The sequence below is a fragment of the Bos indicus genome, chromosome 4 (genome assembly GCF_029378745.1).
Source record: "Bos indicus isolate NIAB-ARS_2022 breed Sahiwal x Tharparkar chromosome 4, NIAB-ARS_B.indTharparkar_mat_pri_1.0, whole genome shotgun sequence".
NCBI classification, from domain to species: domain Eukaryota; kingdom Metazoa; phylum Chordata; class Mammalia; order Artiodactyla; family Bovidae; genus Bos; species Bos indicus.
The window spans coordinates 18,892,070-19,036,248 of NC_091763.1; positions in this window are offsets into that span (position 1 = coordinate 18,892,070).

A 144,179-nucleotide genomic window follows, 5' to 3' on the forward strand; every position below is an offset into this window, starting at 1 on the left:
CCCTCTTTCAATCAGCTATAGAGTTGCAGCATTCTTTTCACCTACTTCAGGATTTACAGTAGTTTAAGGAGAGACATTGGTAGTACAATTCTCTTAAATAGTAGCAGTGTAGAGAGGTATCTCTTAGGGTTTTATGAGCTCTTCTTTCAGCCTCCTGAATATACTCAGAAACAAGAAAATATGATTCAATAAAATGCACTGTACTGACCTCTGAAAAAGAAAGAAATCTCTGTTTCAGAATTAAGGAAAGAGGTCCTCAATATGATTTTCTACTAAATCTTCTGTTCTTTTGTGGCAAATTCAGGTAAAGCATGTATCTTTTTAGTACAATAGAAGAGAAAAAATCACATGTAACATGTATATAATGTTCTGATAAAAACAAAAATTAGACTTTCAAATTTTTTGCTTTTAATAGATTTAGAGAATTAACTTAGAAAATAAATACAACAAATACTGAGTTGCTAGCTTCCATATAAAGGACTTAGTTCAGAGTTTCAGAAAATTTACTGGTAAAATTAATGAGTAATATAAATGAACTGAAAATTCTATTAAAGATCATAAAAATAAAACATTATATATGTGCAGTTTGTCAACTTGAATGGAGTCAGAAATTGGAGTCCAAAAAGAATGTCAATTTGAAGTAGCCTTACTTCAAAGACAAAATAGAAGGTCATAATTTTAGCTGAATTTATGTATACGATACTGAATTTTTATGTGTTTTAAAACTAATGAATCATAAATACATAAGTAAAACAAATGCAATTTGGAAAAGAGTTAGCTGACATATGTTTTATCTTTGATAATTTCCAGGAATCTTTACAGCAAAATAACACAAAAAGTAGTAAATAAAGAGTAGCCAAATCTTTACAATCAGCACTAGAAAGTAAAAGATCTCTATTGCTTGTTTGATATTATCCTTAAATATTCTATCTGCTTTCAAATGTTTATTCTCATTCCTGAGAATAGCTGATACTTCAAGATATCTGTATCTATTAATATAAGCTTTTGAGAGCCATTTATAGTCATTGGTCAATGCACATTCTGCCAATTTTGGCATTTTAACACCACAGTAAAAAAATCATTAACTTTTCTATACTTGCTAATCTGGCTGAATTGATTTGGTAATAATTGGGTCTAACCATTCAGTTCAGTCAAATTAAGTGATAAAACATCCCTGAAATGTGAGCATTACATGAGGCCCCATCCTTGACCACCTTTATTTTTTCACTTTAATTATTTTCTCTTGTGCAACCCATGACCACTTTCACCATCTATATGCTGATGACTTGATCAGGAACTTGAGTTTGGACATTTGTCCTCTCTTGGGTTTCGTATTAAACAACATCATGTGGATATCTGACTTTAAACATTAAACTCAGCTTGTCCAAAATGAGATCATTCCTTAGGATTAGGCCAACTTTACTGAAGTATAATGTATACACAATGAAATATATTAAATTTTGTTGTGGTTATTCAGTTGCTAAGTTGTGTCCAGCTCTTTGTGACCCCATGGGCGGCAGCATCTCAGGCTTCGCTGTCCTTCACTATCTCCCAGAGTTTGCTCAAACTCATGTCCATTGAGTCAATGATGCTATCTAACCATCTTATTCTCTATCACCCACTTCTCCTCTTTCCCTCAATTTTTCCCACTATCAGAGTTTTTTCCCAATGAGTCAGCTCTTTGCATCAGGTGGCCAAAGTATCAGAGCTTCTGCTTTAACATCAGTCCTTCCAATGAATATTCAGGGTTGATTTCCCTTAGGATTGACTGGTTTGATCTCCTTGCTGGCCAAGGGATGCTCAAGAGTCTTCTCTAGCACCACAGTTCAAAAGCCTCAATTCTTTGAGGCTCAGCCTTCAGTCCAATAGGTGTGAAATTTAACGAGCTTTGAAAAATGAGGATACAGAACATCCTACCATATCAAAAATTCTCCCCCTACCCTTTGGAATTAATAGCATCTTTCCATTCTCTACCCTTTAGCAACTATGAATCTGTTCACTAAAGTTTTGCCTTTCCAGAATTTTGTGTGTATGGAATAGTACAGTGCATAGTCTTTTTTATACGGCTTCTTACTAATACAATTTGTAAAGTTTAAAAATAAAATAAAATTTAAAAAAAAAAATAATACAATGCTTTTAAGATTCAGAGCTGCATGTATCAAAGCAGGATTCCACTGCATGCATGTACCACGATTTATCTATTCATCAACTGATAGATATTTGGCTTTTTCCAAATTCTGATTATTATGGATATAGTTGCTAGGAACATTTACATACAAATCTTCATTTATTTTGAGTAAATATCCAGTAGTGGAATTGCTGGCTTGTATGGTAAGTATATGTACAGCTTCATAAGAAACTGTCCATCTGTTTCCAAAATGGCTGCAGCATTTTTGCTCTCAACAGCAATTCATGAGAGTTCCAGTTGCTGTACATCCTTGTTATCACTATTTCAGGTCATATGGTCCTCATTATAGCAAATTTGGAAAACTCAGCAGTGGCCACAGGACTGGAAAAGGTCCTTTTTCATTCCAATCCCAAAGAAAGGCAACAACAAAGAATGCTCAAACTACTGAACAATTGCACTCATCTCACACACAAGTAAAGTAATGCTCAAATTTCTCCAAGCCAGGCTTCAGCAATACATGAACCATGAACTTCCAGATGTTCAAGCTGGTTTTAGAAAAGGCAGAGGAACCAGAGATCAAATTGCCAACATCCGCTGGATCATGGGAAAAGGAAGAGAGTTCCAGAAAAAACATCTATTTCTGCTTTATTGACTATGACAAAGCCTTTGACTGTGTGGATCACAATAAACTGTGGAAAATTCTGAAAGAGATGGGAATACCAGACCACCTGACCTGCCTCTTGAGAAACCTATATGCAAGTCAGGAAGCAACAGTTAAAACTGGCCATGGAACAACAGACTGATTCCAAATAGGAAAAGGAGTACGTCAAGCCTGTATGTTGTCACCCTGTTTATTTAACTTATATGCAGAGTACATCATGAGAAATGCTGGGCTGGAAGAAGCACAAGCTGGAATCAAGAATGCTGGGACAAATATCAATAACCTCAGATATGCAGATGACACCACCCTTATGGAAGAAAGTGAAGAGGAGCTAAAGAGCCTCTTGATGAAATTGAAAGAGGAGAATGAAAAAGTTGAATTAAAGCTCAACATTCAGAAAATGAAGATCATGGCGTCTGGTCCCATCACTTCATGGGAAATAGATGGGGAAACAGTGGAAACAGTGTCAGACTTTATTTTTGGGGGCTCCAAAATCACTGCAGATGGTGATTGCAGCCATGAAATTAAAAGACCCTTACTCCTTGGAAGGAAAGTTATGACCAACCTAGATAGCATATTCAAAAGCAGAGACATTACTTTGCCAACAAAGGTCCATCTAGTCAAGGCTATGGTTTTTCCAGTGGTCATGTATGGATATGAGAGTTGGACTGTGAAGAAAGCTGAGCGCCAAAGAATTGATGCTTTTGAACTTTGGTGTTGGAGAAGACTCTTGAGAGTCCCTTAGACTGCAAGGAGATCCAACCAGTCCATTCTGAAGGAGATAAGTCCTGGGTGTTCTTTGGATGGGATGATGCTAAAGCTGAAACTCCAGTACTTTGGCCACCTCATGCAAAGAGTTGACTCATTGGAAAAGACCCTGATGCTGGGAGGGATTGGGGGCAGGAGGAGAAGGGGACAACAGAGGATGAGATGGCTGGATGGCATCACCGACTCAATGGATGTGAGTTTGGGTAAACTCTGGGAGTTGGTGATGGACAAGGAGGCCTGGTGTGCTGCGATTCATCAGGTCGCAAAGAGTCGGACACGACTGAGCGACTGAACTGAACTGAACTGAACTGTAGCCATTCCAGTAGTGTTTTTTGCTATCTCACTGTGGGTTTCATATGCATTTCCCTAATGGCAAACATGTTTATTTGCCAGTAGTAGATAACTCAGTGAAAGCGTCTGTTCAAATATTTAGCCCAATTTTGCTGTTTATTATTAAATTGTAACTATCTTTTGTATAGTCTGGATATAAGATTGCAAAATCTTTTCGTTCATTCTATGGCTTGGCATTTCATTTTCTTAACTGTCTTTTGAAAAAGAAGAGATTTTAATATTGAAGAACTTCAATTTATTATTTTTATATAGTCTTTTTATGTGAGTGTTCTGATAAAGAAATTTTTGCCTAAATCAAGGACAAAGCGATTTTTCTCTTATATTTGCTTCTAGAAGGTTTTCAGGTTTTTCTCATATTTTAATGATTCAAGTTAATTTTTGCACATAGCTGAAGCCTTAACTGTTTAATGTTGGGGTTTGTCTGTGTGAATGAATGGATAATAATTGCTACTGCACCACTGGTTGAACAGATTATCTATGCCCTTAGAATTTTTATAAAAATCAATTGGCCAACAATTTTTTTGAATGTTATATTTCATTGCCTGTATATTATCTTTCAACCAAAAGCACAGTGCCTTGATTACTGTAGTCTTAAAAGTCTTGAAGTCAGATAGAATAATTCCTCCAATCTTATTCCTTTCTTTAAAATGGTGTTGCCTGTTTCAAATATTTTACATTTCCATTAAATTTTCAAAGCAGCCTGTCAGATTCTATTAAAAACAAATAGATTTCTGGAATTGGATGGGATTATTTTGAATCCACAGATAAATTTAAAGAAAATTTACATCTTAATCATATTAAGTCCTCTGATTCATGATTCATGAACATTTGATATTTCTCAGTTTATTAAAAGTTTCCTCAATGTTGACTGAAATGCTTTTGGTTTTCAATATAAAGAATTCTTGGTAAATTCTTCTCCAAATATCTCATTCTTTTGCTGTAGAAATGGTATTTTTATAATTTCAATTTGCAATAGTTCATTTCTAGTATTTAAGAACAATAGATTATTGTATATTATTCTTGTATTCTACAAACTTACAAAATTTTCTTACTAGCTCTGGGAGCATTTTCTGCAGATTTATTAGGATTTTCTACTAGACAGTTATGACATCTGTAAATAAAGATAGTTTAATTCTTCTTACTAATCTGTAGCCACCAAGCTCCTCCATCCATGGAATTCTCCAGGCAAGAGTACTGGAGTGGGTTGCCATTTCCTTCTCCAGGGGATCTTCCGGACCCAGGGGTCAAACCCGGGTCTCCTGCATTCCAGGCAGATTCTTTACCATCTGAGCTACTAGGGAAGCCCCCTTACTAATCTAGATGTCATTTTTTTTTCTTGCCTTACTGCATATGATAGGAAATCCAGTATAATATTTAACAGAAGTGATAAGAGAGAATATCTTTGCCTTGTTCCAGATACTAAAGAGAAAGCATTTGGACTTTCATTAAATATAAGTGATGTAGGCTACATAAGTTTTTCATAGCCATATATTAGATTGAATAAGTTTCTTTCTGTTCCTTGGTTGCCAAAAGATTTTGTCATAAACAGGTAGAGAATTTGGACAAATGAAAACATAGACAATGCTGAGGTTTAATTTTCCCTATCCTGTCTATATAGGAGGCATTTCAGAAACAGGGTACAGAGGGAAAAGCCAAGAATAGATATAACAAAAAAGGTATTTTTCACGAGATATCTTAATCCTAAAAGACATATTCAAGGGACAGTTTTCAGAGAGAAAGTTTTCATGTAAAGGGGTTTTCAGGTACCCAAAAAAATGAATGACAGAAAACCCGTACATAGACATTCCTCCAAAAGCAAGCAAACAAACACACTGGGAACAACCAAAAAATAATATCTCAAAAATTCCAAGGTTCAGAAACCAGTTACCCAAAGAGTAGTATTAATCTGACTGACATCAGACTGACTTACGAGCTACACAGAATTAGAGGACAAATGGAGCACTATCTTCAAAGCTGCGAGGTAAAGTGATTTTGAAAACATATTTTGACAGCAAACTATGAATAAATAGAAAATAAGGTTAGTGCCAGGAAACAAGGAGACTCAATGAAGTTTATTTCCCTCATACTTGTATTTGGAAAAACAAACTTAAAGACCTATCTAGCCCATAAAAATTAAAAAAAAAAAAAAAAGGAGCAACAAAAGAATAAAATTTTACTGAAAATGGTGATATTGAACCAGATTTCAAGAAAAATAGGTTCCCCAAAAACAATCAAATAAGAGTCTACAAAGTAGTTGATCTCAATGATTAATAGCAATCAGCAGAACATTTTAGTCCTTAGGAATAAAACGGATTCCAATGCAAAAGGAGAAGTGAGGATGAAGTAGGGATGATCTCCTCATATATATATATTTAAAAGGAAGTTAGAAACTCTAGGAACAATAAAAATGCATGGAAGCAAACTATAGCCCACATATCTAACCTCCTAAAATGAAGCTTCACTTCCAGCCATTGATAGGATGAAAAATTGAGAATATATTTGACTGTACAGATTGAAACAGTATTTGTGGAATGGTAGAGGTTGCCTGAAGTAGAATTGATTACATTTCTTCCTGTAAAGGTTCAGTTACACCATTGGTTTTGTAGTGAATAATATGTCCATACATTTAACACTGTTTGGTTTTTTTTTTTCCCCTAATCTTCAGAATAAACCTATAAGCAATGAATAAAAGAACTATAATTACAAAAAAAGAATACAGATGTTATCAGTTCTGACACTGTAAAAGCAACAAGATAGCTGCCATATGTATAACTGGGTCTTGCAGTAGGCGAGAAAAGTGTTGGGGAGTTGGCTCACACAGATGGTTATTAAGAGATACCTGGCATTGTTGGAAAGAACTGCAGTGAATGGTTTAAAGCTGTAATGGTAGCAAATAAAAGAACAAAGGCTAATGTGCATTATACATTCTTTTAATGAGATGAAGGTAAATGGAAGTGGTATCAGTAATTAACTTCCTCTTTAACAATCAGGACTCAATATTATCTAAATTTGATAAATTTAAAAATGGAGCATAGGCTATTAATTAAAGTGGTGGTAGCCAATCAGGTAGACTAAAACCTGAAATGATTTGTTAACTTTTCAAGTACCTTCTTCAAAGTCGCTGAACTTGAACTCTCTGAGGAGGTCGGCCAGTACATGTAGACTAAAGAAGCTGCCAGTAAAGGGAATCCATTGCAAAGGGACTGTGGCTTCTATTTAACTCCAAATCTTTGTTGCCAACCAGGAAGCAGGCCAGGAGTTGCCAAAATTTCTAACTGTGTAAAAGATTTCTCTGTGACCTTCGGATTTTGTGTATCGGAAACTAATTTAAGAAGTGACTCAAGAGTCAGCATTGTATAGACCAAAGGAAATGTGATTCTAGGTCACAGGTTGCCTATGGACCACGAGTTTTCCATTCAGGTAACAAATGGTCTCGTTTTATAACCAAGTCTTGACAGCATGAATGCATCTTGTGGTTCTCCATTTATTCAGAATTTGGAACATGTTACAGCTACAAATGTGGTCATTTAAAATAACTAGACTGGAAAGGATATTTAGTCAGTCAGTCAGTTAAGTCGCTCAGTCATGTCTGACTCTGTGACCCCATGAATCGCAGCACGCCAGGCCTCGCTGTCCATCACCAACTCCTGGAGTTCACCCAAACTCACATCCATCGAGTCGGTGATGCCATACAGCCATCTCATCCTCTGTCGTCCCCTTCTGCTCCTGCCCCCAATCCCTCCCAGCATCAGGGTATTTTCCAATGAGTCAACACTTCACATGAGGAGGCCAAAGTATTGGAGTTTCAGCTTTAGCATCAGTCTTTCTAATGAACACCCAGGACTGATCTTTAGAATGGCCTGGTTGGATCTCCTTGCAGTCTAAGGGACTCTCAAGAGTCTTCTCCAACACCACAGTTCAAAAGCATCAATTCTTCGGGGCTCAGCTAACTGAGTGACTGAATTGAACTGAACTGAACAGCTTTCTTCACAGTCCAACTCTCACATCCATACATGACCATTGGAAAAACCATAGCCTTGACTAGATGGACCTTTGATGGCAAAGTAATGTCTCTGCTTTTGAATATGCTGTCTAAATTGGTCATAACTTTCCTTCCAAGGAGTAAGAATCTTTTAATTTCATGGCTGCAATCACCATCTGCAGTGATTTTGGAGCCCCAAAAAATAAAGTCTGACACTGTTTCCACTGCTTCCCCATCTATTTGCCATGAAGTGATGGGACTAGATGCCATGATCTTCATTTTCTGAATGTTGAGCTTTAAGCCAACTTTTTCACTCTCCTCTTTCACCTTCATCAAGAGGCTTCTTAGTTTCTCTTCACTTGCTCCCATAAGGGTGGTGTCATCTGCATATCTGAGGTTATTGATATTTCTCCTGTCAGTCTTGATTCCAGCTTGTGCTTCTTCCAGCCCAGCATTTTTCATGATGTACTCTGCATAGAAGTTAAATAAGCAGGGTGACAATACACAGCCTTGATGTACTCCTTTTCCTATTTGGAACTAGTCTGTTATTCCATGGCTAGTTTTGACTGTTGCTTCCTGACCTGCATATAGGTTTCTCAAGAGGCAAGTAAGGTGGTCTGGTATTCCCATCTCTTTCAGAATTTTCCAGTTTATTGTGATCCACAGAGTCAAAGGCTTTAGCCTAGTCAATAAAGCAGAAATAGATGTTTTTCGGGAACTCTCTTGTTTTTCCCATGATCCACGATGTTGGCAATTTGATCTCTGGTTCCTCTGCCTTTTCTAAATCCAGCTTGAACATCTGGAAGTTCACAGTTCATGTATTGCTGAAGCCTGGCTTGGAGAATTTGAGCATTACTTTACTAGTGTGTGAGATGGGTGCAATTGTGTGGTAGTTTGAACATTCTTTGGCATTGCCTTTCTTTGAGATTGGAATGAAAACTGACCTTTTCCAGTCCTGGGTCACTGCTGAGTTTTCCAAATTTGCTGGCATATTGAGTGCAACACCTTCTCAACATCACCTTTCAGGGTTTGAAATAGCTCAACTGGAATTCCATCACATCCACTAGCTTTGTTCGTAGTGATGCTTCCTAAGGCCCACTTGACTTCACATTCCAGGATGTCTGGCTCTACGTGAGTGACCACACCATCGTGATTATCTGGGTCATGAAAATCTTTTTTGTACAGTTCTTCTGTGTATTCTTGCCACCTCGTCTTAGTATCTTCTGCTTATGTTAGGTCCATACAATTTCTGTCCTTTATCGAGCCCATCTTTGCATGAAATGTTCCCTTGGTATCTTGAAGAGATCTCTAGTCTTTCCCATTCTGTTGTTTTCCTCTATTTCTTTGCACTGATTGCTGAGGAAGGCTTTCTTATCTCTTCTTGCTATTCTTTGGAACTCTGCATTCAGGTGTTTATATCTTTCCTTTTCTCCTTTGCTTTCACTTCTCTTCTTTTCACAGCTATTTATAAGGCCTCCTCAGACAGCCATTTTACTTTTTTGCATTTCTTTTCCATGGGGATGGTCTTGATCCCTGTCTCCTGTACAATGTCACGAACCTCTGTCCATAGTTCATCAGGCCCTCTATCAGATCTAGTCCCTTAAATCTATTTCTTATTTCCACTGTATAATCATAAGGGATTTGATTTAGGTCATACCTGCATGGTCTAATGGTTTTCCCTACTTTCTTCAATCTAAGCCTGAATTTGGCAATAAGGAGTTCATGATCTGAGCCACAGTCAGCTCCCAGTCTTGTTTTTGCTGACTGTATAGAGCTTCTTCCTCTTTGGCTGCAAAGAATATAATCAATCTGATTTCAGTGTTGACCATCTGGTGATGTCCATGTGTAGAGTCTTCTCTTGTGTTGTTGGAAGAGGGTGTTTGCTATGACCAGTGCGTTCTCTTGGCAAAATTCTATTAGCCTTTGCCCTGCTTCATTCCATACTCCAAAGCCAAATTTGCCTGTTATTCCAGGTTACCTGGAGTAACAGGAAAGGATATTTACCATATGCTAATTAGGAAAGTAGTAACTTTTCCAGTATCTATCTATAACTCAATTTTTTTTATGGTGAACAATAACAGCTGATTCAGTTATCTTTAGGAATTTTGGTAAAGCCTAAGTAAAAGAATGCCTATACAAATTTATTTTGAATAATCAAGAGCTATACAAATATAAGGCTGCATTATTAATGTAACTCCATCCTCACTCCATTCCACCTCCAAAAGAAATATGCATTCCTAGGATGATTTGATGGTTAATTTTATGTGTTGATTTCACCAGGCTAAGGGATGCCCAGATACCTGGTAAAACATTATTTCTGGAAGTGTCTGAAGCTTGTTCGCAGAAGAGATTAGCAATGTGGGTGGGCACTATCCAATCTACTGAGGAGAGAGGAGAGATACAATTAAGTAGTCAATGATGGGGTGACTTTGTTCTCCTTCTTGATCTGTGGCATCAATCTCCTCCTACCCTTGGGCCAGACCTCCTGCATCTTAGCCCTTTGGGCACACACTTGTACTTACACCATAGGCTCCATTGGCTCCCAGACCTTTAAGTTGGGACTAGATCTACATCGTCAGTTTCTCTGGCCTCCCCCTTGCAAATGGCAGATTGTAGAACTTCTCACCCTGAATCATTGCATGAGCCATTTCCTCAGAATAAATCAATCTATCAATTGATTGACAGTCAATCAGTAGATCAATATATCCTCTTGGTTCTGTTTCTCTGGAGAACACTGATTAACCCAGAGGTAGAGAACTTTTCTTATGTTTTGGCTACAAAATGGAATCAAATGCCTTGAAATAATAATTAATAAACAAAACAGTGATTTGTTGCTTTCACTATGAAAAAACTGTTATTGCACTCTATACTTTTAAAAAATGGATCACACTGCTTAGCTGATTTCTATCTTATGATTGTAGTTTCTTATACTAAAAACAAAACCATTGTATCAATTATAGCATACTAGGGGAAATGCAATGAATGACTAGTGGTTGGTATTCCTTAGATGTAGCATATAGTTAAGACAGTAGTGAAAATATATTTTGTCCTTGGGAAGAATATACCTAAAAAGGAATGCACTATCTGTGATTTCTGAAAAGCAAAGATGTGCAATGATAAGAGCCCTCAACAGAGACTCAGAAAAACATTCTTACTGTGCCAAACCTATCACCTACAAGCTGTGTGACCTTGGTCAGGTCACTATCCACTCTGAGCTTGACTTCCTTATCTCTAAGGTCACACTTGATTCGGTTCAAAAGTTCTATTGTTGCTGTTGTTGTTTAGTCACTAAGTTGTGCCTGACTCCTTTGCAACCCCATGGACCATAGCTCACAAAGCTCCTTGGTCTATAGGATTTCCCAAGCAAGAATACAGGAGTGGGTTGCTATTTCCTTCTCCAGAAGATCTTCTCAACAAAGGGATCAAACCTGTGTCTCTTGCATTGGCAAGCTGATGCTTTACCACTAAGTCACAACTGACTATTAAATGTAACTATACTGAAATGAACAAAGCTGAACAGAAAGAGAGAAGCATAATTTAAAAAAAGAAAAGGCAAAAATAACTTTCGCTGTGTTTCCTAATGAATAAGATCTGAGTCATGTGTATAAGTAAAAAAAAAATTGAAATGAATTATGTTTCTGTTCATATTTGTAGATTCAAAGACAACCTAGAAGCTCCAATACACAGGTACAAGATAAAAATATAGCTTTTTATCTAGATATGTTTACAATGGAAAACAGCATTGTATTTGTCAAAGGAAATGGATATCAAAGATTTCTTCCACTGCCCTTCTAAAACTATGTGCCAAAGTTAAAGTTTCAAAGGGAACAAAGGAAGGTAACATGGTGGAATGGTAACAGAAACTAACAAGGTTTAGTGGAGAGTAGTCTTCTTTGGAGAAGGCAGTGGCACCCCACTCCAGTACTCTTGCCTGGAAAATCCCATGGATGGAGGAGCCTGGTGGGCTGCAGTCCATGGGGTCGCTAGGAGTCAGACACGACTGAGTGACTTTACTTTCACTTTTCACTTTCATGCATTGGAGAAGGAAATGGCAACCTACTCCAGTGTTCTTGCCTGGAGAATCCCAGGGACAGGGGAGCCTGGTGGGCTGCCGTCTACAGGGTCGCACAGAGTCGGACACGACTGAAGCGAGTTAGCAGCAGCAGCAGCAGCAGCAGCAATCTTCTTTAGGTAACATGATATCCCTTTCTTCCTCAGGTACCTCATCTTACCATAGAGCCTAAGTATTTAAAAAATGTGAGACTTTTCCAAGTATTTTCCAAGTTTCACAATCCTACCATCACTATCAAATGTATCTACATGCAAAGAAACTCTGTTTTTCTGTTAACCATTTACAGCATCATATTTCATTAACCAAAAAATAAAGGTATGTTTTAAATTCTTAGACTCAATCTTAATTTCAAGAAGCAAGATGAAAAAAAAAGTGCATTTAAAGTGGAATTTCCAGTAAAAGAGTGTTCAAAACACAACCCCATGCCTCTCAAAATTGGCACTGGGGAAAAAAGGGACTTTTATTTGAGAATAGAGCCAACTTGAAAAAGAGTGAAAAAGTTGGCTTAAAACTCAATATTCAGAAAACTAAGATTATGGCATCCGGTCCCATCACTTCATGGCAAATAGATGTGGAAATGGAGAAACAATGAAAACAGTGACAGACTTTATTTTTGGGGACTCCAAAATCCCTGCTGATGGTGACTGCAGCCATTAAATTAAAACACATTTGCTCCTTGGAAGAAACATTATGACCAACCTAGAGAGCATATTAAAAAGCAGAGACATTACTTTGCCAGCAAAGGTCCATCTAGTCAAAGCTTTGGTTTTTCCAGTAGTCATGTATGGATGTGAGAGTTGGATTATAAAGAAAGCTTAGCAGGGAAGAATTGATGCTTTTGAACTGTGGTGTTGGAGAAGACTCTTGATAGTCCCTTGGACTGCAAGGAGATCCAACCAGTACACCCTAAAGAAGATCAGTCCTGGGTGTTCATTGGGAGGACTGATGCTAAAGCTGAAACTCCAATACTTTGGCTACCTGATGCAAAGAACTGACATTTGAAAAGACCCTGGTGCCAGGAATGATTGAAGGTGGGAGAAGAAGGAGACGAGAGAGGATGAGATGGTTGGATGGTATCACGGACTCAGTGGACACGAGTTTGAGTAAGCTCCGGGAGTTGGTGATGGACAGAGGCCTGGCATGCTACAGTCCACAGGGTCACAGAGTCGGACACAACCAAGTGACTGAACTGAACTGAGAGCCATATTGCATGAAGCAGCCCATATTTTCAGATAACATATGGATATTAAAAAGCAGAGACATTACTTTGTCAACAAAGGTCCATCTAGTCAAGGCTATGGTTTTTCCAGTAGTCAGGTATGGATGTGAGAGTTGGCCTATAAAAAAAGCTGAGCAACTAAACTGAACTGAACTGATGGATAGAATACATGACTCAAAATCTCTCATCTCTCCCAAGGAAGAATTAAAGGAAATAAACTGTTGTAATAGTCATGTGAGATTATAAAACCTGTAGAAACTGGGAGAACCAGGAGAGAAGGAAAATCTAAGGAAGAGATGGAGTAGATGTCAAGGGCTGCCCTACAGAACCATCTTTAAGAAAGAATTAAATTCTCAGATCACCTTTCCTTAATTTGTTGCAAATTCCTTCACCCTTCAGTCTACACTGGAATTGATCACTTGCTTAGCAATTTGTGGAGTGAGGTTATGTTGGTCTTAAACAGCTCCAAAGGTCTATAAGAGGAAAAAAAAAATATTAGCTGTAACTTTCTTGTTAAGCTGCCAAGTACACACAGGGCTTCTAAAAATGTCATTGCCCAGCTCTCTATCTACCCTCTGAGATCCTTTAGTGAAGGAAGGATGGAAACGTTGTATCACATTCATCAAACCTGATTCTACTCAATGGTACTGAGATCGAAAACACCTGAGAATAATTGGTGGGTCCCAGCTGAACACCATAGCAACGTAAGCAACATGGAGAAGGCAAGGAAACATACAGAAAGTTGAAAAGCAAACTCACTTTTGTGCTTCTGGTGAATCTAATGAACTTCAACAGTTTTGATAAATAGTAGCTTTAAAATTTTAATCTGGATAGCATTTGCATGTGGACTTGGCATTATATAAAATAAAATATAATTCAAACATTTTTATTAGGCATGATTCTATATGTTTTAATGAAACAAAATTAAATCATTGTTGCTACATGCCCACGTATCTCTGGGTACATGTGATAGCAAGAGTTGGGATAAAAGGTATTAGTTACAGGAACACTGAAAGAATTAATTTATTAACAGAAAGAAAAGTGATATATGAATGTGTCACACTACAAATAGAAGAGTAAATAAATATTTTACTATACACTGAGCGCATCAGACCTATTATTAAGTTGTATTTAACCACATCCTCTTATGTTGTTATTTTTAAAGCACAGCAATTCTTTGGAAGCCTATTTGATGTGCTGGCCTATAACATTTGACCACACTTACAGCGCAAGTGTAAAATCAATTTTCTGTTCTCCCATTTATCTCTGTACTGATGTTAGTTGGCTCTCTAATGGAATGACTCTTCTGGAGAGGTAATTTTACTTCAGAGTGGCATTTCAGAAGACTTAAATGGTCTGAAGAGATGGCATGTGACCTTTAAGAATATTTTAATTCTACATTTCTTTGAAAAAAGAACTGTTTAACCCCTCTATGTTATTACATCTCTGATGCCTGTTTTGTTCCTCTTTGTATTTACTATATCATAAGTAAGTTTGGTGTTTATGTCAGAATAATACTGGGAATTTCAGTACCTGCCAAATTTGATACTTGTGTTTTTTGCTGAAAAGGATAATCTCACAATTAATGTGTATCGTGATCCAATTTTCTGATTATAGTTTCTTTAAGATCAATATCATGCTCTTAATCTTGCTTATGATAAACTGATATAAGTAAATTTTAAACTGAAATGCACAAATACTGAATAATCTACATAAAAAATAAAATTTAAATGTTATTGCATATAATCTACTTTTTTGAAGACATGTTCACTAATGTTACTTTGAAAAACAGGGTTTTAATTTTCATGAGATTTTTAATGTATTTTATCTATTACATCCTTTATATTTTCTCTAAGTAAACAGCTATGTAATTTTATTTCCAATTGAATATTATTTATAAAAACTGAGGGTACAGTACATTGCTATATAATTTATTTAACTAATTTTAGAAATCTTGAGATATTAAATACTAATTTTAGCAGTTTTTCAGTTGCTCGCCTCCCATAGTTATACTTTATCTCTTTTGGGAAAAAAAAAAAATCACTGTATAAATTAAAAAAATTTTTTTCTAGCATATGTAATCTCTGAAATTCTTCTTCAATATAGGTAAATACACCCCCTAAATCCTAATGCATTATCCCAAGAAGTGACTTTGAAATAAACAAACCCCTTCACACAGGGGTAGAGAGTATTAGTGTTACCTTTCAGAATTTAGACAGTATATATCTTAGTGTGTTCATTATAAATCACAATTATTTATTATAAATCCCCATCTTCTTCAAAATGTAATTCATAATGACAAAGGGCATAAGAAAGGTATTACTGACAAGAAGAAAACAGATACATTTGTTAAATCTTTTTTGTGCTCAAGAGTTTATATGTATCAATACTTCCATTATAAGGTCACATAAAACTACCACCATGGTATCTACTAAACACATCTAGTACACTGAATACCCTTCTGTATATTATATAAATATCTATTAACCACAGGCCTACTTTCCTAGTCAAAAGGAAGGGGTAAATCCTGTCCCTGAAGTTAATGCTTGAACAGCACAGGCTTGATAAGTTTGGGTCCACTCATAGGCAATTTCTTTTGTTTTGTTTTCCCACTAAATACATGCTACAGTACCACATGATCTATGGTTGGTTGAATATGCAGGTGTGTGTGTGTGTGTGTGTGTTCAGTCACTTCAGTTATGCCTAACTCTTTGTGACCCCATAGACTGTAGCCCACCTGGCTCCTCTGTCCATGGGACTCTCCAAGCAAGAATACTAGGGTTGCCATTTCCTTCTCCAGGGGACCTTCCCAATCCAGGGATGGAACCCATGTCTCCTGCACATCTCCTGCATTGGCAGGTGGATTCTTACTTCTGAGCCACCAGGGAAGTCAGAATATGCAGGTGTGGAAGCTCAAATACAGAACTGTAAAACTATGGATGGATTTCCACTATGCAGGAAGTAAACGGCCCTAACCCTTGTGTCGTTCAAGGGTCAACCACACATCAAGATTTGGACCATCTTCCCCTACAACTAATTCATCTCCCAGTCGTCACATTTGATACAGGTAAAAACTGATCCAAAATTTCCAGTGGAAAATAAATGACTTGAGCAGGGAAACCTACTCTAGATGATGAAAGGGATAGAGATAGTTCACATGGCAACAGGAAGGTCCCCTGCAGAACTGTCTTCTGAACCTCTCCTCTCCCCTTGGCTACTTATGACAAGACTTAACCCTCTCTCTTAAAACTGAGAAATCTTTTCTTTCTTTTTAATAGGGAAGGCAGCCAAGTCCTTACAAATAATGACCAGGATCCACCCACTAGGCCCAGCCATTAGTGGGAGATAATCTTCTGCTTCTGGGAGACAGAAGCAGAAGATATTAAGAAGAGGTGGCAAGAATGCACAGAAGAACTGTATAAAAAAGATCTTCACGACCCAGATAATCACAATGGTGTGATCACTGACCTAGAGCCAGACATCCTGGAATGTGAAGTCAAGTGGGCCTTAGGAAGCATCACTACGAACAAAGCTAGTGGAGGTGATGGAATTCCAGTTGAGCTATTTCAAATCCTGAAAGATGATGCTGTGAAAGTGCTGCACTCAATATGCCAGCAAATATGGAAAACTCAGCAGTGGCCACAGGACTGGAAAAGGTCAGTTTTCATTCCAATCTCAAAGAAAGGCAATGCCAAAGAATGCTCATACTACCGCACAATTGCACTCACCTCACACATTAGTAAAGTAATGCTCAAATTCTCCAAGCCAGGATTCAGCAATACATGAACCATGAACTTCCAGATGTTCAAGCTGGATTTAGAAAAGGAAAAGGAACCAGAGATCAAATTGCCAACATCCGCTGGATCATCAAAAAAGCAAGAGAGTTCCAGAAAAACATCTATTTCTGCTTTATTGACTATGCCAAAGCTTTTGACTGTGTGGATCACAATAAACTGTGGAAAATTCTGAAAGAGATGGGAAGAGCAGACCACCTGACCTGTCTCTTGAGAAACCTATATGCAGGTCAGGAAGCAACAGTTAGAACTGGATGTGGAACAACAGACTGGTTCCAAATAGGAAAAGGAGTACGTCAAGGCTGTATATTGTCTCCCTGCTTATTTAACTTATATGCAGAGTACATTATGAGAAATGCTGGGCTGTAAGAAGCACAAGCTGGAATGAAGATTGCCGGGAGAAATATCAATAACCTCAGATATGCAGATGGCACCACCCTCCTGGCAGCAAGTGAAGAGGAAAACAAAAGCCTCTTGATGAAAGTGAAAGAGGAGAGTGAAAAAGTTGGCTTAAAGCTCAACATTCAGAAAACGAAGATCATGGCATCTGGTCCCATCACTTCATGGGAAATAGATGGGGAAACAGTGGAAACAGTGTCAGACTTTTTGGGGCTCCAAAATCACTGCAGATGGTGACTGCAGCCAAGAAATTAAAAGACACTTACTCCTTGGAAGGAAGTTATGACCAATCTAGATAGCATATTCAAAACCAGAGACATTACTTTGCCAAGAAAGGTCCATCTAGTCAAGGCTATGGTTTCTCTAGTGGTCATGTATGGATGTGAGAGTTGGACTGTGAAGAAGGCTGAGAACTGAAGAATTGATGCTTTTGAACTGTGGTGTTGGAGAAGACTCTTGAGAGTCCCTTGGACTGCAAGGAGACCCAACAAGTCCATTCTAAAGGAGATCTGTCCTAGGTGTTCTTTGGAAGGACTGATGCTAAAGCTGAAACTCCAATACTTTGGCCACCTCATGCAAAGAGTTGACTCATTGGAAAAGACTCTGATGCTGGGAGGGATTGGGGGCAGGAGGAGAAGGGGACGACAGAGGATGAGATGTCTGGATAGCATCACAGACTCTATGGACATGAGTTTGGGTGAACTCCGGGAGTTGATGATGGACAGGGAGGCCTGGCGTGCTGCAGTTCATGGGGTCGCAAAGAGTTCGACACGACTGAGTGACTGAACTCAACTGAATCCCAGTACAGTCATATTCTACAATAGATCTTCCAGGGTGATCCTCCCAGGAAATCAGAATTGGTTTAATTTTAACAAATGCAGTGATATATTTTACTGTGGCAACAATAAGCATTAAGTGTATATGTGAGAAAAAGAGGAGACATGCTTTACTAAGACAACCTATTCATGGCTTGTTTTTGTATTTTTTTTTTTTCACACATTGTGAGTTTTAGTTTTTCCAACAGATGGCAACTACACTTTTCTTCTTTCCCCACCTTGTCACTGGTTTCTAAGACACAGGCTTCCATCTTCCAAATGGGTGATCTAGAGTGATCTTTCACATTGCATTTAAACAAGAGATTACTATCTACTACAGCTTTTAATTATACTAAGAAAGTGGGTTGAAAAAGAACCCCATTATAGATACCTTGAATTCTTTCCTTCCTCCAAGCTGGATCATGTCCAACTTATTTGAATTTATACTAAATTTGGAAATGGATAGTTGCTTAATGCTCTGAATGATAAAACATGGAACTCACCTCAAGAATCTAAGCTTTCATTTGTCTGAGATTATTTGCAAATCAATGTTACACAAAATGCATTGGAAAACACGTGAAAAGTCTCATTTATAAAATAGTATTTTGAGTGATCCAGGATTCTCTTTGTACTTGGAAATTCTGAATGTCATAGTTTTATAGTATTTCTAAATGTTTATGCCTGGTAACCATGTATAACAATTCTTACTAGTGTGTATTTACACATATATATATGAATATATATAGAGAGAGAGGGGAAGGAGGGAGAAAGAGAGAAAGAAGAAAAGAGATATACTTTGAGAACCATAATAATAATTATGGTGACTTTACTAAAAGCCATCAGTATATTCAATCATGAGGAGAATATACTAATGTTAAAATAGGAACATTAATGTACTGTTACTGCTATATTTAGAGTATCAGGATTTAAAATAGATTCTTAAAGTATATTTTACTTTAATATTTCTAATTAGCACAAGTATTTATTCAAGTTTTCCATCATTGTAACTAGACTTCATATTACTGAAAAGAGAAGAGCACATGATGGTTTCCAGTATTCTGATGGTTTCATTAGAAATTAGGGCAGGGACAATGACCATTGCAGTCAGTGCTTCATTCCAAGCTCCCAGAGACTGCCTCACATAAAGCAAATGCTCAATAAACAATCATTAAATAAATGAACATGCAATCTGACATGACCAAAAAAAGCTACACAACCTTATTTGCAATAATGGCAAAATTATTAGACAAATTAGATTTGATTCACCCTGAAAGGACAATCATGACCTTCTGTAAATATTCTATATATTTTATTTATGCAAGCTTCATTATAAAGACTTGAAACAGAATAAAGAACTGTCTTTAATTGTTAAAAAGCTCATGTGGAGAACAAATAAACTCCATGAGGACAAATATCTTCTTAGGATCATTTTATACACTATTCTACCCAAAGCATTCCTCAAAAACATGCAAATTTATGTCACATGCCAGCTTTTTTGTTGCAATGCATTTAAATATAAAAGCATCATAGATATTGCCTGACTTTTCTTTCATTTTTACATTATCCTAAAATATGTGAAAATGTCATTTGGCCAAAGTTGTACTTCTAATCTCATTTTTGTTCTTTATATAACATAGCCCTCATGAAGCAAATAAGCCCTGTACAGAAAATTGAAAAATGCTTATCAGTTTAACCAAAGCACAAACTTTGATCTACAAAGTCAGAGACACATTTCTTTTCATTATAAAACAGGGGAAGTCAAGCCTTTACAACATGGAGAAGTTGAGTTCCTGCCTATGTAGTTGCTAGAAATCTAAGGAGCCCGATTACAGAGCAATTCTCTCAGACATGCTGAGCTTTGGATCATTGCACTGAACTTAATGTATCAGTATAATCATCCCACTTCTTTGCTATTTTTTCTTTTCCTTTTACAAAGAGCAAATGAATCAGAAATGTACTTACTGCTGGTCACATTTGACCATTTTAGACATCAAAGCAACTGTTCAAAATTCAAATATTTATATCTTGATACAATTACATGAAATTTCATGAGAAGTCAGATTTTTAAGGCCCTAATATAGCACATATTTATAAGAAGAACAGTACTCCGGGTGCCTAACAGATATTCTTAAAAATGTATTGTGATATTTTCTATTTATTGGACCTAAAGAACTTTCTTGTATTAGACATAGATAATATTCTAAATATTCTAAATGTCTATGTAGTCACAAAATATCTTTTACTAGAGCTTTCTAGAACATGGGAAGATTCCAGTACTTGGAATGTCTCCGTATTAGCACACACAGGCATATAGTGCTCAATCACCCGCACATTATTGAGAGCAAATCAGACTGAAAGAGAAAAGCTACCATGAAATTTTGTTACACCCCTCAATCCCCAAGATGGAAAAGCAAAAAGTAAGTTTAGGGGTGCAAGATAGATAGGGAAAGTGTGGCCACTCTTCATCTATCCTTTGGAATATAAATTTAAGAATTCAAAAGCAACGACACATAAAATATTTCAACAGTATATTCGGCACTCAATTTGTTCAGCAAATATAGGTTTGATATACTGAGTGTTTAAATTTTGCTGGGTGGCTAATGAGGCTTTCTGAAGAATTTCTTGTGCAAGGTTAGAAACAAACTTTCCCCTTGGGTTTCCTGTACTAGAACACTTTATAGTCATGATTTGCTGGAAAGAGCTTTTTTCACTATGATCTTTTTTAATTTTATTAAAATATAATTGATTGACAGTGTTCTGTCAGTTTCAGGTATACAGCAAAGTGATTCAGTTATATATATATATATATATATATATATATATATAAAGTTTTTAGAATATTTTTATTACAGGTTGTTAAAACATATTGAGTAGTTCCCTGTGCTATATGGTAGGTCCTTGTTAGTATACACTATGATCTTTTGATTCATCAACAGATGGATAGATTTTATTTTCTTAGAAAATCTGGTGTTATCATAGTTTTAACCATTTAGTTTATGCACCTGAATTCTAATTTGTTTGCCATTCTGTGCCTGTATTCATACAAGGTAGAGACAAGTGATTTTTCTAGCTGACTAGTAAAGAACAGGGTTTTTCCACTTTGGCACTCTTGACGTTTGGTATGCATCATCCTTTTTGTGGAGGACTGTCCTGTGAGTAGACACCATTAAGCAGCATACCTACCAGCAGCAGTGCTCCCTCCAATTGTGACAACCAAAAATGTCTCTTAGTTCAGTTCAGTTCAGTCACTCAGTCGTGTCCGACTCTTTGCGACTCCATGAATTGCAGCAAGCCAGGCCTCCCTGTCCATCACCAACTCCCAGAGTTCACTCAAACTCACATCCATCGAGTCGGTGATGCCATCCAGCCATCTCATCCTCTGTCGTCCCCTTTCCCTCCTGCCCCCAATCCCTCCCAGCATCAGAGTCTTTTCCAATGAGTCAACTCTTCGCATGAGGTGGCCAAAGTACTGGAGTTTCAGCTTTAGCTCTCTAGACACCACCAAAACTGTCTACTGAATCATGAACTGAAGCATGCCCTGGAAGATTGTCCTTTACACTGACTGGTGGTATAACATGCGATGGAGTTGGAGGTATGACACTGTTAGAAAAGTGCTTCAATATATCTGCAGAAAACCCTGACTTGGTTTATAACTTCTCCCTTATAATGATTTGTTTCAGTTGTGCCAATGTATCCTTGTTATGAAAGATAAGTTCCAACCAAGTCAACAAATTAGTTAATATACGGTCACACTCCAGTTATAAGATAAATAAGGAGTAGGGATATAATATACAACATGAGTGTCATTGTTCAGACACTGAGTCATGTCTGACTCTTTGAGAAACCATGGACTGCAGCACACCAGGCATCCCTGTCCTTCACTATCTCTGGGATTTGGCTCAAACTCAAGTCCATTGAATTGGTGATGCAATCCAACCATCTCATCCTTTACTGCCCCCTTCTCCTCCTGCCCTCAATCTTTCCCAGCATGAGGGTCTTTCCCAATGAAAAACAAGAACCTTTGGGCTCTTTGCATCATGTGGCCACTGTACTGGAGCTTTGGGATCAGTCCTTCCAATGAATATTCAGGGTTGATTTCCTTTAAGATTGACTGGCTTGATCTCCTTGCTGTCCCAGAGACTCTCAAGAGTGTTCTCCAGCACCACAGTTCGAAAGAATCAATTCTTCAGGGATTCCCTCTTGGCTCAGATGGTCAAGCATTCACCTACAATGTAGGAGACCTGGGTTTGATCCCTGAGTTGGGAAGATGCCCTGGAGGAGTGCATGGCAACCCAGTCCATTATTCTTGCCTGGAGAATTCCCATGGGCAGAGGAATCTGGCCAACTACAGTCCATGGGGTCTCAAAGAATCAGACACAACTGAGTGACTAAGCACACAGCCTTCTTTATGGTCCAGCTCTCACATCAAAACCATCGCTTTAACTCTACAGACCTTTGTCAGCAAAGTGATGTGTATGCTTTCTAATACATTGTCAAGGTTTGTCATACCTCTCCTTCCAAGGAGCAAGCATCTTTTAACTTTGTGGCTATAGTCATTCTCCACCTTGATTTTAGAGCCCACGAAAAGCCTGTTACTGTTTACAGTTTCCCCATCTATTTGCCGTGAAGCAATGGGACTAAATGCCATGATGTTCCTTTTTTTCAATGTTGAGTTTTAAGCCAGCTTTTTTTACTCTCCTCTTTCACCTTCATCAAGAGACTCTAGTTACTTTTCTCTTTCTGCCATTAGGGTGGTGTCATCTGCATATGTGAGGTTGTGGATATTTCTCCTGGAAATTTTGATTCCAGCTTGAGATTCATCCAGCCAAGCCTTTTGCATGGTGTACTCTGGATATAAGTTAAATAAGCAAGATGACAATGGACAGCCTTGAAGTACTACTTTTCCAATTTTGAGCCAATCCATTGTTCCATGTCCAGTTCTAACTGTTGCTTCTTGATATACAGATTTCTCAGGAGGCAGATAAGGTGGTCTGGTATTTCCATCCCTTTAAGAATTTTCCACAGTTCGTTGTGATCCACGCAGTCAAAGGCTTTAGTGTAGTGAATGAAGCAGAAGTAGATATTTTTATGGAATTCCCTTGCTCTTTTCTTTGATCCAGTGGATGCTAGCAATTTAATCTCTGGATCGCTGCCTTTTCTAAATCCAGCTTTACAACTGAAAGTTCTCATTTCACATACTGTTGAAACCTAGCTTAAAGGATTTTGAGCATTACCTTGCTAGCGTGTGAGATGAGTGCAATTGTTTGGTACTTTGAGCTTTATTTGGCATTGCCCTTCTTTGGGATTGAAATGAAAACTGACCTTTTCCATTCCTATGGCCACTGCTGAGTTTTCCAAATTTGCTGGCATATTGAGTGCAGCACTTTCACAGCATCATCTTTCAGGATTTGAAATAGCTCACCTGGAATTCCATCACCTCCACTAGCTTTGTTTGTAGTAATACTTCCTAAGGCCCACCAGACTTCACACTCTAAGATGTCTGGCTCTCGGTTAGTGACCACACCATCGTAGTTTTCTGGGTCACAACATGATAAATATAATTAAAAGTGCTGTGTGTTACATATAAAAGTTGTAAAATTCTAAGTTCCCATCACACACACACACATTTTTCTTCCTTTTCTTTAATTTTGTATCTATAGGAGATGATAGATGTTCACTAAACTTATTGTGGTCATCATTTCATGATATATAAAGCCCAAATCATTATACTATATACCTTAAACTTATATTGTGCCATATGTCAGCTATATTCCAGTAAAACTGGAGGAGACAAGAAAGAGTCCATGTTTAACATAAATATGGTCATACTTTTTCAAGGATACAACAAAGTACACAAAAAGGCACTTTATTAAAGGTGAGTACACTACAGCTATCAAACACGGTATTGTCAGTACATCTTATTCTGAATTTTACAAACTCCTACAGTGGTGGCATGCCTTATATCCAAATAACTAAAATCTAGTCCTGTGTTACAGTCAAATGAACGTATGTAAGAAATCAGTAGAGTCATTTCTTTAAAATATCCCCAGGGATTAAAAATTAGAAGAGTGAATGTCTTCAATGCATACCTACTTCCTAACCTCTTTCAACAAAGGAAAGCAGTTACTGGTTCACTGTGCATATTTCAACACAGTATAATAAATAAATGCACATTATACATGTAATTCTAAACATAATTGAATAAAGTAATTTTGTTTCTAAAGTGGCAAACGGAGGCCTCTATCATTCAGTTTAAATACATTGATTTTTATACAACCCTAGTGAAGGATAAAGCATGTGAGTTATAACTGTTGTATGATTCTGCATTCTCTCCAGTGAGAACATTTTAGGAACTGCTGCCACCTGTTGGTCACAGGTTATAATACATAAGATCGAAACCAGCTGCTAGAGATTTTGTATGTATGTTATGAGTTTTACTGTGGCTATTTGCATTTATCAATATTTATGAATATAACTTTTATCACTTTCCATTTAATCATATGTAATTAACTTATGGTGTATATTTTTGCACAGTTGTCATATGATTTAACATCCAAGAAGTTTGCTCCAAAAATGATTTGGATTTTGAAACAGAGTCAAACCTTGCTTGAGATTAGCTAGTTTCACAAAGAAGTGATATAGTGCATTAAAGAATAATTCTATAACAGGCCTTTAATATTCAGTAATGGTTTCTACATTACTGACTTCATTTAATAATGATGTCAACTCGCACAAGATGATAATATTGTTTCAATGTAGGAAATTGTTGTTAAACTAGCTTAGCTATGGAAAGAGATATAAGTATGCAGAAAAATTAAAAAACTCCAAATACAACTTATCATTAAACTAGAGCATAGACCTATATTATTGTAGAAAAAAATACTCTTCATATACAAATACTAGAATAAACTTATTAGTGGTTTACTTCAAAACTAAGAAGTCAGACTAGAAGCCCTTATAAGAATATGATGACCCTATATGCAAAACAGCAAGAAAGACACAGATATAAAGAACAGACTTTTGGACTCTGTGGGAGAAGGCGAGGGTGGGATGATTTGAGAGAATAGCATTGAAACATGTATATTACCATATGTGAAATAGATCTCCAGTCCAAGTTGGATGCATGAAACAGGGCAGTCAAAGCCAGTGCACTGGGAAAATCCTGAGGGATGGGGTGGGGAGGGAGGTGGGAGGAGGTTCAGGATGGGGGACACATGTACACCTGTGGCTGATTCATGTCAATGTATGACAAAGCCACTATAATATAAAATAGTTAGCCTCCAATTAAAATAAATTAATTTATTTTCCAAAGAGAATATAAAGAAAAATGCTAAATGTCAAACATTTCTTTGGATATATTTCTACTTCTGAACTAAATCAAAGAAATTTGCTGAAGTTTAACCAGCTAAACTGTGAGATTTTATCAATCATTATAACAATACCACTCTTAAGGGTATACAATTATATATACAATAACTATTTTTAATCAAATACTCCATTGCTAGGTTAGGTAAAAGATTCTTAAGGCATAAAATATGAAAAGGGGTGCTTCTCTTGTTGAAAAATATACTTATCTACATGCTACTCCATTTTAATAACTGGAGGTTTTGATAAAATCACTTTGGCTTTTTCCATAAACTAAGCAGCAACTGAAAGAACTGTGAAAACGCTGGCTCTGCCTTGCTATAGTCGAAGACTCCAAAAAGGAATGGAAGAGATTCAAAGATTAACGTTAAAACAATGAAACAGAGAGACAGAATAGTAAAGAAAGCGAAAGACACTCGGTGGTGTCCAGCTCTTTGTGACACCATGGACTGGAGCCTGCCAGGCTCCTCTGTCCATGGAATTCTCCAGGCAAGAACACTGGAGCGGGCTGCCATTTTCCCCTCCAGGTTGTCTTTCCGACCCAGGGATGCAACCCAGGTCTCCTGCATTGCAAGCAGATTCTTTACTGTCTGAGCCACCAGGGAAGCCTAGTTTTTTATTTTTTGTTGTTTTCACTATCCTAGTAAAAAGTGTGAAAAAATCATGATAGACCTGGCTCTTAGCAATGACTTAACCACTTATAAACTGAGTAATCTTTTCAAATCTATTAGCTTTTTAAGGGAGAAGGAAATGGCAACCCACACCAGTATTCTTGCCTAGAGAATCCTGTGGACAGAGGAGCCTGGTGGGCTGCTCTCCATAGGGTCGCATAGAGTCGGACACGACTGAAGCGGCTTAGCATGCATGCATGCATGCATGCATTGGAGAAGGAAATAGCAACCCACTCCAGTATCCTTGCCTGGAGAAAAACAGGGATGGCGGAGCCTGGTGGGCTGCCGTCTATGGGGCACCACAGAGTTGGACGCGACTGAAGCGACTTAGCAGCAGCAGCAGCAACAACAGCTTTTTGAGGACTCTCTTCCCTTCATTCAATATCAAGAGCATTACAGGAAGAAAGATTAGACTCAATGATATATAAGTTCCTTTTCAGCCATAATACTCCACTACTTGGAACAAGTCTCAGTAATATCTTTATATTTTAAAATTATCATGATCATTAATCTTGTCACAGTCTCAATAAATCTCCCTTAAACTTAGCCATTTTTAGGAGGTAGTCTATGTAGGGCTACTGATTCATTAGATTTGCTGTGGCTTTGTCATTTTGGAAGGCATTAGCTTTAAGACATTTACACTGATGTAATTTTTTTCCCTCCAACTAATATTCTCTAATACTTACAATCATATACTGGGGAAAGAAAAATGAACAAGAGATGGTTCTCACCTTAACGTAAGTAACAACATAGTATAAAAGTCAAACAGAAACAGATAATACTGGGCAATGATAGGAGAATTCACAAGAAATAAACATAAAAACCACCTAACCTAGTCTTATGGTAAGTGAGGAAGGGGTCAGAAAAAAGCTTGCTAAAGGAAGAAAACACTCAATGTAAATTTTGAATGTCTTAAAAGATGACAAAGAGTATGCACAGAAATAAATAATGCAGATAGATCTATCACATTATTAGAAGCAACAAAAAGAATAAACAGAAATGAAAACACAGTTGAGGACAGATAAGAGAAGTTTTAAAAAAAATCATGCAAAACAAAATATATGGTAATAATGTACTTTGGAATGAAGCAAACATGACTGGAAAGAAGATGATAGATATTAAAGATATCAATTTTATCATTAGCATTTCTTTAATTAGATACCAGATTAAGTAAAAGAGAAACAAATAAATATTCAAATGTAGAACAAAAGTGTATGTTCCTGAAAAAAGTTTTAAATATTCATATTAAAACCAGCCAGGAAAAAATTGATACACAACGGATAACATCAAGAAATATAGTATTAAAATTAGTAAATTTCAAAAACATTCACTGAGGGCTTCCCCAGTGGCTCAGTAATGGAGAATCCATCTGCCAGTGTGGGGGACACAGATTCGATCCCTGGTTCTGGAAGATCTCATATGCCACAGAGCAACGAAGCCCATGGGCCACAACTACTGAGCCTGTGCTCTAGAGCCTGGGAGCCACAACTGCTGAAACCTGCCTGCCCTAGAGCTGATGCTCCCAACAAGAGAAGCTGCTTGCAATGAGAAGCCCACGACCACAGCTACAGAGTAAGCCCCACTCCCCGCCATTAGAGAAAAGCCCACACAGAAACAAAGACCCAAAATAAATTAAATAATTTAAAAATATTCATTGCAAAAGGAGTGACTGCAGGATGCTAAATCTTGCATCCCCTCACCTTTTTTTCCTTAACAAGCATTATGTTTGGTGCATATACTACATCCGGGCCTCCTATTCCGACACAAAGGTCTTCAGTGGATCCTAGAGAAAGAAACACCTTTTCAGCTGATCCATGGATAGGACATGTAACTCTCACAACTCGCAGATCCAGTGGTCATCTGAGGGTCAGTAGCAGATCAGGGTGCTTTATGTTGCCCCTGGCAAGTCCTAACCCAGGAATCACAATGGAGTTCCTGGGTCCCTTGAATACACTCAGGGTGAACATAAAGCAATTTCAAGTGAGTCAACAAACAGTCCCACATGATATACATGCAGTAACTTAAAGCTGAACTACTGGGGCTAACACAGACTCAGACGTGGCACTCAATGAACAAGGCAATCTTCCTAGAGAGCAGGACATCAAGCAGTATGTCATTTTGCTTTTAAGAAGATATAACCACAAGTAAGGGATTTACATAGATGTCAGAGGCTAATTGCCCAACCAGCTAGTCAAGGACATGAAAAGAACAATATTGGAGCACTGCTGATGAAGAAGTTGAGGAAAGGAAACATGGACAACGTCTTAGTTTGGTCTCATAACAAAATGGCACAAGCAGAGCGGTTTAAGCGTCATGTATTTCTGACAGTTATGGACACTGAAATTCCAAGATCAAGGTGCCAATAGATTCAGTTCTTGGTGATGGCCTACTTCCTTTGCTTGCAGACAACCACCATCTCATTATGTGGTTACACAACCTCTTCTTTGTGTGCATATGGAAAGACAGACATCTCTGCATCTTCTTCCTCTTATAAGGGCATGAATCCCATCATGAGGATCCTATCCCTCCTGTCATAATCTAAACTGAATGCTTCCCAAAGTTTCCATCTCCAAATACCATCACACTAGGGGTGAGTAGCATAATGCATTTGTGGTGGGGGAACACAAACTTTCAGCTTATAATGGATAAGCTTCTCATACTCACTACTGCCTCTTACCAAGTGCAAAAGAAATAATGCGGTAGACTGAAGCCTAAGGGATTACTGGTCTTACCATGTAGTCCATCACCCAGAAGTGACAGCTTTATAAATGGTGAAAGAGTCTATGGGGGAGCTGGCTATAATATGAGTTAAAAGATCTTTTACATACAGAGCTCTATCCTGCAGAATGGAATATATGTACAAACAACCTAAATATGGTGATATTTCCCATAAGTTGCCCTCGTGCATCCAGAAGCAAACGGGAAACAAGAACAGGTCACATAAACTTCACACACCTCATAGCCCTCTCTAAACAACTGTTACTCTTTATTTGGCATAATTTTTTCGAGTACAAGGATGAATAATCTCTCCCCTCCCCATTATTCTCAAACAGCCTGCCTTTTATTGCACACCTGCACCCTCTTTCAAAAGCCTGGGCACCACTGCTTGTAGACATACATAGTTATTTCCCTCGGTAATGCCTATGCCACCTGGGGAGTTAGTCTGAAGGGTTTCCATCACCAGGTAAACACTATGTCCCAAACTGCCCATTATCGGAAACTTGGAAAAACACTGCTCTTCTCTGTATGATCAGTTCTCTTCCCCCTAATCAGAGCTATGATGGGCTCCAGGAGATTTGGGGACTTCACTTCAGCTACCAGCTACAGAGTAGAGATAGAGAGACTAACAGAACTCCTAGAATGGAGTCCAGCGACTAATGGTTCAGCTATTGGATCACCAGGGAAATTTAGGAGTCTGAGTCTTTAAACAATCATGTGTTTTTACATTGATGACTAAAAACAACATATAAAAGACTGACTTTAGGACATAAATTTCAAGAGGTCAATGTCTCAAATGTAGATTCTCTTCACCAAGGAGATTCTCTAGGCACATTTTTAAGCACTGGAACTATAGAAGGAAAAAAAAAATCAAGGATGTGTGTATATGTATGGTAAGTTGCTTCAGTCGTGTCCACCTCTTTGTGACCTCATGGACTGTGGCCCACCAAGTTCCTCTAACAATGGGATTCTCCAAGCAACAATACTGAAGTGGGTTGCCACGCCCTTCTCCAGGGGATCTTCCGGACCCAAGGATTGAACCCACGTCTCTTATATGTCTCCTGCATTGGCAGGCAGGTTCTTTACCTTTAGTACCACCTGGGAAGCCCTAAGGATGTCCAAGTCACTCATAAGCTTACATTCTAACCAACTCTAGCCAAGTAAGGAAACAAACAGTAAATTTATTACTTAACTGCTGATAGTAGGAAATTTCATGAAGAAAATAGGGTAATCTGATTGGAGTGAAATGGATGCAAGGTTAACTTAGCTAGGGTAATTAGAAATGGAAATGTTGAGACAATGACAGTTAGGAAAACATATGTTGAGGGCCTGGCTTTGGAAAAAGCAAGGAAGGAAGGAGCCTCCCAAGCAGAGAAAATACCAAATGCAAAGACTCTTCAACAGGAGGAGGCTTAGGATATATTCACTGTGACTGTGGCATAGTGGAGAAGCAGTAGCATCCGGGAGACAAGATCACAGAGAGGGGGGCCATATGCTGCAGTCACGGAGAAAGGGTGGAGACAAGTGAGACAGCGTGAATTGTATTCTAATTGTAATGAAGCCACTGGAGCATCTGGACCAGGGAATCAATATGACCTGATTTATGACCTGTTGTTGTGATGGGGAAAATGGGGGAAAGAGGGTGATCAAGGAGACCAGGTAGAGAATGGAACTAATGGTGCCCAGGAATAAAGTTGTTGAGTTGAAGATGGTGAAAAGTAATCAGATATAAAATATTGGAGATAGAGCCAATATATGCATCCTGATGAAGTACTGTGGTGTTGGAGAAGACTCTTGAGAGTCCCTTGGACTGCAAGGAGATCCAACCACTCCATTCTGAAGGAGATCAGCCCTGGGATTTCTTTGGAAGGACTGATGCTAAAGCTGAAACTCCAGTACTTTGGCCACCTCATGCGAAGAGTTGACTCACTGGAAAAGACTCTGATGCTGGGAGGGATTGGGGGCAGGAGGAGAAGGGGACAACAGAGGATGAGATGGCTGGATGGCATCACTGACTCGATGGACGTGAGTCTGGGTGAACTCCGGGAGTTGGTGATGGACAGGGAGGCCTGGTGTGCTGCGATTCATGGGGTCGCAAAGAGTCGGACATGACTGAGCGACTGAACTGAACTGAACTGAAGTACATGTGGAATGGTTTGAAAAATGAATGATACTTGCCTGGAGTACTGACACAAAAAATAGTTCTAATACTTAGTTTACCATGATTGACACTACACCTATGTTAAACTAGTATCATATATTTGGAGAAATTTCTAATCACAATGATCTTTAAAATACAATCAACATGAGGGCTTCAGAATGCTATTCTAACCATTGAACATGACTGGCATGAGTTCCAGTAGAATTCTTTTCCTTGCCCTTTAAAATATGCAATATTTTCACTTATAAGCTATATAATGCAATTTAATACAATACATGATGCTAAAAAGCTATGTATTTCTACAAAGATGTTCATAAAATTATACAGCAAAAAAATACAATCACCCTTTGATGATAATAGTTATAAATGTTTCTTCTCTCTTATGGTTATATTTTTATTTTTGTTTTATTTATTTATTTAGTCATTCACTCATTAAACAAATATTTACTGAGCACCTTCAATGTGGCAGAGAAGATACTATTATCTAAGGACAAAAATAAAGTGAGCACACAGGGATAAAAGACATTCTCCCTACATCAAAAAGCTTATGATTTAGTGGAGGAAAGGGACACACATCCACACTCAGGCATGCACACAAGTACACACATAAATAATAATTATGAAGCCCTAAGAACTGTTAATTTTTCCAATAACTTGCAAAAGATGCATATCAAAAAGTTTCTAGTACTAGTAGAAACTATATAAAACTATATATAGAAATTACATAAAAAGTGGAAAAATATAAATTTGTAGGTTTTTAAATATTTAATGTTTAGAAACCCACATTAAACTGCTATTATGTATCACAGATAGATCACTTTAAAATACATAAGTGTATCCTATTAGTGGTTTTAAAGCAAATTGTTTAACTAAACCATACTAGAAACACTTCTGGTGATTACCTTGTAGGGTCAAAATTATTCTTTGCATGCTAAGTCACTTAAGAGGGAGAAAATGTTCATGACTAAAAAAATCTAAAATGCTTCGAGGTGAAAAATATATTCATTGAGCATTTGAACAAATACAAATGTCAAAGCTGATTAGATTTATTTTATTAACTATCAAAAATAAGCTCCTTTAATTCGAATGCAAAGAATTTGACAGAAAACCAGATGTAAATGTTAACTGCTAAAAGCAAAAACATCTCTCTGTTTGGTTGATGTTCATTTTTGCATAGTACCTGCCATAGTGCACAGTTCCTCAAACACAAAAGTCCGTCAGAGAAAAAGGAGGCATCGAAGTTCCTAACTTAAAATTTAAAAAAACAAAAAATACAGAAAAAAGAAATGGAAATCAAAGCTATTTTATGCCCTCATGGTGAATAAATGGAAGTAATAGGGGAAACAGCTTTACAAATGCCTCCACTATTTGGATGCATAGTGGACTCATCCACTTTCTCCTAGTATCTCAACATGTAAATTTTGAGTTTAAAGTAAGCTAGGAGATCAAAGTTTTTATGAGAGAAACGCTTCACCCATGGGGTAATTTAGACAGAGTACATGTTCACACTTACAGTCCCAATCACTCCAAAAAAAAAAAAAAGCATCATTTCCTAATACCGCAGACACTAGTACATGTCAAAGTACATTTGGGAAGGAATTTCTCCCAGGACCCTGATAACACAAGCGTAGACAAAATAAATCTGTCAGTGTGAACAAATTGCCCACAAAGCCTGTTCTCAGGAGCAGCCTTTGTACTCTCACTCAGCCTTTTGACACTGAGGGATCTCTTCACCACTGACGGTGAGAAGATGCAGGTCTTGGCAGAACAGTGCAGGTACCGGCTGAGCACACACCCTCACACAGGTATCTTCTCTCCTGCACCTTTCACCTGGGTCTGCTGCCCAGGTCTCTTGTCCTCACTGTCCCTGACAGGCTGCTCCTCAGATGCCCCCTGAGGGCACTATTTGTTATAAAGTCCTGACAGGCGCCTGTCTGAAATACCATAAAGCCGTTGAAGGCTCAATTAAGTTCACTTAAAATAGAAACAATACCTGGATTTCACTCAAATCCACTTGGAGGTGTGTGTCGGCGTGGAAGCTATCAAAAAGCTTGTGGGACTCTCAGTAGCATTTCACTAGATCTTACTCATGTCAGAAGCTCAACTTAAAAGTTGCCACTTGAATGTTGACAAATGTCCTCCATTCTTAAATTATTCCTAAGCTTTAATAATACATTTCCCCCTGATCTTCTCAATCTTTTTTTTAGTTTCTTAAAGTCTCTTCAAATATCCTAATAATGTCAACATATATTACATAGCACATTTGTTTTTTCTTAAAGGTTCTCCAAAGTCCTGATATTGTCGCATATATCACACAGCACAAAGCTTTGGAGTTTCCTTCTTTGCAGTCCTTATTAGGAAGATTCAAGGGGATACACACAGACAGATCTGTCATTTCAGCAGTAGTGGATTCCCATGGTCTCTGATATTACCTCACTCTTTCAGTAAGTTTACTTTTCCTGTAGACAAAAGATGGATTAAAGCAGCTATAACTCAAATGCTATCTATCTACTGGGTGAAGAGGTCCAGCGTTTCTCAGAGAGAGTTTATGGAAGTGAAGAAGAAAGTTTTTCACTTCCCTTTAACCTCTATTGCCATCGTTTTATTCTTTCCACCCCTCCCTCTCTAAAGATCTGCAATATGGTCTCTGAACCACAGGATATGAAGAAAAGTGCATAGAACATTTTTGATGAGACCAGATCATTTTGCTAGACACTACTGAGAAAGGAACAGAAAAGGCACAATTAATAAAACCACTTGTACATGAAAGAATTATGATGCATCATGCAGGTCATTAAACAGAGAAAATTCCCCTTGCTATGTCTTCAGGTTGGTTCAGACAAACTCCTTCATCACCACAGAGGACTGAGCCACAAGATCTCTATAAGCTTGTCCCAATTCATGATTTTCTTGCTGAGGGAGAGAAAAATGCAAACACACAGAGACAGTACTATATACTTGGAGTGAATAAAATTGCCTAAATTTTCTAAGATGTATCCAATACAGTATATTTTTGAATTAAAGTTTTGGAAAATGTTGTACAGAAATAATTTTGCTCGTTATATGTTGACCCCAAATTATCATGCTTAATGCATTCAAAATAGTAGAATGCTCATTTTAATCTCCAACACAAGTTTGTGCGTTTAGCAATTCATTATTTTTTTCACATACTGTGGAATAAACAGCCAGATTCTGCCCAAATCCAAACTAACTCTCTGGTTGTAAAGTGTAAATTCAAGTGGCCCATGAATCATTCTGAGCATTAGAATAACATTTCACAAAAGTTGAAGAGTGAATTCAAATGAAGAGAACAAGATATATGCCTTATAATGTACTTTAGAATCTTAACCTTATTTTTATTAAAAGAATCATTCGTTTGGTGTGTACTCTAGGAAAGACAATGTGCTAAGCAGTAATGACATAAAATAAAGAAACAGGTAACGAGAAAATGAACTACAAAGGTACTTAACACATACAGAGCATCTTTGAGTGGCAGGCACTTTATGTATATCATCTTATTTAATAAATACAGCGATCCTATAAGCTGGTTTTATAGGACACAGAGCAAAGAATGCATGTGCAAAATCTCTGTCTCATAAGAATCCGGGCATCCAATAGGTAGCAAAGTTGATATTTGATTCTGGATCTGTATGAACCAAAGTTATTAAAAACTCTATTATATAATTCAGTTAAATGGTTTGCAATGATGATTTAATGGCTAGACATTATCAGAGGATTCCTTGATTGTTTGTTTATTACCACATTTAGGTTCACAGTAATGAGTATAGCCAAGTATACTTAGAATCATGGAATTAGGAAGGAATTTCATATATTGAGGAGGGAAGATTAAGTTCAGCTGAAACAGGAGAAAATTTCCTAATTATAGTAGAGACTTATTTCTCTCAAGTAAAGAAAATCTTCAAAAAGACAGTCTAACATTAGTGTAGACGCTGCATGAAGTTTTCAAAGACATGGACTCCTTCCATACTACTAATTTGCCATCCTTAGACATAGCCTTCTTTGAGATTCAATAATGCTGCTAGAGTTCCAGCTATCCCATCTATATTCCAGGAAACAGTATGAAAGGAGAAAGGAAAAAAAGAATGTTTCAGCTTCTCCATTTAAGGCCTCCTTGAATTTGCTGCTAAAACTACTGCTTGCTGGCCAAAATCAAATCCCATGTCTACACTCTGCTACAAATATTCAGGAAGAGAATAAGAATAGATATGAAGAGGGAATAAAAAGGGCTACACTTGAGAAATAAATCAAGAAACAAGTCTTCTTTCTCCTCCCAAGTTTGGATAAAAACTAATCATCTCATCAGACCTAAAGATTTAGCTCTACAAGCTTTTAAGTGCTGAATTTCATCTGGGGAAGGGAAGCAGCAAAATTACTATGTCTTTCACCTCCTCTCTCCCTGGTGTCCTCAGACAGGCTTCCCTGTGAGGATGTGGGGAATGCACTGACATTCAGACTCTATACAGATTCCAGGCCAGGAATCCCTCAAGGCTATGTACACTTAGAAGGGTGCCTTTTTAAAACTCTCATCAGTTTTAATGATGAGAATGAGCCAGCTGCAGTCCCAGGCCTTAGAAGCTGTTTGTCATCATCAAGGTAGCACTGGCCTTTCTGCTCCTATGTCAGATCTGGTTTAACAAATTTAGAGGAGCCCCTGAATTATTTCCAAGCAGTACCCTTATCAAAAAAATCATAAATAAAAATTTGTCAGCACTCTAGATATATATACAGTGGCTTTTTATAAGTTGTATTCCTGTCCTAATGAACTAATCTATTATGTATAGTGTAAAACACAAGAATATAATACCAAAAGAGTAATATAATAGCAAAGGGAACAACTTACAAATAATTAATTTCCAAAATATATAAGCAGCTCATACAACTCAATACAAAAAAACACAAACAAACAAACAACCCAATCAAACAGTAGGAAAAAGACCTTAACAGATATTTCTCCAAAGAAGACATACAGATGGCTAACAAACACCTGAAAAGATGCTCAACATTGCTCATTATTAGAGAAATGCAAATCAAAACTACAATGAGATACCATCTCATACCAGTCAGAATGGCCATCATCAAAAAGTCTACAAACAATAATTGCTGGAGAGGATGTGGAGAAAAGACAACCCTCTTGCACTTATTAATTGCTGATGAGAATGTAAATTGATACAGCCACTGTGGAAGACGGTATGGAGATTCCTTAAAAAACTAAGAATAAAACCACCATATGACCCAGCAATCCCTCTCCTAGGCATATACACTGAGGAAACCAAAATTGAAGAAGACACATGTATCCCCAATTGCAGCACTATTTACAATAACTAGAACATGGAAGCAACCTAGATGTCCATCGACAGATGAATGGATAAAGAAGCTGTGGTACATATATACAATGGAATATTACTCAGCCATAAAAAGGAACACATTTGAGTCAGTTCTAAGGAGGTGAACAAACCTAGAGCCTATTATACAGAGCAAAGTAAGTCAGAAAAAGAAATATAAATATCATATTCTGATGCATATATATGGAGTATAGAAAGATGGTACTGATGAATTTATTTGCAGGGCAGCAATGGAGAAACAGACATAGAGAACAGACTTATAGACCTGGGGGAGGGGTGGAGGGAGAAGGTGAGACATAGAGAGTAACATGGAAATTTACAATGCCATATGTAAAATAGATAGCCAAAGGGAATTTGCTGTATGACTCAAGGAACTCAAACAGGGCCTCTGTGACAACTAGAGGGGTGAGATGGGGCAGGAGATAGGAGGGAAGGGACATGGGTGTACCTATGGCTGATTCTTGAAAACAACAAAATTCTGTGAAGGAATTATCCTTCCATTAAAAAATAAAGTGGCAAATAAAAGAAAATATATAGTAATTGAAACACAAATTACGAAACAAACACTAAGTAGTAGTTCTAATCTCTTCTTCCTGAATACCCATTGAAACTCCTGTCCAATCCTTGGGAAAGGCAGCCCATTTCAGAGACTATTGTTCTAGAATATAAACCTTGGTTCTACAACTTTCTCCTTTGCCATATACCCAGCCTTCTCTGGACTCTTCTTCCCCTTCTAATGGCCTTCCTCCCAGCTGCATCATCTCCATTGAATGCACCCAAACAGCTGCAACTCTCCACAGAAGCTCTCTAGCAGAATTTCAAAAGGACGGGCTGTTTCTTAACACATTACAATGTATTTTAAACATACAAAAAGAATTTTTAAATGCACACTGATTTCTCACACTGACCTAAATCCCTCCCAGTGCAGCTGGCTTCTGAATCCTGATCTGTCAGTAGTGGGAGTGGAAAACATCTGCCATCGTTCTATGTCTGTGATTTCTTCAAATGACATGAATGTCACTATTATCTGAAATGGCCACTAGTCGAATCTTAAGGCACTTATTAATTTGCTTTTGGTGTCCTAGTGCATTTTTCTTATCAAAATGATAGTTATGAAAATTCAAATACTGAGGATATATAACCATATAAGGAAAGGAATGTTCTTTGACTGTTTTCACAATTCAAGATGAAGCCTGAGATTTCAGCCCAAGCACCCAGAAGATGTTGTAAAGCTGCCACTGAGTCAGGCACATTGGTTTATTCAGTCCCACTTCAATCAGAAAGACACAGGCACGTTAGAGATTCCAGGGAACTAGAGAAGATTCAACAGTGTGAGCTGTTTGACTAGTCCAACATCATTTAGATCATCCTCATAGTTCAAGGGAGCCTGCACTCTCCAGAAGTCTTTGGGCAGTGGAAACAAAACAACCCCCGGCAGGATTAGTGGGCTCAGTCCTTCTTGTCTTTGAGATGGATCCAAAGCAAGACTGCTAACTTTTCATAGCTCAGTTGTGTTTGAGGGTGCTCTCAGTGGGACCAGTAAAGCTCTCTGTCACTAGGTTTGACACATATAGGAGCACAAAGTATGTTAAAATTGCTTAGACAAATCTCCCTGGAATAGGCAAAATTCAGAAAGATTAAACTCCTGAAAAGTACAATTCACCATACTTTTCTTTAAGGACTAGACCAGACATCTTGCCAAATAAATTATGCATTGTTTGTTCTCCATGTTGTTAAAAAAAACAAAACCCTGAACTTGACTGATGTCACCATTCCATAGCCTCAAAAATAAAAGTCCAGTTGGATATCTATTTTTAGAGATTTACTGAACTGGAGTGGAGGGGTTGGGGAGCAGGTTGAGGTGAAAGCAAAAGGCCCAGAGAAAAGCATTATTCTTCAGGAGTGAGGAGAAATATTTTGATGGGTCATTTCGATGGCAGAAAGCACTGTCTTGTTCCTTTGACATGTCTCTGGCAATCTGTAAGATGCAAAGAAGAAAATCATGCATGTTAAACCTAGGAAGCCAGACACCAGGTCCTCAGCTGCCAGCCTGGACCAAGACCTTCATGCCCTTACTTGGTTTGGAAGCAGGAAAGCCAGACAATTGGGCTTGGACAATGAGCACCTAGAAGTAATTAATGTGGGAGGAAAACAGGGGGTCCATCTCAAGTGTTCAGAAATGACCCTTGCAAGAATAGTTGTTAAAAATAAGACAGAAATTGAATTTCTTTCCAACCTACTGAGTGGGTCTTGGGCAGATGTCATTTGATTTCTTAAAAAATTCAAATATAGCAATTCATATACCCACAAGGTAGGGTAAAAACTGTACTCTACCAATAATAAAATACCTCATATTCATTTGAATTTATTTATTTACAGTCTGTGTCATCTGAAGTTCAGTAGAAAGTAAATGATTGCTACTTAAGTAAGGATTGTCTCTTTTTTCAACCCACAAGTTATAGTCAGAAGTATTTCTGAATTCATTCATGGCAATTATTATGAATTTTGTTAATCATAGCTAAGACGGCCATCTCATGTATGGCCTGTTAGTTTTCCATAAACTAAAATTATACATATATGTATATATATGATCTATGATAGACAGTATTGACCACAAGCAATAATTTAAATAATTAGGCATATGCTTTTTAAATTACAGAATATTTTAGTCATATTAAAAGAGATAGAGAACAGATAAGAAATATTCATATACTCATTGCAGACTTGAAATCCTGTAATTCCCACACTCTATTAGATGCCATGAAAATTATAATTTTAGCATTTAGATTTCTCTTAATGTTTTTGATAGCTGTGCTTTACACAATTATGTACCAAAAACAGTAGAATTATTTTGTTTTTAAAATTTACATAAAAGATATTGTAATACATACATAAACACCTTCTGAAACTTGCTTTTGTTTTATTAAACTATACATTTTTGCGAGTTAGACATGCTAATATAAATAGCTCTAGTCTATTCACCTGCTATATATTATTTCATCAATTAAATTCACATTATTTATCCATTATCTGATTGATGGAAATATACACTGATTGTAAATTTTCATTGGATACTGAAAATAAGACAAATTCTCTTAAGGCAGCAATTTTCTTAAACAATTCTTTTTTTTTTTTTTGTATTTTTTTGTCCATATGTGTCACAATTTCTCTTAACTAGACCTAGAAATAAAATTGCTGATCCTAAGAGTGTAAATATATTAGACATTGTAAAATTGCTCTGCTCAAAAGATAATACTAATTTATCACCTATCACCAGCATTGTATGACACCTCCCATTTTCCACATTCATAGCATATGATATTGTCAGAGTTTCAAATGTTTGTCATCTTGGTGGAATGCAGTGCATTTCACCAGCACTTTTATTCATTTTCTATTACTGCTATAACACATTACCATAAATGTAATGACTTAATAATAACATAAGTTTATTATCTTCCAGTCCAGGAGGTGAAATGTCCAAACTGGGTCTCAAATCAAGAGATCAGCAGGGCTGTTTTCCTTCAAGGGGTTCCACAGGAGAATCTGTTCCTTTGCTTTATCTAGCTTCTATGGGCTGCTTCATTCCTTGGCTTGTGGTTCCTTCCTCCCCCTTCAGATTTCTCTCTGATTCTCCTGCCATCATCTTCCACCTATAAGGATCCTTGTGATTACCTAGGACCCATCCCAATAATCCAGGATAATCTCCCCATCCCAAAATCAGTTGATTAGCAAACTTAATGCCTTCTGCAACTTTAACTCCTCTTCGTATTGTAAACTAACATATTCATTTTCCAGGGACATCTTCAGGGGTCATTATTTTGCTTAACACAGGGTTTAATTTTGTAGTCTCTTGACTACCATTGACATTGTCTATTTTTACATGTTTATTGACTACTTGGGTTTCATCTCTGTGAATTTCCAATTTTTTTCCATTGAGTTCTTTTTCATAAAAATTGCCAAACCTCTTTGTATTTTGAGGTTTCTAATAATTTGTAAAGTACATATATTTCAAATAACATCTCCAAACCTCTGACTTATCTTTTGCCTTTTGCTTGGTATCTATAATTCAGAAGTGCTGCTCCCAAAGTTGTTGTTGCACTGCTGCTGCTGCTGAGTCACTTCAGTTGTGTCCGATTCTGTGCAACCCCATAGATGGCAGCCCACCAGGCTCTGCCATCCCTGGGATTCTCCAGGCAAGAGTACTGGAGTGGGTTGCCATTTCCTTCACCTTCTGGTTTATAGTTTTGGTGACTCAAGAAATTTTTCTGTATATTATTTCCCAATTGTTTAAAGCTATTATGTAGGATGCAAAAACTTCTATATAGTAATTTGATTTACAGGAATCTGTTGCTCTCTCTTACTAGTTCTAATAGTTTATATGCAAATTCTTTTGAATTTTCAAGGTAGGGGATTTTGTTATCATCAAATAGAATTTTTGTTTCTTCCTTTCCAATTCTTGCACATTTTATTTCTTTTATTGCTCTTACTGTGCTAACTGGAACTTTAAATTAATATTGAATAAAAAATAATAGCAGATATTCAAAATCGCTTCTTAACTCTGAAAAATTGTTCCTAAAGTTTTATCATTAAATTATTAAGTATAATTCTTCTGGAAGTTCATGGTAGATAATCTTTTACAAGTAATTTTTTTCAACTCTATTTTGACAAGAGTTTTATCACAAATAGTGATTTAATTTTATTAATTAATTTTTCTATCTATTAATTGACTAGTTTCCAATGTAAAACAAATTTAAAGATAAATGTAGGTTAGTTTTTCAACATATCAGTATATTATAATTTAGCTGATATTGATTAAACTTTGAAGCCCCAAAAAGTAAAAATATATATAAAAATATAATTATTAAATACAATCTAAAACAAATTCAATACTTCTATCTTCTAAAATAATATGTGTTAAAAATTATGATAGTGTCTCTTAATCATCCAGGATAATCAAACAATATTTAATAAGCTATGCTAGACAGTGCCAATATTTTTAAAATTATCTTTCTTCTTCTTTCCCCAAGTTTGAATCTCATGTCTTTAATTTGCAATCCTAATTACCTACTGAAGTCATCTAGCAACTCCCTGTGGTTGGAAAACTCAGCAGTGGCCACAGGACTGGAAAAGGTCAGTTTTCATTCCAATTCCAAAGAAGAGCAATGCCAAAGAATGTTAAAACAATTGTACAATTTTGCTCATTTCACATACTAGTAAGGTTATACTCAAAATCCTTCAAACTATGCTTCAGCAGTACATGAACTAAGAACTTCCAGATGTACAAGCAGGATTTAGAAAAGGCAGAGGAACCAGAAATCAAATTGTAAACATCCATTGGATCATGGAGGAAACAAGGGAAGTCCAGAAAAACATCTACTTCTGCTAACTACACTAAAGCCTTTGACTCTGTGGATCACAACAAACTGTGGAAAATTCTTAAAGAGATCATAATACCAGACCAACAACCTTACCTGTCTTCAGAAAAACCTGTATACAGGTCAAGAAGCAATAGTTAGAATCGGACATGGAGCAACAAACGAGTTCAAAATTGGGAAAGGAATACATCAAAGCTGTATATTGTCATCCTGCTTATTCAACATATATGCAAGAGTACATCATCCAGAATGCCAGGCTGGATGATTCACAAGCTGAAATCAAGATTACTGGGAGAAATATCAACAACCTCAGATATGCAGATGATACCATTCTAATGGCAGAAAGTAAAGAGGATCTAAAGAGCTTCTTGATGAGAGTGAAAGAGAGTAGAAAAAGTTGGCTTAAAACTCAACATTAAAAAAACTAAGATCATGGCAGCTAGTCCAATCACTTCCCAGCAAATAGAAGGGGAAAAAGTGAAAGTAATGACAGATTTTCTTTTCTTGGGATCCAAAATCACTGAGGATGGTGATTGCAGCCATGAAGTTAAAAGACACTTGCTCCTTAAAAAGAAAGCTATGACAAACCTAGACAGCATATTAAAAAGCAGAGACATCACTTTGTCGACAAAGGTCCATATAGTCAAAGCTATGGTTTTTCCAGTAGTCATTTACGGATGTGGAGTTAGACCATAAAGGAGGCTGAGCACGGAAGAATTGATGCCTTCAAACTGTGGTGCTGGAGAAGACTCTTGAGACGCCCTTGGACTGCAAGGAGATCAAACCATTCAACCCTGAATATTCATTGGAAGGACTGATGCTGAAACTGAAGCTCCAATACTTTGGCCGCCTGATGTAAAGATCCAGCTCATTGGAAAAGTCCCTGATGCTTGATAAGATTGAGGGCAGTAAGAAAAGGGGGTAACAGAAGGTGAGACAGTTGGATATCATCACAGACTCAATGGACACAAGTTTGAGCAAACTCTGGGAAATAGGGAAAGACAAGTAAGCTTGGCATGCTGCAATCCATGGGGCTGCAAAGAGTTGGACATGACTTAGTGACTAAACAACAGCAACCAATGCCCCCATCTCAGTCCATCTTATTCCTTGAAGAGTTTAGTACTCAGCTTACTGTCAATTCTTTTCACTATAACTGCTATTATTATTCCTGGAAATATTTGTAATTGCATACTCAATGCTTTTCACACCCAGCACTCTTAGTCCTTGAGCTCCTTTATACATAAGAAAAACCTCCTCACTCTTTTTTAGCAAAGCCCTTGATTATGTCATTACCAAATGCTAGAGCCTCATTCCACTCAGTTCTAGGCACTCCACTCCCTTAAGTAATCTCCTATTATTCCAACTCTCTTCTTCTTGTCCTGCATGCAGCTCCTAAAATCTTTTGACCACAGACTAATATACAACTGATCCTTTAACCTTTTCATTGTTCTTTTCATGTCTTCCTTATACACCTTGAAATGGATCATAGTGTTAAATTCTTGCAAAAAGACATATGCAGTCACTAAGTTAATTGCTGGAAAACTGTACAGTAATTAAGACATAAGACCCTGAATTAATTTATGTTTATTTTCAACTAGAAGCTTTTTTTCTCTCTGATTTTGGTTTCTTGACTTTTCACCGTGTGCTTGATTTTATAAGATAAGAGCACTTGGAGTAAGTGAAATATAACAATAATTAGTACTAATAATTTTTCAAAATTAATATATAAGGCCCTTGAGTGTTGTTTTTTCCAAATTGGATATTAATGTGATTGACAGAAAGATGCCAGGAGGTACAATGTTTTGATATACAGTTTCATTAATGTCAAGGAACAGAGGCAATTTACTGATAAGCTAATGAAGCTTAAACTTCAAGACCCCAAACTTGCACAGGTCCCTTCTAAGGCCCTGGAAGGTGCAAGCAATGCATTCACATGGTCATGTTTTTGTATAAAATGCAAAAATAAGCAGTTTTAATCACAAGTTGTTCAAACTACTGTTACTTTTCTCTCAAATAAGACTAACTTGTAAAATCGGTGTGGCCTGGGCAAGAATACAAACGGAGGCCCCATCCTGCAGCCCAACCACAGTTCTGCTCCAGACTTTATCCAACAAGGCAAGGGTCCTCAGCTTACATGTCACCCCAACCCACACAGCAGTGCTCCACCTACACTCTCCTTACCTCCATTCCTAAAATATCACCTCCCCAACCAAGATCAAACCAGTCAATTTTAAAGGAAATCAACCCTGAATATTCATTGGAAGGACTGATGCTGAAGCTGAAACTCCAGTATTTTGGTCATCTGATAAGAACAGCCAAATCATTGGAAAATTTTCTGATGCTGGGAAAGATTGAGGGCAGAAGGAGAAGAGGGCACCAAAGAATGAGACAGCTGGATGGCATAAGTGATGCAATGGACATGAACTTGGGCAAACTTTGGGAGATGGTGAGGGACAGGACAGCCTGCTGTGCTTCAGTCCACGGGGTCGCAAAGAGTCAGGCACGACTGGGCAACTGAACAACAGCAAAAACCAAGACCTCAGGACTTATGTAACTGGAGTGCTGAAAAAGAAGATGCCCCTGAGGGAAATCCATGCCCTGGAAGTAGGCTTGAGGTTCCAGGGCTCCAGGAATCTAGGTCATGATTATAGGGAATAAAGGGGATATGATTGGAGTTCACCCCAGGTTTGGGGAGGATACATATTTTCATGGTCCATCAGACTGCTTGTCCCAGATCGAAGGGCGATTCTGAGGCCTTAAACTCTGATCTCCTGCTTATCACAGTTCCCCTCAAATAATATGACACTGGAATGGACATAAGAGTCTAAGAGATGGTTGACTTGGGGATAGAATTTGTTTCACTTAGTGGAATATGTCTATATGGATTGCCATCACCTCCAGGTATAGTTTATTGGTACTGGCAATTCTGATATAGAAATTGTGTTTAGAAGCTCTTGCTATACTGACTCACTTATTGAGGTGACCCAAAGAACAGGGCCAAGGGATCACATCACAAAATGATGCTCTTGTACCTGGAGCTGGAATATATGGGAAGTAGGGAGAAACAAGATTTGAAGAATACAGATAGAAACTAGTAGAAAAGAAACAAAGTTGAAATGACATAGCCAGAACAATATATTTGCAGAAAAGTCTTCTAAATTTATAAATATATGCTATATATGTGAAAGAATCTTAATCAAGGTTTTCCCAAATTTGACCTCAAAAAGACCCTTAAGAAGTGCATATATCTTCATCAATAATGAGTTATAAAGCCAAAATAATTTTTTATATTATCAATAATTAAATCAATCAACCGTTCTCTATACAAACTGCTCGAAAATCATTGCCACACAAGGAGGTGATCAGAGAGCATGCAGCCAAAGACATAGGGGAAAAAGCATGGTAAAGATGTTATTTCTCTGAGATTTATGATGCTTATAGTATTTATCTGCTCTTAAGATGTATTTCGGAGAAGGCAATGGCACCCCACTCCAGTACTTTTGCCTGGAAGGTCCCGTGGATGGAGGAGCCTGGCAGGCTGCAGTCCATGGGGTCGCTAGAGTTAGACACGACTGAGCGACTTCACTTTCACTTTTCACTTTCATGCATTGGAGAAAGAAATGGCAACCCACTCCAGTGTCCTTGCCTGGAGAATCCCAGGGATGGGGGAGCCTGGTGGGCTGCCTTCTATGGGGTCGCACAGAGTTGGACACGACTGAAGCCACTTAGCAGCAGCAAAGATGTATTTGGGCTTGTCTTTTGGCTCAGATGATAAAGAATCTGCCTGCAATGCAGGAGACGAGGGTTCGATCCCAGGGTCAGGAAGATCCCCAGAGAAGAAAATGGCAACCCATTCCAGTATTCTTGCCTGGAGAATCCCCATGGACAAAGAGGCCTGGCGAGCTACACAGTCCATGAGGTCACAAAGAGTCAGACAGGACCGAGCAACTAAGCACAAGCACAAGATGTACTTACCAAATTTACATATCAATTAGATATTTTTGTATCTAAGTTTACATTATGTTTCATAAAAAGGGCTTCCAATATTATATAAATTTCAGGCCCCACAAAACTTGGGTCAATCCTGGCAAAGAATAAGGAATTATATCAGTCTGAAGGTGAATATTCAAGCAGAAGACATACTCTCAGACGAGTAAGACCCTTCTCAAGATTCCAAACTCCTCTGGAAGAAATGCCACTGTTCTAGACGCCACCTTCAGAAGGGATCCCACCAGGCATGAGAAGCTCATCTTGACCATTTTCATGGGTAGAAGGCTTCACATCCTGTTCCTTGCACACTCTTCACCAATTATTTTGAAAACTCTGGCTGCAGGCCTTTCTACTCACCAGATTCTGCTGCTGCTAAGTCGCTTCAGTCGCGTCTGACTCTGTGCAACCCCATGGACTGCAGCCTACCAGGCTTCTCCGTCCATGGGATTCTCTAGGCAAGAACACTGGAGTGGGTTGCCATTTCCTTCTCCAAGATTTTCCTTCACCAGATTCTAATAACTTGCAAATCAACACTCACACAGCCCAAATCCAAACATAAATTGCTCAATTTTTATTTCAAAACTTGATGAATCTGAGCTGTGTTTTTGGAAGTAACTATCAGTAGGTTCAGACTTCAGGTCAGTCTGAGGACCACACGTGTATTCTCCTTCCAAAGAATTCTATTTAAATGATGAAAAGGATACTGTTTCCAGAATGAGACTTTTAAAAATATTATGTATTTTTGAGATGTTTTCTACATCCTAGTTTTGACCCCACCTTCAACACAGAAATATAATGAACAAGAAAGAAATTTGACGTGGGTCTAGATATTAGCTTAAAACAGAAAGCAGATACTTTCAAAGTCAGTTGCTGCCTGCAAACTATCAGGTAGATTACAGGACTGTGGCAATCCTCATCTTTATTGCATGTTAATGTGGCAAGATTTCTAGAACCAGCATCTAACAAATGCTGGTGGACTTCGCCTATTTCATAGGTAAATGGGTAAGTTCCCCTGTCACATATGTGAACCACCAGAAGTAAATCCAGAGAGGTAAGGAGAGTAGAAATTTTTTTCTTTACAGACTCACAGTACTTTAAAGGATAAACGAAACAGATCTGAAACCACTACCACTCCCTCAAGCTTTTTTTTATACCAAATCAGACAAGACGTGTAGCCATTATTAAATACGTGTGGAGCTGCTGGTTAGAAGCCAGAGCAGTGTATATTCTGCCCTACTTTTCTCAGAGTCTGCTATTGGAGCTATCTCCATAACTGACAAGAGCCCTGTACTCTCTTGCCAGGAGGCAAAACCAGTCTAGGGAGCAGCACTCAGTGACTGCACATTCCTCCCTTGGAGCTATGACAAGAGCTGATCTGTGCTGCCAAGTCCAGTTATACAGATCGTCACGGCCCCCTTGTTTCTCATAGATTGCAAGAAGCCCTGACTTCTTAAGAGAGTGCCAAAATAAATCTGCTGTGTTAAAGAAGGATGAGCATAGGTTTATACATTTCATTCTAAAAGCCTAGTCAAGTCATATCTTAGAGTGTGTCTAGTAAATAATTATTTATAGAGTGAATAAACTCTTCCCCTGGAAAAAATACACGCCAATGCTGCCAAGCTAATCAACTTAAAACAATTATGTAAATTAAATAACTGTGACTTTTTCGTCTAGCCTCTCAAGTCAGACTATATACCCTTGAAGCTAAATTAGCATTTTTTTTTAGCTGATTCATCTAAGACTATCAAAATATTCAACAGAGGAAAACTGGCTTGCACAAAACCTTGTGCATTTGAGGGTTGCCTTACCTTTAATGCTAAAATGTCACCTGCTAATAATGGCAGAGACAAGAGGCACAGAATAAGGTATTCACTATTTTGTCAGTTTCTTACCTAACAAGACAGGAGTACTTTATAAACTTTGGTGCTTAGGAGTCTATTTTAATGCATTCCATTATAAACCAATAAACTAGAAATTCGAGACAAACTATCAGAGATCTCTTTCATGTTACAGATTTTTTGATTCTTTGCAAATACTATTATATTGAAAATGTCATTATTCTTTGATATTAAGGTAAAAACCGCTTCATCCAACATCTGTTTTCACATAAAGATTCACTTTCCAGTCATCAAATGATTCTTTTGCACATATACAAAGAAGTCTAGTATTCTAATCTGTTTGGCCCAGTGTAACAAGGCATAAGTTACAGTATCATAAATCTGTATAATTTTGAAATTTAATGTATTCTTAGATGCACTCCCTTTTTTCAGACAAGGAAATTAGGCTGAAAGAAGTGCCATGATTTACCCAAGGTCAAAGAGTTCTTTAACCACAGGCCAGTGCAAGAATGAAGTTTCTCCAACACTCGGTCCCATGTTCTCCTTACATTACAGCTCAACTTGCACAGCAAAACCTGATCAGCTGCCTTAAGAAAGAAACATTGATTTCCAAATATATAAAAGTCTAGATGTGAAAAATTATTAAAGACGTGCTTTTTACCTGTTACCGTTAGATTAAAAGGTGAGAAAAGTAATAAAACAAAATTGTATTAGTAATTACTTTTACTTTTTAGTGAATGGTGTTTAAGTTTGAAAAGACTTAAGAGAGATACATGTCATGCCAGAAAAATAAATAAAATAAAATAACTACTGTTAAATTATTGTTTTTAAAAATATAGAGAAAACAAAATTATTACATGTGATTTTATGAAAAACTAAATATGCCATGTTTAACTCATCACCAATTAAAATGATTAGTATCTCAAGTCTTGATATTTTAGTATTGATTTTTTCTCCATATTGGAGTTAAGTGTGATAAACATGGTGTGAGCAGAGAACTCTGCTCAATATTCTATAATAACCTAAATAGGAAAAGAATTTGAAAAAGAAGAAAAAATTATAGTGTAAACTGCAAAAAATTAGAAGTTAAAATACTCTGTACATGAGAGTAATACTGATTTCTTAATTTGTTTATATGAAATTTAGCTCGAGGTTAATCCAAGAAATTCAACCACTCAATAAAGTTTGCTTCCTTATTTGAATAATTCATCTTTGCATCTACTTGTATTATCTGTCAGCTTTTCACTCTCCTGTACCCATGTTAATCATTATGCAAAGCTATTTGTCTTAAACAATTTTTCATTTCATTAGGCTACCTAAAAAAGTCCACATTTTCAAAGGAAAGTTTTCCTAGTAGCATAGAGATGGTGCTTTTTTTAAAAGCAGAATTTTCAATATAAGACAACTTATCATTACTCAAAAGTCATACAAGTCGATATAAATGTTAAAACCTTACCACATATATTAAGTAATCCTAAAAATTATTTTATTCAATAAACAATCACTCTGTTATGTCAATTTTTTTTTAAAAGTTCAACTTCATACTGCAATGAAGATTCCAATTTGAAAAATACCGGTTCAAAACTGAATCCCTACTTTCCTGTCCTATTTTTAAATCTACCTTTTCTCCAATATCCCCCAATTCCCTAGAGGCAACTACAAAATAGGGCAATCAGAGCTTGGAATCACCTGAATTCCCTCCACTTTCCCACTGTCCACTGGCAAATGGTTATCCAAAATAGGCTCCCCAAACCCTAAACTATGCCCCCAATATGCTAAAAAATAGCTTCATAACATCCTTCTGGCTTTTGTTGTTGATTCTCTTGCAGTCTGCTTTCCACATAGCTGCAGGAGTGATTCTTTGCATTGTTTACTGAATCCTGCATGCATCTGACCAGAAACCTCAGTTTATTTTATTTTTTTTTTTCATTTGACAGTCTTATTGACCTCTTCTTTACTCCCATTAAGCATGTTTCCTCTTATGTTCCAAACATGTCTCCCTTCCTGACATTTGCAAGTGTGTTTTCCTCTGCCTGGAATGCCCTTCCCTCTTTTCTCTGCATGTTGTGTTCGGTTCATTGGTCATAATTCAGCTAAACTTCTCAGAAAGCTTCTTCCTTTCATCTCACTCTAAAATGGGTTCTCTGAATCCAACCCACCCTACTCCCATATGTTAGGCTTCCAGATTCAGTTGTTTAAGTCATCAACCTGTCACTGTTTATATGTCTTTGATTTAATTGTTTAATGCTGATGGCTTAGCCTTTCTCCCCACCCTAACTCTAACCTCCTGAAGTGAAGAAATCTTATCTCTATTAGTGCACCAAAATGCCTCCAATACTTAGCAAATTTACCAATTGGTAAAGTTGTGGGTAAAATGTGAAAATTCTCATAGTTTTTTTATAACTTTCATGATGCTAATGATAAAGAAGCCACATACAAGTGCAGGAGACATAAGAAATGTGGGTTCCATCCCTAGGTTAGGAGAATACCCTGGAGTAGGGCATGGCAGCCCATTCCAGTATCCTTGCCTGGAAAACCCCATGGAGAGAGGGGCCTGGCAGGCTACAGTCCATGGGGTCGCAAAGAGTTGGACACAACTGAAGAAACTTAGTACATGCTCATAAAAGTAAAAACAAAGAGCTCTCAAGCATTTTCACATTAAATAAAGATAGCAATCACATGGGTAAAGAATCCTAAGACCAAGGAGAGCACATGTAAGTATGTGCTTTGATGACTACATATACCCTGATGACTATTGAAGATATTTTTACTGGGATCATCCTGAGGCATTGCTTCCCTGGTGGCTTAGCAGTAAAGAATCTGCCTGCAATGTAGGAAGGAGAAGGCAATGGCACCCCACTCCAGTACTCGTGCCTGGAAAATCTCATGGATGGAGGAGCATGGTAGGCTGCAGTCCATGGGGTCTCTAAGAGTCAGACACGACTGAGCGACTTCACTTTCACTCTTCACTTTCATGCATTGGAGAAGGAAATGGCAACCCACTCCAGTGTTCTTGCCTAGAGAATCCCAGGGATGGGGGAGCCTGGTGGGCTGCCGTCTATGGGGTTGCACAGAGTCGGACACGACTGAAGCAACTTAGTAGCAGCAGCAGCAATGTAGGAAATGCATGCAGGAGATGCGAGTTTGATCCCTAGGTCTGGACAATCCCTTGAAGAGCTAAATGGCAACCCACTCCAGTATTCTTGTCTGGGAAATCCCATGGACAGGGGAGCCTGCCAGGGGGTCACAAGAGTTGGCCACAACTTGGCAACTAAACAATCCCAAGGCACTGGAAGTTAACAGATAGTTCAAGTGAAGCTTTTTTAATTTGTTTGAGGTACTACATACCTTTGTCTACTTAACTACAGAAAAAATTCTTCATGGACCTATGTTCTGGAGAACAGCAATTTCAAGATCAAATAATATATATAATTGGTAGGTTATCCATAAATTGTGATGGATTTTTGCTGATAATGATAAGCTCTTTCACCCCTTGTAACTTGCATGCATTGGTGGTACAGCTGGAGAGAGTCAGAGAACAATCTTGGGCTCTGAAGCGGAGGTTTACCTCAGTGTGAAGCTAATTAAGCTGCACAGGGTCTCTAACCCCCGAATTTGCCCTCATTAGCATCATACTGTAAACAATGAAGCCACCTAACCAGACAGACTGAAGGCCGAAATACTCCTACTGACATCCCACCTCTCATTTTCAGAGAGAGAATATGATAATTTCAAGAGAGGAATCAGCTTTTGATATTTACCAGAAAGCCTGGTGATAAATTCCACAACTTTATTTAACAGATATTGTTAATGTAATGAGATGGCAAATCCCATACTTCAAATGGGATGGCAAAGTAACAGTTCAAACACTTTTAGATATTGTTGGTAAGGTCTATTTCATTATTCTCTAAATTGTACCATTTTCCCAAATAATCTATGCTTCAAAGGTGGAAAACTCATGAGGATGGCATAGAGGGCTGCACTTAGCATATGAAATATTTTCCTAAAAAGTGAATAATCACACACTGTGTGTATATACATATGTATATATGTTATATGTATGTATGTATACATATAAAACAGTATATGTATACATACACTGTTCACATATAGTTTCCCCAAATTCTGAACCCCATTTTATGCTCCAAGGAAACAAGTGAAAGAGTATCATATTGATTTCTTACAGTAAATGTGCATTCTACCTTGAGTTTCGAGTGTTCTGAAACACATTTTGTTCACTGCTCTTGTTCTTTCTGTTGTTTTGCTTTCAGATGAAAAATTTTGTCTTTGATGACTGGCAAAATGAATATGTGATAGTACTGAATATTGCAAAGAAAACACAATGGGAGAATACATCAGGCTGATGTTAAGTTTTGCAGTAGATCAGGAACAAGAAATAAAAGATAAATCATCAATATAGAGAACAAACTAGTGGTTACCATTGGGAGGGGGGCGGGCAAAATAGAGGTAGAGGATCAGGAACTACACAACGTTAGATATAGAATAAGCTACAGAGGTGGTCCTAAGATGGTAGAGGAATAGGACGGGGAGACCACTTTCTCCCCCACAAATTCACCAAAAGAACATTTGAACGCTGAGTAAATTCCACAAAACAACTTCTGAATGCCGGCAAAGGACATCAGGCACCCAGAAAAGCAGCCCATTGTCTTCAAAAGGAGGTAGGAAAAAATATAAAAGACAAAAAGAGAGACAAAAGAGGTAGGGACGGAGCTCCATCCCGAAAAGGGAGTCTTAAAAAAGAAGTTTCCAAACACCAGGAAAGACTCTCACTGCCAAGTCTGTGGCAAGCCTTGAAACACAGAGGACAACATAACTGGGAGGAAAAATAAATAATTAAAACCCACAGATTACGTGCCCAATGGTAACTCCCCCAGTGGAGAAGCAGCGCAGACACCTGCACCCGCCACTAACAAGCGGGGGCTGGGCAGGGTGGCGCGGGCTCCATTGCTTAGAGTAAGGACCGGGCCTGAATGTCCCGAGGGCAATCTGAGGGAACTAACTTGGGCTAGCAAACCAGACTGTGGGCTAGCTACCACACGAAGAGCCCTAAACTAAGATACCGTCAGACCCACTCACAGAACAAAGGACTGAACAGAGCTAGCCAGCTGCAGACCATCCCCCTCTGGTGACAGGCAGCCAGAGATGGAAGGGGGCAATCGCAGCCCCAGAGAGGCATTATCTACCAAACTTCAAGCAGGCTTCTTTGCTAACTAAGACTTCTTGGGGTTCTGGACAGTCAACATCCACCTGAGAAGGTGCGCTGGTTGTACACCCAGAAAACCGAGTGGCAGGGATGGAGGAAGCAATAAGTCGCAGCAACCACGCTCGCCAAACACCTCATCACCTGAGCTGCTCGGACCTGGGGAGGGCACAAAACGCAGGCCCTATCGAGTCTGCGCCTCTGAGGACTACCTGAGTGCCTGAACCTGAGCGGCTTAGACCTGGGAGGTGCATGCAGCCCAGGGCCCGCCTCAGACAGTTCCCAGCAGAGCAACCTAGAGCCTGAGCTGTGTGGGCAGAAAGGGTACACACACCATGAGCGGGGGCAGGCCCAGTGTGGCTGAGACACTGCGAGCACACGCCAGTGTTATTTGTTTGCAATGTCCCTCCCTCCCCACAGCCCGACTGAACAGTGAGCCTAAAAAAGTGTCCACCACCGCCTCCTTGTGTCAGGGCGGAAATCAGACACTGAAGAGACCAACAAACAGAAGCTAAAACAGAGGAAACTGCCTTGGAAGTGACAGATGCAATAGATTAAAACCCTGTAGTTAGTACCGACTACATAGGAAGGGGTCTATAGATCTTGAAAAATATAAGCCAGACCAAGGAACTATCTGAAAATGAACTGACCCCTCACTGTCCACAACACCACCAGAAAAAGTCCTAGATATATTTTTACTATTTTTACTATCATTCTTTTTTTAATTATTTTAAAGTCCTCTATTACTCCTTTAATTTTCATTTTTATAACCTACTATTATTTTGCAAAAAATAAAAGAGAGACCTTATTTTTTAAGGCAAACTTCATAATATATATTTTTTTATAATTTTTGTAACTTTTTTTTCTTTAATATTGTATTTTTGAAAATACAACCTCTACTCTAGATTTTTAGTCTTTGCTTTTTGGTATTTGTTATCAATTTAGTACCTTTGAAAACCCAGTCTTCAATACCCATTTTTACTTGGGAGTGAGATTACTGGCTTGACTGCTCTCTTCCACTTTGGACTCTGTTTTTTCTCCACTAGGTCACCTCTATCTCCTCCCTCCCTCTTCTCTTCTCTACCCAACTCTGTGAATCTCTTTGTGTGTTCCAGACAGTTGAGAACACTTAGGGAACTGATTACTGGCTGGATCTATCTCGCTCCTTTTGATTCCCCCCTTTATCCTCCTGGCCACCTCTGTCTCTTTCCTCCCTCTTCTCTTCTCTGTATAACTCCGTGAACATCTCTGAGTGGTTCCAGACTGTGGAGTACACATAAGGAAGTGATTACTGGCTAGCTTGCTCTGTCCTCTTTTGATTCCACCTCATCTCATTCGGGTCACCTCTAACTCCTGCCTCCCTCTTCTCTTCTCCATGTAACTCTGTGAACCTCTCTAGGTGTCCCTCACTGTGGAGAAACTTTTAATCTTTAACCTAGATGTTTTATCAATGGAGCTGTATAGATGGAGAAATCTTGAGGCTACTGTAAAAATAAGACTGAAAACCAGAAGCAGGAGGCTTAATTCCAAATCCTGAGAACACCAGAAACTCCTGACACCAGGGAACATTAATCAACAGGAGCTCATCAAACGCCTCCATACCTACACTGAAACCAAGCACCACCCAAGGGCCAACAAGTTCCAGAGCAAGACATACCACACAAATTCTCCAGCAACACAGGAACACAGCCCTGAGCTTCAATATACAGGCTGCCCAAAGTCACTCCAAACCCACTTACGTCTCATAACTCATTACTGGACACTTTACTGCACTCCAGAGAGAAGAAATCCAGCTCCACCCACCAGAACACCGACACAAGCTTCCCTAACCAGGAAACCTTGACAAGCCACCAGCACAATCCCGCTCACAGTGAGGAAACTCTACAATAAAGAGAATTCAACAAACTGCCAGAATACAGAAAGGCCACTGCAAACACAGCAATATAAACAGGATGAAAAGACATAGAAATACCCAGCAGATAAAGGAACAGGATAAATGCCCACCAAACCAAATGAAAGAGGAAGAGATAGGGAATCTCCCTGATAAGGAATTCTGATTGATGATAGTGAAAATGATCCAAAATCTCAAAATAAAAATGGAATCACAGATAAATAGCCTGGAGACAAGGATTGAGAAGATTCGAGAAAAGTTTAACAAGGACCTAGAAGAAAAAAGAGTCAGTATATAATGAATAATGCAATAAATGAGAACAAAAACACTCTTGAGGAAACAAATAGTAGAATAATAGAGCAAGAAGATAGGATTAGTGAGGTAGAAGATAAAGTGGTAGAAGCAAATGAATCAGAGAGGAAAAAAGAAAAATGAATTAAAAGAAATGAGGACAATCTCAGAGATCTCCAGGACAATGTTAAATGCCCCAACATTCAAATCATAGTAGTCCCAGAAGAAGAAGACGAAAAGAAAGACCATGAGAAAATACTTGAGGAGATAATAGTTGAAAACTTCCCTAAAATGGGGAAGGAAATAATCACCCAAGTCCAAGAAAGCCAGAGAGTCCCAAACAGGACAAACCCAAGGCAAAACACCCCAGTTCAGTTCAGTTCAGTCACTCAGTCTTGTCCAACTCTTTGCGACCCCATGAATTGCAGCACGCCAGGCCTCCCTGTCCATCACCATCTCCCGGAGTTCACTCAAACTCACGTCCATCGAGTCAGAGATGCCATCCAGCCATCTCATCCTCTGTCGTCTCCTTTTTCTCCTGCCCCCAATCCCTGCCAGCATCAGAGTCTTTTCAATGAGTCAACTCTTCGCATGAGATGGCCAAAGTACGGGAGTTTCAGCTTCAGCATCATTCCCTTCAAAGAAATCCCAGGGCTGATCTCCTTCAGAATGGACTGGTTGGATCTCCTTGCAGACCAAGGAACTCTCAAGAGTCTTCTCAAAGACCATAGTCAAAAGCATCAATTCTTTAGTGCTCAACTTTCTTCACAGTCCAACTCTCACATCCATACACGACCACTGGAAAAACCATAGCCTTGACTAGATGGACCTTTGTTGGCAAAGTAATGTCTCTGCTTTTCAATATGCTATCTAGGTTGGTGACAACTTTTCTTCCCCAAGACACATATTAATCAAATTAACAAATATCAAACACAAAGAACAAATATTAAAAAGCAGCAAGGGAAAAACAACAACACACAAGGGGATTCCCATAAGGATAACAGCTGATCTTTCAATAGAAACTCTTCAGGCCAGGAGAGAATGGCAGGACATACTTAAAGTGATGAAAGAAAATAACCTACAGCCCAGATTACTGTACCCATCAAGGATCTCATTCAAATATGAAGGAGAAATCAAAAGCTTTACAGACAAGCAAACACTGAGAGAATTCAGCACCACCAAACCAGCTTTCCAACAAATGTTAAAGGATCTTCTCTACACAGGAAATACATAAAGTGTGTATAAACTTGAACCCAAAACAATAAAGTAAATGGTAACGGGATCATACTTATCAATAATTACCTTAAACGTAAATGGGTTGAATGCCCCAAACAAAAGACAAAGACTGGCTGAATGGATACAAAAACAAGACCCCTATATATGTTGTCTACAAGAGACCCACCTCAAAACAGGGGACACACACAGACTGAAAGTGAAGGGCTGGAAAAAGATATTCCATGCAAATAGAGACCAAAAGAAAGCAGGAGTAGCAATACTCTTATCAGATAAAATAGACTTTAAGGCAAAGGCTGTGAAAAGAGACAAAGAAGGACACTACATAATGATCAAAGGGTCAATCCAAGAAGAAGCTATAACAATTATAAATATATATGCACCCAACATAGGAGCACCACCATATGTAAGACAAATGCTAACAAGTATGAAATGGGAAATTAACAATAACACAATAATAGTGGGAGACTTTAATACCCCACTCACACCTATGGATAGATCAACTAAACAGGAAATTAACAAGGAAACACAAACTTTAAATGATACAGTAGACCAGTTAGACCTAATTGATATCTATAGGACATTTCACCACAAAACATGAATTTCACCTTTTTCTCAAGTGCACACAGAACCTTCTCCAGGATAGATCACATCCTGGGCCATAAATCTAGCCTTGGTAAATTCAAAAAAATTGAAATCATTCCAAGCATCTTTTCTGACCACAATGCAGTAAGATTAGATCTCAATTACAGGAGAAAAACTATTAAAAATTCCAACATATGGAGACTGAACAACACGCTGCTGAATAACAAACAAATCACAGAAGAAATCAAAAAAGAAATCTAAATATGCATAGAAACGAATGAAAATGAAAACGCAACAACCCAAAACCTGTGGGACACTGTAAAAGCAGTGCTAAGGGGAAGGTTCATAGCAATACAGGCATACCTCAAGAAATAAGAAAAAAGTCAAATAAATAACCTAACTCTACACCTAAAGCAACTAGAAAAGGAAGAAATGAAGAACCCCAAGGTTAGTAGTAGGAAAGAAATCTTAAAAATTAGGGCAGAAATAAATGCAAAAGAAACAAAAGAGACCATAGCATAAATCAACAAAGCCAAAAGCTGGTTCTTTGAAAGGATAAATAAAATTGACAAACCATTAGCCAGACTCATCAAGAAACAAAGGGAGAAAAATCAAATCAATAAAATTAGAAATAAAAATGGAGAGATCACAACAGACAACACACAAATACAAAGGATCATAAGAGACTGCTATCAGCAATTATATGCCAATAAAATGGACAACTTGGAAGAAATGGACAAATTCTTAGACAAGTATGACTTTCCAAAACTGAACCAGGAAGAAATAGAAAATCTTCACAGACTCATCACAAGCACAGAAATTGAAAATGTAATCAGAAATCTTCCAGCAAACAAAAGCCCAGGTCCAGATGGCTTCACAGCTGAATTCTACCAAAAATTTAGAGAAGAGATAACACCTATCCTACTCAAACTCTTCCAGAAAATTGCAGAGGAAGGTAAACTTCCAAACTCATTCTATGAGGCCACCATCACCCTAATACCAAAACATGACAAAGATGTCACAAAAAAAGAAAACTACAGGCCAATATCACTGATGAACATAGATGCAAAAATCCTTAACAAAATTCTTGCAATTAGAATCCAACACATTAAAAAGATCATACACCATGACCAAGTGGGCTTTATCCCAGGGATGCAAGGATTCTTCAATATCCACAAATCAATCAATGTAATACACCACGTTAACAAATTGAAAAATAAAAGCCATATGATTATCTCAATAGATGCAGAGAAAGCCTTTGACAAAATTCAACATCCATTTATGATAAAAACTCTCCAGAAAGCAGGAATAGAAGGAATATATTGCAACATAATAAAAGCTATATATGACAAACCCACAGCAAACATTATCCTCAATGGTGAAAAATTCAAAGCATTTCCCCTAAAGTCAGGAACAAGACAAGGGTGCCCACTTTCACTACTACTATTCAACATAGTCTTGGAAGTTTTGGCCACAGCAATCAGAGCAGAAAAAGAAATAAAATGAATCCAGATTGGAAAAGAAGAAGTAAAACTCTCACTGTTTGCAGATGACATGATCCTCTACATAGAAAACCCTAAAGACTCCACCAGAAAATTACTAGAACTAATCAATGAATATAGTAAAGTTGCAGGATATAAAGTCAACACACAGAAATCCCTTGCATTCCTATACACTAATAATGAGAAAATAGAGAAATTAAGGAAACAATTCCATTCACCATTGCAAGGAAAAGAATAAAATAATTAAATACTTAGGAATATATCTACCTAAAGAAACTAAAGACCTATATATAGAAAACTATAAAACACTGGTGAAAGAAATCAAAGAGGACCCTAATAGATGGAGAAATATACCATGTTCATGGATTGGAAGAATCAATATAGTGAAGATCAGTATACTACCCAAAGCAATCTATAGATTCAATGCAATCCCTATCAAGCTACCAATGGTATTTTTCACAGAGCTAGAACAAATAATCTCACAATTTTTTATGGAAATACAAAAAATCTCGAATAGCCAAAGCAATCTTAAGAAAGAAGACTGGAACTGGAGGAATCAACCTGCCTGACTTCAGGCTCTACTAAAAAGCCACAGTCATCAAGACAGTATGGTACTGGCACAAAGACAGAAACATAGATCAATGGAACAAAATAGAAAGCCCAGAGATAAATCCATGCACCTATGGACACCTTATCTTTGACAAAGGAGGCGAGGATATACAATGCAGAAAAGACAATCTCTTTAACAAATGGTGCTGGGAAAACTGGTCAATCACTTGTAAAGGAATGAAACTAGAACACTTTCTAACACCATACACAAAAATAAACTCAAAATGGATTACGGATCTAAATGTAAGACCAGAAACTATAAAACTCCTAGAGGAGAACATAGGCAAGACACTCTGTGACATACAACACAGCAGGATCCTCTATGACCCACCTCCCAGAATACTGGAAATAAAAGCAAAAATAAACAAATGGGACCTAATTAAACTTAAAAGATTCTGCACAACAAAGGAAACAATAAGCAAGGTGAAAAGACAGCCTTCATAATGGGAGAAAATAATAGCAAATGAAGCTTCTGACAAAGAACTGATCTCAAAAATATATGAACAACTCCTGCAGCTCAATTCCAGAAAAACAAATGACTCAATCAAAAAATGGGCCAAAGAACTAAACAGACATTTCTCCAACGAAGACATACAGATGGCTAACAAACACATGAAAAGATGCTCAACATCACTCATTATCAGAGAAATTCAAATCAAAACCACGGTGAGGTACCACTTCATGCCAGTCAGAATGGCTGCTATCCAAAAATCTACAAGCAATAAATGCTGGAGAGGGTGTGGAGAAAAGGGAACCCTCTTACACTGTTGGTGGGAATGCAAACTAGTACAGCAACTATGGAGAACAGTGTGGAGATCCCTTAAAAAAATGGAAATAGAACTGCATTGCTGCTGCTGCTGCTGCTGCTGCTAAGTCCCTTCAGTCGTGTCCAACTCTGTGTGACCCAATGGATAGCAGCCCACCAGAGAACTGCCTTATGACCCAGCAATCCCAGTGCTGGGCATACACACCGAGGAAACCAGAATTGAAAGAGACACATGTATCCCAATGTTCATCACAGCACTGTTTACAATAGCCAGGACATGGAAGCAACCTAGATGTCCATAGGCAGATGAATGGATAAGAAAGCTGTGGTACATATACACAATGGAGTATTATTCAGCCATTAAAAAGAATACATTTGAATCCATTCTAATGAGGTGGATGAAACTGGAGCCGAGTGAAGTAAGCCAGAAAGAAAAACACCAACACAGTATACTAACGCATATATATGGAATTTTAAAAGATGGTAATGATAACCCTGTATGGGAGACAGCAAAAGAGACACAGATGTATAGAAGAGTCTTTTGTACTCTGTGGGAGAGGGAGAGGGTGAGATGATTTGGGAGAATGGCATTGAAACATGTATAATATCATATATGAAATGAATCGCCAGTCCAGGTTCAATGCATGATACAGGATGCTTGGGGCTGGGGCACTGGGATGACCCAGAGGGATGGTACAGGGATGGAGGTGGGAGGGGGGGTTCAGGATGGGGAACACGTGTACACCTGTGGCGGATTCATGTTGATGTATGGCAAAACCAATACAATATTGCAAAGTAATTAGCCTACAATTAAAATAAATAAATTTATATTAAAAAATAAGCTACAGAGATATATTGTACAGCACAGGGAATATATCAAATATTTTATAATAATTACAAATGGAATATAACCTTTAAAATTTTGAATCACTATAATGTACACCTGTAACTTACATAATATTGTACATCAACTATACTTCAATTAAAAATAAAATGTAAAAAAGAAGACCACAAATAGCAAATGTTGCTGAGGATGTGGGAAAAAGGAATCCTATTACACTGTTGGTTGGAATGTAAAATTGGTACAGCCCCTATGGAAAAACAGTATGGTTGCCACTGCTGCTAAGTTGCTTCAGTCATGTCCAACTCTGTGAGACCCCATAGATGGCAGCCCACCAGGCTTCTCTGTCCCTGGGGTTCCCTAGGCAAGAATACTGGAGTGAGTCGCCATTTCCTTTTCCAAAAAACAGTATGGAGCTTCCTCTAAAAACTAACAGTAAAACTACCATATGACTCATCACATTCACTCCTTAGTACATATTCAAAGAAAGTGAAAACACTAATTTGAAAAGATACATGACCCCAATGTTCATAGCATCATTATTTACAACAACCAAGATATGGAAACAACTTAAGTGTCCATCAACAGAAGAACTGATAAAGAAGATGAATAGAAACTATAAAACTCTTAGAGGAAAACATAGGCAGAACACTTGATGACATAAATCACAAGATCCCCTATGACCTACCTCCTAGAGTAATAGTAATAAAAACAAACAAGTGGGACCTAATTAAACTTAAAAGTTTTTGAACAGCAAAGGAAACTAAAAACAATATGAAAAGACAACCCTCAGAATGGGAGAAAATAATAGCAAATGAAACAATGGACTTATTTTGTTGAATGAAACAAAGGATTAATTTCCAAAATATATAAGCAGCTCATACAAATCAATACCAAAAAATCAAACAACCCAATCAAAAAGTGGGAAAAAGACCTAAACAGATATTTTTCCAAAGACATACAGGTGGCTAACAAACACATGAAAAGATGCTTAACATCACTCATTGTTAGAGAAATGCTAATCAAAACTACAATGAGATATCACCTCACACAAGTCAGAATGGCCTTTCAGATCAAAAAAATGGGCAGTCAGATCAAAAAATCTATAAACAATAAATGCTGGAGAGGGCGTGAAGAAAAGGGAGCCTCCTTGCACTATCAGTGGAAATGTAAATTGATACAGCCACAATGGAAGACTGTGTGGAGACTCCTTTAAAAACTAGGAATAAAACTACCATGTGACCCAGAAATCTCACTCCTAGGCACACACCCTGAGGAAACCAAAATTGAAGAAAACACATGTATCCCAATGTTCATAGTAGCAGTATTTCCAATAGCTAGAACATGGAAGCAACCTAGATGTCCATCAACAGATTAATGGATAAAGGAGCTGTGGCACATATACACAATGGAAGATTACTCAGCTATAAAAAGAACACATCTGGGTCAGTTCTAATGAGGCAGAAGAACCTAACACCTATTATACAGAGGGATGTAAATCACAAGGAGAAAAATAAGTATCATATACTGATCCATGTATGTGGAATCTGGGAAGATGGCACTGATGAAGTTATTTGCAGGGCAGCAATGGAGACACATGGAGAATAGGATGGTGGACAAGGGAGGGGGGAGGAAGAAGAGTATAGGATGTATGGAAAGAGTAACCAGGGAACATATTACCATATGTAAAATAGACAGCCAAAGGGAATTTGCCATATGACTCAAGGATCTCAAACCAGGGCTCTGTAACCTAGAAGGGTGGGATTTTGGAAGAGAGGTGGGAGGGAGATTCAAGAGCAAGGAGACATATGCATACCTATAGCTGATACATGTTGATGTTTGGCAGAAACTAACACAATCCTGTAAAGCAATTAGCCTTCAACTAAAAAATAAATAAATTTTAAAAAAGAATCTATAAAGAGATGAATATATTATATTATTATAATATACAGCCATCAAAAGAGTGAAATTCTGCCATTTGCAACAATGAGGGTGGGCCCAGAGAAAAGGAAAGATATAGCCATCTGAATGCAGAATTCCAAAGAATAGCAAGAAGAGATAAGAAAGCCTTCTTAAGTGAACAATGCAAAGAAATAGAGGAAAACAATAGAATGGGAAAGACTAGAGATCATTTCAAGAAGATTAGAGACAGCAAGGAAACATTTCATGCAAAGATGGGCACAATAAAGGACAGAAACAGTACAGATCTAACAAAAGCAGAAGATATTAAGAAAAGGTGGCAAGAATACACAGAAGAACTGTACAAAAAGATCTAAAAGGACCAGAATAACCATAATGGTGTGATCACTCACCTAGAGCCAGACATCCTGGAGTATGAAGTCAAGTAGATCCTAAGAAGCATCATTACAAACAAAGCTAGTGGAGGTGATGGAATTCCAGCTGAGCTATCCCAAATCCTAAAAGATGATGCTGTGAAAGTACTGCACCCAATATGCCAGCAAATTTGGAAAACTCAGCAGTGGTCACAGGACTGGAAAAGGTCAGTTCCCATTCCAATCCCAAAAGGCAGTGACAAAAAATGTTCAAACTACTGCACAATTGCACTCAGTTCACATGCTATCAATGTAATGCTCAAAATCCTTTAGTTAGACTTCAACAGTATATGAACTGAGAACTTCCAGATGTAAAAGCTGGATTTAGAAAAGGCAGAGGAACCAGAGATCAAATTGCTAACATCCATTGGGTCAAATAAAAGAGCAAGGGAATTCCATAAAAATATCTACTTCTGCTTCATTCACTACACTAAAGTCTTTGACTGTGTGAATCACATCAAAGGTGGGAAATTCTTCAAGAGATGTGAATACCAGATCACTTTACCTGCCTCCTGTGAAACCTGTATGCAGGTCAAGAAGCAACAGTTAGAAATGAACATGGAACAATGGACTGGTTCAAAACTAGGAAAAGAGTATGTTAAGACTGTATATAGTTACCCTGTTTATTTACCTTATATGCAGAGTACATCATGAGAAATGTCAGGCTGGATGAAGCACAAGCTGGAATCAAGATTGCCAGGAGAAATAACAATAACCTGAGATATACATGTGATACCACCCTAATGGCAGAAAGTGAAAAGGAATTAAAGAGCCTCTTGATGAAGGTAAAAGAGGAGAGTGAAAAAATTAAGATCATGGCATATGGTCCCATCACTTCGTGGCAAATAGATGAAGAAACAATGGAAACAGTGACAGACTTTATTTTCTCAGGCTCCAAAATCACTGCAGATGGTGACTGAAGCCATGAAATTAAAAGACACTTGCTCCTTGGAGTAAAAGCCATGACAAACCTAGACAGCTATTAAAAAGCAGAGATATCACTTTGCTGACACAGGTCCAACTAGTTAAAGCTATTGGGTTTTCCAGTAGTCATGTATGGATGTGACAACTGGCCCATAAAGAAGGCTGAGCACTGAAGAATTGATGCTTTCAAACTGTGGCATTGGAGAAGTCTCTTGAGAGTGCCTTGGATTGCAAGGAGATCAAACCAGTCGATCCTAAAGAAAATGGACCTTGAATATTCATTGGAAAGAATGATACTGAAGCTGAAGCTCCAATACTTTGGAGCTTTACCTGATGTGACTCCTTGGGAAAGACCCTGATGCTGGGAAAGACTGAAGGCAGGAGGAGAAGGGGATGACAGAGGATGAGATGGTTGGATGGCATCACCGATTCAATGGACATGAGTTTGAGCAAGCTCTGGGAGATGGTGAAGGACAAGGAAGCCAGGTGTGCTGTAGTCCATGGGATTGCAAAGTGTTGGATACATTTGAGTGACTGAACAACTAGAGAGAGTTATGCTTAGTGAAATAAGACAGAGAAAGTCAAATACTGTATGTTTTCACTTATATTTGGACTCTAATATAAATGTATATAGCAAATTTAAAATAGACCTATAGATAAAGGGAACACACCAGTGACTACCAGTGGGAAGAAAGAATGAGGAAAGACCAAGATAAGGATATTGAACTAAGAGATGCAAACTACCATGTATAAAATATAAAAGCAGCAAAGATACATTATATAGCCTAGGAAATATAGCCATTATTTTGCAATAACTTTAAATGGTATATGATCTATAAAACTATTTAATATTATGTTGTACATTGAAAAGGACATCTTTTTTTTTTGGAGGGGGGGTTAGTTCTAAAAGGTCTTGTAGGTCTTCATAGAACCGTTCAACTTCAGCTTCTTCAGCATTACTGGTTGGGGCATAGACTTGGATTACTGTGATATTCAATGGTTTGTCTTGGAAATGAACAGAGATCATTCTGTCATTTTTGAGATTGCATCCAAGTACTGCATTATGGACTCTTTTGTTGACCATGATGGCCACTCCATTTCTTCTGAGGGATTCCTGCCCACGGTAGTAGATATCATGGTCATCTGAGTTATATTCACCCATTCCAGTCCATTTCAGTTCGCTGATTCCTAGAATGTCGACATTCACTCCTGCCATCTCTTGTTTGACCACTTCCAATTTGCCTTGATTCGTGGACCTGACATTCCAGGTTCCTATGCAATATTGCTCTTTACAGCATCAGACCTTGCTTCTATCACCAGTCACATCCACAGCTGCGTATTGTTTGCATTGGCTCCATCCCTTCATTCTTTCTGGAGTTATTTCTCCACTGATCTCCAGTAGCATATTGGGCACCTACTGACCTGGGGAGTTTCTCTTTCAGTATCCTATCATTTTGCCTATTCATACTGTTCATGGGGTTCTCAAGGCAAGAATACTGAAGTGGTTTGCCATTCCCTTCTCCAGTGGACTAACAGGCAAATTTGGCCTTAGAATACAGAATGAAGCAGTGCAAAGACTAATAGAGTTTTGCCAAGAAAATGCACTGGTCATAGCAAACACCCTCTTCCAACAACACAAGAGAAGATTCTATACATGGACATCACCAGATGGTCAACACCAAAATCAGACTGATTAAATTCTTTGCAGCCAAAGATGGAGAAGCTCTATACAGTCAGCAAAAACAAGACCAGGAGCTGGCTGTGGCTCAGATCATGAACTCCTTATTGCCAAACTCAGACTTAAACTGAAGAAAGTAGAGAAAACCACTAGACCATTCAGGTATGACCTAAATCAAATCCCTTATGATTATACAGTGGAAGTGAGAAATAGATTTAAGGGCCTAGATCTGATAGATAGAGTGCCTGATGAACTATGGAATGAGGTTCATGACATTTTACAGGAGACAGGGATCAAGACCATTCCCATGGAAAAGAAATGCAAAAAAGCAAAATGGCTGTCTGGGGAGGCCTTACAAATAGCTGTGAAAAGAAGAGAAGTGAAAAGCAAAGGAGAAAAGGAAAGATATACACATCTGAATGCAGAGTTCCAAAGAATAGCAAGAAGAGATAAGAAAGCCTTCCTCAGTGATCAATGCAAAGAAATAGAGGAAAACAACAGAATGGGAAAGACTAGGGATCTCTTCAAGAAAATCAGAGATACCAGAGGAACATTTCATGCAAGGATGGGCTCGATAAAGGACAGAAATTGTAGGGACCTAACAGAAGCAGAAGATATTAAGAAGAGATGGCAAGAATACACAGAAGAATGGTACAAAAAAGATCTTCACGACCCAGATAATCATGATGGTGTGGTCACTGACCTAGAGCCAGACATCCTGGAATGTGAAGTCAAGTGGACCTTAGAAAGCATCACTACGAACAAAGCTAGTGGAGGTGATGGAATTCCAGTTGAGCTATTCCAAATCCTGAAAGATGAAGCTGTGAAAGTGCTGCACTCAATATGCCAGAAAATATGGAAAACTCACCAGTGGCCACAGGACTGGAAAATGTCAGGTTTCATTCCAATCCCAAAGAAAAGCAATGCCAAAGAATGCTCAAACTACCGTACAATTGCACTCATCTCACACGCTAGTAAAGTAATGCTCAAAATTCTCCAAGCCAGGCTTCAGCAATATGTGAACCATGAACTTCCTGATGTTCAAGCTGGCTTTAGAAAAGGCAGAGGAACCAGAGATCAAATTGCCAACATCCGCTGGATCATGGAAAAAGCAAGAGAGTTCCAGAAAAACATCTATTTCTGCTTTATTGACTATGTCAAAGCCTTTGACTGTGTGGATCAGAATAAACTGTGGAAAATTCTAAAAGAGATGGGAATACCAGACCACCTGATCTGCCTCTTTAGAAATCTGTATGCAGGTCAGGAAGCAACAGTTAGAACTGGACATGGAACAACAGACTGGTTCCAAATAGGAAAAGGAGTACGTCAAGGCTGTGTATTGTCACCCTGCTTATTTAACTTATATGCAGAGTACATCATGAGAAACGCTGGACTGGAAGAAGCACAAGCTGGAATCGAGATTGCTAGGAGAAATATCAATAACCTCAGATATGCAGATGACACCACCCTTATGGCAGAAAGTGAAGAGGAACTCAAAAGCCTCTTGATGAAAGTGAAAGTGGAGAGTGAAAAAGTTGGCTTAATGCTCAACAGTCAGGAAATGAAGTTCGTGGCATCTGGTCCCACCACTTCATGGGAAATAGATGGGGAAACAGTGGAAACGGTGTCAGACTTAATTTTTCTGGGCTCCAAAATCACTACAGATGGTGACTGCAGCCATGAAATTAAAAGACGCTTACTCCTTGGAAGGAAAGGTATGACCAACCAAAAGCAGAGACATTACTTTGCCAACAAAGGTTCGTCTAGTCAAGGCTATGGTTTTTCCTGTGGTCGTGTATGGATGTGAGAGTTGGACTGTGAAGAAGGCTGAGCGCGGAAGAATTGATGCTTTTGAACTGTGGTGTTGAAGAAGACTCTTGAGAGTCCCTTGGACTGCAAGGAGATCCAACCAGTCCATTCTGAAGGAGATCAGCCCTGGGATTTCTTTGGAAGGAATGATGCTGAAGCTGAAACTCCAGTACTTTGGCCACCTCATGCGAAGAGTTGACTCATTGGTAAAGACTCTGATGCTGGGAGGGATTGGGGGCAGGAGGAGAAGGGGACAACAGAGGATGAGATGGCTGGATGGCATCTCTGACTCGATGGACGTGAGTTTGAGTGAACTCCGGGAGTTGGTGATGGACAGGGAGGCCTGGCGTGCTGCGATTCATGAGGTCACAAAGAGTCGGACACGACTGAGCGACTGATCTGATCTAATCTGTACATTGAAGCTAAGATTATACTGTAAATCAAATTCAATAAAAATAAATAGTAAAAAATAAGCATTATATGTATTAATAAGAAACTGGAGTTCCTAGTCTACATAAAATTGGAAACAAGTCACAATTATATTTCTAATCAACATTGTACTCAAAGCATAATTCAAAGCAAAAGGCTAAAAATCAAAATAAATTTATCCACAGTCAAAAGAAAAATGAAAACATTATCCAGAGATGACATAATTTTAGACACAGAAGACTAAGAAATCTTAAAAATCTGCTACAAATAATAAGCAAATTTAACAAGGTTGAATTATAGAAGGTCAATAAATAAAGATAAGCTGTATTTGTGTATATCATAATGGCAATTTAAAGAGAAACTTAAATCATAGACTCAAAAATGTAAAATAATTTAGGAATACATTAAGTAAAAATGAGTGAAACTACTGTCTTAAAAATGAAAAAACATTGCTGAGAGAAATTGATGAAGACCTTAATTAAGAGATATATATCATGTTTATGAAACAGAAGACTCAATATTATTAACATACTCCTTATACTCTGACTAATAAGTAGACTCAATGCTGTCCAATAAAATTCCCAGGAGAATTGTTTTTAGATATTGACAAGTTGAATTTTAAATTTATATTACAATGAAGACCCAGAGTATCAAAAATACTCTTGAAATATAACAAAGTTGAAAAAAACACAATACTTGTCTTAAAGACTTATAGTTAACACATCAATCAAGTATAATGCTGACATAAGGACAAACAAAGATCTTAATATAAAAGAAGTAACCACATGTCATCATGGTCTTTTCAACATGCACCAAAGTAGCTTAATGAGGAAAGGAAAATCTTTTCAATAAATTGAACTATATGAGCCAGAGAAAGATAAGCTTAGCCTATATCTCTTACCCTGCACAAAAACTAGTTCAGTATAGACGACAGTCCTTAAAGAATGCGGAAACTATAAAACTCGTTTTAAAATATTTAGAATTATTTTCATGACTTGGAGGTAAACAACAATTTCTAAGAGCCAAGAAAGCAATAACAAAGGATACTACTGATAAATTAGACTTCATGAAGTGCAATAGTTTCTCTTCAAAAGACACCATTAAATCTGAATTAATAAGCCACAGGCTAGGAGGAAAATTTGTGACACACATCTGACAAAGGGTTTATATCTAGAATAAATAAGAAAATTTTATAACTCAATGATAAAAATGTAAACAATTTAAAATGAGTAAAAGACATAAGCAGACACTTTACAGAAGGAAATGTACAAATGGCCAATGTAGTCATTAAAAAATGTTAAACATCATTAGAGATGAAGGAAAAAAAATTTAATCCTCTAATAAAGTACCACTACACACCAGAACACCATTACATTTTAGTGAACCTTTGGAACTTTTTTGCATTGTTGACAGGAATGTAAAATGATACAGACACTTTGGAAAATGATTTGGAAATTTCATATAAAATTAAACATACTTAGCTTTTGATCCAGTAATTTCATTCTTGAGAATTTCTCAAGGTAAAGGAGAGTACATGTCCACAAAATGACTTGTACAAGAATGTTCTCGTAGGACTCTCTACAATAAAAAAAAGTTGGAAGCTATCCATATATCTATCAACAAAGAATAATATATTCATACCATAGATGGTGCAGTAGTAAAGAATCTGCCTGCCAATGCAGGAGACTCAAGAGATGCAGTTTAGATACCTGGGTTGGGAAATCCCCTGGAGTAGGACATGGCAACCCACTCCAGTATTCTTGCCTGAAAAATTCCATGGACAGAGGAGCCTGGTGGGCTACGGTCCATGGGGTCACAAAAAGTTAGACACGACTGATCATACACATACACCATGGAACACTACTAGATGGTAAAGAAGAATAAACTACTGATAGAAGAAACAACATGAGTGAATCTCAGAAAACTTATGCTTAGTGGAAGAAATTCAATCTTTCAACTTAAAATCCATCAGAACTTTCTAATCACCTATAGATAAAGTGGAAAATGTTTTACATAACAGGCTCAGGTCTCCGTAATCAAGTTCCAACTTTATCTACCTCCACTTCTTTCAGCTTTCCTGAGATTTCAACAATATTATACTTATTTCAGAATTTATAAACTGTGAAGATAGTAAATATTTTAGACATTGGTATCACAGGCTGTATGATCTCTATCACAAATACTCAGCTCTGCCACCGAAGTACTCAAGGTGCCATAGACAAGAAGTAAACAAAGGACTATGTGTGTTTCAATAAAACTTTATTCAAAAGACAGGCAATTGTCTGTATTTGCCCTCAAACACATAGTTTGTGACTCCAGCTTTGGAACTGAGTCCTTGACAAAAAACCAAATTATACTCTACTCAAAAGAGTGCCTACTGTATGATTCTAGGTTAAAGTAGACAAAACTGCATGTGCTAAGTTGCTTCAGTTGTGTCTGATTCTTTGTGACCCTATGGACTGTAGCCAGCCGGGCTCCTCCGTCCATAGGAATTCTCCAGGCACGAACACTGGAGTGGGTTGCCATTTCCTCCTCCACGGGATGTTCCCAACCTAGGGACTGGACCCTCATCTCTTATGCTTCCTGCATTGGCAGATGGGTTCTAGCACCACTAGCACCAACACTTGTGAATAGACAAAACCAGTCCCCAGTAAATAATACCAAGGTAATGGTAGCTTTTGAGGGTTGTTCAAGGGACTGTCTAGGAAAGGGTACAAAGGGATTTTGTTGGATGGTGGAAACTTTATGTCTGATAGGCACGTGTGTCCATGGGTGTTAACATTTTTCAAAGCTCAGTTTTAAAAAATCAAAAGCAAAACTGAAAACTGTTACATCAAAAAATAAACATTGATACAGATACAAGTATCTAGAATTTACAATTAATGTTCTATGTATTCTGTAACGATAGCCTGTTATAAAGATTGCAATGAAATGCCCTTTAAAACAACTAAAAAAACTCCTTGGGTTTATATATAATAAAAATGCTACACAATAATGAAAACTTATTTTAAATTAATTTGAACACTGAGAACATCGTGTCACAATATAATTTTGTCCTGTTGTGTATGCCAAGCAGATTTCCATGACAGTAAACCATTCGGAATTTTCAACTTTTCACTACTAAAGTGAAAAGATGCAACTTTTCACTACTAGAAACAAAGAATTAAATGGGAAATCTGGATGAAACTAAAAAGAGTAAGACTGCCATCAGACTTAAATATAACTTTTAAACATTGTACATATATGTGTATACAAATATACACACATATGATACTTAAAAATATATATATATATGGAAATATAGTGTGTTTCTTAATGACTTACATTTTGAAGCTTGTGTTTAAAAGTGGCTCCACCACTTACAAGCTGTGTGACTGCTGGTTAAGTCATTTTAATCTTTTGGTTTCTGAGTATAAAATGCAGTAATAGAAGTATCTAACAAAGAGAATTTTGTGAGGAATCTATGAGACAACATAAGAACAAATTTTTGAGCAACACTCTAGACATACTGAAGGTTCAATAAAATTAGCTGCACTGTTCTTATTTTATTAGTTATGTCCATAGATTAAGATATCAGTATTGATACAGGAGTAAATATGAATATGGATATAAAAAAAACAGTAAACAATGATTTTCCCTGGGTGGTGGGATAATGCACAATTGTCTAAATACTTTATGCTTTCTACATTTCCTCAGTAAAAATTTTTATAATCAAAAAAAAATTTTAATCTGGGTAAAAAATTGTTATCTCTCCAAATCCCAGGCAAACATTCTAATGCCCTCCAAGGTAGTCCAGCTGTCCTTGAGATATGCAGACATCCTCCTCAGTGAATTCTCTGCTATAACTGAAAATATCTCCTCAATAATTAAAGCATTAGCCAGTTGGCCCTTTCCATAAAATCATAACAGAAATGGCTGATCACCACATTATGTAGGAAATTCTGTATCCCATGGCTGGAGATTAATAGAATGGCATATTCCATTGACATTGTCATACGAAGCAACAGTGTTCTCTCCATGCAGCCGCAGAAGTGGGTACGCTGTTCTGAGCCAATCTAAGGTGATTACCATGGAACTGCACTCATTTTACTAACAGCAAGGCATATTATCCTTCATGCATGGCGTAGCATTCAAGTTTAATAAGATTCTGAAAGTGAAACTGAGGACATTTGGGACAAGGACCCTAAATCCTATGGAAAGTATTTTGTCACCTCTTACTTGTTTATCACTTGTGTGTCACATAGCCATCTCCATTATGCTAACAACTCAATTTAATAGAAGGACAAGTGGACACACCATAGTAGAAAGAAGGCAACATTGATATTACAGACTTGAAACTTTGATTAAAGGAGCAGAAACATCATCCTTCTTCTGTTAGAGACTTTTCCTTGGGGGTAGGGGATAAAACAGAAGACCATTTCATATTAGGATGGCATAGATAAATAAGAAAGTAGTCTTTTAAATTACAATTTTTGGTGAGGCTCACCAAACTCCAAAGATCAGGACTACTGGCTTCAGGTTAATTCTGGAGATCAGGACAGACATACCACTCTCCAACCCAGCACACCCTACTGCCAGTGTTCTTTTTAAAAGATACATCCTTACATTTTAAAACTAATCAGAAGCTCCACCATCACCTACAAGGTAATAAGAAAACGGCTTTATTTAGCAGGCAAGGGCCTCCATAATCGGGCTCCAGGTTCATCTACTTCCACTCCTTTTGGTGTTCCTGAGACTTTGGCAACAGTCCTCGCTGATCCCTTAACACAATACCTTATTTTTCCATACAGCAACATACCATATATGTTGTTTTGCGTACATAAAGTGTCCCTTTTTCCTTTGTTCATCTGAATTATTCTTGCTCCTTTAAAATTAAGTTTGTAAATTTTCTAAATACTGAGTTGAGTTGCTTACACCTCTTTTGAGTTGCCCATACCTTGTATGTTGGTACCACATTAACATAAGAATTATTGACACATGCACTTGTCTTCCTAGAGGACTGTGTGTTTCTGGAGAGCAGAGGAGAGGTTGTGTCATTTTTAAATTGTCATTTATTTACTATATTGTGTTAGTTGTAGGCATACAGCATAGTGATTCAGTAATTTTGCAGATTATACTCCATAAGTTACCACAAGGTAATGGGTATAATTCTCTGTGCTATACAGTATATCCTTATTGCTTACCTATTTTATACATCATAGTTTGCATCTATTAAACCCATACCCCTAATTTGTGCCTCACCTCTTCCCTCTCCCCTTTAGTAACCACAAATTTTAATATATCTCTAAGTCTTTTCCTGTTTTGTATATACAATCTTTTGCATTACTTTTTTTCATATTTGACATATTTTCCTCTGTGAGTAGTTTAACTGATATATCTCAATAGGTTTCTCCACAATCCTTTCCCTTACCCTGTATCAGCCAATTAGAAGAGCCCAGAGCCTAGTTAAGCTTTCAAGCTCTCCAGTTAGTATCAAGTCTCTAGAACAGAATAGCATTTACTAAAGTGGTATGGACCTAACAGAAGCAGAAGATATTAAGAAGAGATGGCAAGAATACACAGAAGAACTGTACAAAAAAGATCTTCATGACCCAGATAATCCCGATGGTGTGATCACTCACCTGGAGCCAGACATCCTGGAATGTGAAGTCAAGTGGGTTTTAGAAAGCATCACTACGAACAAAGCCAGTGGAGGTGATGGAATTCAGTTGAGCTATTTCAAATCCTGAAAGATGATGCTGTGAAAGTGCTGCACTCAATATGCCAGCAAATTTGGAAAACTCAGCAGGGGCCACCGGACTGGAAAAGGTCCGTTTTCATCCCAATCCCAAAGAAAGGCAATGCCAAAGAATGCTCAAACTACCGTACAATTGCACTCATCTCACATGCTAGTAAAGTAATGCTCAAAATTCTCCAAGCCAGGCTTCAGCAATATGTGAACCGTGAACTTCCTGATGTTCAAGCTTGTTTTAGAAAAGGCAGAGGAACCAGAGATCAAATTGCCAACATCCGCTGGATCATGGAAAAAGCAAGAGAGTTCCAGAAAAACATCTATTTCTGCTTTATTGACTATGCCAAAGCCTTTGACTGTGTGGATCACAATAAACTGTGGAAAATTCTAAAAGAGATGGGAATACCAGACCACCTGATCTGCCTCTTGATAAATTTGTATGCAAGTCAGGAAGCAGCAGTTAGAACTGCACATGGAACAACAGACTGGTTCCAAATAGGAAAAGGAGTATGTCAAGGCTGTGTATTGTCACCCTGCTTATTTAACTTATATGCAGAGTACATCAAGAGAAATGCTGGGCTGGAAGAAGCACAAGCTGAAATCAAAATTGCTGGGAGAAATATCAATAACCTCAGATACGCAGATGACACCACCCTTATGGCAGAAAGTGAAGAGGAACTAAAAAGCCTCTTGATGAAAGTGAAAGTAGAGAGTGAAAAAGTTGGCTTAAAGCTCAACATTCAGAAAACGAAGATCATGGCATCTGGTCCCATCACTTCATGGGAAATAGATGGGGAAAGAGTGGAAACAGTGTCAGACTTTATTTTTTTGGGCTCCAAAATCACTGCAGATGGTGACTGCATCCATGAAATTAAAAGATACTTACTACTTGGAAGGAAAGTTATGACCAACCTAGATAGCATATTCAAAAGCAGAGACAGTACTTTGCCAACAAAGGTTCGTCTAGTCAAGGCTATGGTTTTTCCTGTGGTCATGTATGGATGTGAGAGTTGGACTGTGAAGAAGGCTGAGCACTGAAGAATTGATGCTTTTGAACTGTGGTGTTGGAGAAGACTCTTGAGAGTCCCTTGGACTGCAAGGAGATCCAACCAGTCCATTCTGAAGGAGATCAGCCCTGGGATTTCCTTGGAAGGAATGATGCTAAAGCTGAAATTGCAGTACTTTGGCCACCTCATGCGAAGAGTTGACTCATTGGAAAAGACTGATGCTGGGAGGGATTGGGGGCAGGAGGAGAAGGGGACAACAGAGGATGAGATGGCTGGATGGCATCTCTGACTCGATGGACGTGAGTCTGGGTGAACTCTGGGAGTTGGTGATGGACAGGGAGGCCTGGCGTGCTGCAATTCATGGGGTCGCGAATAGTCGGACACGACTGAGGGACTGAACTGAACTGAACTGAACTGAAAGTGTACTACCTGAAATCTCAGTTCCACAGAATGTTAATATTTATTATATGAAAAGAGGATTCTGTGGTCAAATCAGTAAAAGGAAAAATGTTTTCTTTCATGAAGACTCCTCAGAGCCTTTAATACATTACAGTGTATCAAAAAAGTTTATATATTAATATATGTGGATATATTATACAAGAATTATTGCATATATAACCATGACCCATTTTTTCCAGGGCACTTCTCACTATACTAGTGGTCTATGAAATAGACTTTGAGAAATTCTGCTCTTTCACCCAAAACAAAGATGTAAGGAATGTGAGGTGTTTCAAGAGTATCATGGCAGTCCAGTCTTCGTATAAGACAGACAAGAGAATGACCACAGTTCATCTGTGGTCATCTCACAGAGTACAATGAGATGATGTGGGTCATCTCACTAAGTGCAATTTATCCCCCCAATAAGAAAGTGGTGTATATGAGAATAGTCAGATGGAGTTTTTCTTGGTCACATTTAAATCATTTTTCCAAATTTAAAAAAAAAAATGGAGGCAATTGCAGATAAAGCAAATATCTACATTTACTGAATAGAAATGGAAGACTTCTGGAGTCAAAATAATGAAGTAGAACATGCATTATCTCACCTAAAATTCTGGTCTTAGAATTTCTTGTGGGGGTAGCTTACATACAAAAAAAAAAGATTACACAAACTATCTTTTGAATTAGAAATTAACAATAACAAATGTACATCCATGGGTCTTTCATTTGGAATGCTAAATAAATCATATTGTACAAATGATATTGTGTAGCTTCTCACCTGCGTGTGAGCAAGATATAGAAATATGACTTGCAAGAGAAGTCAATTAAGGTCAATCATGATGATTAGGGAAGGCAAATCATGAAGCAGCACCAATTGTTTGTGTGCTCACTCAGGAATGTCCAACTTTTTGCAGCCACATAGATTGTAGCCCACCAGATGCCTGTACCATGGAATTTTCCAGGCAAAGGATACTAAAGTGGGTGCCATTTGCTATTCCAGAACATCTTCCAGACCCAGCGATACAACCTGCATCTCTTGTGACTGCTGCAGTGGCAGGCATATTCTTTATAAGAGTGCTAACTAGGAAGCCCACCAATTAAGACAGACTTGAGATCAAAAATAAGTGCTTGGAGCCCTAAACATGGTTAGTACACAAAATTCCAGGAAAATAGCTGGTACAAGTCTATCTATGGATAGGGAATATTCATCTAGTCAATAGAGGCTCAGTAGAAAGACTTCAGTTTGATTTAAGTGAAAGTGTTAATCGCTCAGTTATGTCCAAGTCTTTGCAACCCCATATATTGTAATCCACCAGGTTCCTCTTCCGTGGGATTCTCCAGGCAAGAATACTGGAGTGGGTTGCCATTCCCTTCCCCAGAAAGTGAAAGAAAGTGAAGTGGCTCAGTCATGTCCGACTCTTTGTAACTCCATGGACTGTAGCCTACCAGGCTCCTCCATCCATGAGATTTTCCAGGCAAGAATACTGGCATGGTTTGCCATTTCCTTCTCCAGGATATCTTCCTGACCCAGGGATTGATCCTGGGTCTCTGCATTATAGGCAGACACTTTACCATCTGAACCACCAGGGAAGTTCCTTGGCAGGTCAGCCTAAACCCCTGACAGGGTTTCTGCCATAAGCTGTATGAGGTCACCACGGAACCACAGAGTAGGGCTCCTTACTTGTTTCATGCAGGGCGTGTCATTCGTTCACACAAGCACACTGTAGAGTTAGTAAAGTATAGCAGAAAACACGTTCTCTAGGAGAACAAAGAACTAGAGCTCCAATCATCCTTATCTTGTCCTGAAGAATCTGGGATGAGCCACCAAGATAAAAGGTTGCTGCTGAACCACAAAAAAACGCCAGGATTCTTGGCCTCCGGAGGAGAAAAATTCAATCCATGGCCAGTGACGAGGCTTGATCACGCAGAGCTTTTGTGTAATAAAGTTTTATTAAAGTATAAAAGAGAGAAAGCTTCTGACACAGACATGAGAAAGGGGCAGAAAGAGTGCTCCCCCTTCTCCAGAGGGTGTTCTCAAACCAGGGATCAAACCTGGGTCTCCTACATTGAAGGCAGATTCTTTATTGTCTGAGCCACCAGGGAAGCCCAATATACATATGCTTCAGAAACAAATTTTATTTCATGCCCATCTTCCTTATTCAAAGGCTTCTCTGTCCATGGAATTTTCCAGGCAAGAATACTGGAGTGGGTAGACATCCTTCTCCAGGGGCTCTTCCCAACCCAGGAATCAAACCCAAGTCTCTTGCATTGCAGGCAGATTCTTTACAGTCTGAGCCACCAGGGAAGTAAGAGAATCTGATTAAAATTAAAACAAGTTTCAGATCCTGGAAAACTAGAGATTATGCATTGTGGTCTAATAAGACTCACTTACCTTGGATGAGGGGTATCTCCTCACAGCTGCCCCTCCTGACCTTGAACATGAAGTAGCTCCTCTCAGCCCTCCTGAGCCCGTGCAGCCACTGCTCCTTGGACGTGGGGTTGCTCCTCTCGGCCGCCACCCCTGGCCTCGGACGTGGGGTAGCTCCTCTTGGCCGCCGCCATTTTTGGGGCTCCAAAATCACTACAGATGGTGATTGCAGCCATGAAATTAAAAGACGCTTACTCCTTGGAAGGAAAGTTATGACCAATCTAGATAGCATATTCAAAAGCAGAGACATTACTTTGCCAACAAAGGTTGGTCTCGTCAAGGCTATGGTTTTTCCAGTGGTCGTGTAAGGATGTGGAAGTTGGACTGTGAAGAAAGCTGAGCACTGAAGAATTGATGCTTTTGAACTGTGCTGTTGGAGAAGACTCTTGAGAGTCCCTTGGACTGCAAGGAGATCCAAACAGTCCATTCTGAAGGAGATCAGTCCTGGGTGTTTTATGGAAGGACTGATGCTAAAGCTGAACTTAGCAGTACTTTGGCCACCTGATGCGAAGAGTTGACTCATTGGAAAAGACCCTGATGCTGGGAGGGATGGGGGGCAGGAGGAGAAGGGGACGACAGAGGATGAGATGGCTGGATGGCATCACTGACTCAATGGACATGAGCTTGGGTGAACTCCTAGAGTTGGTGATGGACAAGGAGGCCTGGCGTGCTGCGATTCATGGGGTCGCAAAGAGTCAGACATGACTAAGCAACTGAACTGAAGACTCACTTTAGCACAACTGGTTAGAAAGTTTGGCTGTTAAATAAAAAGTTCACAGAGAGTCCTGAATTTAATTCTATATTCCATCTCTTCCTAACTATGAGATCTTTGGAAATGTTCTTTGTGAGAAATTCCAAAGACTGTCAAGACAATTAAATGAAATAATGCATGTAAATTAACTAGAACCTCCCCGCCCCCCCATCACTCAAAAGATGTTTAGTAAATATTGGCTATTATTAACATTGACATTACTTTGTCAACAAAGATCCATCTAGTCAAGGCTATGGTTTTTCCAGTAGTCATGTATGGATGTGAGAGTTGGACTATAAAGAAAGCTGAGCACAGAAGAATTGATGCTTTTGAACTGTGGTGTTGGAGAAGACCCTTGAGAGTCCCTTGGACTGCAAGGAGATCCAACCAGTCCATCCTAAAGATCAGTCCTAGGTGTTCATTGGAAGGACTGATGTTGAAGCTGAAACTCCAATATTTTGGCCACCTGATGCAAAGAGCTGACTCATTGGAAAAGACCCTAATGTTGGAAAATATTGAAGACAGGAGGATAAGGGGACAACAGAAGATGAGATGGTTAGATAGCATCACCGACTCAATGGACATGAGTTGGAGTAAACTCCAGGAGTTGGTGATGGACAGGGAGGCCTGGCGTGCTGCAATTCATGGGGTCACAAAGAGTTGGACACAACTGAGCGACTGAACTGAACATTAACATGTTTCCAGGATAGTAATTATGGATCAGGATGAAGCAGAGAGCTACTTATATTAAATAACTAGAAACTTATGTAATAGGAAACTATCAGAAGGGAAGCCAGGAGAAAAACCATTAGGCAGTTTAGACATTCAGGGAACAATACTGGACCAGGTCCAAGGTATAATTCACAGTCAGGTGTCTCATGTTTAATGTCAGGCCTCAGTGATTCTCATGGTTTCACCATTAACCTGGGTCACCCCAGCTGAGTGTGCCAACAATACAGCACATTCTCTCTCTCTCTCTCATGAAGGTATACTTAGTAATATTTAGAGATTGCATCCAACAACTTGCTTCTTCAGTGAGAAGCATGGGTACACAGCACAGCATGGAGCTGAAGATGACCTGCCTCTGAGTCTGTACTTTACCTGAGCAGCTAGGTAATCTTCAACAGGCCTTACTAATATGTCCGTTTTAACTTCTAGGCTTCCTAAGATGAGAGAAATACATGCCTCAGGCAGGACTTGAGCAGGACCTAGGGTAGGACACAGGCCATAATTGGGAGATGTCTAAGGATGAAGAAAGTAGAGGCTAGTGGCAGGCGAGTAGGAACTAGACTTGCTGTTCACTTCCTGTCTCACTAAATCCAGCTCTGATCTTTTTCCCATGATGTTTGAGGCCTTCTACTGACTTCCTTCGATTCTCTTTTTCTCATCTCACTTCTTATTGATCTTCTGGTACTTATGCTTCTCCATTGAGCAGAGAGTACACAAGGGTCACCTAGAAATTCTGTGTCAGTTAATGTTGCCCCTGTGGCTACTGAGGGAATTGGAGGCACGTATTCCTGATTTTGCAGACCACAGGCCAGTGTCAATGTAGAAGGTAACCCAACCAATTCTAAAACAAAGACACACACAGAGCTTTGCCTAACTTTGAAAATACTGCTGTCACCTTGATCTTTTTGTCAGTCAAGGAGACATAATTACCGAATGCCGATTTGGGTATACACACATACACCTGTGCTCACCCTCCTGAATGTCATCTTGTCATTACTAATCCATGACTCATATTCAGCTCAAAATTGGACAATTAAAAATGGAACCTCTAACTTTGAGTTATGCTGCTGCTGCTGCTAAGTCACTTCAATCGTGTCTGACTCTGTGCGACCCCATGGACTGCAGCCCCCCAAGCTTCTGCGTCCATGGGATTCTCCAGGCAAGAACACTGGAGTGGGTTACCATTTCCTTCTCCAATGCATGAAAGTGGAAAGTGAAAGTGAAGTCGCTCAGTCATGGCAGACTCAGCGATCCCATGGACTGCAGCCTACCAGGCTCCTCCATCCATGGGATTTTCCAGGCAACAGTACTGGAGTGGGGTGCCATTGCCCTCTTCCAACTTTGAGTTATACAAGACAGACAAAATCTGGATATGTGATATGAACTTATCTCCCTTAATATACACTATGTAAGTAGAAGCAAAATGTTTGCCCTTCTCATCCTGCTTGAAATGCAAACTGTTAGAGCCACTGAATCATCTACAAAACTTATACTGATTTTAAAAATCATCCTCTGAATTGTTCTTTCTTTGGTTAGAATCATCCTTTTGACTGGCATGCCCCATAAAGCTTTGCAAGTAATGCAAAGAGGTTGCTAAGTAGAAAATATTTCAAGAGTTTTGAAAATATAAGCCTGACAGAGTCCCAGCCTTGAAGCCCTCAGTTTACAAGAAAATTTATTGTCTATCCATGTTTTAGCATTAGAATGCAATATATGGCGTTAAATCAAAACCGAGACAGCCATACACCTACAGTTCTATGCTGAAGTAAAAAACAAAGGGCAAGAACTATCACCCAGAGAAGGAAAAAAATAAGTATCAGGGAAAGAAATTACTATAGAAAGCACCTTGGGAATATTTTAAACTATTATTTTCTGGGCTTTGAGTTTGAGTCAGTAAGAGACCATCAGCTTCTTCAAATGGCTTCAACAGATGGAAAACAAAAATTACCAATGAATACACTGGGACCTTGTTTCACAGCTCTATACATTTGAGACACATTTCAAAGAACGGAAACTGAATACCCTCCATAAATATGATGGTAATGGTTATAGATGTGACAAGTATGCAGCTGGCCAGAGGGGGAAGACATTGTAATTTTTGTGTTTTTTCAACATGTTAGTTTGTGGAACCAGGAAGCTACCATTTCCAAAGGATATCACAACAGGTGTAACAGGCAGCAATTCAACACACTCTACCTTGGACTCCCAGTGACACAACTGACTTTGCCTGGCAATGAGCAAAGGGTTTATTCCAAGTTTTAGAAAAATGTGCAAGGATCATCATAGGAGCAACAGCTGGAAAAAAAAAAAAAAACAACTGCAGTCTATTTTTTAAAAAGTAATTTTTCAAAAAGGTATCTTTATTACTACTGGTTCATTGTGCTGGAATTTAATAGCTCTCAAGATTTGTCTTGTTCCTGAAACTATAATTCTCACAGGTATACCACTGTAACCTCAAACTACTTGGATATGAAAGGCACAATAAGAACAAATAATTAAATACTGTTCTCAGTAACCTGCTCAGTCAGAATCCCAATTTAATGCCCAGAAACACTGAGGAAGAAATGAAGAGGAGAGAAAACAGCAGAAAATGCTCAACACATAAAAGAGCAAATCGCCTAGCTTGGCTTTGGGCAGTCTGCGTATACTCTTCTTCAGATTCTTTTCCATTAAAGGTTACTACAAGATATTGAATATATTCCCTGTGATATATAGTATGTCCTTGTTGTTTATCTATTTTATATATAGCGGTGTGTATCTATTAATACCAAATTCCCAATTTATCCCTCCCCACCCTTTATCCTTCGGTAACCATAACTTTGTTTTCTGTGCTTGTGAGTCTACTTCTGTTTTGTAGGTATCATAATAAAAATTTTTAAATGTTTAAATGATCCAAATGTGCAGTCTTTTAAATTAGAAACATATATATAGTGGCTAAACCATATATTTCAATGTTACATAACAAATAGCAACAGAAGAATAGTATTGGTGAGTATAGTCAAGGAAATACAGGAGAATTTTAACAAGCTGAAGTCAGAATACATTGTTTCAAGAGTCCCCATAGACAATTCCAAGGTCCAACATTTTAAAGGAAATCTAAATAATAAAAGACAAGTAACATTACATAATAAAGGAAGGCTTCACAGACCTTTTTCGAGCTCTGAGTTAGGTGATTACCTTTCCTCTCATGTCTTCTAACAGTGCAGCTTCTATGTTATTTTGCCACACATATCCGTGCATGAACTCTTTTCTTTGGGTATGTATATGCTATGAAGAAAAGACTCAGCTATGCTGGTGTTTATCCAACAACAGCACAGCCTTATTCATAACCCCAGCAAACACATGATGAATAGAAACAAGTCCAGATTGTGCCAACTGGATTGTTATGCTGACCCTGAAGGACAACCTATTGTATTTCAAAGCAACTATTAGTAACATATGCAAACAAAATATGGGATGGCTTAAATTTTAATTTGGAGTGTGCAGCTGGTTCTGTTGTTTACCTTCCATCTGTTAACCCTTCCTCCTTCCTACCCAAACCTGAGTTTTTTAGGTATTAACACCCACAAACAGCATAAATGACTTATGGGACACAGTATTTCCAACTGCCAGTGTTTGTTTCTGAAATGTTCATCCAATCATTATGACATCCAGTGGGATATATTGCAAAAACAGAGAATTGAATATTTGTGCACATCCTCTTCTAGTCATCTGGATATTGTCCAAACTTAAGCAGCAAATGAGGCTTTTTATCAAATCCTAATAGGGCAATTTGTTCTGATAGCCACCCATTCATCTCATCCAGGAAAGTCAAGGGAAGTTCCTGTTATGGATCTTATTATAAGCAAGGTATTTTCATGATTGAGTCTATGCTTCCTCAGTCTCATCTAAAATTGATCTTCCAAAGCCCTTGGAATATTGTTGATGTTTATACAGTTGATAATGAGTCCAAGCACATCACTTCCACAGAGTTACCATCTATTTAAACTGAGCTACTCTCGTGAAATTGCTGTTTGATGAAGTTCATTCAGTGATAATAAAGTCACAAGATAATTTTGTTAATTTTGTTGTTTTTAAAAATATCCAAATATAAGTTGTCCTGGAAAAGGGTCAACTTTTTAGATTATGCTACATACTTCTAATGAGGCTTCCAGGGTTTAAATATTTTTATAACAACTCCAGAGAATTCAGGGTCAATTAGTTGCTGTTGTTTAGTCACTCAGTCATGTCCAACTCCTTGCAACCCCATGGACTGCAGCATGCCAGGCTTCCCTGTCCTTCATTGTCTCCTGGAGTTTGCTCAAACTCATGTCCATTGAGTCAGTGATTCCATCCAACCATCTCATCCTCTGTCGCCCCCTTCTCCTGCCCTCAATCTTTCCTAGCATTGGGGTCTTTTCCAATGAGTCAGCTCTTTGCATCAGGTGGCCAAAGTATTGGAGCTTCAGCATCAGTCCTTCCAGTGAATATTCAGGGTTGATTTCCTTTAGGATTGACTGGTTTGATCCCTTTGCTGTCCAAGGGACTCTCAAGAGTTGATTAGAAGAAACGGGGATGGGGGATCTATTTGATTTATACCACATATAAAGTGATAATGACCAAAACCAAGGTTATCAAGACAAATATTCAAGATATTGCACTTAGTGACCGGTTCCAAACCACACCATCTAGATACTAACTAGGATAGAGACACATTTCAACATGTTGACAATGATAGAATTTTGACACAAACTTAGGTATTTTACTTAAGGATTTTAAAATATATCACCATCAATTATATAGGGCTTCCCAGGTGGCGCTAGTGGTAAAGAACATGCCTGCTAATGTAGGAGACATAAGAGACATGGGTTCAATCCCTGGGTCCAGAGGATCCCCTGGAGGTAGGCATGGCAACCCACTCCTGTATTCTTGCTTGGAGATTCCCATGGGCTACAGTCAAGAAGATCACAAAGTGTCAGACATGACTGAAACGACTGAGTATGTGCATGTCATCAATTGTATAAAGTTTTAATATTTCATTATAAATGAAATATCAAAATGTGGCCACATTTAACTGGGTTTGAGAACATTAACTTAGACACCTCTCCTAACATGCTCTTTATTTTATTCATTTATCTTCTGCCACCCTCAGTAGAATATAACCTATCATAAAGTTGCTGCTGCTAAGTCATGTCAGTCATGTCCGACTCTGTGCGACCCCATAGATGGCAGCCCACCAGGCTCCACCGTCCCTGGGATTCTCCAGGCAAGAACACTGGAGTGGGTTGCCATTTCCTTCTCCAATGCATGAAAGTGAAAAGTGAAAGTGAAAAGTGAAAGTGAAGTCGCTCAGTCGTGTCCGACTCTTAGCGACCCCATGGACTGCAGCCTACGAGGCTCCTCCGTCCATGGGATTCTCCAGGCGAGAGTACTGGAGTGGGATGCCATCGCCTTCTCCACTCATAAAGTTATGTGTTATTTTTTATACATCCCCAAAACAGGGAATTGTGCTTAGGACATAGTAAGCAACCAAGAGATATTTACTGAATTCATGAGTTAAATTAGACCATATGCTCTGCAAAGGAAGACCTAAGATGCAGGCTTCCAAGTATCTCCTAGGCATGGTGCTTAGAACAAAGAGAAATAAGCAAATTGTCATAGTGCATCACCAGCTTGGTAACTTGGCAAAGATTTGTATATTTTCACACCTTAACCACAAGAAGCATCTTGGGACACTGTAACATTAGCATTAGTACTAAAACTTAATCCATCCCTGGAAATTAGTAATCACTTGCTACCTTTGATTTTTTTGGCTAAGGGTTTCTAGATGCCCTAAGGGAAGAATTCATGAACGATTGCTGAGCATGACATCATAGTCATCAAATCATTTTATTCATGACACCCAGAGAGCCACTAAAACTAAATTATGTCAAGTGCATCACTTGAAAATAAAAGGCAGAGTGCCTGGGACCTGGAGACATCACTAACAGATTAAAAATACAGAGCTTGTAAAATAATGACTAAATTGGTGAAGAATTTTAAAAGGTGAAACAGAGACTCTCATGTGTGGACACCAGATTTATGTCCAATTGATTGTGAAGTTAAAACAAAATTAGAGAACAAGAAATACTTGAAGTAAGTGTAATACTAAAGATAAATTCTTTCTTAAACAGGTAAACAAAAGTAAGTATGGCAAGAAAGAAACATGATGAAAATGCTTAATAAAATCAATCCAGATCTTGCTTGACTTCAAGGACACAGTTCATGTATTACTTTCTGTCCATTTTCACTGACAGATGAACCCATTTTTCTTGACAAAGTTAACAGACAAAAAATATTATTTTATGACAAGCAAGCTATAGCTTGCTCTATGGTTATGTGCATGCTAAGTTGCTTCAGTGTGTCTGACTCTTTGCGACCCCATGGACTGTAGCCCTCCAGGCTCCTGTGTTCATGGAATTCTCCAGGCAAGAATACTGGAGTGGGTTGCCATGCCCTCCTCCAGGGGATCTTCCTGACCCAGGGATTGAACTCATTTCTCTTAAGTCTCACACATTGACAGGCAGGTTGTCTACCACTAGCACCTCCTGGGAACCCCCCATTTTATGGTTAAGATACTGAAAATGGAATGAGGTAGATATATCCTCATCTAGTTTATATACTTGAAGAAGATTATGTCTTAGCCTTTACAAAGATCAACTACCACAGCAATGCAGGCATGTTTACATTTTTAATGTGGCTCCTTTGTGTCCTTCTCAGTGGTCATTTCATAAAGGCATATGACTTGGCACCACTCTCATGTCCTTCATTAAGTGACCTTTTCTCACAGCGCAGTGCTTGGAGGTCTTTTAAACTACCCAGCCAATGCTATTCCAGGAAACTCTTTCTATATCACTACATTAAAACAAAACAAAAATGTATTTAGCACATGTATACCTATGACAGAGTTAGTCTCTTTGGCATGTGTCATTTCATTTTAATCTTTATGATTCTGTGAGGAACCAGAGATCAAATTGCCAACATCCAATGGATCGTTGAAAAAGCAAGAGAGTTCCAGAAAACATCTATTTCTGCTTTATTGACTATGCCAAAGCCTTTGACTGTGTGGATCACAATAAACTGTGGAAAATTCTGAAAGAGATGGGAATACCAGACCACCTGACCTGCCTCTTGAGAAACCTGTATACAAGTCAGGAAGCAACAGTTAGAACTGGACATGGAACAACAGACTGGTTCCAAATAGGAAAAGGAGTACATCAAGGCTGTATACTGTCACCCTGCTTATTTAACTTATATGCAGAGTACATCATGAGAAATGCTGGGCTGGTGGAAGCACAAGCTAGAATCAAGATTGCTGGGAGAAATATCAGTAACCTCAGATATACAGATGACACCACCCTTATGGCAGAAAGTGAAGAAGAACTAAAGAGCCTCTTGATGAAAGTGAAAGAGGAGAGTGAAAAAGTTGGCTTAAAACTCAACATTCAGAAAACTAAGATCATGGCATCCGGCCCTATCACTTCATGGGAAATAGATGGGGAAAGAGTGGAAACAGTGGCTGACTTTATTTTTTCTGGCTCCAAAATTACTGCAGATGGTGACTGCAGCCATGAAATTAAAAGACACTTACTCCTTGGGAGGAAAGTTATGACCAACCTAGACAGCATATTCAAAAGCAGAGACATTACTTTGCCAACAAAGGTCCATCTAGTCAAGGCTATGGTTTTTCCAGTGGTCATGTATGGATGTGAGAGTTGGACTGTGAAGAAGGCTGAGTGCTGAAGAATTGATGCTTTTGAACTGTGGTGTTAGAGAAGACTCTTGAGAATCCCTTGGACTGCAAGGAGATCCAAGTCCATCTTTAGATGAAGAACCAGTCCATCCTAAAGGAGATCAGTCCTGGATGTTCATTGGAAGGACTGATGTTGAAGCTGAAACCCCAACACTTTGGCCACCTGATGCGAAGAGCTGACTCATTGGAAAAGACCCTGATGCTGGGAAAGATTGAGGGCAGGAGGAGAAGGGGATGACAGAGGATGAGATGGTTGGATGGCATCATCAACTCAATGGACATGGGTTTGGGTGGACTCCCGGAGTTGGTGATGGACAGGAAGCCTGGTGTGCTGCGGTTCATGGGGTCTCAAAGAGTCAGACACAACTGAGCAACTGAACTGAACTGAACTCTGCAAGATAAAAATTAATAGCCCTGTTTTATGAATTCTGAAGCTGAAGAGTCATGACTTGCTGAAAGTAAAAGAGCTGGTCCATCAGTTTGGCTATACTGACACCAGATATTTAAGGCTGGATTTTTTTGTTTGTTTCACAGCAGCCTTCCTATTGAACTTCTCAGAGTTGTTCGGTTTTCACAATACACTTTGACATTCTGTATCATCATAGCAACTGTTCAATGAAGATACCAGAAAAATTTTTCCCAAGAGTCAAAAACAATTTAAAGACCTAATTGACAAATGACAACATCCATGGGTGAAAAATAAAGTAGCTAGGCTACAAGGGTAAAAGATCATTTCTTTTGAAAGTCTGCAGCCTGCACACACAGATAAATGATTAGTCTTCCTTGATTTGTATGCAGCTGGTAGCTTGTCTGAACCCTTCAGGTTATGACCATGACACTAGGATACTTTTGATTTTCTTCATAATTGAAAATCACATGGTAACGATGGCCAAGTTCTGTGTAACACAATCTCATCATCTCTCAGGGGCAATCAATGACTTCAAAGCTGTCTGGCACTAATAGAAGTGCACTCAAACAGCTTTAAGAACACAATCACTGTCTTTTCTTTTCTAATTTTTCAGCACAATTTAGAGCAATCAAGGAAAAAAGTGTGTGACTAGAAGAGAAGATGTGTTTTTATCTTGGTTTTATTTCTTTACTAGTTTACCTTGGGTAAGTCACTTAACCTCTCTGAGCCTCAATTATCTTACACGTAAAATTTGGAGATAATCACACTTGATCTGCCAATATCACAGGGTAGTTATGGGAGAATCATTTGGCATAAGGTGGATATCAAATGTTATGTAAATATAAAGGGCAGGCAAGTAAATCTGGAGATTTTCAATCAAGTGCCTTATTTTTACTTTTCTATTCAAATTTTTAAAATTTAACATTCTATAATGTAGGAGAATGAAAAATTTTGCAAGCTTTTCCACAAGGTTTTTATTTTTCTCAAAGGGTTATAAGTTTTTGGTCTATTTTTATCTAAGATGTTTTTTTCATTTTATGTTATACATGCTCTTGAATAAATTTTTTGGAATAATATATAACATAGTGGGGGAAATTACCCATGACAAATTTCACAGACATTTTAATTTATTCATTTCTATGCCATTTCTTTGCACACATTTATAAATAAATGCATACTGTTAATATAACATTAAGATCATTGTTTAAAGATTTATTTGTTCACTTATCAAGAGCTTCATGCAGATTTTAGGTCTGTGGAAATGAGATCTTTACATACAAAACCACTACTTTATGAATAAATGTAACATTTAATTTTTGAACATACTGAGGTTTCTTTCAAATTTATACTATCATCAATAATTATATGATAATTATATTTATATGTAAATTGTCGACTATTTTTGAGTATTGTTTTATGATTTGCACCTAAAAGTGGGATTTCCAGTTTAAACATTTTGAACATTTTTTAAACTTTTGCTACAGATTGAAAAATGGCCTTCATAAATGGTGTTACTGTGCACTCCCACAAGGCATGAATAAAACCTTATCTTAAGTCACCACCAAGAATCAAAATCCTATCACACACTCACACTCAGAGATCAACACACATATTGTACACACAAAACAATGCGTAGCATCTTTAGAGACGATGAATACACATTTGTTTGTATTCAAATCTCAGATTGGTAATAAACACTTTTATGAGTCTGAGACACATCCAATAACCTGCTTTGATACTACTTAAGAGACTGAGGATATGCATCTTTTAGTCACTGATTATTTACTTAAGATTCTTAACAGTGAAATGTACTGAGGCAAAAACTTATAAACAAGTAAAAACAAACCGTATATACATTCTCAAATTTGCTTTCCACTACGATTATGTTGATTTAGCTTTCTGCAAGTGACACTTTTCATTCATTCATTTAACAAAGACAAACTAATCACTTACTATGTGCTAGACATTGTTCTGGGCACTAGAAACACAATAATGAACAAAGCAGTCAGAAACTCCCACCCTCACAGAGCTCATGACCTAGTTGGGAGGAGAGAAGCTATAAATAGGATGCATAACTAAAATATAGATGGACACAGAGAGAAGAAGCAAAGAAGTGGGAAGGAGAGTAACGAGGGTGGGACATAAAAAATTCTACATGGAGTGGTCAGGTAAAACCTCAAAAAGAAAGTGACATTTGAATAAAAATTTCACTATGCCACTGACAGATTAGGTAAATTGAAGTCAAGAACTGGTCAATGGACTTAGCAATGCAGTGATCTTTTCTGACTTGTTAAGACCAATTTCAGTGGGCTGATAGGTCTCAGAGCTTGAATCTAAGGGAGAAAAGTCAAAGAGGTCATTAGGTCTGTAGGTACAGATCTTTCTCCACTTTCAATGAGACTACCTCCTGAAAACCCATCAATAAGTTGAAAACATCATAAATTGAAATGTATTTAATAAAACTAACCATAAACTATAACACTTCTAGCCTCACCTACCTTAAATGCATTCACAACACTTACATTGGCCTTCAGTTCAGTTAAGTTCAGTTGCTCAATCACATCCGACTCTTTCAACCCCATGGACCGCAGCACGCCAGGCCTCCCTGTCCATCACCAACTCCTGGAGTTTACCCAAGCTCATGTCCATAGAGTTGGTGATGCCATCCAACCATCTCATCCTCTGTCGTCCCCTTCTCCTCCTGCCTTCAATCTTTCCCAGCATCAGGGTCTTATCAAATGAGTCAGCTCTTCGCATCAGGTGGCCAAAGTATTGGAGTTTCAGCTTCAACATCAGTCCTTCCAGTGAACACTCAGGAATGATCTCCTTTAGGATGGACTGGCTGGATCTCCTTGCAGTCCAAGGGACTCTCAAGAGTATTCTCAAACCCCAAATTGATGTTCAAAAGCATCATTTCTTCAGTGCTCAGTTTTCATTATAGCCCAACTCTTATATCCATATATGACTACTGGAAAAACCATAGCCTTGATGAAACAGACCTTTGTTGGCAAAGTTATGTCTCTGCTTTTTAATATGCTGTTGAGGTTGGTCATAACTTTCCTTCCAAGGAGTAAGCGTCTTTTAATTTCATGGCTGCAATGACCATCTGCAGTGATTTTCTGGAGCCCAGAAAAATAAAGTCTGACACTGCTTCCACTGTTTCCCAATCTATTTTCCATGAAGTGATGGGACCAGAGGCCATGATTTTAGTTTTCTGAATATTGAGCTTTAAGGCAACTTTTTCACTCTCCTCTTTCACTTTCATCAAGACGCTCTTTAGTTCTTCTTAGCTTTCTGCCATAAATGTGGTTTCATCTGCATATCTGAGGTTATTGATATTTCTCCCAGCAATCTTGATTCCAGCTTGTGCTTCTTCCAGCCCAGCATTTCTCATGATGTACTCTGCATATAAGTTAAATAAGCAGGGTAACAATATATAGCCTTGAAGTCCTCCTTTTCTTATTTGGAACCAGTTGTTTGTTCCATGTCCAGTTCTAACTGTTGCTTCCTGACCTGCATATAGGTTTCTCAAGAGGCAGGTCAGGTGGTCTGGTATGCTCATCTCTTTCAGAATTTTCCACAGTTTATTGTGATCCACACAGTCAAAGGCTTTGGCATAGTCAATAAAGAAGAAATAGATGTTTTTCTGGAACTCTCTTGTTTTTCCCATGATCCAGTGGATGGTGGCAATTTGATCTCTGGTTCCTCCGCCTTTCCTAAATCCAGCTTGAACATCTGGAAGTTAAGGGTTCACGTATTGATGAAACCTGGCTTGGAGAATTTTGAGCATGACTTTACTAGCGTGTGAGATGAGTGCAATTGTGCGGTAGTTTGAGCATTCTTTGGCATTGCCTTTCTTTGGGATTGGAATGAAAAAGTATCTTTTCCAGTCCTGTGGCCACTGCTGAGTTTTCCAAATTTGCTGGCATATCGAGTGCAGCACTTTCACAGCATCATCTTTCAGGATTTGATATAGCCCCACTGGAATTTCATCACCTCCACTAGCTTTGTTTGTAGTGATGCTTTCTAAGGCCTACTTGACTTCACATTCCAGGATGTCTGGCTCTAGGTGAGTGATCACACCATCATGATTATCTTGGTCGTGAAGATCTTTTTGTACAGTTCTTTTGTGTATTCTTGCCACCTCTTCTTAATATCTTCTGCTTCTGTTAGGTCCCTACCATTTCTGTCCTTTATTGAGCCCATCTTTACATAAAATGTTTCCTTTGTATCTCTAATTTTCTTGAAGCGATCTCTAGTCTTTCCCATCCTTCTGTTTTCCTCTATTTCTTTGCACTGATCATTGAGGAAGGCTTTCTTATCTTTCCTTGCTATTCTTTGGAACTCTGCCATCAAATGGGTATATCTTTCATTTTCTCCTTTGTTTTTTGCTTCTCTTCTTTTCACAGCTATTTGTAAGGCCTCCTCCGGCAGCCATTTTGCTTTTTTGCATTTCTTTTTCTTGGGAGTAGTCTTGATTCCTGTCTCCTGTACAATGTCACAAACCTCCATCCATCAGGCACTTTGTCTATCAGATTTAGTCCTTTGAATGTATTTCTCACCTCCACTGTATTATCGTAAGGGATTTGATTTAGGTCATACCTTAATAGTCTAGTGGTTTTCCCCATTTCTTCAATTTAAGTCTGAATTTGGAAATAAGGAGTTCATGGTCTGAGCCAGTCAGCTCCTGATCTTGTTTCTGCTGACTGTATAGAGCTTCTCCATCTTTGGCTGCAAAGAATATAATCAATCTGATTTTGGTGTTGACCCTCTGGTGATGTCCATGTGTAGAGTCTTCTCTGTTGTTGGAAGAGGGTGTTCGCTATGACCAGTGTGTTCTCTTGGCAAAACTCTATTAACCTTTGCCCTGCTTCATTCTGTACTCCAAGGCCAAATTTGCCTGTTACTCCAGGTGTTTCTTGACTTCCTGCTTTGGCATTCCTACAGTTGGGCAAAATCATTTACCACAAAGCCCATGTAATGTATTGAATACTGTACTGAAAGTAAAAAAACAGAATGGTTTTAAGTGTATTGGTTGCTTACCCTCATGGATGACTGAAAGCTGAGGCTCACCATAGCTGACCAAGCATCACAAGAGGGTACTGTGTCATCCATCAGTGTTCCAGGAAAAGATCAGAATTCAAAATTCGAGGTATGTTTCTACTGAACGCACATCACTTTCACATCATCATAAATTTCCCTTTTTAAGTTGAATAGTATAAGTACTTAAGTCAATGAGGAAGAAGGCATAATCCAGGTCAGGAGACTGGAGAGTAGTTTAGGACTACTAGTTCAAAGACCTAGCTCAGAATAAATTTTGTTTATTTGGCTGAATGTCCTCTATGTATCATATACCCAGTGTATACTTGTCAGCCTAGAACTTTACTTTAAACTGCTTAAATATTATGTTGAATTACACTGGGAAAGGAAAAGAAGGTAACATATATTTGGAAGTATCCTCATCAAATCTTTTCTCAGGGGTAGCCATGCAAGTGCATAAGATTCATCAAAATCCATTTTCAGAACATCCACTAATTAACAGGAAGTAAATGAGTAATAATTTTCATTGATAAAACAAATGTGTTCAAGATATGTGGTTAGCTAGAAAGATCTGCAACACTCCATTGCTTTGATAAACATAAAAGAATCCTGAATCCCAGTTATCCCAGTAGCCTATTTGAAATAGCTCTTTAGGTTAGAAGCTCCATTTAGGCTTGTGCATCCCTGCTTCATGAAGGATTTTGACTCAAAATCCAGATTTAAAAGTTGGCTGAACTTGCCTTCAGAGTACTGTTAGATTCACCTGGAAGTGAAACTCTCATGAATGTGCTTGCCCAAAAGCCTGAGGGCCTCCTACATCTATTCTCCCTAAACTTCTAGTTTAGTCTATGTCTGGAGTGCTGAAGACAATTGTGAGTGGGGAAAAAATGAAGTTATAGTGTTTTCTGGATCTCCAATGCGTGGATGCTGCACCATCTTCCAAGAGATTCACATGTCATCCCATAGAGACTGGGATAATGTGGATGCCATAGAAACCTCCATGGTCTTTGAGAAGACACTGAATCAAGCCTTGCTATGCCTTTATAAACTCTTCTATGTGGATTCCTGGGGAGTCACTTCCTGGGTGAGGATGTGGAGGATGTGGAAATTTTCAAGATAAGTGACCACCTGACCAGGTTACACAGCTTCCTTGAGTAGTTACTCCATCAGCGGTTCATTGTCAAGAATGGCAACGGACATTCAGTTTGCGTCTCTCAGTAGGGTTGCTTCAGTACCTTAGCCTAAAGGCTTCTCCTCGTATTTCTTCCAACATTATGGATGCTTCTTGGCCATTCTCCAAGATTCACAACCACGAGCCAAGTGGCAAGAGTAAAGCTTTTCTACTTTTCCAAACAGCTTAAGCTCAATATTTTCCTTTCATTTATTTTATTTGGTTTGTATTTACATATTTCTGAAAAAACAACCGTCTCTTCTATTGATTTTTACCCATAAACATGTGGGTAGATTTTCCTCGGTGTCCTTCATTAAAAACCTGATTCCTATTTGAATATTCTAGGACAATTCACCTCAGAGTCTCCGAACAAATTTCCAGTATCTTTAATAACTTTTACCTCCTGCTTCTAGTATATAATTATCTGGCTCTATAGAGATGAATTTATGCCTTAAACATTTGAACTATTCTGAAAGTAATTAGGAATAGTGACATTCAAACCGGGCAGAAATGGGGCCTACCAGTGCTACCATTTTCAGGCTGTGAAATCATAAAGCATATGATGTAATCTTTGAAACTCATTCCCATCATTTGTAAGATAAATATAATGCTGCCTTTCTTGCGGTGTCATGAGAATTAAACAGAATAGTATATGTAAAGTGTTTAGCAGATTGCCTGGCACATAGTAAATTCTGGATAAATGGCACCTAATATCGCTATTAAAATAGTAGTATTTTCTTGCCAGCATAAGTGCCACAATTCTCAGTATGCTTGCTTTGGCACTTGCTGTTCCCGCTTTTTCTTACAACTGGTTTTTCAACAAGGTAGGACTATATCACCTGTCACCCACGGCCAATGTGCATTACAAGGAAAGGTATGAATGAACAGTCAGACAGCAATAAAATTGATCTACATTCCTCAAAGAGCAACTTGCATATAGTCAGAGGGTGGCTTTATTTTTAGTTAATAAATTGATTCAGTATCTTAGCAGCATGGTTTATAGTAGGAATAGATAGAAACCCACCCTCTTCCTGGGTAACTGAACTCTCAGTGGCTTCTCTGAGCTTTGTTAATAAATAATTCCTTCTAAGATAGAGTGGTTTTTTTACAATTAATCTTAATATATATTATTGTCATTTTGTATAGCCTTCTATATTATGGTTGGTTTTCATTTTGTTGTTAGCATTTTGTTTGTTGTTGTTCTGCATTTTTTTTTTCTATTCAGAGTCTTAGAAACTACCTAACAATTTTCCTGTTGTCCACTGAACATGCTTTCATGTCTTTTTTTTTTAACTTTATTTTATTTTTAAACTTTACAATATTGTATTGGTTTTGCCAAATATTGAAATGAATCCGCCACAGGTATACATGTGTTCCCCATCCTGAACCCTCCTCCATCCTCCCTCCCCATACCATCCCTCTGGGTCATCCCAGTGCACCAGCCCCAAGCATCCAGTATCATGCATCGAAACTGGACTGGCGACTTGTTTCATACATGATAGTATACATGTTTCAATGCCATTCTCCCAAATCTCCCCACCCTCTCCCTCTCCCACAGAGTCTGTAAGACTGTTCTATACATCATGTCTTCTTATAAGAAAAATGATCAGAAATAATGTCAAGTATATTATAAAGTCAATGTATAAATGCTGTATCAGCATATGTTCTCTTAAACATTTAATAATCTTTTAAAAAAGAACTATTCATATGGACTCAATTTATTACTAAATTATCTTAATTGATTGCACTTCACAAGATTCTGTAAGAACACTTAAAGGTCAATTTGATAAAATTCTTCTAGCATCATCTCTGCCTTACTGGATGGCACCACTTTCACTCATACGTCTCAGGTTTTCATTCTTGTGACATTGCAAAAGAAAGCATCACCACAATTAGACCAAGACACAAAAATAATACCTGCAAAGGACGGAGGGAAAAAAGAAGCTGAAAATGTTTCAGCTGTACGTTGTCCCAGAAAGCTTGTGAGGCTTTTCATGAAAGAGCTCTTCAAGTAAATGAGCTAACGACTAGTGCTCCCTCCCTGAGAAACTGAACGGAGCCCATACAAAAAGTTCAGTACGCATCACTGAGCAGGCTTCACTTGAACACACTCAGCAGCAGAAGAAAACTCAGTCAATAAATCTCACAGCTTTGCAAGTCATTTTATTTCATGATTCCCTCAACACGCCTGTACTAAGAATCATTTATTTGCAAGCTCATTTGAGGATACCAAAGATAAGAGGCATGCCCTAGGCTTCCAATGAGCTTGCACTTGACCCAAGGAGCTTTTAAAACTACTAATAGCATAAGAACACAAATTTGAAATATCGAATATGCTGCCAAATACATGTTTGACAGCAACAAGGAGTTCAATGAAAGACTACAGGAGAGATATTCCTGCCGATTGAGAAATAACAGAAATCTTCACAGAGAATTTGAGGATTATAAATGTGGGTATATTCCAAAATTGTGATGCAAATATGATAGGCATTCCTTGACAAGCAAAGTCTGTTCAAAGAGATAAAAGTAAGTATGCAGTGAGTTCATATGTCTAGTTACAGTGGAAAACACATGTAAGAGAATTATTCAGAACAAAGATTTTAAGTACTTTGTGGACAGTCTAAGTAAAAAACAAGACAGTCATATCACTAGCTATTTTCAATTAAAATAGCGAGTGTTTAGTATCTCAACCCACTCCAGTGTTCTTTCTTGGAGAATCCCAGGGACAGGGGAGCCTGGTGGGCTGCCGTCTACGGGGTTGCACAGAGTCGGACATGACTGATGTGACTTAGCAGCAGTATCTCAAGAAAAACCCTTCTTCTATCCACACACACACAGGTCCCAGAATGAAATGGCAGACGATAAAGTAGAAGAGACATTTAGATTCTTTAATTACTCTCTTCAGATTTCTGAATCTTACTGTCACATGTCCAGCATCCTTCCCTTGACAGTCCAACTCGTAATTTCTTCCTTCCTCCCAAAACCTCAGTCACTTGCTATCACTGTCTCCTATTTGGCAATTTTGTTTTGACCTTACTTTGCCCTCTCTTTTTATGAATATCATATTCTTATAAAAATTTTAATATATCTTGAGAGCAGGTACCATGTTTCATATTTTTATGCCTTAAATTTATTTTCATTTATTAACCTAATATTTCTGGTATTAGTGCCTCTAGGTTGTAAGAATGGTCACTTTATATATTCTAGTGGAAAACAAAAGAAATAAAAGAAAACACTATAACCTCACTGTCTACTAAACAAAGTGAAGAATAAAAATATATGGATCTGTCTCCACCCCAACCATATAAATGCTTTTAAAATAAGCATTCTTTAAATGTTATCTCTCAACTTTTTTGGACTAAAGGATATGGACACATTTTAGTGCTAATATTTAAATTTAATAGACCAGAGCTTTATAATTACTTCAGAGTGGGCCTGGGGAATAATTATGCCACCATTTGGTGAATTTTCATCTCAGATGACATCAATCTGAGAATTCAACCTCAAGGGGCTTTTAATAAAGGGTAGTCATCTCCAGTTGCTATGACAGTTAGCTGTAGAAATTTCATTAAAACCGATTAGAGTCCAATGTAAATTGGTTGGAATATCAGAAATTTCTGGATTTAGCATTGACTGAGGAGTTATAAAGCAATGTCATGTGAATATCAGTTATACAAACATGCCATATTTACTTTATTACTATTGAGGTTTAGAAGACACACTAAATAAATATATTTTTCCTTGACCCATGTAAGACCTATTGTGTGATAAGCACAGGAATCAGCAGCTAGATACCAAACTATTTTTATTTAAAAAAAAATTTTTACAGTATAAACAAGCACAAAATTAAAGGGAATAACACTATAAACCTATGTACTAGGTCATCCAACTTCAACATTCATCAATTCTTGGCCTCATTGGTTTCATTCATATACTTCCATATATTTTCCTACCCTCAACTGGATTATTTTGAAGCAAATCACAGACTTAAATATCACTTCACCCATAAATATTTAAGTATATATCAATAAAATAAAAGAAGTATTTATAACAAACCATAAAGTCATCAGGGGTTTCTCTGGTGGCTCAGACAGTAAAGAATCTGCCTGTAATACAGGAGACCTGGATTCAATCCCTGGGTCAGGAAGATCGCCTGGAGAAGGGAATGGCAAACCATTCCAATATTCTTGCCTAGAGAATTCCATGGACAGAGGATGGCTATAGTCCTGGAGGGCTAAGGTCCATGGGGTTTCAAAGAGTCAGACATGATAATATCATTATCATACATAAAGAAAATAAATAATAATTTCTTAATATCTGTGATAGAAGCCTTCTAAGATGACCCCTGCTGCTGCTGCTGCTAAGTCACTTCAGTCGTGTCCAACTCTGTGCGACCCCATGGACTGCAGCCTACCAGGCTTCTCCATCAATGGGATTCTCCAGGCAAGAACACTGGAGTGGGTTGCCATTTCCTTCTCCAATGCATGAAAGTGGAAAGTGAAAGTGAAGTCTCTCAGTCATGTCCGACTCTTAGCGACCCCATGGACTGCAGCCTACCAGGCTCCTCCATCCATGGAATTTTCCAGGCAACAGTACTGGAGTGGGGTGCCATTGCCTTCTCCCAAGATGACCCCAGTGATCCTCATCTCCTGCTTTGCAAGCCATTGTTATAATTGCTCCCCTTGAGTGTGAGCTGGACGTAATAAAGAATATAATAAGGCAAAACTGATGGGACCTCACTCAGATACAAAGACATTGGGATTTCATCTTGTAAACTCTCTCTCTCTCACTTACTATCTCTCAACTCTCTCTCTCTTTCTCTCTCTCTCACTTTGTCTCTTTCTGAGCCCTTATCTATAGAAAGTAAGCTCCCTTGTTGTGAACGGTCCTATGGACAGACCTAATGTAGCAAGGAATTGATGACTGGCCATCAGCCAGATTTCAGCTTCAGCCTACCAACAGCAGCAAGAGAGAACTTGGAAGCAGATTCTTCTTAGTCAAGCCCTGAAGCAACTGAACCCCTAGAGAATACCTTCATCATAGCCTATGAGAGACCTTGAGGCAGAGGCACCCACATAAGCCATGCCCAGATTCCTGACTCACAGAAATAGTGAGGTAATCAATGTTTGTTGTTTTAAGCCACTAAATTCTGGGGTAAATTTTTACATGGCCATAGATAACTAGTATATATCATTATATACTCAATCAGTATTCAAATGCTCTCCATGTCTTATGGATGATTTTCATCAGTTCAGTTCAGTCGCTCAGTCATGTCCAACTCTTTGCACATGGACTGCAGCGCACCAGGCTTCCCTGACCATCACCAACTCCCAGAGCTTGCTCAAACTCATGTCCATTGAGTCAGTGATGCCATCCAACCATCTCATCCTCTGTCATCCCCTTCTCCTCCTGCCTTCAATCTTTCCCAGCATCAGGGTCTTTTCCATGAGTCACCTGAGTGCTTTACATCAGGGAGCCAAAGTATTGGTGCTTCAGCGTCAGCATCAGTCCTTCCAATGAATATTCAGGACTGATTTCTTTTAGGATGGACTGGTTGGATCTCCATGCAGTCCAAGGGACTCTCAAGAGTCTTCTCCAACACCACAGTTCAAAAGAATCAACTCTTCAGTGCTCAGCTTTCTATTGGTCCAGATCTCACATCCATATGTGATAACTGGAAAAACCATAGCTTTGGGTAGATGGAACTTTGTCAGCAAAGTAACATCTCTGCTTTTATATATGCTGTCTAGGTTGGTCATAACTTTTCTTCCAAGAAGTAAGTGTCTTTTATTTTCATGGCTGCAGTCACCATCTGCAGTGATTTTGGAGCCCAAGAAAATAAATTGTCACTGTTTCCATTGTTTCCCCACCTATTTGTCATGAAGTGATGGGAATGGATGCCAGGAGCCTCGTTTTTCTGAATGTTGAGTTTTAAGCCAACTTTTTCACTCTCCTCTTTCACTTTCACCAAGAAGTTCTTTAGTTCCTCTTCACTTTCTGCCATAATGGTGGTGTCATCTGCATATCTGAGGTTATTAATATTTCTCCTGGCAATCCTGATTCCAGCTTATGCTTCATCCAGCCTGGCATTTTGCTTGATGTACTCCGCATAAGAGTTAAATAAGCAGGGTGACAATATACTGCCTTGATGTGCTCCTTTCCCAATTTGGAACCAATCTGTTGTTCCATATCCATTTCTAACTCTTGCTTCTTGACCTGCATACAGATTTCTCTGGAGGCAGATAAGGTGGTCTGGTATTTCTGTCTCTAAGGATTTTCCACAGTTTGTTGTGATCCACACAATCAAAGGATTTGGCATAGTCAATAAAGCAGAAGTAGATGTTTTTCTGGAATTCTCTTGCTTTTTCGATGATCCAGGGGATGTTGGCAGTTTGATCTCTGGTTCCTCTGCCTTTGTAAATCCAGCTTGAACATCTGGAAGTTCTTGGTTCGCATACTATTGAGGCCTTTGCTTAGAGAAATTTCACTTGGAGAATTTTGAGCATTACTTTGCTAGCATGTAAGATGAGTGCAATTGGGCAGCAGTTTGAACGCTCTTTAGGATTGCCTTTCTTTGGGATTGGAACAAAAACTGGCTTTTTCCAATCATGTGGCCATTGCTGAGTTTTCCAAATTCTCTTGCATATTAGCTGCAGCACTTTAACAGCATCATCTTTTAGAACTTGAATTAGATTTGAAGTAGCTGGAATTCCATCACCTCCACTAGCTTTATTCATAGTGATGCTTCCTAAAGCCCACTTGACTTTGAATGGATGATTTTTATAGCTGGTTTATTTGAATCAGGATCCAAATAAGATCTTCACATTTCATCCAGTTACATATGGTTTATGTCTTATCACTAGATTCCTTTTCCTGCAATTTTTTCCTTGCCACCCTCCACTTTTGTTATTGAAAGCTGATATTAAGACCCTGACATGGTGTGAAAACAATGGATTTGCCAGCTCTTCCTTCTACTCCTATCAAGTCCTCAAAATAGCTCTCTGAGAGGAAAGTTTAGGTGTCCTGAGCAACTACCCTTCCTTAGTGTCATAATTTGAACTGGTCTAGCATAAAAATAGCAGAAAAAGACTACTAGCCTCAGTGAATGGGGAATAAATTATTAGTCAAAATAACACCATTTTAGACTTAAATGAAACATGAGGGCCATACAATCAAATGTTTAATTTATTTATATCAAAATTTCAAATTCACCTCCTATCCTTATTACTCTTGAATAAATGAAGCTTCAACTAAAGAATGTTTCTCATTTTAGTGTCAAGAGAAAGACTTTAGTATCAGTTTTTCCAGTAGTCATGTATGCATGTGAGAGTTGGACCATCAAGAAGGCTGAGTGCTGAAGAACTGATGCTTTCAAACTGTGGTGTTGGAGAAGACTCTTGAGAGTCCCTTCGACAGCCAGGAGATCAAACCAGTCAATCCTAAAGGAAATTAACCCTGAATATTCATTGGAGGCACAGGTGCTGAAGATGAAGCTTCAGTACTTTGGCCACCTGATGGGAAAAGCAACTCATTTGACCCTGATGCTGGGAAAGATTGAGGTCAAGAGGAGAAGGGGGCAACAGAGGATGAGATGGTTGGATGGCATAACTGACTCAATGGACATGAGTTTGAGCAAACTCAGGGAGATAGTGAAGAACAGGGGAGCCTGGTGTGCTGCAGTTCATGGGGTCGCAAAGAGTCAGACATGATTTAGTGCTGCTACTGCTGCTGCTAAGTCGCTTCAGTCGTGTCCGACTCTGTGCGACCCCATAGACGGCAACCCACCAGGCTCCCCCGTCCCTGGGATTCTCCAGGCAAGAACACTGAAGTGGGTTGCCATTTCCTTCTCCAATGCATGAAAGTGAAAAGGGAAAGTGAAGTCGCTCAGTCGTGTCCGACTCTTCACGACCCCATGGACTGCAGCCTACCAGGCTCCTCCTTCCATGGGATTTTCCAGGCAAGAGTACTGGAGTGGGGTGCCATTGCCTTCTCCTATGACTTAGTGACTGGACAACAAAAACTGACAATGTGCCTGCCCTTAATGAGTTTATGATTTACTAGAAAAGTTAATCAAACAATCATACTCATGCATGTGCAGACACACACATGGACAGAATGTGAGAGAGAGATTAATTTTAAAATGTGTGAAATCCTTTGAAAGAAAAAGTTGCTCTGAATAACATAATAAAAATCTAATACAGTAGTGAGGATAGGAAATGCTTCACTAATATCAGAGCATTGGACTAAAATAAAAAAGAAGATATTTTAATGAAGAAGGTATGTAAAAATGAAGATATTGCATTAACCATGTTAATGACCAATGACAATATATTAAATTTTAAGCAAGAGCAAGATGTGATAGGACTTGAATTTCAAAGGGCATGGACAGTAGTTTGGAGAGGGCAAAGATGGTGCAGCTGGTTCAACATCCGTCTTAAACACTGCTGCTGCTGCTGCTGCTGCTGCTAAGTCACTTCAGTCGTGTCTGACTCTATGCGACCCCACTCATGGCAGCCCACCAGCCTCCCCCGTCCCTGGGATTCTCCAGGCAAGAACACTGGAGTGGGTTGCCATTTCCTTCTCCAATGCATGAAAGTGAAAAGTGAAAGTGAAGACACTCAGTCGTGTCCGACTCTTCACAACCCCGTGGACTGCAGCCCACCAGGCTCCTCCATCCATGGGATTTTCCAGGCAAGAGTACCCTTTGATTTCACTACCCACACAGATGATACTTCCAATACCCTAGCCATTCTATTCCTTGACTCTATTCTCCAAATATTTTCTCATCTATGCTACCTCAACTACCACTGCCCTCCCTTCATAGTCTCAGTTTGAAGCATCTCACTTTCTGGTCGTCACCCCCTAACATTTCCAATGCATTTCTTCCACTAATATTAGTTTCCTATTGCTACTGTAATAGGTTACAAACATGGTGGTTTAAAACAGTACACATTTATTGTCTTACAGTATCTTCACAATTCAGTGTAAAATGGGTCTCACTAGCTAAAACCAAGATGTCAGCAGAACCCTCTCCATTATTAACCCATCAGCAAAATTTGGCATAGTTGATCACTGACTTCTTGTTGAAACACTTTCTTTACCTGCTTCCCAGGACATCACTGTCTTTAGGATCTCTTCCCATGTTATGGCTATGATTTCTCAGTTTTCATCACTGGGCTCTCTTCAACTTTCTAAGCTCAAACATTGGAGTAATCTAGGGCCCAGTTCTTAGGTGTCTTCTCTTGTATTTAATCTCTCTGTTCAAGTCATCTTATCTCGCTCATGGTTTTAATTACCACTATAATGTACACATTCAGATATCACTGTACTTCCACTGAAACGGGTGTCACTCTACACGTGGTATAGTGTTGTGAGTAAAAATCACAAGCTCCAAGGGCAAGTTTCTTGGATTCAAGACCCTACTCTATCACTTCCTAACAATGTGGCATTGAGCAAGTTAATACTCTGTGCCTCAATCTTCTTATCTGTAAAATGGAGCTAATAATTTTTGAGCTCACGGGGATACTGTGAGGACTAAGAGTGAATACATATGTAAAGCTCTTAGAACAGTGCCCAGCATATTGCAATATTCAGTAAATTCTACATGTTATTATTTGCTGCTGCTGCTAAGTTGCATCAGTCGTGTCCCACTCTGTGCGACCCCAGAGACGGCAGCCCACCAGGCTCCCGTCACTGGGATTTTCCAGGCAAGAACACTGGAGTGGGTTGCCATTTCCTTCTCCAATGCAAGAAAGTGAAAAGGGAAAGTGAAGTCGCTCAGTCATGTCCAACTCCTAGCGACCCCATGGATTGCAGCCCACCAGGCTCCTCCGTCCATGGGATTTTCCAAGCAAGAGTACTGGAGTGGGCTGCCATTGCCTTCTTGGCATCCACTTTATTTTTTCAAGTCTAAAATCCTGATTTTTCCCCATCAAACATGTTCCTATAGCCTTTACTATTTCAGCAAATAATAATTCCATCCTTCCAGATGCTTAGGAAACATAACTGGGAGTTTTATTCATTTCTTTCCTTTATACCTATGGCCAACCCTATCAGCAAATTTTCAGTTCTACCTTCAAATCACATCTGGAGTCTTACAGTGTCTCACCATTTCCATTAATAATACCTTAGTCTCAATCTGAGTCCTAATCTAAGATGATTATTCCTCATTCTATTTAGCTCATTTGTCTAATTACTGGTGTCACTCATGCTACTCATCCCCTTTAAAGTTAATTTTCCACAGAGCAGCCAGAGTGACCACATTAAGTCATAAGTAAAATCACTTTACCTGCCCAAAACCCTCCACTGGTTCTGCATTCAGAGTACTCCAATCAAAGTACAAGCCTACGCCCTTACAGTGACCCCAAAACCTGTGTAAGATTCTGCCCCCGTGCTCCATCTCAGTCCTTAACTACTTACTCCATCAATTACTCCACTGTGACCACACTGGTCTGTATGATGTTCTTCAGTGCTACCAAGGAAACTTTTACTGACCAAAACGCCTCTTATTGGTGAGACTCTATATTTCCTTTACTCCACTTTACCTCTCCTTACCCCTTACCACTATTCAGTATGCTAAATATTTATTAGCTCCCACCTCTTCCAAGTAAATCGTCAACTTTATGAGGACACTGTTTTACATAATGTTGTATTTCAAATGCCTAAAACTGTGCCTGACATATTATAATCACTGAATGAATAAGTGAACCTATTCTCAATCAATGATTTTATGCCATATACAATCAGTTGAATACTACTGATATTCAAGGAACTCAACGCATGTACCCCCATGGCTGATTCATGCCAATGTATGGCAAAAACCACTACAATATTGTAAAGTAATTAGCCTCCAATTAAAATAAATTTTTAAAAATAAATAAATGAATTAGTGTTGGATATGTTGAATGTTAAAGTGCCTTTGGGACACTCAGGTAAGCACTAAATACTTGTGTCTAGAGCCAAGAAGATAAACTGAGATGTTTAAGTCTGAACATCATTAACAGAGAGACAATCATTGAAATCATACAAGACAGATGTGATCCCTAAGGGAGAGTGTACACAGTGAGAACAGAAGGGAGCATCTAGAGGAAACCTGAAGACCCCCAACACAGAAGTGGAGCCTGGAAAAGAGAATCCCACAGTAAGGGAGAAAGAGCAATAAAGGAAGAGAGGTAAGAGGCCACACAGACTGAGCAACAACTCTCAACACCTATTTCAATTTTGCTGGAAAGGAAATGCTGTTTGTTATATGGAGTGACAGAGGCAGTGCTGGAAAGGGCCAGGACCAGGAACTTTTGTGCAGCTTGTTAGGGAGACTAGAGTTTAGAGTGAGAACCCTGAAGGCTTTAAGATAACACACACACACACACACACACACTAAACCATAGTTTGGGCTAAATGGATTAGGGCCAGGTTTCAAAGAAGCAGTATTTGTAATGATTAAAAGGTGAAGGCTGCCACCTTGATTTTCGGCATTTTTCATCTTTGTGCAATAAAAATATTGTTGGCAAAGGACTTCTATGTGTCTAACCTCATTAAAATCTTTCAGAAACATTAGGAGGAATTACTCTTAAAGCAAAGGGTATGTTTTGGTTGACTTGAGCAGAGTTTAAAGAATTTACTGTCAGGGCTTAATCTCTGCACAGTGACTTCAATTTCTCTGTAGTCAACCATCTGAAAGGTGTCATTTCACAATATATGAACCAAATGAATGGTTAAATATGTCCTATTTGGTTTTTCTCCCCCAGTTGGCCTTGATGACTCTAGGAATAAATGCTATGATTCCTCAGGCTTTCAGAAGGAAAGCAGATTTTTAAGCACTTTGCATCACAGAAGAAATTTACATGACTATTGAAGAAAATTAACCAGAGAAGACTGCCACCCACCACCTATCAGGAATTAAGATGACTTAGATATGCAAGAGCAAGCAGGGGACATTGTTTATAATCAAATCAGCACCAGAATATCAAGAGGCAAATACCATTGACACAGCCTTAAACCACTTAAAGCATTGATTAAGTACACAAATATTTTGTTCAACATAATGATTGCTCAATCACTGTAATTTTCTTAAAACATAAAAAGCATGGTCTCTTAACTTTTAGGCTTTATCCGATAAGCATGTAGAAGGTTTTCCCACAGATATCTAACTAGTTCCCTTACTCACTTCCTTGAGATATTATCTCGTGTCATCTCTCAGGTGAGCTTTCTCTGACAACCCTGTATAAAATTGCAATCCCTCTTTCAGTTTTTCTACTTCAACTATTTATTTACTTACTGTCTTTGCTCCCCACCTGGCTCCAACTAGAATGTGCCATTTTTGAAAGCAGAAGCTTTGTTTTGTTGTGGATATAGTCCCAATACCTGGTATATTGTAGGTACTCAAGAAATATTGCTTGTTTGTATGAATGAATGAAGCATACTTATTTGAGGGAGAGGCTGTGAACAAACTAATTTCACACCACTCTTTACAGCTGAAGTTACCTGAAGTTTATAGTTGTTTCAGAGAAATAACATAATACAGAGAAAAGATAGGAGGAAACTTTGCAGATATAGATTTGAAAGGCTTGGTTATTCATCTTAGCACTGCCATTTCCCAGCTCTGCAACTTGGGTAAATTTTTAATTTTTTATGCATCAAGGTTTTTATTTATAAGTGTCAACTACTCATTCCTCCAGAAGACCAGCAGTAAAACCTATTGATAAAGCACAGCTAACTTTATTAGATTTAACTGCAGTTGAAGAGACCATGACAAAATGTCCCAGATCTGAGAAGCTGGAAAAGCAAGAACATTTATAGGGTTTTTAAGGCCCAGGCTGGGTGATTTTAAAACAAGTCTTTCAAGAACTGAGTTGGGCAGGATTAATGATATAATACTTTTGGATTGGTTGGCCCATTGAAGTGAAAGTCTTGAAGGGATTTTTGTTGAGCTAACTGATAGTCTTGATTAAAAAATACTGTTTTAGTTGGCTCACAGTTTTATCTTCTTACATTAAGTATACCTGAAATAAACAGCTGAGTTATGTTTTACTTGTTGTTCTCAATATTGGCAAAGTAAAGTGTGTCTGTATCCAATATTTTAACACAAGGACAAGAAATTGTATTGGTTTCAGTCCTTAAATATGAGTTCAATAATTTCTTTGCAGTTTATAGAGTGAATAAGAATCAACTCAGATGGTGTGTTTCCAAACTTCTAGATAGGCATGCTGCTATTATTGTAAAACACGATACAATAGTTATTTATATTCAGACTCATTACGTACAAGAAATAGTATTAGTCTCTGGAAATGATACTGAGAAAAATAAGACATAATCATTATTTGCAGGAGATTAAAGTTTGGACAGGTGGTTAAAGCTAGTAAAAACAAAGAACTGAAGAAAAGTCAGAGTAAGGTATGTGCTGTAAGAAAGGTACCTATAAAAGTGCTACAAAATTTTCAATAAGGAGACCTGTGTTTGACAGTGATTCAAGAAAAGATTTATGGAAGAGGTGGCATTTGTATTGGTTTGTAATTTTGAAGAAGAGAGAGGATTTTGTCGGTTGTGCATAGAAGCACTGAGGATGAATTCATGCCAGACAGAAGGATTAGCCTGAAGAAAAGCACTTGACCTTTTAAGGAATTGTTTGCACTGAAAAGCATTCTACCATCCAGTTAGTTTGAGAAAGCTGCTGCTGCTGCTGCTAAGTCATGTCAGTCATGTCCGACTCTGTGTGACCCCACAGACGGCAGCCCACCAGGCTCCTGTCCCTGGGATTCTCCAGGCAAGAACACTGGAGTGGGTTGCCATTTCCTGCTCCAATGCATGGAAGTGAAAAGTGAAACTGAAGTCACTCAGTCGTGTCCGACTATTCGTGACCCCATGGACTGTAGACTACCAGGCTCCTCCGTCCATGGGATTTTCCAGGCAAGATTACTGGAGTGGGTTGCAGAAAGCTAGTCAAAACTAAACACTAACCTTAATAGCTTCTGCACATCAAAGGAAACCATTAGCAAGGTGAAAAGACAGCCTTCAGAATGGGAGAAAATAATAGCAAATGAAGCAACTGACAAACAACTAATCTCAAAAATATACAAGCAACTCCTACAGCTCAACTCCAGAAAAATAAACGACCCAATCAAAAAATGGGCCAAAGAACTAAATAGACATTTCTCCAAAGAAGACATACAGATGGCTAACAAACACATGAAAAGATGCTCAACATCACTCATTATCAGAGAAATGCAAATCAAAACCACTATGAGGTACCATTTCATACCAGTCAGAATGGCTGCGATCCAAAAGTCTACAAATAATAAATGCTGGAGAGGGTGTGGAGAAACGGGAACCCTCTTACACTCTTGGTGGGAATGCAAACTAGTACAGCCACTATGGAGAACAGTGTGGAGATTCCTTAAAAAACTGGAAATAGAACTGCCTTATGATCCAGCAATCCCACTGCTGGGCATACACACTGAGGAAACCAGAAGGGAAAGAGACACGTGTACCCCAATGTTCATCACAGCACTGTTTATAATAGCCAGGACATGGAAGCAACCTAGATGTCCATAAGCAGATGAATGGGTAAGAAAGCTGTGGTACATATACACAGTGGAGTATTACTCAGCCATTAAAAAGAATACATTTGAATCAGTTCTAATGAGGTGGATGAAACTGGAGCCTATTATACAGAGTGAAGTAAGCCAGAAGGAAAAACATCAATACAGTATACTAATGCATATATATGGAATTTAGAAAGATGGTAACAATAACCCAGTGTACGAGACAGCAAAAGAGACACTGATGTATAGAACAGTCTTGTGGACTCCGTGGGAGAGGGAGAGGGTGGGAAGATTTGGGAGAATGACATTGAAACACGTAAAATATCATGTAAGAAATGAGATGCCAGTCCAGGTTCGATGCACGATACTGGATGCTTGGGGCTAGTGCACTGGGACGACCCAGAGGGCTGGTATGGGGAGGGAGGAGAGAGGAGGGTTCAGGATGGGGAACACATGTATACCTGTGGTGGATTCATTTTGATATTTGGCAAAACTAATACAATTATATAAAGTTTAAAAATAAAATAAAATTAAAAAAAAAAAAAAAAACTAAACACTTTTCTTTACTGCAGGCCATTGTAGGCTTTCATTTGTGAATATGCATTGTCTTCCAAAAAGGACACACAGTAAGCCCCCTTCCTAAACATATGTTACAAGAAACAACCCTTCCCATATTTTAAAGTGTCTCACTGGACTTGCTTCTATCAAACACAGTCTAGTTAACCCTGGAATGGAGAGAGGTAAGAAAGTTGGAGTAGAGTGTGGGGAGCAGCAAGGTCATGGAACAGCAAATAGTTCTGTTTACCTGGAGCTAAAAAAGTTCTTGGGGTCCAAAGTTTAAAAACTATCAAGCATTATATACATTTCAGTAGAAATGAGGGAAACAATCAACAGAGTGAGCAGAAACTGTTATTAAACAATGCTTGACATGGATCTGTTTGTCATCATTAGGTAAAAACACAAGTACTGGGAGAAAAGGGAATCAAGAGAGCAGGTTTCAGAGTTCCACAGCACCCTACATAAAAACCATAGAGAGACATAGCTAAGGGAGTGGCAGTAATGATAAAAATAAGAGTCAAGAAACAATGAGGTAAAATCTACAGAATATGGCATCTAGAGGATAGCAGAGGTGGATTATAAGTCAAAGCTGATACTGAGCTCCCAAGTCTGGTTCATAGGAGAATCCTAATGTTAGTGACAGGAAGGAAATCAGGAAAATATTTGGAGGTAGACGTTTAAAAGTGAATTGAAGCAGTTTTTTGACTTGTGAATTTCATATTCTACCTCTTTTAAAAATAATACTATGTGCACATAACATTAACATTTCTATATGCATCTATGTAAGGACAATACTTCCAAGAAACTTTTTATATTTCCAGAATGTAAGTTTCATGATTTTTAACTTTCTAGTGAAATTTAATGCTATTAAAACATGCTTTATAAGTTAATAAAATGCTCATTTTATTTTCTATTATGCAGAATATATCTCATAGTTACACCATCTATGTAGCAGAAAGTATAAAGTGTGTCAAAGCAAATACTTGTCATAATTTATCCAAACCAATGCAGATGACACCACCCTTATGGCAGAAAGTGAAGAACTAAAGAGCCTCTTGATGAAAGTGAAAGAGGAGAGTGAAAAAGTTGGCTTAAAACTCAACATTCAGAAAACTAAGATCATGGCATCCGATCCCATCACTTCATGGCAAATAGGTGGAGAAACAGTGGAAACAGTGGCTGACTTTATTTTTCTGGGCTCCAAAATCACTGCAGATGGTGACTGCAGCCATGAAATTAAAAGACGTTTACTCCTTGGAAGGAAAGTTATGTCCAACCTAGACAGCATATTCAAAAGCAGAGACATTACTTTGCCTATAAAGGTCTGTCTAGTCAAGGCTATGGTTTTTCCAGTGGTCATGTATGGATGTGAGAGTTGGACTATAAAGAAAGCTGAGTGCTGAGGAATTGATGCTTTTGAACTGTAGTGTTGGAGAAGACTCTGGAAAGTCCCTTGGACTGCATGGAGATCCAATCAGTCCATCCTAAAGATCAGTCCTGGGTGTTCACTGGAAGGACTGATGTTGAAGCTGAAACTCCAATACTTTGGCCACCTGATGCAAAGAGCTGACTCATTTGAAAAGACCCTGATGCTGGGAAAGATTGAGGGCAGGAGGAGAAGGGGACGACAGAGGATGAGATGGTTGGATGGCATCACCAACTCGATGGACAAGGATATGGATGGACTCTGGGAGTCGGTGATGGACAGGGAGGCATGGCGTGCTGTGGTTCATGGGGTCGCAAAGAGCTGGACATGACTGAGAGACTGAACTGAACTGAATTATCTTTGAAAGGTAAATTTCAAATCAACAGAAACTTACTTTGCTCAGATAATTAGCATTGTGTAAATAACTAAGTATTAGACTGATTAAGAAAGAGAATAACAATGTAAGTTGACCAAAAAATAGCTTCTCAAGTGGATGTTAAAGTCAATACTGTAAAGGAAGTTTTAAATTCTTAGTAATTTTAAATGCTCAAATTGCTGAGACATTCTCCCCAAAATTGTCTTGCCATAAAAATCATCTGTTAATTTAGACTAGAACGTCTTCATTTCATTTACATAACACAAGCCCTGTCACAGTATGAAGTTACCTAAAATAGTTATTATGTCTTTGGGCAAATATAGGCAGACAGCACTGGCGAGAAAAGCATGCGAATGCTTAGATCCCCTACAGAGACAAAGATTATATGTCTGGTTTCCTAAATACCAGAAGCAAGATTGGATTAAAACCGTGCCATTGAAAGACTTCCAAATGTAGCTGGTTGCTATCCAAGATTCTCTCTTCCCAAACATACTTGATTCCCAGGAGGATGATTTTCATGGTGCAAGGGAATGAAATACTCTTCCACTGGTTATGATTTTAACAGTTTTCTGTGACCTTGAGAAGGGTTTTCTCAGCATATTCATCTATACACATCTCATTGACTCAGCTTTGGAGGTCTGTTTCATTCGTAAAGTATTCTGTGATGTTAAAATGTGCTAGACAAGTATGATGTGTTTTCCTTTTCAAGTCCATTTTGATACCACAGTTAAACAGAATTAGATCTTTACATCCTGCTAATCATGAGGAAGATGAGCTATCTATAGAATAATTTAGAGCAAAGAGTACAGAGGATAAGAGGGTAACCTCTAAAAACTACTTTAAAGATACATGATTTAAAAAAAACAATAAAATAAAAATGGAGAGTAAAGGACAGAAAATAAAGATAAACTGACTATAGCTACAATGACCAGTTCCTAAAAGAAAGAGACAAAGCACAGGGCATTTTAGGGCAGTGAAATCATTCTGTATGGTACTCTAATGATGAATGTAGTGATTATGCATTTATCAAAACCCACAGAACTCTGCAGCATAAACAGAGAACCTTAACATATGCAAATATTTTAAAACAAATATTTAGGAAGTCAGAGTATCTCAGGAAGGAATGCACACCATGATAAGAGACTCTACCTGTATTAAAATGTATAAAACAACCTCACTGAAGAAGATAGGCAAAAAGGCCTGACATTAGTAACTTCAGAAAAGAATAGAGTCTATAAGACAAAGAAAACTACACAGAAACACTGTAGTCAGCTGATAATGTTCTTTCCAATGGGATTATGGGTTAATGATTCTGGTACTATTATACATGTAAACTGGAATGGAATATTTAAGTAAGGTTTGTCACTGTTAGAATATGAGTTTACAAACAAGCAAGAGTGAGAGGCTAGAATGACCCATGTGGTCATAAACAGAGTTGAAGACATCAGTAGGCACTCACATTTTTCTTAAAATAGATATAAGTGTTTACATACAGAAATATTCATAGATATGTGTACATCCATGTATTAACATAAACATACATTTTCTTACTCTATTATCTGAGGGGATCTAAAAGAAACAACACCCCAATAATAATGAGCACACCTAACACCCAGACCTTGGTTTCTAATACCATTCTCCCATAAAGGAACAAGGATCCTTGGAGAAAAAGTTGATTTTAGAATTGGAACAGGAAATATACAAGATGAGTTTTGTGCATCTTATAGTGCCAAAGAGTAAGAAAGTGCTCAATTTAATCAGCAAAATAAATTCATTAGTATTACATCATTATCCAAAATATAAAATGAATATCTATAAGTCAATACTGACATATATAAATACATACATACAAGATAAATACTCTTACAGAAGAATTCCATATAATCATTGTCAATACTCTACGCTCAAGCATCTCTTTGTAGTCATCTGTATTCTTCTCTTCCAGTAACATACAGAGAAGAAATACAGAAAGAATTTGTTGAACTTTGGATTCAGAAGTTGCAGATATAGAGATCTGAAGGGATGCATAAGATAAATGAGGTAATTTGCATATCATTTATGAAAATAGACTTCATTGATCACATATGTAATTCAATTATTCATTTAATTTAACCTATAGTAGGATAGTATTTCCTGGTGGCTCAGAGGTTAAAGCATCTGCCTGCAATGCAGAAGACCTGGGTTCAATCCCTGGGTCGGGAAGATCCCCTGGAGAAGGAAATGTCAACCCACTCCAGTATTCCTGCCTGAAGAATCCCATGGACGGAGGAACCTGGTGGGCTACAGTCCATGGGGTCACAGAGTCAGACATGACTGAGTGACTTCACTCAGGATAGTGTTAGTCATTCACTCATGCCAACTCTATGCAACTGAAGCCTGCTAAGCTCCTCTGTCAATGGAATTCTCCAGGCAAGAATATTGGCTGCTGCTGCTGCTGCTAAGTCGCTTCAGACATGTCCGACTCTGTGCAACCCCATAGACGGCAGCCCACCAGGCTCCCCAGTCCCTGGGATTCTCCAGGCAAGAACACTGGAGTGGGTTGCCATTTCCTTCTCCAATGCATGAAAGTGAAAACTCAAAGTGAAGTCACTCAGTCGTGTCCGACTCTTAGTGACCTCGTCGACTGCAGCCCACCAGGCTCCTCCATCCATGGGATTTTCCAGCAAGAGTACTGGAGTGGGGTGCCATTGCCTTCTCCAAGAATATTGGAGTGGGTAGCTATTCCCTTATCCAGGGGATATTTCTGAGACAGTGATCTGACCCAGATCTCCTGCCTTGCAGGCAGATTCTTTACCATCTGAGCCACCAGGGGAAGAAAGGGAACATTTCATGCAAGAAAGTGAAAGTGGAAGTGAAAGTTGCTCAGTTATGTCTAACTTTTCGTGACCCCATGAACTATAGAGTCCATGGAATTCTCCAGGGCAGAATACTGGAGTAGGTAGCCTTTCCTTTCTCCAGGGGATCTTCCCAACCCAGGGATCAAACCCAGGTTGCCCACATTGAAAGCGTATTCTTTACCAGCTGAACCACAAGGGAAGTCCAAGAATACTGAAGTGGGTAGCCTATCCATTCTTCAAAGGATCTTCCTGACCCAGGAATTGAACCAGGGTCTCCTGCATTGCAGGGCATGATAAAGGACAGAAATGGTAAGGACCTAACAGAAGCAGAAGAGATTAAGAAGAGGTGACGAGAAAACACACACACATAAAAATAAAAATTATACAAAAAAAAGATCTTAATGATCTGTATAACCACAATGATGTGGTCACTCCTCTAGAGCCAGACATCTTGGAGTGTGAAGTCAAGTGGGTTTTAGGAAGCAATATAGCAAATAAATCTAATGGAGGTGATGGAATTCCAGCTGAGCTATTTCAAATTCTAAAAGATGATTCTCTTCAAGTGCTGCACTTAATATGCCAGCAAATTTAGAAAATTCAACAGTGGCCACAGGACTGAAAAGGCCAGTTTTTATTCCAATCCCAAAGAAAGGCAATGCCTAAGAACATTCAAACGACAACAAAATTGTGCTTATTTCACATGTTAGTAAGGTTATACTCAAAATCCTTCAAGCTAGGCTTGAGCAGTAGGTGAACTGAGAATTTTCAGACATACAAGCTGGATTAGAAAAGTCAGAGGAACCAGAGATCAAATTGCCCACATTTGTTGGATCACAGGAAAAAGCAAAGGAATTCCAGAAAAACATCTACTTCTACTTCATTAACTACACTAAAAACTTTGTGTGGATCATAACAAACTGTGGAAAATTCTGAAAGAGATGGGAGTACCAGACTACCTTACCTGTCTCCTAAGAAATCTGTATGTGAGTCAAGATGCAACAGTTAGAACCAGACATGGAACAACAAACTGGTTCAAAATAGGAAAAGGAGTAAGACAAGGCTATATATTGTCACCCTGTTTATTTAACTTCTATGCAGAGTCCATCATGTGAAATGCTGCACTGGATGAATCACAGGCTGGAATAAAGATTGCACAGAGATTACCAACAACCTCAGATATGCAGATACCACTCTAATAGCAGAAAGTGAAGAGGAACTGAAGAGCCTCTTGATGAGGGTGAAAAGAGGAAAATAAAAAAGCTCATTTGCAACTCAACATTCAAAAGACTAAGATCTTGGCATCTGATCCCATCACTTGATGGCAAATAGAAGGGGGGGAAAGTAGTAGTGACAGATTTTATTTTCTTGAGCTTCAGAATCACTACAGATGGTGACTGCAGCTATGGAATTAAAAGATGCTTGCTCCTTGGAAGGAAAGCTATGACAAACCTTCATACTGGGGTGGATTGTCATTTCCTTCTTCAAGGGATCCTCCCAGGGATTGAATTCACATCTCTTGAGTCTCCTATATTGGTAGGTGGATTCTTTACCAGTAGTGTCACTTGGGATGCAAAAATATAAGGATGGAAGTACTGGGGATTGAACCCAGGACCTCATGCATGCTAAGCATGGGCTCTACAAGTGAGCTATACCCGAGGCATGACAAACCGTGAAAGAGTACTAAAAAGCAGAGACATCACTTTGCCAAGAAAGGTCCATATAGTCATAGCTATGGTTTTTCTAGTAATTACATATGGATGTGAGAGTTGGACCATAAAGAAGGCTAAGCACTGAAGAAATGATGCTTTTGAATTGTGGTGCTGGAGAAGACTCGAGAATTCCCTGGACTACAGGGATATCAAACCAGTCAATCCTAAATGAAATCAACCCTGAATATTCAGTGGAAGGATAAGGTGAAACTCCAACACTTTGGCCGAATGAGGCAAAGAGCCAACTCAATGGAAAAGACCCTGATGCTGGGAAAGATTGAAGGCAGGAGGAGAAAGGGATGACAGAGGATGAGATGGTTAGAGAGCATCACTGACTCAATGGACATGAGTTTGAGCAAACTCCAGGAAATAGTGAAGGACAGGGAAGTCTGGTATGCTGCTGCTCATGGAATCACAAAGAGTCAGGTACAACCTAGTCAGACACAATAACAAATAGTGGGATAAGATTTAAATACACTAACAGACAAGTTCTTTATTCCCAATTAAAGCTTGCCCTTGAGATCAAGGAATTTCAAGTTTATTACCTCAGGAAAGAACCTACATAGCCCAAACCAGAAAGCCAATTTGATGTCTTTGGGTTTCCAAATAGGCTTTTGGGTTTCCAAATAGGCTTTTGGGTTTCTAAGTAGGATTTTGGGTTTCTAAGTAGACTTTTGAAATTCATTTGGAAAAAAATAATTTAGAAAGCTAAAGATATTTAAATTTAAAAGCTACACTTTGGGAGAAAGAATAAGGCTTACACTTTAAAACTTTCAAATGTGATGTCAAATGCAAATTTCTGATGAAAAGAGGTATAAAGTTTAGTAGACAAAGAACTGGGAAACAATGACTACATTAACATAGGTTCATTGGTTGTAACAAATATACCTCTCTGGTGAAATATATTGATAATAGAGGAGGCTGTGCATGGGTGGGGACATATGGGAAATCTCTGAACCCTCCCCTCAATTTTGCTATGAAACCAAAACTGCTCTAAGAATTAAGTGTCAATTAAAAAAGAAGACAAAGTTCATGCTAAGTCACCTCCAGAGTTTGATCAGGAGAGAAAGAGGACCTGAAAGCGGAGAAAAGAATTACTGGAGAAATGTCCGTGCTCCCTAGCCTCTAACGGTAATTGTCAGGAGGCATAAGTCAAGAAAATCAACCCTGAACATTCACTGGAAGGACTGATGCTGAAGCTCCAATACTTCGGCCACCTGATATGAGAAGCTAACTCATTGGAAAAGACCATGATGCCAGGAAAGATGGAAGACAGGAGGAAAAGGTAGCAACAGAGGATGAGATGATTGGATGGCATCACCAACTCAATGGACATGAGTTTGAGCAAACTCTGGGGGAACAGTGAAGCCTCCTGTGCTGCATTCCATGGGGTCACAAAGAGTTGGACACAACTTAGCGACTGAAAAACAATGAACAAGTCATGGCAACTGGGGTTCTATATGATAGAACCCACAGGAGATTTTTCCATCAAGATCCCTGGATGAGAAAAGGGAATGTTTAGACAAAATTGAAGTAGACTCTTAAGTCTTCTCCAAGCCATGGAGAATTGGAGGAGCCTCCAGAAGTTTTCCCTAACATTAAGAGATGTTATAAAAGAGACAGAAGGATAAAATTCCCCAGTCATAAAGGTATCTACATGTCAAGACTGATGACTAGGAAGATGTGATATTGGTCAGCCTAAGAAAAACCATATAGTCCAAGTGGGATCATTCTAGAAAAGAAAAGCAAAGTGATTCAAAGGGAGAATGAACAAATAAAAAAGTCTCCAGAATTACATTGTGAACTTTATGAACAGAGACTAAGTCTTAAAACTCTTAGCACAGTGCTATTCTCTAGATAGATAGTGATCAGTCAATAATCAGGAAATGATCACAATCCATAAAATATATACTTTTAATCTCTAGAGAGTATAATGACTGCTATTGCTTAAAATTTCTAGAAAAATCATGTTAGTATCATGGAAAAATGGTGACTACCAACTACCTCTCTGACAAAAAACTACAACTTAAACCCTTAGTCTGTATTGCGTCTATTCTCTGAATGAATCCAGCATACCCCTAACTTCAGGTAATACATACTTTGTGATTCCACAGCCTGTAACATTCTTACTCCAGATAATCTGCAAGGCTCTCTTCCCTCAGAATTAGATCTCTGAGAGGCTTTACCAGACAAAATAAACATGAATGCACTCAAACACATGCACACACACATTCATATGCTTCCAAAAAGTTTACTCATTCTCACTAGTCTGCTTTATTTTCTTATAGAGCTCCCCTTAGGATTAGATATAATATATATGTATGTACTCACATATATACATACATACGTATGTTTCTTATCTGTCCCCAGCCATTACAACGTAATCTCTGAAAGAGAAACTTTTGTCTGATATGTTCCTGAGCAGTGGATTGGCTCACGGTGGACAATGACTCCTGGGCAGCGGTGAGCTAGTCAGCCTCCAACAAATGCCAACATGGGCTCCAGCCTTCCCCAGACCCCACTCCCAGCCACTCCAGCAGGGCCTTTGCCTCAACCCCCAGCCTACTGTTGATCAACACCCAACAGCCAGTGACGATTTATACACTCAGTGATGACTAGCAGTGGTACAACCAGGGCACCAGGCATGTCATCCAGATACACTGAGCAGCTGAAGATCATGTCCCGGCTAGTTAGGGCCTGACAAAATGTGGTCCACTGGAGAAGGGAATGGGAAACCACTTCAGTATTCTAGCCTTGAGAACCCCATGAACAGTATGAAAGGAAAAAAGATGTGACACTTTAAGATGAACCCCCAGGTTGGTAGGTGTCCAGTATACTACTGGGGAAGAGGGGAGAAATAACTACAGATGTGAATAGCTACAGTTGGCCATCTGATGTGAAGAACCAGCACACTGGAAAAGACCCTGATGCTTGGAAAGGGCAGGAGGAGAAGAGGGTAACAGAGAATGAGATGTTTGGATGGCATCACTGACTCAATGGCCACGAGTCTGAGCAAACTCACAGAGATAGTGAAGAACCAATAAGCCTGGCATGCTGCAGTTCATGAGGTCACAAAGAGTTGAACACAACTTGGCAACTGAATAACATAATCCAAATTTCTATAACAGTGCCCAGCACATAAGTATTCAATGCATATTGACAAATAAAGGAATCAAGTTTTCAAGGGATAGCCATGACTTCTCTGTATTGGAACCTAATTGTAAAGTTATTTCTTGAAATAAGTCTCATATCATCTGGAGTTTTCTAATATATTTCATTATGAAGATTTTTATTGTCAATGCTTTATTTTTAATGGAATGTGACTTGCTGAAGAATAATCTTTCATATTAATTTTTCAACACACCTGGAAGTTGACCATTTGCTTATATCTGAGATAATTGCATTATTTTCTGCATATAGTTTTCTCATCAGATCCAGGTTGTATAATCATCATTGCATTAAAAAAAAAAAAAAACTTACAAATTCAGGCTGCAAAGAAAGCAGATATAGGCTTAGCTTTGTTAGTGCCAAAAGAGAAAAGTTAACAAATATAAATTCTATTAGTTCTTAACAAATTTGTATATTTATCTCCTACTGGAACTCTCAATCTCTGTCTTTGGAAGCTCTTTCCCTGTACTGTCAAAGAAGCCTATTTCTTGTGTGTGTGCTTATAACAACTGCATGTCCATCAGAGCACATAAACTCAGATCCTGTCTCAGGCTGTTCCTCATTCTCACAATTAATTTTCATGATTGTGTTTGATGGTACTCCATCTGCACGCCTAATAGGCTTTTCTCAGACTCTGTTGTCCTTCATTAAACTCTATTTAAACTGGAGACTTATAGGCAGGAGAAGTGCCCAGATATAATTTGAAAGACTGGCTAATATATTACCCTCAAGAAGCCAAAATCTCTCAAACTAATAATCTCAAGCAATGAGTTTTCAAGTCCTGCCATAAATAGTGGAAGGCAGCCATGTGCCATAAAGATATAGCTTCTTTGAAATAAGTGGTATAAAGGGGTGGTGCTGCAAGCTATTTATCCAAGAGAAAGTTTAATAACATAGAGTTATTGTTTCTGAAAACCTGGGCGACTTTTCTTAATTTGGACCAGATACATAAAGGCCCTCCCTACATACCAACTAGATCCTAAGGTGGGGTGGAAAGGAAAGAATTTTTAATATATTGCTGGGCTTAAGAAAGGTAATGGAAACCTCCAATCCTTTCCTACAGCTCCAGTAATAAAAATAAGCAAACAATAAAATTTGAACTGTGAATTCTGATGTGGAGTGATGAATATTAAGCAAAAGAGAAGGATTCTCTGAAGGCAATACTCATGGCCAGGTCTGCTATTTGAAGACTGTGTGTTGGCCTAGCAGCCAGAGGGGTGGCTAAAACAAAGACTTAGGCCTTCAATTCCAAACTCTTAAAAGAAGCTAAAGTAGTTAAAAGTTGGAATTCTTTTAGCTTCTGATAAAAGTAAATGTAAATCCTCTCTCGAGAAGAAATTTCCTATTTAGACCTTCAGGATTCTTGCAGAATAAAGTAAAATAAAATGAGATCATAAGCATGAGAGTTCTATCAAGTAAGCAAGATAACAAATCTGAAGGAGAAGCAATCCATGAAAATAATGAGTTTTAAATTGAGAAAACCTGTGGGAGAGGTTGAGGGTGGAGAGATTTGGGAGAATGGCATTGAAACATGTATAATATCATGTATGAAACGAGTTGCCAGTCCAGGTTTGATGCACGATACTGGATGCTTGGGGCTGGTGCACTGAGACGACCCAGAGGGATGGTATGGGGAGGGAGGAGGGAGGAGGGTTCAGGATGGGGAGCACGGGTATACCTGTGGCGGATTCATTTTGATGTTTGGCAAAACTAATACAATATTGTAAAGTTTAAAAATAAAATAAAATTTTAAAAAAATGGAAAAAAAAAAAAAAGAGAAAACCCAAGGCTCTCAAATGTTGTACTTATCAGTATAGAATATAAGTTAATTATATAGGAAAAGTTAAAAAAAAATAAAAGGTAGAATCATAAGAATGAGCTAACAATGGTGAATTTTTAAATGTTCAGGTTAAAAAGAACAAAATAGAACACTTGGAATTAAAAATATAATTTTTGGAATTAAAAAAAAAACTTGATGGCAAAATAAATAGGCATAACTGATAGCAGAATCAATAAACTTGTACTGTTCAGGTAGAATGGTTAGGATATTGTTGAACCTCAGACTTTCTTTAGAACACTACCCACGGTAAAATTTCAAAGTGTCAGTGATTGAAAAGAATAGAAATAGAGGCTATGACTTTTAAATACTAAAAGATGAAAAGTAAACTTAAAAAAACTTAGTAAAAGAAAAATGCAATCAAGATTTTAAAATGCAAGAAAGGAGAAAAAGGAGTATAGAAAAAATGAGACAAAAAGACAAAATAAGATCATGAAAGTAAATCAAAATATCTCATAAAACACAATAAATATATCTACTTTATAAGATATCCACTTCTTATAAGAGGCAAGTAAAACATAAGGACATAGAATGGTTGACATGTACATGCTGCTATATTTAAAACAGAAAACCAATAAGGACCTACTGTATAACACAGGGAACTCTGCTCAATATTCTATAATGACCTAAATGGGAAAATAATTTGAAAAAGAGTAGATACTGGTATATGTATAACTGAATCACTGTGCTCACACCTGAAACTAACACAACATTGTTAATCAACTGCTTCAATTTAAAATTAAAGTAAGCTTAAAAAAAGGAAGTAAAGGAATGGGTACTGAAATGACAAGGATTTACTGTGTTTCCCAGGGAAGAACATTCAAAATCTTGTAATAACATGTAACACAAAAGAATGTAATAAATAAATAGACTTCCCAGGTGGTACTAGTGGAAAGCTCCTGCCTGCCAATGCAGGAGACATAAGAGACTTGGGTTATATTTCAGTTACAACTGAATCACTTTGCTTTACACCTGAAACTTACATATTATAAGTTAACTATATTTCTATTTAAAAAAAAAATGTAAAGGAATGGCAAAAACATATATAAAGTCATGGAAATTTTGAAAGAGATGGAGTAAGACTCTAATAAAGACAAACTAATAAAAACAATGTTCAGTATCTATAACAATATCATAAAAATAGACTTTAAAGCAGCACTTAGATTAAGAGGATCACATCATTGTGATAAGAGGTCCAGTTCACCAGAATGACATAATAATTCTTAACTTTCATGTACCTACTAAAATGATCTTAAACTATATTAAGCAAAAATTGATAAAAGTCAGTTGTCAAATGTATTCCTTCCTGAAAAACTAGTAGGTTAAAAAGACTGAGAAGTACTAAAAATATAAAATACTTGATTTCTAATTAAGTATGACTTAATGAACATTTATTCTTTTGTTCACCTAACAATTAAAGGATGCATATATCTGTCAGTTGTGAACACATTTGTAAAAAATGACCATGTAATACACCATGAAGAATGTATAGTAGTTTCAAAATATACCTTCAAATGTTTTGACATATCTCCTATTAAGATATGAGTTCTATGTCATATTTTGTTGATCTAGGAATAGTTATAACTTTTTTGGCCAATGGAGCTCAATGGAAAAAAAAGTCACTATATGACTTTACAGGCTAAGTTATAAAATGACACACCACTTTCTCATCTTTTGTTCTTACAGCCCTGAGCCTCAAGATAAGAAGTCCAACTATCTTCAGGCCACCAAGCTGGGGAGATCACCTTAGCCCTCTGGCCAGCTGAGCCCAATCTTCCAGTCATCCTTGCCAACACCTCAGACATGTAATGAAGCATGTTTTGTCTAGGTCAGTCCACCCAGTGATGCCCCATGGTATAAAAGATTCACTCATACAAATCTGTCTAAAATTCACTAAGTAACTAAAACAGTAGTCTAAAATTATGAAGAGCAGAAATTATATAGACCATGTACATTCTCTGACTCAGTACATTAAAGTTACAGTCATTCACAGGAAGATCAACTTAACAATGTCCTTATATTTAGAAATTAAAACTAACTTACAAAAAAAGGAAATAATATCAAGGTAAAGATTTTAATAATAATTCCAAGCAGAGACAGTACTTTGCCAACAAAGGTTTGTCTAGTCAAGGCTATGGTTTTTCCTGTGGTCATGTATGGATGTGAGAGTTGGACTGTGAAGAAGGCTGAGCGCTGAAGAGTTGATGCTTTTGAACTGTGGTGTTGGAGAAGACTCTTGAGAGTCCCTTGGACTGCAAGGAGATCCAACCAGTCCATTCTGAAGGAGATCAGCCCTGGGATTTCTTTGGAAGGACTGATGCTAAAGCTGAAACTCCAGTACTTTGGCCACGTCATGTGAAGAGTTTTGACTCATTGGAAAAGACTCTGATGCTGGGAGGGACTGGGGGTAGGAGGAGAAGGGGATGACAGAGGATGAGATGGCTGGATGGCATCACTGACTCAATGGACGTGAGTCTCAGTGAACTCCAGGAGTTGGTGATGGACAGGGAGGCCTGGCGTGCTGCGATTCATGGGGTCGCAAAGAGTCGGACATGACCGAGTGACTGATCTGATCTGATCTGAATGTTAACTAAAATTCTCCATATGAAATCCTGTGGGATAAAGCAAAAGTGGTAATTACAGAAAAATATACAGCTTTAAGTATTTGTATTAGAAAAGAAGAAATGAAAAGGTTGAAAAATCACTTGTGTATAATTTAAGAATAAACAAAGAAACCTTTGAATAAACCCAAAGATATCCGATCCTTAGCTCAAAATCTCACAAACACTTAGGCATTCAGGCTTAATTGCATAACCCATATAATTCTTATTTCACAGTTCAGAGTTAATCATCTTCAACTAATCCTTTTATTATCATCATAAAGTCTTAAATTAAATATTGTTTTAGGTTACTAAAGAGGGTTAACCAGGCCGGTTGGACCAAATTAACAGTGAACCAAGGTTCAGTACAGGTTAGGTTCTCCCTTGTAGAATTCTGTGCTCATTTGCCATATTGCTATCTGGAGAGTGTTTACTTAAGTGACATTACGTTTGTGTGTGTGTGACATTATGTTTTAGCACTTCCTCCTCAATTGTCTTCTCATTTTACAGTTATTGTCTGATGCTTCAGGTCTTTCCAAGAATCTGTAAGGTTTAAAAAAAAATACTACAATGATATTCTAACATATAACACCAAAACTTAGTAAATCCTTGCCAATTCATACACAAGATAAAAAAATGTAATGGAAGATGGTATTCTGTTTATATTTTTACACACTATCTTTAAGAAATATGAATAAATCAATATGCTTTACTATAGCCTCTATTAATCTGCAATATTTTCCAGAGTAAAGATTAATTTTTTTTACCACAGCAGTATACCTTCTGACTATGCTGACAGTAAATCACCTCAAGCAACCTCAAACAACACGTCTTGTCCCTTTGGTATTGTCTATGAGCAATGCTGTGCCTCCCGAAATTCTTTTTTTTTCTTCCCAGGTGAAAACTTTATTTCCTCTAGTTACATAATAAGGTAGAGATAAGATCTCCATCTGATAGCAATCCTGTTTTAATAAATGCTAGTTAATGGGGTAGAAAATGGATCACTAAAGTGGCATGATAATTGTCAAGAGCTTCCTTTGATAGATGTTATGCTGAGAAATAATTTTCATTATCATTAGTGAGTTAAAAGATCACCTGATATTCAATTTTAAGACTGAACTTCCCATCTCACTGATTAGTCAGAAATATGTTGAGTGATTATTTTATTCTTGTCCCACAAGATTCCTATTTTCCCCTTCTGTTGGGATAACCCATGATTGCCACTTTGATCAGCACTTATTTCCTGCTTCTTAAACAACTCAAATAGTGATACTGATGTCAATTAAGTACTTTCTGCATGACAAGTCTTGCTTTCAGAGTTTTACATATATTCTTATTTTATTCATCTTGATATCACCATGAAGTAGATATTTTCATTCTCAGTTTTGAAATGGGGAGATCAAGGCACTGAACGTTTAAGTAACTTGTTATAAGTAACTTGTTTAAGTTACTTTTAAGTAACTTGTTATAGTAAGTCAGGGGGTGCCTGGAATAAAATAAAGAGGCCAATCCTTTATGCACTTTATTACATCAGGATAAAAGGGCAAAGAAAAGAAGTTTCAGGGTGGTGTTTCATGTCATTATAAATGGTGGTGCAACCATGGAAAGAGATTGGCTAGGAACATGTACACGCTTTTCCTCCTTCCTCACTCACCACACTCTCCCCACTTCCTTGCTTTCTCATTTCAGTCTAATGTTGAAAGAGAAGCCAACACCTTCTCCTGAAACAGACTCTAACATTCAGACAATCTAATCAGCAAATAAACTTATGATGAGATCGTACAACCAAAGGCTTTCTTGTCATTTTTCATGAGACTGAGGGATTCTTCTTATCACTCAATCATGAGCTTTGCAATGCTCAGCTAGACACCAGGAGAAAGGAAAAAAATAAAATAAAAGACATCATTCTTACCAATAAAGAAGCACAATATAATTGGTTACCCACAGCACACAGGCAGGGGGAAAAAATGACTAGAAATGTTTTCAAAGCATAAACGGTTACAAATGATCGCATTGTAAGGAGAACAAAACCACCCAACAGAAATGTAAGATGAATTTCCTGTCATAATGAAACGGCGACACAAAAGGAAAGTTTCCTGGAAAGTGGAGATTAGAACTAGGCTTTAACGGTGCGGCGTGGGAGGAGAGAGTTACCAGCTGCTCCTCTCCTGACAAATGTCAAGACAGCATTATCTCAGGTGTTCCGTGGGCGATGGGCTCCCTTCACAGCTGTGTGCCTGGACACCATTCTCCCCTCTGCCACCCTGCCTGAGGACTGCATCCCCTGCACATTTACCATGGGGCTGAAAACATCGCTCTGCTTTCTGGAACAATTATTACAAACACAGTCCATTCCTAAAACACGTAAAAACTGGAGGACGCCTTCAAAGCAAAGCAGAGAAATACAAGTGTCATTCATCATCTGTCTGAGCTCTCCAAACTCCCTTGAGGAAAATTATTTCATTTTGGACTTTCTCAGGAAGAGGCAAAAAGTCTAAGATTTAGAATCTTGAGGGTTACAGTGTTGGGGAGTTCAGCAAGAAAATGAAAGCCTGAGAAAGGGGGAAGAATTTGTAATGAAAAGAGGCAGGAAAAAAGGGCTTATATCAAAAGTTCAAAGCAGCTTTCTACAAGCCCAAATCTCCAAAGTTTAAGAATTTTATAAACTTTATTTTCCTCAGAGATTCTCTATATTTAAAGGGGTCGCAGAAAGCACGGTTTGTTTTCAGCCTCCCCTGTTCTGCTCCTCTTTCCCTGGAACTTTTGCAAAGTCAAAAGCTGACAGTCAGAATAAATGGTTTCAGTAGCTTCTGCTCCAGGCTTTGATTTGGGGAGAAGGAGAACTGGCTACCTGGCCTCCAGCCTTAAGATGGGGTTATATGTAGCAGTTCTGATCTTCTCCTTTGTAGCACTGGAAAAGGCATGTTTTCTCCTTCCTTTTCTTGGTCGATTTTTGTCTAGTTGTCCTGACATCTGAAGAGGTAGCTCATGAGAAAATCTCAGTAACTAGTGGGTGAATCCCTACTAACATTTGAACAAATAATTGGCCCCAACTTTTCAGAAATATAGGATACCGATCTATTCTCCTTCTTTTCCTTAATCTCTCTCTCCTGTTCTAAATAAAATGTGCTGTTCCTATAAATTACTGAGAAATTACAGTTTCTCAAGTCTGCCTGCTGGAGATGAATAACAAATATGATGCGCTCTCTCTCTCTCTCTTTTTTTTTAGCTTCAAAGGCAGAGTCAAGAAATGTTTGTTACACCAAAAACTGTCAATGGAATTAAGGCAGGTTTCCTGTATTTGTCATATTTCTGCCATATCTGCTTTCTTGATCATGAAACTAAGAGGACATAGGCAGTTTTACAGAGAAAACACATGAGTATCTTCCTACAAACACCAGTTGCTACCCTGAACATTATATTTAAATCTGTAGTACACATCACTCTTTATTCAGGAAATGTCCTTGTTTCATACTTCTTATCTAAGAGGTAAATGTGCTGTGTTTCTGTAGTTTGGTGGAGCAACTTCAGACTTCCTCTAAAGTTTGATAAGGCCTGGCATTCTAAAATAGTGGAATGGAACTCAGAATTACAGTAGGACCTATCCCTTCCTCAAGGATATATCTCAGATTACAAAATAGTGTAAATACCACTAAATCATCATCTAATTAGGGGAAAAAATGATAGCATTATAAGACAAAGATGATAATTCTGGGTAGGAATACTCTGTATTTGACAGTCACAGGATCAATTGAAATAGCCATTATCACATGAAAGGAATCATAGACAACGGTTTCTGCTTAGAATGATCTGACTTTATATTCATCGAAAATTTAAAAATTAAAAAGCAGACACGTTACTTTGCTGACAAAGGTCCATATAGTCAAAGCTATGGTTTTTCCAGTAGTCATGTATGGATGTGAGAGTTGGACCACAAAGAAGGCTGAGCACCAAAGAATTGATGCTTTTGAACTGTGGTGCTGGAGAAAAGGCTTGAGAGTCCCTTGGACTGCAAGGAGATCAAACCAGTCCATCCTAAAGGAAATCAGTCATGAATATTCACGGAAAGGACTGATGCTGAAGCTGAAGCTCCAATACTTTGACCACCTGATGCAAAGAACTGACTCACTGGAAAAGACCCTGATGCTGGGAAAGATTGAAGGCAAGAGGAGAGGTGGACAACAGAGGATGAGTTGGTTGGATGGCATCACCGACTAGATGGACATGAGTTTGAGTAGGTTGCAGGAGTTGGTGATGGACAGGGAAGCCTGGTGTGCTGCAGTCCACAGGGTTGCAAAGAATCAGACACAACTGAGCCACTGAACTGAACTGAAAAATTTTACATGTGGTAATGCATGTTTCAGTGCTACTCTCTCAATTCTTCCCACCCTCTCCTTCCCGCTCCTGTGTCTATAAGTCCATTCTTTATGTCTGTGTATCCACTGCTGCCTTGCAGATAGGTTCATTAGTATCATCTTTCTAGGTTCTCTGTGTGTGTACGTTAACATATGACATTTGTCTTTCTCTTTCTGAACTTACTTAACTCTGTTTAATAGGCTCAAGGTTCATCCACCTCATTGGAACTGAGTAGTGATTTACATTTATATTAAGCCTACTAGCAAATATTTGTTGAATGCTTATTTGTGAAGAATTAGAAGTACCATGCTGGGACTCCCCAGGTGGTGCTAATGGTAAAGAACCTGCCTGCCAATGCAGGAGACATAAGAAACACAGGTTCGACCCCTAGGTCAGGAAGATACCCTGGAGGAGGAAATGACACCCCACTCCAGTATTCTTTCCTGGAGAATCCCATAGAAAGAGGAGCCTGGTAGGCTACAGATCACGGGGTTGCAAGGAGCTGGACACGACTGATCGTCTAAGCACATACATAGAAATACAATGCTTAATCTTTTTTTGGTAATTGATCAAGATTTAACAAGAAAAATACTGGCTAAATGTAACATGGTAGATTGTACAATATTATTGTTAGTTATTCACTTCCTCTTTCACCGTAGAAGAATTATATCTTTGTTCCATTAAATTGGACTTGGTTATATGACTTGCTTTGGCCATTGGGATGTGTGTATGTATATATATATATATATATATATATATATGCCGTATACCATGTATAAGTATAACATTGAAATGTAAATCCATGGCTTGACGTAGTCTGGTGAATGAAGTGATTGAAGCAGTGTACCTAAATAGTAGTCATTATGTTTCCTGCTCAAGACCAACGACTCAGCACAGTAACAGCATGATCCCACACAAGTTGCAATGAGGAGGCACGCTCCTCTCAGGGAGCATATCAGATTCCAATGGATAGCTTGAGAAAAAAAATATATCTTATTCTCAAGAAATCTACCCCCAAAGAAGAGTATGGAACTTAGCAAATTTGGCATACTCTTCACCAAATATTTTGATTTTTTTTTTTCTTATAGTATCCCTCTCTGGGGAAGAAGTATATATCTCTACAGTATAAAATTCAGAAATGCCCAGGTGACCTGATTCAGCCAGTGAAACGTGGACAGAAGTGACATGTGGCACTTGCAGACATGAACTTTAACCGTTTGTGGTTCTCCATGTCTCTTACTTACACCACTGAAGTTGAAATGTTCAAAATAGACACCGATCAATCATTTCAGGTTTGGGGCAAATAAAATGTGAAGCAAAGTCATAAATGACCTATAAACATGTTTCTTGCATGGATGAGAAATTTGTGACTTTAAGTACTGAGAAATGGGTCCCTTTGTTACTGTGACATAGCCAAGCTTATTCTAATAAAACCATTAGTCTGGGAAACTAACATTCTTTCCTGATTATCATGAATTTAGTGAACTTCATAGCATCCAAGTGCTCCTCTCTATAATTGTTTCTCTCAACTGACTTTTTGAAAGGTAATGTACAACAGATAGTTCAATCTTACATCATGACAAGGATCTACAAGTACATCTACTCCCAATGTTGATTTTAATGTTGAATTTAGTTTTAACAATTAGTTGACGTAAATAAGGAGCCTAACAAAGATGTTAGTCTAAAGAGAGGAGATAAGCCAACTAAATGCCCATATCATTCATTTTCTAAAAATAAAAGTGGTCATAGGTAGTCTCTGACCAAGACAGGGGAGATAGATGATAGGTAGTTAGGTAAGTAGGTAGACAGATATGCAGAATTCTATTCCTAAGTCAGGTTTAACTATAATGTGGAGAGATTTAAATAGTTATAACAGAGTATACTTCTCAACCCCCAATTCAGTAAAACACCCATCAGTTCAGTTCAGTTCAGTTCAGTCGCTCAGTCGTGTCCGACTCTTTGCGACCCCATGAATCACAGCATGCCAGGCCTCCCTGTCCATCACCAACTCCAGGAGTTCACTCAGACTCACGTCCCTTGAGTCAGTGATGCCATCCAGCCATCTCATCCTCTGTCGTCCCCTTTTCCTCCTGCCCCCAATCCCTCCCAGCATCAGAGTCTTTTCCAATGAGTCAACTCTTCACATGACGTGGCCAAAGTACTGGAGTTTCAGCTTTAGCATCAGTCCTTTCAAAGAACTCCCAGGGCTGATCTCCTTCAGAATAGACTGGTTGGATCTCCTTGCAGTCCAAGGGACTCTCAAGAGTCTTCTCCAACACCATAGTTCAAAGGCATCAATTCTTTAGCGCTCAGCCTTCTTCACAGTCCAACTCTCACATCCATACATGACCACAGGAAAAACCATAGCCTTGACTAGACGAACCTTTGTTGGCAAAGTAATGTCTCTGCTTTTGAATATGCTATCTAGGTTAGTCATAACGTCCCTTCCAAGGAGTAAGTGTCTTTTAATTTCATGGCTGCAGTCACCATCTGCAGTGATTTTGGAGCCCCCCAAAATAAAGTCTGACACTGTTTCCACTCTTTCCCCATCTGTTTCCCCACTGTTTCCCATGAAGTGATGGGACCAGATGCCATGATCTTTATTTTCTGAATGTTGAGCTTTAAGCCAACTTTTTCACTCTCCACTTTCACTTTCATCAAGAGCCTTTTTAGTTCCTCTTCACTTTCTGCCATAAGGGTGGTGTCATCTGCATATCTGAGGTTATTGATATTTCTCCCGGCAATCTTGATTCCAGCTTGTGTTTCTTCCAGTCCAGCATTTCTTATGATGTACTCTGCATATAAGTTAAATAAGCAGGGTGACAATATACAGCCTTGATGGACTCCTTTCCCTATTTGGAACCAGTCTGTTGTTCCATGTCCAGTTCTAACTGTTGCTTCCTGTTTCAAGTAAAAAGAAATCTTCAAAACTAATATAGAATTATTCTAAAACATACTTCTAGACAGCTGTATATGAAGTGATTATAAATCAGTCAAAATAAAGCATCGGACTTCTGTTAATGACTTTAGTTTTAAAGCAATTGATCTAGATGCTTTCTGTCTTCCAGGATGAGACAGCAGAGTTACTCCTTTATTAAAGCCACTCCAAAGTCATGATACTAAAATCATGCCACCTTTATGATGAGTGAATGCCTAGATCACTCTTTACTCTTGAAGATGGAAATACTTCCAAATCATCTGAACATGGAATTAAATTACAAAGGAAAAGATTTAAAAGACAGGAAGGGGTGAATTAAAACACATCTTTTCGATCACTTTGGAAATGATTGTCTATGAAGTATAAAGACAACGTTCGTATTTTCTTCTGGCTTAGATGCAGTCTAAGATCTATATGGTCAAATATTAACAAATTTCTACCCAGAGAGTCAAAAGGCAAAGAAAGAGCATTAAAATCTATGATTTTATATTATTAGCACTTTATTCCTGCATTATTCTTGGAATTTCATACAAAGAATGTGGGTTTACTAGGCATCTCCAGTGGAAGGGATAGGCCTCCCTGAGCTCACTAGCTCTGCACATCAAACATTGAGCTAAGAAGTGGGAGCTTATAATTTGTCTAGCTTGTATGTGACCTGTTTTAGATGGATCAACTTGTATTTCAGTGTGTTTATAATTTAGAGAAAACAAAGGCCCAATGAGGCAGTATCCTACCCATTGAAGTGGTAAAAGTAAACAAATGAACAAGATTGGAACTCTGCATTTCACAGGTGCCTTTAAAGACTCATGATGCAACAATTCTTTCCTGGTTGGCTTTTAGCTATTGATGACTGCACTTCACCATCATGCTGCTTATTTCTAAACATATTAATTTCAGCTTGACATTTGCTTTGTGAACATTTGATTCTCAGAGTTAAGAAAACAGCTCACCTAGGAGAACAGATATGCAAAATTAAAGGTTATTTATATAATCACTAACAGTGATGCTTAAGACTCTTGGAACTGCTGTGAAATTGTAGGGTTATAATATCATGCCACACACTGAAAAATTAATTCAAATTAGTTTGGAAATGAGCACTTGTATATCTGCTGAAATTTTCATTAACAATAGAAATATGGGTTTATAATCAAAGAAATGGTAGAACACTAAGGAGATGTCTACAGAGATTAAAATTGGATTCTTTTTTAATATCTCCATTTAAGACCTAAAATTAATAACAAGCTGATTATTCAAATGTACAAGTATTAAGAAAGAATAATAATAAACTCATTAGAAAAGAATTTTAGGTATTTAAAATGTAAATGTCAATATTTGATTAATTTTAAATGGCAAAGGTCTGGAAAATAGATATAGATATTAGAAAAAAAGAAGGTAAAAGCTCTGGAAAGCAATTATGTAAATAAATAAATCCACAATATTATGTGAAAATCTCAATACTATCTGGAAAGAAGCTGCTACAGTTGGGAGAGTTGAGGCTTTCTACATTGCACTGTGTATGGAAATGAATATGATTAATGATATTAAATAGATGGGAATAATATAAGGCACTATTAAACCACACTTTGTTCTTTTGATACTATGGTATCAAAACTAGTTCATATGATTTTCAAAGTCTGATAAAAAGAGGACCAATCATTCAAAACTCTAGGGTAAGCCAATAATTCATAGTGAGTCTCCTGGTCCTTACAGTACACTCAAGCTGCAATTAATCCCACCCCCCACCCCACGCCAGTTCAAATCACCCACTTTGTGCTAATTCTCAGGGCTTTGGTGGAAAGCAGGGCTATAAACTGTCTCTTCATCTTCTAACTGAAAAGTGTGGCTCTCTTAAAGCCAAGGCCACTATAATCTAACATATTCCCTCAAAGTGGTACAGAGTTTATCAGCTTTCTTATTATCCAGGGTCACAGTCTGGCAGGGAAGAGATAAAAGAAATCACTGGAGATGCTGCTCTGAATATATTGACAGAGAAACACCAGGGCCTTGACCACCATAGTTCTGGAACCTCTTCTTGGCAGAGTATTCTAAGCTCTTGACCAGCAGCTGTTAATCACAGTGAGTTTACAAAGACTCCAGCATGGAGTAAAATAGCCATAAAGTGTCTCTTGGAGAATTCTGAAGAAGCACCACTGGAGCAGTATCTTTTAAAATTAGGAATGAAGATAAGTTTCAAAATATGTATACAAAACTGTGTATGTTTTTTTCTTTGAGGCTAAATAGAAGCAAGTAAGAAACAACACATCCCATCAACTGGTCCAATGACTTTCTGATCTTTAAACTCAGAAAACAGAGAGAGAAGAGAGCAACTGCAATCGCTGCCTGAAAGACAGCCTGAAAGATGGTCAGTCTATGTTCCAACCATTAATATAGGCAGGAGTCAAGGGTGATAAGGGCAAAAGAGCAAAACTGCAATTTTGCCTGAATAAACCCTTTTCCAGCTCTTCCAGATAACAGAGACAGACAGTCTAAAAAGGTTAATGCTAATGACATTCACCACTGAAAAATGAGCTTAGGTGCCCCCCTCTGCCCACTCTCTTTCCTCTTGGATAATCATAATAGATAGTTGTTCCCTGTGATTAAACAATTGGGAAATTACTAAAACAATCTGAAATAAACAGACATTTATAACATTGAAATGTTAGAAAAGAAATAAACTGACATTTCAAAGGCATTTTACCAAAGGAATCTTGCAGTTTTCAAGTTGAAAGGAGTTGTTTGGCACAACAAACTAGAACTACCTAAACAATCTAATCTAAGACACATGTTATCTCCCTCCGAAAACCTTCCACAGATGAGATATCAGTTTTGTGGCTTTCATGAGCATATTTTTAAATTACTATTTTAATATGTAATATTTAAATGTGCTAAGCCAAGTCAGTCATTGATTAGTTATTCCTCAAGAAAATATCAGAAGAAATAAGGTTGTGAACAGCCTTATTCTAAAGACCTGTAAGGAAGTCAAGATGGTTCTCTTATCAGTCAGAAAGTTATCATGAGTTTTAGTCTTAGAACTTCATATATAACTTCTATAATTCATTTCTGCACATATTTTTAATTATGTCTCCTCTTTGATTATAAATGATCCTAAATTACAGATTTTGTCTTCATATTTTTAGTGTCTATGCCAATATCTGACATATCGTAGGTGTTAAAGAAATGCTTTCTGAATGAACAAACTGGAAATTTTTTGTGTTCTGAAACAACCTTGGATCATCTCAAGAACTGTCACTTCTATATTAACGTTCTTCTCTTTTTTTTTATTTCCAATTTCTTCCTCCTTATTAGATTAAATTCTCGTCTCAAACCATTCCAAATCCTCCCTTTCCCACATACCACCCCAGCTATTTTTCCTTCTTGTTTTCCCCCAAATTTCTACTCCCTGTTGGTAATTTTTCACCTCCCATTTATTCTTCCATCCACTCCAATCTGACTCCCTACCTTACTATTGCAAAGATATTCTTAATCTGATCTTTAATAGCTTCCATGTTGACTATCCAACAAATGCTTCTCTTTTTTGTATTTAATCAAATTTCTCATATGATTTTTACACAGCTAAATGTTTACTCCATTATTGACATTTCTTTTTCATAATTCAGTCCTCAGCCTTCTCTATCAATATTCTTTGTCTCAATAATCTAATTCATTTCTAAGTCTTAAAATGTTATCCACATACTATCTTTTAAATTTTTATCTCCTTTTTATTATTATCCACACACTGATGATTTGTAAACATTTATCATATATATATATATATATATATATATATATATATATTTCTGAATTCCTTACTCATATAGCCAGGGGGTTCCACGACTTCTCTACATGGATGACTTAACATATTCAAAGGAACCTAGTGATTCCCTTAACTTTGTTTCGTAACTAGTCTTTTCTTAGTAAAAGATACCAACAAACTGCTCAAACCAAAAACTATAGGATTTACTCTTCCCTCTTCCCTTCCTCGATATATCCACATAACATCTATAAATAAACTGTCTGTTCTACTTCCAAAGTAAACCCAAATCTAGCCATCTTTCATCCTCATTTGTATCCCTCTAGTTCAAATCACCACTCTTACTGTAATCCTTTTCTATAGTGGCCTCTAAACTGTGATAGTCTTCCTACTTCAACTGTTGTTCCTCATGGGCTCAGTTTATTTTCCACTTAGCAGCCATTATCTTTTTAAATGAAAATTAAATTACATTGTTTCCCCACTTAAAACTCTGTTCCCCAAAGCATTCTGAAAAGAACTCAAACTCCGTACCAAGATTTATAAGATCCACACATGTTTCAGCTCTCGAATGCCTCTCCAATTGCATTTTCTACTCTTCAACCACTCTTGCTTCCTTTCTTTCCTTGAAAACTCTGAACTTTTCCCAAGTAAAGAGCTTATGCACTTGTTCCCTTTGAATAAAAATCATTCTTCACTTGGTTCTTTGCATGGCTACTTCCATCTCACCCTTCAAGACTCACTTCAGTCTCCTGAGAAGCTACCCATGAGCACCCTACCAAAAGTAGCTCTATCCAACCCCTCAGCTGAGTTATATGGTTTCATATCAAGATATTTATCACAATCTGAAATTTTGTTAACTGTCTGTTTGCTCTAACTAAAATATAAAATAGTCTTGCTCAATTGCTTTATTTCTAAAACCCAGAATAGTGTCTGGCAAGCAATAAATAAATAAATAAAATTCATGTGTTAATGGATGAATGAATGGATTATGACTGTGTGGATCACAATAAACTGTGGAAAATTGTGAAAGAGATGGGAATACCAGACCACCTGATCTGCCTCTTGAGAAATTTGTATGCAGGTCAGGAAGCGACAGTTAGAACTGGACATGGAACAACAGACTGGTTCCAAATAGGAAAAGGAGTACGTCAAGGCTGTATATTGTCACCCTGCTTATTTAACTTATATGCAGAGTACACCATGAGAAACGCTGGACTGGAAGAAACACAAGCTGGAATCAAGATTGCCGGGAGAAATACCAATAACCTCAGATATGCAGATGACACCACTCTTATGACAGAAAGTGAAGAGGAACTAAAAAGGCTCTTGATGAAAGTGAAAGTGGAGAGTGAAAAAGTTGGCTTAAAGCTCAACATTCAGAAAACGAAGATCATGGCATCTTGTCCCATCACTTCATGGGAAATAGATGGGGAAAGAGTGGAAACAGTGTCAGACTTTATTTTGGGGGGCTCCAAAATCACTGCAGATGGTGACTGCAGCCATGAAATTAAAAGACACTTACTCCTTGGAAGGAAAGTTATGACCAACCTAGATAGCATATTCAAAAGCAGAGACATTACTTTCTTAACAAAGGTTCATCTAGTCAAGGCTATGGTTTTTCCTGTGGTCATGTATGGATGTGAGAGTTGGACTGTGAAGAAGGCTGAGCACTGAAGAATTGATGCTTTTGAACTGTGGTGTTGGAGAAGACTCTTGAGAGTCCCTTGGACTGCAAGGAGATCCAACCAGTCCATTCTGAAGGAGACCAGCCCTGGGATTTCTTTGGAAGGAATGATGCTAAAGCTGAAACTCCAGTACTTTGGCCACCTCATGCGAAGAGTTTTGGCTCATTGGAAAAGACTCTGATGCTGGGAGGGATTGGGGGCAGGAGGAGAAGGGGACGACAGAGGATGAGATGGCTGGATGGCATCACTGACTCGATGGACGTGAGTCTGAGTGAACTCCGGGAGTTGGTGATGGACAGGGAGGCCTGGCGTGCTACGATTCATGGGGTCGCAAAGAGTTGGACATGACTGAGCGACTGATCTGATCTGATGAGAAATGGAGTAATTTAAGAGTCATATGCTCTTGAACATCTTACAATTACATAAAATCCTAACCACTACTATAGATTCTCATTTTTGGTAAGAATCAGTCAGCTAAACATGAAACACATAAATTAGCTCATCAAATCATTTTACTGGGAGATTTTTTTTTTAATTGTAGAGGAGGGGGCTATTATCCTACAACCCCTGCCTCATCTCTGTACCTTTAATTCAGATCTAATATTTCCACTGGATTAAAGAAAAAAAAAAAAGAGCTACAGAAGCACAAAGGTTTCATTCTATGGCCAGCTCAACTCTTTCCCTTTGTCCTTGGCTCTTACCCTGTCTATCCACTCCAAACCCCTAAATGCTTCTGCCATTTCAGAATCAATGATCTGTGGGATCTGTGGGCTTACACAAGACTATCCCTGAACATTCTTGAATTCCCTTCTCCAGGGGATCTTGTCAACCCAGGGATCAAATCCGGGTCTCCATCACTGCAGGCAGATTATTTACCATCTGAGCCACAAGGGAAGCCCCACAACATTCTTGAATTATTCTTGTTCCATTGGCTTTTTTTTATTTCATACCACCTGGAGTAGGATGCAGCAAGTTATGATGACTGGTAACTCTACCTTGAGCAGGAAATTCCATGGTAAGTATTAGTTCAGTTTCTTCTCTCTCCTACCCAAAGGGGATGGTTGGCAGATTTGGCAAATAGATATGCAAGACTCCTAGCTAAATTTAAATTTCTGATAAACAACAGTTTAAAAAAAAAAATAGATCCCACATTTGCATGGAACATATTTGAGAAATACTGGTGGAAAAAAAAAAAAATCATTCACCAGTGGAAACTTAAATAGGTAACCTGGATTTTATCTGGCTACCTTACCAAGGAAAAAGAAGCATTTTCTCAGATATTGGTCCAAATGAGGAGAGAAGTTCTCTCTGAGTCAGAGTTCCCAGATATTAAAGATGAAAGATTTAAGTGAGCCCATGCATAAACTTATCAAGTATTACCGAGCATATATTTTATACTCAGCACTGTTGGAATTACTGGTCATTCAGTGGCCAAAAAAACAGACATGGGCCTATCCAAGCTAATCATCCAGCATGGGAAAGAGAAAATAAACATTTAAATAAACAAGTAAGTTCAGGTACTATCCTCCTTTCTCAAGGTTTTCCTCAGATTTTCTCTTTCTCTTTCTCTCTCTCTCACCATGTCCAACAGCAGCTAGCAGTTTTAGTTATTGATAAGTTAAACATAGTTCTATTTAAGTTTTCTTATAATTAAGTGATGGCCTCCTTTCAGAAAGAAACAAGCCAATATTATTACCATTCTACCAGTAATGTTACAGAAAAATTAAATAGTTCTGATGTTATCATATGCCTTGCAGAATTTTTTTGAGATCTTCATTTTGGATTTTAAAGCAGAGTAAAACTCACTTTTCATCTAAATAGCAGTGAGTTTATTATGAATGGACCATCTTAAGATAAGAGGATCCTTTATGATACATATCATCCAGATTTGCTTTATTTTTCCCTATTAACATGCTCTGCAGTTATCTATTACTTTGGATCAAAAAGTTTTAGCTCTAAGCATGAATTAGTTAGTGGTAATGTTGAGTTAAATATTTATACATACCATGGCAGGAAAAGTCAAGGAAATGTATTCTAAAGTCCTTTATTAACCTGATATGCTGAAGGTTAAAGAAGTTTTTATGGAAGAAATGTTTCATTTTTAAAAAATAATATTGAAGCAGAACAAAAATACATCAAAGGTAATAAGTTGAGGGACTGTCCTCTCTGATACATAGACCTGAATGAAAAATCATTTATCAAAAATTGTCCCCCACCTCTGACTTCCAGAAGCAAGCACCAGAATATGAAATACTCTTCTTCTGGCAGCAAGGGCTAATGCGATGAAAACCAGAATGGTTGGCAGGGCTCCTACTGAAGCCTACTCCTGCACTTCAGTGTCCTCAGTGATTTCCGTTTTCTCCAGCCCCTCATATCTGTTTCGTCTATTCTCACACGCCCTGGGACCCTAAAGGCCAATCCATGATGGTCAAGCGAAACAGAACTCCTTTTAACCTCATCAAATCTTTCTGCATCAGCATTTTCCAGACTAAGGCATCCTGTCCTTAGTATGAAGGGTAGAAAAAGAAATGACAGCATCATTTACCATTCCACTCACTCAGCCCACATTTATGCACTTCAGTTTCAAAAGTCTGAATATCATGAAGTCTCAATTCAATCAGCCCCATGTAGGCTATGTTAAAAATCCTACTAAAAAACTGTAAGTTTTCATCAGCGCTTAGACTAAGCCTGGGGCCATTCCAAGATACTGGTGAAAAGTTTAAATTATGGATTGTTAATAAAATGGAGTTTCACTACTTTTCTTCATGTTCAATATCTGAAATTAGGTCAACTCAGTCCTACCTTGTAGATAGATACCTTACTACAAAAAAATGTAATTAATATTAATTATATTAATTTGCTCAACAAAACTGTATTCAGTGGCTACTATATCTTGGGTATTGTGAGGGGCACTTAAGAATACTACTATAAAAATGTGGTTAAGTATCTAATGTTATATGTAAATGATGTTTTCAGAATATTTGATATCCCTAGAAAATAGTATACATTGTTTAAAACACTTGAGATTCAAACACTAATTATTAGGGCAATTTTTATTCTTTTATCTCTAGATGAGTAGATAAGACATGTAGAGTCAAGTTATTTACATTCTGGTGAAAGACAAAAGCATACACAGTTTACAAATGCAGTAAACTTGGGCAGCAGGAGTATGGAGCACCATAAATCATTGAGCATAGAACTAGTCATAGAACCTAGAATTACTGTGGTCTGAATGCTTGTGTCCTCTCAAAATTCATATGTTAAAACATAAAGCTCTATATGATAATATTTAGAGATGGGAGGCTTTGGGTGATTAGATTATACCATGGAACCCACAAGAATGGAATTAATGCCTTTACAAAAGAGGATCTAGAGTGATCCATGGGCTTTGTATGCCATATGAGGATAAAATGAAGTCTGAGACCTGAGGAGGACCCTTACACACCCAGACTGGCACACTTATCTCAGACTTCCAGCATCCAGAACAGTGAAAAATAAATTCCTGTTGTTTACAAGCCATCTAGCTTGTGGTATTTGTGTTATAGCAGCCCACATGGGCCAAGTCAAAGTTTCACATAGACTGCAGCCATTGGAGAAAGCAATGGCAACCCACTCCAGTGTTCTTGCCTGGAGAATCCCAGGGACAGAGGAGCCTGGTGGGCTGCTGTCTATGGGGTTGCACGGAGTCGGACACGACTGAAGCGACTTAGCAGCAGCAGCAGCACCAGCCGTATCCTCCACTGTCCTGCACTACCCTCCACTGCACTACCCAGAATTTTGCACAAAATTTTAAATAGTTATTTAGAGTTCAGTATTGAGAATTCATATGTGAACCAGATGATAAAGTTCCTGTCTTGGGTAGCATCTACTCTGCTACATCCTCATTAGCATACAACAGAAACTATACATTTATTTTAATAAATATTGGAGTACAATCCACTCAAATGACATAAATGCCTTCTTCTCAGGCCTGGTGCCATGCCTCCACATCTTTGGGTTCTTAGCAGATGCTTCTTGAATAAATAAATTAAATCTTACAAAGCATAAAACCACCTTGTTAGAAAACTGTATTATCAAATATCACTTCAAAACAGAAAACTTAACTCTAAAATGAAGCCTTTAAAGAGACTGAGAGACTTGCCCAAGGTTACACACTTAGTATAGAAGTTAGCTTGCAGTTTTGTTGAAAAAACAGTAGAAAAGAATGGAGTGAAGGAGTTCTGTAAACTCCAGAACTAATGTGTTTACCTAAAAGACATTCACAGGAAATAGTAGCAGCAGCTTTCAGTACTCACAGTTATCACTCATTTTTCAAACAAACTGTGTAAGATATTATCCTGGATTTCTACCATGCTTGCTTATTCTGCCACTTTCAACATCAGATGCTATTTAAATGAATAAGCTTCCAAATAATAACTATTATTTGTGTTGATAATAATCTTCTAAATAATAATGATTATTTGTGCTAATAACTATTAGTCATAACTAATCACTTAGTCATATCTGACTCCTTGTGACCCTGTGGACTGTAGCCCACCAGTCTCCTCTGACCATAGGGATTCTACACAAATCTTAAAGTTTGGCAGAATGGTTGGATTTCTATAGCAACTAAATTCTTTCTATAAAAGTTTACAAACTCATAAGGAAATTTGAAGGTGTGCTATACAATCGGAGAAGGTAATGGCACCCCACTCCAGTACTTTTGCCTAGAAAATCCCATGGACGGAGGAGCCTGGTAGGCTGCAGTCCATGGGGTTGCTAAGAGTCGGACACGGCTGAGCGACTTCCCTTTCACTTTTCACTTTCATGCATTGGAGAAGGAAATGGCAACCCACTCCAGTGTTCTTGACAGGAGAATCCCAGGGACAGGAAGCCTGGTGGGCTGCCGTCTATGGGGTCGCACAGAGTCGGACACAACTGAAGTGACTTAGCAGTATACATTCAATTAATGACAGTCACCAAGATCAAGATGCATTAATGCTTCCCTCTGTTTGACTAAGATTTAGACAAGCTCCTCCCTGACTCCAGGTTCCAGATCTTCCTTTTCTTAGAACATTTCCTTTGGAAAGCTTGTAATTTGTAAAATCTTTCTCTGCCCCTTTGAGATGTAAATCTTTTTAAAACCCTCTTGACAGCTTTACAATCCAAACATCTGTCTTAGGGGTCTGGGGATCATCTCTTCTAAAAGTAACCATCAAAGGGGATAGCCCCTCTCTTTCCCAGTTTCTACGAAAAGTAGAAGCCTAACTTTGGATGGCACATTGCTCCTAATTATAAAATTGCCTCCTATCATGAAGATATGGGAAGTTAACTTTTCCCTTGGAAAAAGGTTAAAGCCCATTAGAATACACAGATAGTCTATGACTTATCCCTAATGTCCTCCAGTACTTTTCCACTAACTCACTCCAGTCCATAAAAAACTACTCCCTATGTTGCGTGCAGTTCAGACTTATTCTAGCATCACTCCCCTACTGCAATAGCAGTGAATAAAGTCTTCCTTGCCTTAATACCTTTTATTGTGCAATATTTGCTTTGATACTATGTTTTTAGAAAAGATTTTCATGGTATATGGTTATGTCACGTACATGAACAAAATACAAAACAGAGAACACTTCATCTACCATAAAGATACCAAGTCTGGGACAAAATATAAATTCAAGTGGTGAAGTCTAGTTTATAAATTCTTCATTGAGATGTTTCTGACATTTAATAAGTGAATTTATTTTTGCCATTCAAAGGGTCATTTTCACAGGCAAGAAACAGTCATGGAAGCTATGTATGTGAAAGTCATTAATCTCAATGTTATTTGCAGAAATTCAAGTAACTTGAAAATTAAAGTAAAATACATTTGAGTTATAAAGAGATATTTATAATTAACCAATTCTACAAAAGGATCCTATACTTGGGAGTTCAAAGCCAAGTATGATCAATAATAGGTACTCCACTGTACTTCCAATGCAATGTCACACACTTTTCCTTTTATACTCTGGCAATTAAAAGTCCAGGTTCGATGCACGATACTGGATGCTTGGAGCTGGTGCACTGGGGCAACCCAGAGGGATAGTACGAGGAGGGAGGAGGGAGGAGGGCCAGGATGGGGAACATGTGTATACCTGTGGCAGATTCATGTTGATATATGGCAAAACCAATACAATATTGTAAAGTTAAAAAATAAAAAAGAATAATAGAAAGAAATCAAGTTACTTGTCATAAGAAAATGTAAATGAGAAAAAAATAAAAAAGATGGAATACAACAGGCAACAGAGCATTCAGAAGATAAAGTAAGTAGGAGGAAAATAAATCTGAATGTCTAAAACCAAAATAAAAATTAACATCGCCAAACTTGAAAAAACCTCCTTAAATTAGACAATTTAAATGTGGAGATGAACTCAAACATAAAGATATTCATAGTAACTTTGCCCTGTTCTCATTGCTTAGAATAGCAAGAACCAATTTTAAATGATAGTTCATCAATATGAAACTAACAAATTAAATTAGAATCTAATTTCTCATAAACTGGAATGATAGCACATGACTGACATATCTATGTCCTAGAGAAAAAAAATAAAGAACTAAGAATGTAGGCATAGGAGACAGGAAGTTATGGAACACTTTCCAAACTGCTCTGTAATGAATTGAGAGAAATAATATTTCCTAAAGAATACAACCTTAATATTTACCCCAAACCAACCAATAGTCTTGAAAGATGAAAGTAGCCCACTTGACTATGGATGTGAAAATGCGGACACACGTGGAAATAACTTGACAAAAAGAGTCATTTCACAGGAATCAATTTCATATTTGTAAACATAACTTCACCTTAAAAAAATTCCCAAGTGAATGTAGTAGCCATAAATCATAATCATCTTTATTAAAATGCTACTATTATTTCAGTTACTTTAACAATAGAAGCTTTCACTGTCAAGAAATAGAAACAAGATCCATGAAACAGGAAACATTCAATCTATTAACTTTCTATGTGATTTATACAGCATGGCATAGTTCAGAAAATATAATGAAATTCAATTATACAGCTAATTTGGTTCAATGTTTATCAAATTAATTTTATGAAACCAAAAGTAGCAGTAGTCTAATATAATTTTTAAATCACAGAACTATTTATTTAACAGGTATTAGATTGGATCTTAAATCTCCCTATATAAATTTCATTAACTGTGTCAAATTATTTTAAAGAATTTACAACCCAGAAATTGCAACATGTTATTTCTAATGAATTCTAAATTCTCAAAGACTTACTAACTCAATAAACACACAAAAAAATAACATTACAGATCTTGTCATTAAGGTATTCATCGATATACTCTCCACCACAACATGATTTAAATTTAGTGCAAGTGCTGTACGAGAAACAAAAAGCAAATTCTTTGTTCACATTTTCCTTTCCTAGAGTAACATATAGTAGTAGCCTTAATATTTCATATCTCATTTGTTTTCTCTTTCTATAGCAGCATTTAGTGCACACCCAGAAATCACTAGCCTGACATTTGTGCACGCATGCTTGCTTAGTTGCTCAGTCGTGTTCAACTCTTTTGTAACCCTACGGACTGTAGCCCGCCAGGCTCCTCTGTCCATGTGATTTTTCCAGGCAAGAATAATGGAGTGGGTTGCCATTTCCTTCTCCAGGGGATTTTCCCAACCCAGGGATGGAACCTGGGTCTCTCATGTCTCCTGCACTGACAAGTGGATTCTTCATACCACTGATCCACCTGAGAAGCCCATACCGATATCTGTAGCTCTATTCATTCAACCACCACCTTTTTTACTCAAAGGCTAATAAAATATTCACATTGAAACATGAAGATGCCATATTAGAAATTATATTTCCTAACCAAGAGGTAACAAAGAAAATTGCACATCTTTGCCTTTAGGAATATTTTTCCCAGAATAAAGTTTAATTTTTGAGGAAGCAGAAAACAAAGTCCATGATTTTTTACTTATATTTACATTACTATTTAGCTCCAGTTAAAATCAAATACTGTAATTCAACCAAAATTAACACATCATATGAGTAATCAGTACTTTTATTCTCTCATTAAAGTTATCGTGATTTTTATAAAGTGATAGATTATTTTATAAAGTGATCTCACTATTTGTGATTTTTATAAAGTGTTGACCTACATAATGCCATACTTTATTTTTAGCATTTTATAATTTCCTTCTAAGTTTTTCTGCATTTGTTGTTTATGAGATGGAAAAGAGCATTCTTAAAAAGCTGCTAATAAAGTTTACACTGAGAATTTGGAGACCATGTGTTTGCTCAGAACATAAACATATATAACTAAAACTTGAGTGTGATGCTAAACATGTCTCAGAAGGATCAAAACCAATATGTTAGAATATTGGAGAGAATTTGTTTGCTCCACAGAAAGAAAGGTGGGAAAAAAGGAAAACATAGAGAGATGAGAATGTGAGAGAAGTCAGAAGGTAGTGAAAAATCACTGGAGCCTGATAGAGACTCTCCACAGACCTCACAAACATTTAATGAGTTTTTTAAACTCAAGAGATATTTAATGTGCATGAATATTTTCAGAAAATGGTAAGTGATCACATTTTCACATACAGATTAATATCAGGCAACATGGCAAAAGCAGGTAAAGATTCAGGAATCAAAGACTATTGAGAAAATAAGACCCTGGGAACTTCAGACAAAGCTTGAAGACGTTCAAGACTGTGCCATTAGCCTTTAAGATAATCCCCCCTAGATATCAAGAGTCTAGGAAGTTCAAGCTGGCAGCCAAGTAAGGGACAATGCTTGAATGGAGGGAGATTTTTAAAGGGGTGTCAAATTGAGTTTTTTGCAATTTCCTGTTTATTCTTAGATTCTTACATAATTTCTTATTAACTATGCCTCTTTTAATTGCATTGTTTTTCTCTGTTTTTGTTAGATTTAGAATTTTCTTTCCTTCTGGGATTTGTGAAAGTTATACTGTTGGAGTCGCCATTTTTTTTTTTGAGCTGAATTTCTTAAAGAATCTCTCATCTTGGGAACTGTATAGATTCCAACTATGATAGCTAAGGTCATCATACAAAGATGTACACAATACACATAAAAAGTGTATTGGTATGGTATATCAATACCACAGATATGGTATATCAATACCACAGATTGGTGGGTTAAAA